The 132,584-nt window shown below is 39.1% G+C and overlaps 10 protein-coding genes across 34 annotated transcripts; 6 read left to right on the top strand and 4 right to left on the bottom strand.

Moving 5' to 3' along the window:
• Positions 1 to 4,631: 4,631 nt before the first annotated feature.
• Positions 4,632 to 7,322, top strand: LOC131330763 (protein MIZU-KUSSEI 1). Its single transcript, XM_058364481.1, has one exon. The coding sequence runs from the start codon at positions 6,232 to 6,234 to the stop codon at positions 6,691 to 6,693; it is 462 nt and encodes a 153-aa protein (XP_058220464.1). The 5' UTR covers positions 4,632 to 6,231; the 3' UTR covers positions 6,694 to 7,322.
• Positions 6,707 to 7,254, top strand: LOC131330764 (protein MIZU-KUSSEI 1-like). The gene has a single exon (XM_058364482.1). It carries the CDS (start codon positions 6,769 to 6,771, stop codon positions 7,042 to 7,044), a length of 276 nt encoding a protein of 91 aa, XP_058220465.1. The 5' UTR covers positions 6,707 to 6,768; the 3' UTR covers positions 7,045 to 7,254.
• Positions 7,323 to 14,290: 6,968 nt separating the features above from the next.
• LOC131330761 (uncharacterized) lies at positions 14,291 to 24,435 on the top strand. 12 transcript variants are annotated; one of them, XM_058364471.1, is made up of 12 exons: positions 14,291 to 15,256; positions 15,450 to 15,496; positions 15,827 to 15,923; positions 16,088 to 16,163; positions 17,222 to 17,341; positions 17,868 to 18,182; positions 18,277 to 18,665; positions 19,108 to 19,207; positions 19,495 to 19,548; positions 19,654 to 19,740; positions 21,260 to 21,388; positions 23,830 to 24,435. In XM_058364471.1, exons 3-12 carry the CDS (start codon positions 15,862 to 15,864, stop codon positions 24,145 to 24,147), a joined length of 1,650 nt encoding a protein of 549 aa, XP_058220454.1. In that variant the 5' UTR covers positions 14,291 to 15,256; positions 15,450 to 15,496; positions 15,827 to 15,861; the 3' UTR covers positions 24,148 to 24,435. The 12 variants fall into 12 exon arrangements, with proteins under 12 accessions (XP_058220454.1, XP_058220455.1, XP_058220451.1 ...); XM_058364472.1 differs by having other exon boundaries at positions 15,398 to 15,496; positions 17,868 to 18,176; XM_058364468.1 differs by having other exon boundaries at positions 15,398 to 15,496.
• Positions 24,436 to 27,659: 3,224 nt separating this feature from the next.
• On the top strand, positions 27,660 to 48,566 carry LOC131330759 (tetratricopeptide repeat protein SKI3). Of its 5 annotated transcripts, XM_058364462.1 has the most exons (23): positions 27,660 to 27,717; positions 28,286 to 28,358; positions 28,497 to 28,592; positions 28,807 to 29,019; positions 29,112 to 29,234; positions 29,331 to 29,414; positions 29,515 to 29,565; positions 31,258 to 31,350; positions 32,140 to 32,280; positions 32,410 to 32,490; positions 33,489 to 33,736; positions 33,822 to 33,993; positions 34,333 to 34,514; positions 34,596 to 34,653; positions 35,090 to 35,155; positions 35,293 to 35,505; positions 35,651 to 35,702; positions 37,367 to 37,740; positions 37,835 to 37,929; positions 39,840 to 40,079; positions 40,433 to 41,076; positions 41,492 to 41,695; positions 47,900 to 48,566. In XM_058364462.1, the coding sequence occupies exons 2-23, from the start codon at positions 28,353 to 28,355 to the stop codon at positions 48,079 to 48,081; spliced, it is 3,618 nt and encodes a 1,205-aa protein (XP_058220445.1). In that variant the 5' UTR covers positions 27,660 to 27,717; positions 28,286 to 28,352; the 3' UTR covers positions 48,082 to 48,566. The 5 variants fall into 5 exon arrangements, with proteins under 5 accessions (XP_058220445.1, XP_058220448.1, XP_058220446.1 ...); XM_058364465.1 differs by lacking the exon at positions 27,660 to 27,717 and having other exon boundaries at positions 27,865 to 28,358; positions 47,979 to 48,566; XM_058364463.1 differs by lacking the exon at positions 27,660 to 27,717 and having other exon boundaries at positions 27,866 to 28,358; positions 37,385 to 37,740.
• LOC131330760 (uncharacterized) lies at positions 44,666 to 47,536 on the bottom strand. The gene is made up of 2 exons (XM_058364467.1): positions 45,272 to 47,536; positions 44,666 to 45,038 (listed from the first exon to the last, which is right to left on the bottom strand). The coding sequence occupies exons 1-2, from the start codon at positions 46,467 to 46,469 to the stop codon at positions 44,830 to 44,832; spliced, it is 1,407 nt and encodes a 468-aa protein (XP_058220450.1). The 5' UTR covers positions 46,470 to 47,536; the 3' UTR covers positions 44,666 to 44,829.
• Positions 48,567 to 49,440: 874 nt separating the features above from the next.
• On the top strand, positions 49,441 to 65,622 carry LOC131330758 (uncharacterized). Its single transcript, XM_058364461.1, has 7 exons — positions 49,441 to 49,753; positions 62,656 to 62,716; positions 62,816 to 62,910; positions 62,992 to 63,025; positions 64,485 to 64,539; positions 64,634 to 64,676; positions 65,427 to 65,622. Exons 1-7 carry the CDS (start codon positions 49,514 to 49,516, stop codon positions 65,496 to 65,498), a joined length of 600 nt encoding a protein of 199 aa, XP_058220444.1. The 5' UTR covers positions 49,441 to 49,513; the 3' UTR covers positions 65,499 to 65,622.
• Positions 65,623 to 74,259: 8,637 nt separating this feature from the next.
• LOC131330756 (histone deacetylase 19) lies at positions 74,260 to 82,546 on the top strand. Of its 2 annotated transcripts, none has more exons than XM_058364457.1 (8): positions 74,260 to 74,427; positions 75,013 to 75,556; positions 76,456 to 76,896; positions 79,088 to 79,318; positions 80,486 to 80,556; positions 81,515 to 81,566; positions 82,119 to 82,169; positions 82,276 to 82,546. In XM_058364457.1, exons 2-8 carry the CDS (start codon positions 75,032 to 75,034, stop codon positions 82,375 to 82,377), a joined length of 1,473 nt encoding a protein of 490 aa, XP_058220440.1. In that variant the 5' UTR covers positions 74,260 to 74,427; positions 75,013 to 75,031; the 3' UTR covers positions 82,378 to 82,546. The 2 variants fall into 2 exon arrangements, with proteins under 2 accessions (XP_058220440.1, XP_058220441.1); XM_058364458.1 differs by lacking the exon at positions 74,260 to 74,427 and adding an exon at positions 74,436 to 74,687.
• Positions 82,547 to 83,414: 868 nt separating this feature from the next.
• On the bottom strand, positions 83,415 to 87,390 carry LOC131330757 (uncharacterized protein At1g76660). Of its 2 annotated transcripts, none has more exons than XM_058364459.1 (3): positions 86,833 to 87,390; positions 84,190 to 85,393; positions 83,415 to 83,877 (listed from the first exon to the last, which is right to left on the bottom strand). In XM_058364459.1, the coding sequence occupies exons 1-3, from the start codon at positions 86,884 to 86,886 to the stop codon at positions 83,663 to 83,665; spliced, it is 1,473 nt and encodes a 490-aa protein (XP_058220442.1). In that variant the 5' UTR covers positions 86,887 to 87,390; the 3' UTR covers positions 83,415 to 83,662. The 2 variants fall into 2 exon arrangements, with proteins under 2 accessions (XP_058220442.1, XP_058220443.1); XM_058364460.1 differs by lacking the exon at positions 86,833 to 87,390 and adding an exon at positions 85,526 to 85,713.
• Positions 87,391 to 93,390: 6,000 nt separating this feature from the next.
• LOC131330755 (histone-lysine N-methyltransferase ATXR7) lies at positions 93,391 to 109,916 on the bottom strand. 7 transcript variants are annotated; one of them, XM_058364455.1, is made up of 20 exons: positions 109,787 to 109,899; positions 109,299 to 109,569; positions 108,597 to 109,179; positions 108,324 to 108,440; positions 107,080 to 107,403; positions 106,674 to 106,988; positions 106,263 to 106,574; positions 105,618 to 106,082; positions 105,062 to 105,461; positions 104,820 to 104,978; positions 104,283 to 104,704; positions 104,078 to 104,200; positions 102,423 to 102,503; positions 102,073 to 102,126; positions 101,813 to 101,964; positions 100,415 to 100,838; positions 99,585 to 99,633; positions 99,418 to 99,468; positions 95,334 to 95,478; positions 93,391 to 94,254 (listed from the first exon to the last, which is right to left on the bottom strand). In XM_058364455.1, the coding sequence occupies exons 2-16, from the start codon at positions 109,475 to 109,477 to the stop codon at positions 100,820 to 100,822; spliced, it is 3,705 nt and encodes a 1,234-aa protein (XP_058220438.1). In that variant the 5' UTR covers positions 109,478 to 109,569; positions 109,787 to 109,899; the 3' UTR covers positions 93,391 to 94,254; positions 95,334 to 95,478; positions 99,418 to 99,468; positions 99,585 to 99,633; positions 100,415 to 100,819. The 7 variants fall into 7 exon arrangements, with proteins under 7 accessions (XP_058220438.1, XP_058220433.1, XP_058220437.1 ...); XM_058364450.1 differs by lacking the exon at positions 100,415 to 100,838 and having other exon boundaries at positions 109,299 to 109,512; positions 109,787 to 109,916; XM_058364454.1 differs by lacking the exon at positions 100,415 to 100,838.
• A 7,935-nt stretch (positions 109,917 to 117,851) lies between these two features.
• LOC131330754 (uncharacterized) lies at positions 117,852 to 131,445 on the bottom strand. 2 transcript variants are annotated; one of them, XM_058364449.1, is made up of 3 exons: positions 130,136 to 131,445; positions 122,551 to 123,237; positions 117,852 to 118,874 (listed from the first exon to the last, which is right to left on the bottom strand). In XM_058364449.1, the coding sequence occupies exons 1-3, from the start codon at positions 131,324 to 131,326 to the stop codon at positions 118,293 to 118,295; spliced, it is 2,460 nt and encodes an 819-aa protein (XP_058220432.1). In that variant the 5' UTR covers positions 131,327 to 131,445; the 3' UTR covers positions 117,852 to 118,292. The 2 variants fall into 2 exon arrangements, with proteins under 2 accessions (XP_058220432.1, XP_058220431.1); XM_058364448.1 differs by having other exon boundaries at positions 122,551 to 123,255; positions 130,136 to 131,404.
• Between the last annotated feature and the right edge of the window lie 1,139 nt (positions 131,446 to 132,584).

The raw sequence follows: 132,584 nt of genomic DNA, 5'->3' as shown, positions 1-132,584 counted from the left end.
GGGTCTTTAATGGGTCATTGACCCATTTAGACCCATTAACTATGAGTCTAATTACTCATACCCAACCCGACCCATTTATTTTAAAGCAAACCCGACCCGCCCATTAACCCAATTACATATATACTAAAAATTATGATCGAAAAATTAGAAAAGTAAAAAAAAAATTATGATCAAAACTCATAAATTTTTTCAAAAAGACGAGAATAAGTAATTTTTTTTGTCTTATTAATTTTTTTTTGTTTTTATTCAAAAAATTATAAGTTTCGATCAAATTTTTTTACTTTTCCGATTCCTCTCATCAAAACAAATTAATAAGTCACAAAAATATGACACAAAACAAAAAAAATGCAAAAAAAATTTGAAAAAGGACAAAAAAATAAGTCAATTTTTTAATCCAAACCCTTTGCGAGACTACCATGAGAGAAATTTATTCACGGCGGAGCACAATTTCACGGGTCCATTCGCGCAATTAATGGATAAGATGTGTTTTCAATTTTGACTGGTCAAAATAATTGTTACCGGTCACAATTGATTTTTAATTCGGACCATTTAAAATATTTTTGGACGCGTGTGATTTAGAACAAAATAATTGAATAAAAGAAAGAGAAGACCATGCTCCTGAGGGTTTGTGGGGGGGGGGGGGGGGGGTTGGGGGTGGTGCGGGGGGGAGGAGAGAGAGAGAAAGGGGGGCTCCTGGGGCTTTGGAGGGGGGGGGGAAAGGGAGAGAGAGAGAGAGAGGGGGAAAAGAGACCAATTGATGGGTTTGGGTTTGGAAAAGAAACCAATTAAGAGATGAAATTTGGTGGGTTACTTTCATTACCCATTGGGTCATTTAAGTTGACCCAATTGATGCCCAATTATGACCCAACTAATAATGGGTCAGCTGGGTTTGAACCCATTCTTACCCAACTAATAAATGGGTTGGGTTGGGTCTATTTTCTAGTTGATGGGTCTGAGTTTGTTAATGGGTCTAGGTTCAATTTGCCACCCCTAGTTTTTCTTAATGTAATTCTCACGATATGTATATAAATGATCTCTCATTTCAATTTACAAGAACCCCAAAAAGACACACTTGTGTCGTATCAATATTTGTGTGCTATACCTCTGCAACTTCCTCAACATTTGTGTGCTGCTAAATATAATATTCTTGATTCAAATTTCTATAAGAAGACTGTTGAAGTGATCCAACCATATATCTAAGGCTAAAAAAGACTTCAAACATTAGTCGATTATTAAGTTGACGTGAAAAAGGGAATTACACAATTTGTGTATATTCTTTTTTGGGAGATCTGAATAATCATGCCATCAAGATAAATGGAATGCTATGGGTTAAGAATTCATATTTCAATCTTTTCCTTGTCAAGGATTGTATCAGCAGATTCAACACATTGATTTGATTCGTCACACAAGTCAAGCCCTCCACCCTCTTTCTTTACTATATATAACAAACATATATGAAGAACACCCGCACGAAACTAACTCCGGTTTTATCTTCTTCTTAGCATTATTTTTCCGGTTGCTATCAACTATAGTGAAATTAATAACATTATGTTTTTTACCTTGAAACCTGATCGAAATCCTGTCGAAAGTCCTTAATTAAAACAGCCTGAATGACTGGAAAATCTAGTAGTCGCACTTAAAAGGTTCCGTCCAAGCAATAGCAAAGTCGCCCTAAACTAAAGCTCATGATGCAGCCGCTAAAAATTTATAAATTTTGGTGGACCCTCCTATTTGGTGCCCATTATAATAGTCCCAAAAAGTATTTTCCCATAATCAGATATATATAAGCCCAATTTCAAACTCAAAAGAGCCCAACATGCAATATAAAAATGCCTCAAACTTGGTTGAAAGTGTCAAAGCCATACAATACCAAGCTCCGTAGATAAGATGCTTTAGTTGAATTAGCCAATTCTCTCGTGACGGGGCCGGTGCAAAGAATATTGCAGCTAAAACCTAAGTAAAACATGAAATAGAAGATTTTTGAGTTATCAGTTAGCGTGGTTGTAATTTGGAATACTTATCGTTGTAACTCTATAATCAAGACCTTACAAAGACAAGACACACATGTAGATATTGTTGCAATTCAGTAATGGAGAGGGATTATATATTACTACTCCTACGTACCTTTCTTGAAAGGAAATAGAGAAGTAGTATGGTAGAGCCCATAATTGAAATCCAGTCGAGCCCGTATTTTTATGAGAAGCGTGTATTTCGTTGAAAAGACAAACCTATCGACTGGAAAATTAACTACTTTCTATTTACAGTAGATCAAGCTTTTTCTTCACTTAAGAGCCGATTTGAACAATTTGTTAAGTATAAGGAAACTTGGGGCTTTTTGTTGTTGTGAAGATGCTGAATTCTATAAGAAATGAATGTTTGAAGATATAATGTGCCAAGCTAGAAGATTCTTTAAAACATGAAGGGTCTTCCAACATATTGATGAAAAATTGTTATTTTCAAAATTGGAAGTCTTGAAAGAAAGCTTATTACCACGGGAGATAAACGAAACTAATTGAAGTGCTACATTTGAAATGGACGAAATATTGAAGCTTTTGCATTGATGGCTTACATAGTACTTTCGAGTATTCTCAATACAGTTGCGTTTCCGCGGAAAAAAGTTTTTCGAAGTTGAAGTTAATTAACTTAGCTATGCTTATCAACCGTTGACTATTTAAGTGATGTATTGACATGCATTGTAGAATACTAGCGCATGCCCGTGCCTGAAAGCACGGCGCAATACGTTTCGGTCATACGCTTGGCGATAGGGGAGAGAGCGAGGGAAAGGGATGTGCTGTTGCTGTAAGGATTTGATCACATTGTTACCTAGGGAAAGGGATGTGCTGGTCTTGTAGTGATTTGATCGAATAATACCATTAAAACGAAAGATGAACAAAGTCCACAACAAATAAACTCTCAATTAGAATACTTTTTAAGATACATATGTTATCCTGATAAAGCTTTTAAAAAGTGTTGAATTCACTTTGCCATGTCTTCAGCATTTACCTTGGTAATGATACCTCATGTGGCGTGTTCAGACATGTCTCCACATATTTCTGGTTTGTTGCGTGTCCTCACAGTGTCGGACTACAAAGTCTATCCAAAAATTAAGAGAGCTACACAAAAGTGGGTATAAAGAATTAATTGACTCTGTCAAACATATATTTTAACAAATACAAAGTGCGCATTTTTTAGAGACAAATAACAAAAGTTATAGATCAAAAAAATTCTCATCCTAAACAACAAAATCAATTTTTTTTTCTAAACAACAAAAAAATTCCCCAGACATGTCTCCACGTGTTATTTTCGTCATGTCGCATGTCCTCGCAGTGTCAGACTACAAAGTCTATCCAAAAATTAAGAGAGCTACACAAAAATGGGCATAAAGAATTAATTCACTCTCCACTATTTTCACTCTGTCAAACATACATTTTAACAAACACAAAAGTGAGCATCTTTTAAAGACAAAATCCATTTCCTAGTCTAAACAGCAAAAAAATTCTCATCCTAAACAACAATTTTTTTTCTTGATTAGACTCTCATCAAAAAAATTTCCATTCTAAACAGCAATTTAGGCCACATTAATTTTTCCACAAGAAGACCCCAAGGAATTGATTTCGTGGACGGCTGATTGGTAGGTGTGCGGGACGGCTGATTGGTGGAGGAGCTTTGTGGGCACTGTTTTTTCTTTTCTTTTCTGGAGCTCTGAGGAGTGGGTTCTGCGGAGAGAAGGGGGGGGGGGATGGAGTGAGGGAGAGAGTATAACTATGGAGGAAGAGGGGAGAGAAGAGAGGAAACACGATGGAGAAGAGGAAAACTGGGTAGACATTCATGGAAAATAGGTTAGAATCAATGATTTAATCAAACGGTCGTAACCTATTGAAATTGCAATCCAACGGTTAGAGGGGTTCTCATATTTGTATGGGTAAAAAAAAAACCGCTCTGTTTTATAATATAGATTTTGTTTGTTGAAATGATTAATGATATATAAAGTGCTCAGTAAACCCTAGGGGGTTTAGCCAAGTATGCATGAGAAAGTTAACAAATATTTGTCTTCTATAAAGTCGCATGTTCGAATCTCACGAGGGCCAAACATTACAAACCTGGGGTCATTAGAAGATTTGTCCCGTCGTTAACTTCAGGATTGTAAGCGCAAATTGGCCAAGACATCCGATCGTATAATATAAAAAAAGTGCTCGTATAAGGGCCAAATCAAATGGCAGCTGTATGATCAATGAATTACAAGAAAACTTACGTTACAGTGGAGGAGATTCTATGATTCCGTTAGTGAGTGAGAAATAGGAATATCCAGTCAATTTCATTAACACTTTCTTATTCCCTTCTAGGCAGTCACATAATGATTGGCACTTATTTTCCATCACTGAGAATTATAGTCTCATGCTACCGAATATTTATGATTGTTTTTATGGTATGGCATGATAGCTACCGAATACTCCATTTATTAGTTTATATCTTTGCTTTGTAGTACTACTGTTTTATGATACAAATAATATCCAATATCCTATACTAGTAAATACAAAGTAGAATAGTTGGGCATTGATTAGTGTAAATTAAGAAAGCACTAATAAGTTGGTCAGAATTTGGCTTACATGCTTTGGGAGGGGGGAGGGGAAAACATATATACCTTTTACATAAAGTGGAAGAAGGTAGTGGAGGTGGTGGTGGTAGGCCAGCTTGGTTGGAATGAAATAGTGAATGAATGTATGATGGCCGGAGAAAAAAGCAGCAGTACTCATGAAGGCGTGCAAAAGGATTCAGATTGTCCAATTAACACACTAGCTAGTACGTTACGTTACACGTAGGTAGGGACTAGGGTGGATGTAAAACCTCCTTGATATCATATATATATACTCCTTACTATGTTAATGTTGGGGAAAACATGCACGGATCGATGGATTTCTTCATTCTGTTGAGTTTGGTTTCCATCTCCTATTTCTCATTTGGCGCCGATTCCAACATATGAAGTAACAAATATGCACTATAAGTTGCTGACAAAACTCCAGTCCCCTTATCTCTGAGTCCCCTGGACAAAAGGAAGAAAGGGGATGCAACAAAATTACTAATGTGACTGAAAGGAAAATCACATACGCGGTTCGCCACATTGCCATAACACCACAAGGTCAGAAATACACTTTTTATTCTTTGTATCTGACCTAGCGTACCGATAAACAAGAGAAGATTTTTAACGGGGGGGGGGGGGAGAAACAGTAATAATTTGTGACACGGAAAAAGTATAATGGTTACTTCTACTAACAAACAGTATACGCTACGCTAAGAGGTCTTGTACTGGTAACAAGTAGAAAACAGGCAACATGCATGCAGAGCAGATGTTATTTGGGGTGGGTGTGGGTCAATATCATTCCTTGTGCATGCTCAGTGCTCTATCATGTTCGTCCCCTGCTTTTAGTCTCATAATCTCTTCCTTTGTTGATCATGACATGAATACATTTGTCTGGAATATTCCACTTTCTCTGTTCTTATTCCATATCCTCATTCCTGACGTCTTCTTTGTTTTGTTTTCCTTAACTCACAGGAAATACTAGTGTGCACCTATAGCTATCCTCATTCTGCAGTACTTAATCTTATGCATCTAATTCACAAAGCATCAAAGAGTAATTTCCCTGTCAAACGCACACAGATTATTTATCTTAGCTCTAAGAAAGCCACCATGGAGAATGTCGTCCTTTGGAAAAACGTATATATCGTGGTCTTCTTCCACAGGGAAAGGCAGTCACTTTTTGCTGTCATGCGCTCCACTGCGAGTGCTTCCAAAAAAGTGGGGGTCCCACCAGCCTCATGGGCATGTGGAATTATTGCTCACGATTCCTCAGCCAAAGAAAAACACTTGGAATCTTTTTTCTTTTCTCTTTTTTATCAAAAATCACTTTATCTTTGGTCATGCCGTTTATAAAAAGCTACTGACATTGTGTCCATATAGCATTAGCTGCATTAGCAGCATTATCCTAGCTAAACAAAGGAAAATAATTATTGCAAGCAAAATTTTAGGAGTACAATGCTTAAAACTCAAGCCATATTTTAGTTTGAAATGAAACGACATCATAACAGTCAAGACTCAGTAGGAAAATAAGAAATTAAATTACCTTTTCTTGAATCCATCTATATATAGCTCCATAATCCCCATACATCTCCTCTTATGTGTCTGATGTGATCATCTTTCTTGCTACTGCTGCATACCCATCAAAACAAGGCAAGATGAGGATGATAGATTTGGGAAGCCAAAGAGGATCCCTAAACATGCACATGCATAAGAAGTTGATGGACACCCCAACCTCAATAGATTGTGGCAGGGAAGTAAGGTGTCTGCGTTCATTCCGGTCGCTCATGGAGTGTGTTGTCCCCTCCTGTTGTGGTCCCCAACCATCCTCAGACTCTCCTGATGCCAATTCTACCACTACAAGTTCTCATGCTTCCTCCAGTAGTAGTACAGTACTGAGAGGGACCTTCTTCGGATACAGGAATGGAAGAGTGAGCCTTTGCATCCAAGAAGACAGCAGATCAATTTCAAGCTCCTCCAGCCCTCTCTTGCTGTTAGAGTTTGGGGTCCCCACAGCCTTTCTTGCCAGAGAGATGCAGCATGGTCTGCTTCGGATTGCACTCGTAGAGTGCTGTAATGACCAATACAATCACAAAAGGTCAGATCGTGATGAGCAATGAGGTTACTACCACCATTCAGCTAATTCCGATTCTCCCCAAAATAATAGTAACATCTTGAAGGTGCCGGTGTGGTGCATGTACTGCAACGGAAGGAAGGTCGGGTTTGCAATGAGGCGCGAGTTGACCGTGGGGGACCTGGGCATGCTCAAGCTCATGTCATCGGTTTCAGTGGGCGCTGGGGTCCTGCCAGAGACCACTGGTACTGGTGGTGACCTCGTCATGTATCTTCGGGCCAACTTCCAACGAGTCATTGGATCTGCTGACTCTCAGTCCTTCCACATGATTAACCCGGATAACCTTGGAAACTCTGGCCAGGAGCTTAGTGTATTTCTTCTCAGATCAACAAATTAACACCACCACCCACCCACCATTGATCATTGCGTCATCTGAAGGGAAAAAAAGAGGATCATGAACTCGTGGTGCTCATGATTGTGCAGGAACATGTGGGCCTCAAGGCTTCATATCTGTGCTGACTTAACTAGAAAATATTCGCCGAGTATATATTAATACCAATCTCCACTTTCAGATCTGCCCGAAATAAGAACTCTACCATTAACTCTATACCTAACTTCTGTATAATCACTTAGTTCTCTGGTTGATATTTAACGATGTTGATATCTGCTTGATTAGTACTCGGTGCTGAACATATTCTTCAACTCTGTAGGTTGATGATGTTCCATCATACAGGATCATTCGCATTCAAAATCTAAAAACGGGTGTAAAATAGCACTTAATTTCAAACAAGAGGAACCTGCTTATTCAAAATACATGCAATACATAAGATCCCGGCAGTAAACTTGTAAAGTGTCCCAATGAGGAAACAGATAATAACATTCAAACAACTATTCTAGTTTTCTTCGTATTCTAGTTGAATGTACATTGCTTATGGATATGCAACAGGAAGAAAAGTTTAGGCTTTCTTAAATTTTGTTAAAGCCTCATTCGCTGCTATTCTGGTTTCTATATAAAGTGCATCTAATAAAAAGTTGGTGGTAGCTAGCGAGCCGAAGCCTGAATTCGTTATGTAAAAATGCAGCAAAACCCCATATGAGACACATTTCATCTTAATAGATCAGGATGCTTTTCCAAGTTGCTAGGCCCTAGATCTCAAATTAATGATAATCAAACGTCCTAAAGTGAATTTTTGTAGGGACAGACCGCCAACAAGTGGGATATGACAGAAGCACATTAGCCGTATGGGCTAATGCATCAATCCTTTGTCAAAAGAAACTCATACTAGAGCTATATTGCCCTCACAAAGCTTGTGAATTGGAACTTTGCCTTACTTTTCTTTTGATATCTAACGACATACGTGGTGGAACCGTGGAAGTATTGTAGGCATCATTCTGCATAGCGCCACCAACCAATTAATTGTTTTTCCTTAAATAAGTGGTTCTCAATCACTCCATTTTTAACTTCTCTTCGTAAGAAGCTTCAAACCAGTATAGTGGTATAAATTTGGCGGCTTGGTTATTTGGATCAAGTAGTTCTCACTTGCTCTAGTTTTTATCGTGGGTGCCAAACAGTGACATTAAAGCACAATGGCACGAGAGGTTACAATTCATCCAAACTAGACATCAGGGACAGGCAATGACACCAACTCATTGTTTGTGTCTTCCCTGAATTGGAGGCATATATAATCCTCGATTGAACGTTGACCAGGGACCCTTGGTTCTTGTTGTCACTTGTTATAATATGATGTATGTACAGAATTAAAGCGAGCTGCGATGTGGATGTGATTGCATATATCGTTTGTTTTAGTCTTTTCCACGTCCCATTAGTAGAAAATTATATCACCCGGCCTATATGCGTGTTCTACCGCTCTCCTTCAAACAAAGAAAAAAGGTTGATGATAAAGATTATTCGCATATAACCAGATATTGATGTGCACACGGGAGGCTAGACTGTTCAATTCCAACAATCAGGGGGTCCACCCCTACCTCACACCACCTATGACAGTTCAAGCTTAATTCGGGTATGACACAAATTAGTACTCTAGATGATAACAAAGGGAGCCTTATATAAGACAAATTCTCAACTACTACTAATTAGCACAACACTTGTGTAATAAATCTAACAGGGCTCGTTGTTCTACACACTGTCACACCTCAAAATTAAACATAAACTACTTGATTTTACAAGTGAAACAGATTCTATAACAAATGAAGCATCTCGATCTACAGAGTTCGAGCTTGTAATTGACCAAGTATTGTCAAGTATGGCACACCCATTACTCGCAACCCAACAATCTACTTCTGCAATTTCTTACGTTCCAAACCTGAAACATGGTGCTGTTTTACTTAATTCAAGGGCACCAAAAAAAAAAAAAAAAAAACTCCGGCACGCCAAAAACAATCTCAATTCCTTAACAGATATCTTTGAAAGCCCTCAAAGTTCTAACCGTTTAACCATTATCGTTAATCAACATGAAAAACCAGAAGGGGAAAGAAAAAAAAACAATTCAAAAACCACAACAACAACAACAGAAAATCGCCTGTTCGAGGATGAGTCGGGAAAGAAGGGCGGTTACTGGCGGGGGAAATGGAACACGATGGCTTTCGGTAGAATTGGCAGCATGTCTAGGATGGAAGCTCATTAACAAAGGAAGAAGAGGTTTTCGATTTTTGGGGAGAGAGAGAGAGAGAGAGAGAGAGAGAGAGAGAGAGAGGGAAAAGGAAAGACATGAATCAGGGCGCACAACTTCGGTAGCTGAGGACGACGGGGCAGAGATCTTAGCGGTGTGCTTACCGAAGGGATTCAAGGGAATGGTGGTATTCACCTTGTTTGTTAGCTTATCATTTCATTTCATTTCATCTCATTTTTTTTTTTACACATTTTTTAATATCTTTTTTTTATCTCTTCACTCATTATATCAAAAATAATTTTAAAAAATAAGAACCAAAACAAGGTGATTGTAATTTGTGTCGGTGGATACTCTCGAGAGGGACCGTCCAATTCTTCTAAGATAAGAGTCCGGCTTTTGAGGGCTGTGAATTAGAGTCTTTTTCAAAAAACTTCTTAGGTCATCCACAGTGATATAATCAAATGACAATTGTTTTTAAAATTAACAATGTTGGTGTAAAATATTACTCACAATGGTATAATCAAACTTAGCAACATCCTTAGAAATAATCAAATTTTGGACTTTGGATAACCAAAACTAGTATTCTTTTTTAATAATCAAAATTTGTGGATTCTACACCACATAAGTTAATTAGTTCCAAAATTTGTACACACACGTGTTTCAATTAGTATTTTCTTCTTCCATTCTTCGCCCACTCTTTTTTTTTTTTGGTTAAAAAAATAAAATTGAAGAATAAAAATTTTATGTAGCCAAGCTTTTTCGCTACTCTATATCTTTTTCACTTCGCCAACAAACTATTTCTCTTTCTTTTCCTTTAAAAGCGAAACTCATATCTCTCGATCATCTACAATTCAATTCATCGTCGCCGGATTAAGGTATTTCACTCTTTTTTTTCTGTTTCTACTACCCACCCCAGGACTAAAAAAAAAAAGGAAAAAATCATAATAGGAGATAAGGAAGTCACCGATTTTTTTTTTCAAAATTAAAAGAGGGAATCGATATATTTTAACTCATAAAAAAACGTAAATTGAGGGAAGTGAATGACGGAAAACAGGGGGGAGAGAGAATGAAATTGTAGTTTACCCCATATTTTGATTATGGACTAGAAGTGACCATAGTGAAATTTCTTAAAGAAAAATAAGACTAAGTACTTATTTTGGAATTTCTTAAAGAAAAATAAGAAAAGTTGTTCTACAAAGTCTAAATAAGCAGCTTATTTCATATTTTCAAACTCAAAAATAATATAAATGAAAAATAATTTTTTTATTTTTTTTGCATCATATTAAATATCTCAATGAGATCTATCAAATAAGATCCATATTGATAGAAAAATTATTTGCGTAAGCACATAATTTTTGAACTTGAAAATATTTTTTTAAAAAATAAGTATTTATTCATTTTTTGGTGCAAATCAAATTGTTGGGTCGTCTACTAAGTTGGGCTTGACCAACCCCAACCTTTGCCTTTGATAGGTGGGGTCTCGAGATTATGAGTGATACATCCGGCGAGCGCCGATGTTCGGGCTTCGGCATTTTTATAGAACATACCTTATCATTAGATAAAAAATAAATTCTTAAACCCGTTTCGGAACGGCCTTAGTATGTGATGTCCAGTCCTTGCCAGTTGCCACTTTGGCTCACAAATTGACGCAGTGGAATTCACGAAGAGATTAGTTGCGTACTAATCAGAATGAGATAGGTACTCGTAGCCACAAGCAGTTCTTGAATCCACAAGAAGAAAAGACAAAAGTCTGAAATATTATTGATGAAAAGTTTTAAAAGTTTAATAATTGAATAGGTTACGGCCCTTTTTATAAGTCCATAACCCTAGAAATCCTACAATAAAAGAAATAACAAATCATGCCAAAATAAGCGGCATTAAATAAAAGATATTTCCTAATTAATTAAAATAAAATCCTAATTCTTATATATCAAGAATCCTAATAAATGTAGAAATCAAAGTCAAATCGAATATAGAAAGTTAATAATTTTAGCCTAAACGAAAATATTTCTAGTCAAAATTTTATTCCAAAACAATAGAAATAAAATACAAAAACTCTCTATTTCTGTCCTATATCAGTTTCATTTTCTTCAAAAGAACTCGACCTTGAGTTCTCGTTGGGAATCTGCCATCTTCATGCCAAAGAAACAGATACTTAGAATACTTTAACTCTTTTCTTAACTTGAAATAAAACTTCAAGAAAAAATGTATTTGCAAAGATTGTTTCTCAGCATGGTTTAACTTGTTGACAAAATCCACTAGATGAATGTTGGGAACCCAATCAAATTGTTACACTCCAAGAAATCGACAACTAGAACCTTATGCTGAAGTTGCTGGTTCTCTAGACTTTGATTTATTATAGTGTTGGTTGGCACTCCTTTGTCAAAAAATTGGATTTCAACAACAACCATATTTTCTTGTAATGTTGCAGTCAACTCCATTGTGAGTGATTCATCAAGCCCAAACGCACAAACCTCCAATGCAATATTCTTTTGTTCCTCCGCAACCGCATCAGAAACAGTTTCAGTATCCTCTTACACACAAGCATCGATGTTAATTTCGTCTTGATCTTCAACTTCAATTTTGACCTCTTCCACAGCTTCTACAATAATTTGTTCTGCATGATATTGTTTTGGCCTATATTTTTCCTCCAACAATTGCTCATAATTCTTTAGTAAAAATTTCTCAATCATACATTTTTTAATTATGTATCATGCATAAATTCGACGCTTGCCCAATCGATCTCTTAGAAATTGCATATCTAGCCACCATCGTAGCGCTGGACCCGTAAGCTTCACTAACAATACCTCCACATTTGTTCTGTCGGAATTTTTGCATACTTGAAGGAATCTTTGATGTCTAGAATCTAATCCAAACGATCTTCAAAAAATTCAAGATCATTAAATTTTGGTAAACTATCGTAATACCTGAAATTTGGTTGTCGCTTTGTCGACTGATAATCGTCACAATTCTTGAATAGCTCGCCTTCAAATTTTTTCCTACTATCGTTGTGATAATAAGAATATCTTCTGGAGACGTTTTGGTTAATAGGTTGGTTGTGGGCAAATTCCTCAATGCGGTTCCTATCAACTTTGCGTTTAACAGATTGACCATGGGCAAATCCCTTGGTGCGAGTTCTGTTAAATCCTTCACCACAACCAACGTCAATGGGTGTGTCTTCTTCTGTGTCTGGTGTCATCGAACCAAGCAAAGCCTTGCTCTGATATCACTTGACGCAGCAGAATTCACGAAGACATTAGTTGCGTGCTAATCAGAATGAGATAGGCACTCGTAGCCACAAGCAGTTCTTGAATCCACAAGAAGAAAAGACAAAAATCTGAATATTATTGATGAAAAGTTTTAAAAGTTTAATAATTGAATAGGTTACAGCTCTTTTTATAAGACCCTAACCCTAGAAATCCTACAATAAAAGAAATAACAAATCATGCATTAAATAAAAGATATTTTCTAATTAATTAAAATAAAATCCTAATTCTTGTAAACCAAGAATCCTAATAAATGTAGAAATTAATATCAAACCGAATACAGAAAGTTAATAATTCTAACATAAACGAAAACAGTTTTTATTCACTCACTCTTATCCACCCATATTAGAAGTACTACCCAAACCAAATATTAGGTGATCCCATCCTTAAATAATCTCAACATATATGCACCTCTTATTCACCATTTTTCTTCATCCTCCCAAAGCCTTATTCGTCAGACAAACAGGCCATTAATGTTCAAGCAAACTTAATAGGATAAAATATAAACTAGTATTAATTTTTGCCACAAGAACAGAAACTAATTGTATTGTCACTAGGGTTTGTCCGTGCCTAAAGGCACAACACAATGTGTTTTGAACGCAATTAAAATGAATTATGAAACTATTGGCCACCCCTGCTAACAAAATTGATTTATACGGGAAGATTTTTTCTTAGATTAGGTTCAAACAGAGTTTCTTCCAGAGCCATGAATTTAAAGGCCCCGCTTTGTCTGAAAATTACAAACACAAAGAAGACGAATGTGTAGTTTAAAGATGCTCCACATTTTGGTATTTAACTCCCATTCTTTTCTCAACTGTACAAAGCTATCAAAAGAAAGCCCGAAGATACCCATGAATTTTCCTTTCCATTGCCTACATGTTGTCTTCCCTTTCCTAGCCATTGTTTCTTTTCTTGGTATTTTTGGTTAAGAAATATATAAAACGATTAAACGATTGATTGATAGAATTCTGATATTTCTGTCTCGGAGTGGTTGAATCTGCACGTACAAAGTCAGTTGAGAAATGTCAAAAACAAAAAAAAAAAGGTATGAAGACTATAAACATTGTTTTTTAAAAAATGTAAGGGTTATACCTGTGCATTCTTGTTTGTTTCTCATGAGATAGGTTGCCTTTTCTTTTTCTTTGAGCTAGACTTTACTGTCAACAAATAACGAGTGTCCAAGTCTCGGATTAGAATGGTTGTTGGATGCTTACGGAGAGAGTACAATTCTCATAATCCCCATTCCGAAAGCCTAAAAAAATTACTAAGATACAATTCCTAGAATAAAAATTAACTAAAATAAAGAAAAAGAACTTGACAGAGAGAGAATACCTAGAATTAAAAAAAAAGGAATGAAAAAAGTTCAGTAAAAGGCTTTTCTTTCACTTTTGGACTACCAATTAGAGCAGCAATTATCTGCTGCAGGTGAGAGAGAGACGGAGAAGGGGAGAGAGAGGTGGAAACCAAAAGGCGAGGGTGGGAAGGAGAGAGGTTATCCTTTGGATTTTGGGTGAGGGAGAGAGGAGAGGACTGCTTTAGATTTGGGGGAGAGAGTAAGGAGAGAAGACCAAACGTATTGGATTTCAAATTTTGAAAATCAAATCTTAATTTTACTAAAATGCCATTTGACCAAACTCTACATAATTGTCCTAAATCAATTTGAGATTTTCTGAATTGCCATCTTTGTTCTCAGCCCTTAGATATATGTGGGGATAAATTTGGACCATTGATATTATATAGATGTTTTTTTTTTTCCTTTTTTTTGTTTAATAGTATTGTATTGTCATGTTATTCTATCAAACCACCAAATTACTAAAAGCTTGTGATCCCCAATCATCATAGAGTAATTTGAAAAGTTGTTCGCTGATTTTACAGCAAAACCAACAACAATTTTATTACTGTATTTCTTTTATCATCAACAACAAATCTTGGTGTAATCTTTGTTTTATCATCAATGAACAGCATCCTGAATGATTACTATATAATTACTGTATTTCATTATATACTATACTGTATTGCAAGATAACCTCAATGATTTAAAAGAATGAAACAAGAAAAGAAGCAGCAGGAGAACAAAAGCGTTGGGTTTTGTTGATTACTACTCCACTAATATGGAGAGAGAGGCAAGAGAACAAATGCGTTGGGTTTTGTTGATTACTACTCCACTAATATGGAGAGAGAAGCAAGAGAACAAAAGCGTTGGGTTTTGTAGAGAGAGAGAGAGAGAGAGAGAGAGAGAGAGAGAGATTAGGCAGGGCGGAAATACCTAATTTCAATTCAGCAGCATCAGTATTAGCATTTTGCAGTGACAAGATTAGCGGTAGTATTTGGAAAGAGCAGGGGAAGGGGGGTGGTTCCTTCTCGCGCTAGGCACGCCTCAAGTCGTAATCATATTCAACTGCGCTTTGTTTGTCCTGGTCCCCCCACCTGGCCCCCACAACTCCAGCAATGAGCAACCCCATTTATACAATCCCAACCTACCCTAACAATCGATCTAATCTTCAATTTAATTTTTATGTTCCTTCCCCTGTGTTTATTCTGCAATTTTAATTACCAGTAGTGTAGAAGTATTTGTTTTCATTTCATTTCATTTCATTTCTTGTTTGTTTTGTTGGATGTAGGCTTCTGGGTTTGACACACAGCAACTGGCCAACTGTTGGCAGAAACCTCCATACATCATAATTACAGTCATTATTATAGATCGTTTTTTATGGTATTCCTTTTCCTTTGAGTACAATTCTTCGAAATTCTTTAATGTGCCCTACGTGTCAGTAAGCTTCTTCTTGCTTATGAAGAAGCTTTTAATGCTCTCCCTGTTTGTTTTCTCACTCATTCATCACTCACTGAAATACAGGATGGACCATTACAGATCTCTCTCTGCTTTGTCATACCCTTTTTTTTTATAGGATAGGAGAAATCGTTGACATCGTCCACCCACTTCAGTTTTCAACTGGTACGTAATCTCCTTCAATCCCCCAATTTTTTACCCACCCCCCCTTTTTTTTTTGGAAGCCGGGAGTGGGTTTGGCAGGAGAGGTTCTGTTTATGGCAGTTGAGAGATGATGTATTAGTTAAGTGTTTGCTTGATTGTGGTCTGGGAAGGCTTTGGTTATCCAATTGCAAAAAACTACAATGTCAACTTCTTCTTGTCTTCTTCCTTTTCCCACTTCAATTGTTCCCCACTTGAGCTTAATAAATTAACGCTATCTCTGCCTGTAATTGAAGGATGCAATCATGTCATGCTAATGAATATGTGATCTCTCTCTCTCTCTCTCTCTCTCAGAGTAAGAGGATTGATACCAAGAATCAGGGGGGGAAATGTTTCTAATGAAGAGGGGCTCGCCTCAAAATACCCTTTCTACGCGCTCAAGCTCGCAGAGGTATGCTGCTTATGTTGCTTTTCCCAATCCACGTTTCTCTATTTTTCTCCCCCTCTCAGATCCCCAGTTAATAAAAGTAGACTGTACCTGCGTCAATGGGTTAATCACTATTCACTTGACGTCAGAAGATTATTAATGGGTTGACTTTGCATAACTGCTTGCAGTACTTCAGAGAATGGCATGCTTCCCACGGATGTGCTCAATGTGTCATCTTCTGGGCCTTCCTGCCATTTCAACTCTGTACGTATATCAATCATTCATTCTCATTCTATCAATCGATCGTTTAAAAACGATGCTGGCTGTAGATTAGAATCTCTAAAGTCGTTTGCACTGTCACTCTAATTTTCTTTTTTTGGCGTTGTGAGATATAGCAAAACTTTCTTTGCCAGATGAAGGATCTGCTAAATCAACCAAATTATTGGCAAACTTTCCTTTTTTTCTTGCTCACACTTTTAATGACAGAGGCATAGACATGCATTGTGGTCCAGTTCTAATGGTTCCAACACAGTAGTTGTAGAGAAAAATTCAGTGCCTTTCCTCCTAGGGAACTTTACTGTTATTCTTTTTCCATCTTCTTGTCCAAACTGTGGCCAAGGTTTATGCCAATAGCTAGCATATAGTATACTTCCAGCACACAAAAATAGTCCACTATAATGTGATATTCAGTACTCCCTTCTCAAATTGTTTGCTATGCACGAGAACTTTAAGAGGAAATGCAATTATCTCCCTAAAAAGTTTAATGAGATTTCCAAAATTATCCATTATTCTATACCTTTAAAGCTACTTTTAATTATTTATGAGGGTTAGTTTGTGGAAATTTACACAAATTTTTTTTTGAACTTTTCATAGATAGCAAACAATTTGGGATATCCCAAAGTATCATACTGAGCAAAGAAAATGGGATGGAGGAAGTAATGTTTTGTTGGCGATATGGTTTTAAGATCAATATAAAGTGAAGGCAAGGCAGCTATATATGCATTGTCACTTTGTGTATTTGTGTGTATAAGAATACATGTTAAACATATTGCAAAGGCTTCACTATTATCCATGGCTCCATGTAAGAGTTCGGACTTCATTGTCGACGGTCTTGAGGTAATCTAATACACTAGAGCGGTCCGGGTATCTGATCATGAGAGGGGTATAAAGTCACGCATGCTGTGTCAGTAGTATGGTTCTGAATAAGGTTCAGTGTCCTAGATATTTATTGACTTGGCTTCCTTAAATCCCCTTGACCCGAGTACATCCTTCTCACCGGGACCTCAATTCCTTTTCATTTGGTTATCGTTTCTTATTTTTAGGCACAGGCTCGACAGTTAGAGAGGTCAGTTAACAAGACTACTTTATGTCGAGAACCAGAGAAGGCACCAGGTTATAGTAACATTGCTTGCAATTCTACAAAAGTCGCCCCAATTATGAAGGTTTTTATCTTGTACAAACATTGTTAGAAAACTTTGTATCTTGTAGGCCTGTCTTTTGCAAACATTTTTTTGCTTGGTTTCTAGGGGCAATGCTAATTTAGCTTTACATTATTGCTCTGACTAGAAAATAACAATCAAACATGTCTATCTGTTATCTTATAGCTAAGATTCCTCTTTTTCACGTCATTTTGGAGCTGAGAACTGCTGTTCTCTTGCTTTTGATACACTGCTCTATAGTTTCTCCAACTGCAGCTCGCTTGGATTATGATACTCAAGAGAGTGGGATCAATTCAAATTTCTGGAACCTTATTTTGACAGGATGATCAAGCAATTGGGGTTTACCTAATCATATTTTTTGTCGTAATGAAAATAACATTTATTTTAGCTTCCATCCTCTCTAAAGGAATATGCAGAATTCTGGTTTAAGCATCCACCCGCCCTAATGTTTGGACATAACAAAGATGAATAAACGTATGATTTCATTTATTTCTGTTTAAGGTTCTAATTCTTTTCCTGTGGATTGCAGTCTTCTGTGGAACTGATGAGGGAAATTACCTCACTTGAGGTTGAAATTATGCATTTGGAACGATATCTTCTTTCACTCTACAGGACATCTTTTGAACAGCATCTACCCACTTTACTGGAGAACAAGGGAGCCCATTTACCTAAGAGCACAGGACCACCATTTCGAGTTAGAGAAGACCAATCCTATTATGAATCAGAGCCTACTGACTTGTGGAAAGGTGGTATGGCCAGTCCTCATCAAACCTCCTTTCCACGTAGATTGGCCGGTTCGGATTTTCTGAGTCCTTCTCCTCCTCCAAAAGCATCGTCTGTAATGGTTAATACACCTCACAATCTAGATGGTTAACTTACAGTTAGCTTATGTAGTCAAGCTAGATATTTGTTTACTCATTAATCTGTTTATCATGCAGGACATGGAGAAAGCCAATATTGGCCATCGCAGCCTTGCCGATCACTTTGGTGCTTCTTGCCTTGATAATGCCATCATGACTCCGGATAGACTTTCTGAAGGCCTTGTCAAGTGCATATCTGCTATATATTGCAAGCTTGCCAACCCTTCTTCGACTCATACAGGCTTTTCAGCTTCTTCCACTTCATCCTTGTCCTCCTCAAATACATTTTCTCCAAGAAATCTTTCTGGTAGTTGGAGTCCACATTTCACTGGGGAAGCTACCGGGAATGTACCACTTGAAGGGTTCAAAGAGGATACCAGACAACGTGCTACAATGATAGAAGTTTCAAAGATATCTTTAGATGATGATAGTTTCAATTATGCTGCTATAATGCTACAAAAATTCAGGTGGTTACCTTTTACGCATGAACTTGATTTACCAAAAAATCAACTTTTTTCCAGGAAAGCACTTTTGCTTGTCCATTTTACCCTGTCCTACAACGAGTGGAAGGCTGAAAAGACCAAATAGGATCTACACAGTCTAGCATGTTCAGTTCCTTATTTTACCTCTTAATGGACACTGCTTCCACTTGATGCGAGACAGGATACAGAAGTGTTGAATTTTAAGGCCAAGCATGAGTAGGTTCTTTTGTTTCATTTTGCAAGCAGAGAAAACAGAACCAGGTCATTGGTCAACAGTTATCTTTCTCTGTTATTGGAGCCTATCGCTAGTTTTAATCCTCCCCACCATGCGGCCTTAGCGTATATCGGTGCTACCTGTGGGTGGATTGGAAGTAATTTTACTTTCCCTTCTAAATATTCTCACCTGTTTGCCTTCAAAGCTTTGCAGGTCATTGGTCAAAAGGCTAGAGAAGGTTGACCCAGGGAAGATGAAACGTGAAGAGAAGCTTGCGTTTTGGATAAACATTCACAATGCCTTGTTTATGCATGTAGGGCGTACAGAACTTTCAACTTTTCTTCTAAACTAGCTAACAAAATAAAGCCTTTGCTCGGACAGAATTGGTCAATTAACAGTAGAAAGAATGGAGGTATTACAGGCAAGGAAACCAAATTTTACAAAATGTCTCCGCTGGAAGTTGCTGAATGTTGAAACCCCAGCCACTTGAGTCAACTAACTCTTTAATGCTCGAACTGACTAGAACTAAATTTTCTGTTCCTGTGATCACATGGTGTCTGCTGTTTTTATTCAAGATGCCTCATGAGATTTTCCTTGCAGGCATATCTAGCATATGGAACTCATAATCATGTAAGAGGTACTTCCATACTGAAGGTAAAAACATGCTACGCTGATTGTTTCTCCTTACCTCAAAGATGTGTATTCATCACACATTACTGTGTCACCTATATTATGATCATCTACAATATGATCTTTCAGGCAGCTTATAATGTGGGTGGACATTACGTAAATGCTTGTATCATTCAACGCTCAATTTTAGGGATTCGGTTACACTATTCGCTGCCGGTATGCCTTTTTTCTTATCTTCACATGTATGCATGATCAAGCACGAAAAATGTGACAATATTACATGGTTGTTTTCTTCTACTATAATGTGTTTCTCTTTCATTCCAAGTCCCCAAATCAAATCTCAAATGGTTCCATTGTCTAGATTAATCCTCACTTTTTGTAGGGTTCTTTTAAGTTGGAGGCTTAACAAAGAACAAATATGACAACACCATCACTTAAGGATGGAGTGAAGTTACTTGAGAGAAAACGAGAAAATACAATAGTAGGAGGGGCTACGTGATGCTGGCCTTGTAGAAATAGGCATAATTGTGTGAGGCGCTAGTGAAGACACATCTTGCTTGCATACCAAGCACTCTCGTGCTGTTTGCAATGGCAAGCAAACAATTAGTTCATGGGCCAATAGGAAACAAGCATGCTAAATAAGAAGCAATAATGTCGAGGCTGAAGCACATAGCACCGGACACAAAAGGAGCCATTTTGTTGATATTCTGTAACCGCTACTAGAAGTGAGCTACAAGCAATGGAAAGGAAAATATACAAGAGAGAAGTAGTGTGTAAGGGAGGTGTGTGCTGGGCGTGCTGCGTGCCTTGGTGCTGGGCCATGCGCCTTGTGTATAGGTGTCATGCAATATCATTGACCACTCTTGGCCTGTTGTTGGGCAAGAGTAGCCCATGACATTTACGTCAAAGAAGCTCTAATTTGACCATTGGACGACGAACGTCTACTAAGGCCCCTCCATATGTAATCCACTAAGATGGTTGTGTGAAGTGAAGTCCCACATCGCTTGGGTACCAAAGTAATATGAAGCATATAAGCGTGAGGGCATCCTCACTTCAATAACTAGCTTTTGGCATTGAGTTCTACCCAAGCCGTGTAACATGGTATTATAGCTACCAGAGATGGGTAGGGTGCGAGGCTCTGGCCTACACGCGCAGGTGTTGCCGAGTGAGTATGCTGCGTGTGAGGGAGGGTGTGAAGCGAAGTCACATGTCGCCTCGGTACCAGAGTAATATGAAATATATAAGCGTGAGGGCACCCTCACTTCAATAGCTAGCTCTTGGGGTTGAGTTCTATTCATAACTGTGTAATTGGTTGGGCTGCTGTCACATGAGGTCAACATATACCAACCTCATTCTAACTGTCATCTCTTTGTATAACATCAGATTCTGATGTTTAATTTACATTGTTTTACCATGTAGTCGGTGAAACTATGTTGTAGCTTTTACCATGCTTCTTGACGTGGCTAATAGGGTTTCAACATTTTGATGGCCAAGGCATTACCTTAAACATCAATGCATTAAAGGAACTGATGTAGACCAAGTCAATCAATTCTAGCCATATTGAAACACTCCTGGGTAGCCATTTCAGTACTTAATTTAATGTCATTTAATTACTTAGAAAAAGGAAAAGAAAAGAAACATAACTTAATTCAAGCATGTGATACTTGTCACGTAATGTTTCATTGTCTCAATATGTTTGCATTGTCTAATGCTTTTCTACGCAACATGACTGCAGCGGCTGCAAACTTTGTTGTCTCCAGGAAAGAAGTTTAAGATGGGAAGCACCAAGCATGTTTATGCCATAGAATACCCAGAGCCACTTGTTCATTTTGCCCTTTGTTCAGGGGAATTCTCTGACCCTTCGGTATGAGAACCCTCTGAGTTTTTATTTTTTTTATAAGTACTATTTCATTAAGAAGCCCAAACCAAAAAAACAGTCCCAGGGCAAAGCCCCGGGATCCAACAAAAACAACAATCCCTGAAAACAAAACACCTAGACCACTTGTGAGACTGTGGACCAAAATTACAATACCAACACTAAAGCCAAGAACAATCCCAGCACTACAGAAGAACTAGGGGAAAAAACTCTCACCCTGACAGACCCTTCCTTCTACTCAAAGCTACATCTCTCTGGGATTTATTCACCTTCTACAAGACCACAAGAAATCCCTAATAGCACCAACAGACTTGATAGAAACCTGCAAGCTATCAGTGCAATGGTTCTTGAAAATCCGTTGATTCCTCTTCTCCCGTACCTGGTATAGAGTAGCAGACACAGAGCGTCTCATAATCAAGCTGAAAAAACATTTCCCCTGAACAGTATGAACACGCCAATCAATGACATCCTTCAACTTACTGGAGCATCTTGGGAGCTTATGGATCTATCCCAAACTCACTTCCAAACAGATCATGAGAAGGGGCACGCAAAAAAAAAGATGTGGTGATTCTCCTTTGCTCTGTTACATTGCACACAGTCAGCCCCAACTTGCATACCCCAAGCTAACAATCAATCTTTGGTACTTAATAGATTCTGCATAGCCAACCACAATATAAAGGACCACCTTGGAACTGTCTTCCCATACCAGACCACCCTATTCCATTGCCGCCCCCTGATTTTTGGTTCTAATGGCCTCCCAAGCTGATCTGATAGAAAAACTCCACTAGAATGTCCCAACCATCTAACTGTATCAGCTTTACTCTCATCTGGGAGAAGGTTTGGAGGAGTTTGAGCCACTATGAACTGAGTAAATCTATTCCTCAGCCTTGGCCATCTCCATTGGCCATTACGGATTTATTGAAGGGACTTTAGCATGCAAAGACCTCCCCGCATAATAAACCACACTATCTCCAAACCTTTTGTAAAGAGGCCCTAAAGGGTGCCACCAGTCATGCCACAAAAGGTCTCCATGCCATTACCAACCTCAGACTGAATCAGTTTCCTACCCTGATGCCTTACGCTCACCACTTTCCGACAGTCCACGAAGCATCAGAAGGAATCTCCATGAATCAAGTACACTGAGCTTTGATAATTTACAAATGCTCCCACTTAGCCCACAAAGTATCAGCTTTTCTACATAGGGCCCAAGGATTCCTTGACATTGTGGCTTTTTTCCAATCTTATAAACCCCAAATCACCTTCTTCCCTGGGGCAACGGACCTGCTCCCATCTAACCTTAGCACAATGATGATTTAAACCAGCACCGGACCACAAAAAGGCCATCAAAGCACCTTCCACTTCCTTTAGAACTTTACTAGGGATAATAAAAGTTGCAACCAATATACATGTATACTAAAGAGAACTGACTGAGTTAGTTGAGCCCTCCACTCTAGGGACAAGCTTTGTAGACCAACTTTGAATCCTCTTCAGAATCTTGTCTTTTAGAATCTCACCGTCAAGGGCCTGAACTCTGGTTGTTATCAAGGTACCCCAAGTTCCTAACAGGAAGTCTTCCCTCTGAAATAGGCCACACATTGCTCATATCATCTTTCAATTCAGGACTGACCCCACAATAAAAAATAGAACTCTTCTGCATGTTAGGCTTAAGCCCATAATAGGAATATAAATCACTTACAGAAGAGCGATCAAGGTAAATGAAGATGAATCAACGCCACTCAAGATGTATAGATCATCTGCAAGGATCGTATGACACAGATCCATAACAGCACATTTAGAATGAAAAGTGAAATAATCGAAACTGTCAAATCCACTGCGAAAAACACAGAAAAATCCCATGGCATCCAAAATATCAAAGTGAATCCCCAATCAACATAGTCGTAAGCCTCCATTAAGTCTATCTTAATGGCACATCTTGGAAGCCCTTCATCCCTGTGATACCCCCTCACAATTTCCTGATTTACACATTATCCATAATTGAACGACCTTTCACAAAGGCAGACTGAGCTGGACCAATCAAAGTAGGAATAACAGATTGAATTCTATTTTCCAAAATCTTAGAGATGCACTTGTAAATGACATCACAACAAGAGAGAGGTCCGAAGTCTTTAATATAGGAAGGAGAATTCACTTTAGGAATCATAGCTATGGCAATCGTATTCCACTCTTTAAGCATATAACCCCTATCAAAAAATACCTCATGGCAGCCATAAGATCTGGACCAACCACTTCCCAATTCTGCTGAAAGAATGCTGCACTATACCCATCAGGCCCAGGGGCCTTATCACCATTAATAGACATCAAGGCTGCTTTAATCTCTATGAGAACTTCCTCTTAAACTACTTTCCTAATATCCAGATTAGATCTTGAATTTACTATTTGTTTTCTTTAATTTGGTTCTATGAATACAGGTTCGAGTCTACAAGGCAAAAAGCGTGTTTCAAGATCTGAAACTTGCCAAAGAAGAGTTTGTGCAAGCTAGCATCTATATCCACAAGGAAACAAAAATATTGCTTCCAAAAATCCTTGACTACTTTGCCAAGGATATGTCTCTGGATGTGCCTGGGTTGTTAAAAGTGGTTAATGACTGTCTATCTGAAGTTCAACAGAAGGCTATCATAAAATGCATCAAAGGTAGAGTTGACAAGTATGTTCTCTGGTTACCGCAAAGGTCAACCTTTAGGTACTTGATTCACAGAGAATTGGTTGAAGGAATAATATCAGGTTGATTGGCCCTGTTTCTTTGCAAAGCATAATTGGAGTTTTTGCAAATCATATATAGGTAAAATAATAGTTTATGTTTTGTTTTGTTTTGATCGGCCTAAATAATAATTTATGTTGTGTAGAGGTCGTAGAAAGTTTGAAGTTAATTTATGTTGTTGTTATGTTGATGTGCATATAGGTTCATTGATTCATTGTAAACAACGCTTTTCTTTGATTGCCGGTGAGTAAATATGTACAGAACGTATGGAAGGCTGAAACAAACTAAATAAAAATCTTCTTCTACTTGGGCTTCATATCTGAGTTTCTACAATGGATTGCGCCAATGATCTATCTATTGTCATGCTGCTGCGATTTGTATATGGGGTTGTAGGTTTCATGCTTGAAAAGGCAATGAACGAAATGTTCTTTTGAAAGCCCTTAACCCTTTGAAGGTCCAGCTGTGCAATTGAGGTTTCTCACATTTGTTAATTTTTCCAAGCCCTTTGAGGGTCCAGCTGAAGGTTACAATGCACTATTGTAGCCCCACAGTTTACGGTGAAAGTAAATTCGTCCCAATTTTACGGTTTTAAAGGTTTTAACACCTTCACATAATTATTTGGAAAAAATAATCTTTTACGAATCCTCTTCCTTTGACTCCTCGTCTTTTTTATTAAATATCTATATTTGTAAGATTTACACAATCAGAAAACTATCGGAAGCATGAGGTGTACAGTAGAACGAGGTGTAAACAAAACAAAAAGACCATGTTCGTGTTTTTTCTCTTCAATGGTTATTCTCAGTTCTTTATCTCTATCTCTCCATTTATTATCCCAAAAAAAACTTCCTCCAGTCAAGTGTTCTCTCCTATTCTCCTTTTTTTTTCCCCCTTAAAGTAAAATATGCATACATATAAGACACATCTAGTTTAATTGGATTAGTCATCCATAAGGTTTCACCTTTCAAACTTGCCACCCCACGATAATTGAATATATCCTTAACCTTATCAATTTGCGTTCTTTAAATTCATGTATCACTAGACAATTAATGAGCCGCAAATGATAACAAAACACATGTATAAAATAGCATGTCCAATTATCATTTTCTTTCCTTCCTTTCATTATCCGCTGTCTCTTTTCTTGTACGGTTGTACTCTAACATTGCTTTTCAAACAAACATTATCCAATTTCATGGGGATAAGAACTCAGCCTTCTTCCATGTTACAGTTAATCAAAGGAGGCAACGAAACTAGCTTGTGACTTGTGAGGTTAAAATCAGGCCATGGGGATTGGATCTCAGATGAGGGATGGTATCAATGAGTAGATAGGAGATTTCTTCTCAAACAGGGTCAAGAGATTATACTGGCGTTCTTAATATAGTTGATCAGTGCATCACAAATGGGATGAATGCTTCTCTCACTAGACCAATTACAGATGCAGAGATCTCCCTTTGGGAAGCAATTGTTGTGGTATTGAATATTCGATTTTTCCTTAACCTGTTGGGCCTGCAATTCGCTTGGACTTGTAGGGAAGCGAAGGGATTAGCGCATGAGGTGGCATCTTTAGCCCCAATAGAGAGTTATTGTCACTTGATTGAGTTTCTTCCCCTCCCCCTTCTGTTTTATCGGTTGATGATAGATAAGGATATGTCCTTTGTTTGTTTATGAGAAATGCTACGTACACTACCGTCCTATTGTGACTCCGTTTGATAACCTTCGTGAGCATTACGATTGGACTACCAATCTCAATGGACTTCCAAATTCTTGTTTTGTATTTTTTTGACTCGGATTCCAAATTCTTGTTTGATAACCCAAAATAGGTTCAAACTAATACGACTGATGCCAGAAGACAAAGTTGCTCTTAGTTAAATAACTCAATGGACGATTACCCCAGGTTATTTGAAACCCCATTGGAATGGAAATATGAATGTGCCTGTATTATTTTTTGCCACGATGCTTAATTCTCTCCTCCCCCCGGTTAAATAACTCAATGGACGATTATCCCTGGTTATTTGAATATGAATGTACCAGTATTATTTTTGCCACCATGCTTAATCCCCCCCCCCCCCCCCCCCCCCCCCCCGGTTAAATAACTCAATGGACGATTATCCCTGGTTATTTGAAACCCCATTGGAATGGAAATATGAATGAAGATACCTAGTAGTATTATTTTTTGCCACCATGCTTAAATTTGCCACCACACTTCTCAGATAAGGGAACAACGCCTGCGTAGTTTTTCTTCTTCTCCAAATAGTCAAACTGGAGATATAACATATCAGCCAAAGGAGAAGAATACCTAAACCAATCAAAGCCTAACTAGGGTGTTTAGGAGCCTCTTCTTTTTTGTTATTTGCATTTTGTATTTTGTACTACATATTTTTTTGGGGATTATGGACATAATATATTATTAAATCTGTAAAGTGTTTGAAAGATATGTGCACAATACATTTACAATAGGCGTAAAGACATGAGTAGAATACATTATGCAGTAAGTCTATTTACACAGACAATTTCCACGTAAATCGAGCACAGATCCGTGTGTGGGGACCACTTTCGAGTCCCAAACAAATGATTTGAGCTGTTCATTAAATGTAAAAAAAAATTTCATGGGCCCCCCACGAAAAATCAGCTTAATCCGATACTTATAAGTGATTGATTCAATCATCTAATTTTTCATTATCATAAAATCCAAATCTTGAAAAAATATTTTATATTTAATGAACGGCTCAGATTATTTATGTGGGAACTGTAGTAGGTCCCATAACAAATCTATGCACTTTTGCTGTGTGTGTAGCATTACCGTACATTATGTATATCCAATATGAAAAAAATGAGAAATGAGAAGTCAAAAGACTTATATTTCCCTACAAAATGCCTTTTGGTCTGTAACATAGAAAAGGGAAATACATTCTCATGAAATGCATTATGGATGAGGATTGAGGATATTGAAACAACCACAAGTAAAAGATGTAAAAAGGAAAATGGGAAAAACAAATACTGGCTCTGTTCGTTTTTCTTTTTAATTTTGTTTTCTAATTATTACCCTATTTATGTCTCCAATTATTATTCAACTTCTCTAATTATTACTTTTATCTCTCTTTACTTGTTACCGTTTTCTCCAATCATTATCTTATTTTTCTCTTCACCCATTACTAAAACTAAAATACCTAAAACTAGCAAACGAATCAGGCCACCAGTAAACACCCTGGTCAACCAATAAGCACACCCATAGGCCATTTGCTTGCACTATGAAAATTAGCGCGGAGGATTTACTACTCACTAGCTTGGTTGATAGTAGAACGTTTGTCTTCTTAATTAAGATTGATGCTTGAATTTGAGTATTCCCGTGGCCAAATGAACTTTATCATCTTCAGCTCCCTTCCTACCCATTTTTAAATTTCACTACAATGTATAATCTCGCACGTACGGTTGCATCTATGGTGTCATGAGGGACATTTTTGACATTTCAAGTATACTTAATATTTAATTAGGAAAATAGTGAAATCAAACTTTCATTGGTGGGATCTTGGAGTTGAGTATTTAATTGCGTGGTACTAGCTCCGCTTTCCTATTGCCAATGCTTTCCCTCCCTCCCAATACGGGCTTCCGATCCCCTGTCCGAAAATGCCTGTCCCCCTTCTCTGTCCCACCCTTAAAACAATGACATGTGTCCTCCCTAGCAAAATTCAAAAGATCACACCACACCCAATCCCTCCCTTTGTCTTATTCCCTTTTCCGTTGCCCCACCACGAACCATCGCCGACAAAAGCTCGCCACGGACCATTGCCGACAATAGCTCACAGACCACCTTAGAAAAAACATCAAGGTTAGGGTTTAGAAAGTTCTCTGTTCAATTTGCCATATTGATCGCTCGGTTTTCATAGTAGCTGCCGAATATAAGAAAACGAGATAGACTCCATGTCTCAATGATTCTCCCTGATTCAAGTTGAACCTAACATCCGGTCTTCCTCCTCTCCGGCCACAAACTATTGCTGTTGTCGGCGATGGTCCGTGGTGGTGCAAAGGAAAAGATGAGAAGACAAAGGGAGGGATTGGGTGTGATGTGATCTTTTGGATTTTGCTACGGAGGACACGTGTCATTGTTTTAAGGGTGGGATAGAGAAGGGAGACAGGCATATTCGGACAGGGGATCCGAAGCCCCCAATACGCGCTACAACTGAACAGAGCCCGAGCTTCTAGGGTTTCTCCTGTCTGGGAATTTGAATTCGGAGGAACATGATGGTTCTCACTTGAATCTCTCTCTCTCTCTCTCTCTCTCTCTCTCTCTCTCTCTAGTTTTCTTGATTCCTTTTACACTTGAGTACAATTTCTGATGATACGACTGCCTAAATGTGTGCCAATTTCTTTCCGTTCATTTAGGAAGAAGGAGAAGATGGAGGAGCTACTGCTGCCGTAAGGCAGTTGCAAGAATCTATAGTGTCCAACCCTGACGACCCCGGCCCCCATTTTAACCTCGTATGGCAATTATACTCTCATCCTCCATTCTCTATTGTAAATTATATGTACATACGTATATTCCTATAAACGCTGCGTGCAACCATTTGAAAGCTTCAAGCTTTGGACTACTGCTGTAAGTTCTCATTCCCATATGGCGTTCTCGTGAAAATAAAAGAAGATGAGAAAGGAGTGAGTTCTTTAATTTTTTTCCTTACTCAGAATTTGGATGTAGGGAGTTTTATTGTGGGAGAATGTGAAAGAATCAAAAGAAACCAGAGAAAAAGCAGCAGAGCATTTTCTGATTTCGGCCAAGTTGAACCCTCATAATGGCACTGCGTTTAGATATTTGGGTCATTACTACAGTAGAGTATCCATGGACCACCAGAGAGCTCTCAAGTGTTACCAGAGAGCTGTCACCCTCACTCCCGATGACACAGAATCTGGGGTTAGTTTCAATTCTTCACATGTTTTCTTAGCGAAAAATCTAATATTTGCTTCTACTAGTCCTATCATGTGCGCATTATTTGATATGTGCAGGAAGCATTGTGTGATTTGTTGGATGAAGGAGGAAAGGAGAGCCTTGAGGTTTCTGTCTGCCGGGAAGCTTCTGACAAGTCGCCAAGGGCCTTTTGGGCTTTCAGAAGATTGGGATACCTTCAGGTCTCTTTTATCGTCATCATCATTGGTTTCATTCATTTTTTCCCCATGGAGTGCTGGTTCTCTTTGTTATTTTCGGTCAAGGTTTGTTTCATGCAGATCCATCGAAAGAAATGGTCTGAAGCAGTACCCAGTCTTCAGCATGCTATTCGAGGCTATCCTGCCTGTGCTGATTTGTGGGAAGTCTGTAATTTGTGGAGCTCCTTCCTTTATTTCTCTTTGTGCTTTTTGTACTGAAAAATGATTAGCTGTGGTTTTCCTAAGTGTTATGATGTGATTGCAGGCTTTGGGTCGAGCCTACCAGCGGTTAGGAATGTTTACCGCAGCTATCAAGGTAATTGTTATTTGTTTATTTTGATTGTTTCCAGATTCTTCCTTTTTCTTGACTGTGTTCAATTCAAAAGAACCTCCTTCAAGGAATGAAAGAGAAGAACGGTTCATTCTTGGTTCATATGTATTTAAAGTGTGCGCACTTTATGTGCGGTAGGAAGTTCGAAGTTCAAAATAGTTTTATGCTTTTTTGGAAGTAAATTGAAACCTGTTGAATTGGTAAAATATTTCTGTATACTGCATAATGCTTACTGAAAAGCTGGAACTCAGCTGCTTTGGTGAGTCGCTTTCATGTTATTAGTGAAGGAAAATCTGCCAATATATTTGCATCAAGATAGAAATGACATTACATGGATACATTTACATGTTAAGTCGTCTGAAATTAATGCAACCCGTTTAATTTAGTATAATGTAAGTGAGTTCCCGATTATGTGGGTGTATATTTACTTTCAACTTATTCAAGAAGTAAATACATTTTTTTGCCGATTCTTTGAAACTTCCATTTCCTTCTGCATTCCATGCTTAATAGGTTGCCTTGTTTCAACTGGGTGCATAAGTCTCACTAAGCAGGGGCAGTGCTACCTGGTGAGGGGGGGGGTTAGTGGCGTCTCAAAACTGTTAACCAAAAAAAAAAAAAAAAAATGCACAGAAACTTGTTAAATATAAAAATATGAGAAACTTGCTCAAAGAGCACTTTGGCAGAGTTGGCTATTGCGTGTGCCATGTCCTGGACCTCATTCACGGGAGTTCGATTCCCCCAGGCGGCAATTTTCTTTTCCTCTTTGGGAAACTATCAGCGCTCTCTCCCTCCCTCATTGTAAATTTTTGCATAACTCACAAGGTATTTTTCACTAATTGGAGAGGCACGTGATCCATTTCAACATTAAATTTCCTCCCCAAGTTTAGTACGATTTTTATTGCATCTTTCTTTATGGATGTTGGTGTGTGTACATATAAAATAAATTCACGAATATGTCAATTTTCATATTCGTATGAATAAATTACGGAATACACCTTTTTTTACACTTAGAGTGAAAGAGAAATTCCCCATTGCCTCTGGCACTCCTAAAACTTGTCAATTTAGTTATTTTTTGAGGTGTTTGTCAAGGGAGAAAGCAGAAAGTAGCTACTGTTGGAGCTAATTTTATTTGGTGACGGTGCTCACATAGAGGGGTTGGGGTAGGTGTCACCCGCACTTTCGAACACATAATTTTTTCCTTCGACTAATGTGGTTCAATTAGGTATTTACGAGGATGCAAAAAAAAAAAACCCTAATACTTTGTACATATAATGTTAAAATTGCAATTTAGAAAATGGTTGGTTCGGATTGAGAAAAATTAGTATCATAATGTATTCCATTTGAATACCAGAGTTGGAGTAAACTTGTATTCACAAAAAAGATCCACGACAAAATCTAATTTTATGACTTTCTACTGAATTTTCTTCCTCATATTTTTTCACACAACATGTAACTAGGTCTCCATTGAACGGTGCCACCCCCGTGGCCAAATCCTGGATCCGCCACTGTCATTAAGTATGTAGAAAATAAACTTCTTGCACTCTATTTTCTACTATTTTTGGCCCTTAACTGGTTCTGCATCGCTGCCTTGTCTTCGATTCTGATATTCATATAAAGTTTCGAACGACGTTTGGTTCTGTTTACTTACTTGTGTAACTTCTCTTAGTATTCGAACAGTCATATGCGCGTGCAACTGAATTGGACAGCTCAAGACTCTTTGCCTTGGTTGAAAGTGGAAATATTAATCTGATGCTTGGTTCCTTTAGAAAGGTATGGTGATTTTTCTTTATATTTGTCTGAAGTGTTAACAAACATTCTACGTATTCTATGCGACCCATAGACGCATATCAAAATGTATTTAGATTTAGCTAGATCAAGCCAACCAGCAAATTTTTAATAACTTAGCATTTCCATCATTTTTTGTTTTGATTTATACAGGCATGAGGTGGTTTATTACATTGACTTTTTGTAGACCATAGTTCTGTACCGTCTTTGTTGAGGAAATATGAATAAGCATTCAATGGGAAATTCGCATCCCTTTTTGATGATCTCTTGAGGATTTATTGTTAAGGTTCCTTATGGGTATTATTGCATTTTGGTTTCTTGTGAATTTTCTCCCACCTCTTCTCACATACTATGTTTTTCTATTTCAAAGATTCTTCATCTCTCGTATAATAAAAAAGCCACTGTTTCACTTGAATGAATCGTTAAGAAGTTGTACATCCCTTTGTCGTTACATGGTTTTTTATCAAATCATGGGGATCTAGCTGGCTAGCCCAAAGTGAAAATTTTCATTACAGTTAAGACGGGAAAGTGACAGGTATCAGACTGGGATTGTAGGGGTGGTAGCCACCCCCCGAGTCTGTGTGAGCCACCTATTGAGTTTACTCCAACAAGTGGGAACGGCTTGTCATGCTTTAGCACAGTTTTTTTTAACTTATTATAAAGTACTCTTCATGGCGATTCTACGAATTTTTGAAATCCCCATTCTTGTTTTATTACTGTTATCTCTGTGAAACATGATGAATGTATTGTCACTGGTTATCTTTGTTTGTCAAGGGAGTTGAGCAATTTCAACAAGCTTTACTGATCTCGCCTCAAAATGTATCTGCACAATATGGCCTTGCTTCTGCACTGCTTGGTTTGTCCAACGAATGTATAAACTCAGGTGCATTTAAATGGGGAGCTTCACTCTTAGAGGTTAGCGAGCTTGGAACTTTAGAAAATCATACCTTCTGATAGGAAGTAAGTCATAGCAAATATACTAGCCCTCATAATGTCTGAAGACGAGCTTTTTTTTTTGGAATGTAATTTTGTATGATATTGTAGGAGGCATCTAATGTTGCAAGAGCAGGTACCTGCTTAGCTGGAAATATTTATTGTATCTGGAAGTTGCACGGAGATATCCAGGTATTACCATTTAAAGGGTTATGCACTTGGCTTTTAGCAGTTTGCCCTCCATACCATTTAGGGGGAAGATGGTCCTATGACCTCTATTGTTTTATGTGCTACCTTCCTCAACCTAAGCAGCTGTTCCTTTATGAGTGTAGGGCCTTCCATTCCTTCAGCATTCATAAGCTGAAATATATTTGTTTCTTACCTGTGAGGGTCCTTGCCATTAAGACTTGGTCTATTCTTGGGGGAAACCCTTATGATTTTATGATCGTCTTGCATTTCAGAAATGAACACCTAAGTGACCTAACCATGATGCGTTTGGACCTTGGACTATGGTGTGACTTCTAAGTCCTGTTAATGTTCTTTATGAAAAGTTTACGTTGCCCTTATATGTTCTCCACCTTTTCTGATTCTCATCTCTTACCACCATCACAGCTCACCATCTCTCTCTCTCTCTCTTAAAACAAAATTTCCTCCCCTTTTCTCTCTCTCTCTCAAAACAAATGTTCTTTATCTTTCTCTGTCTCCAAAACTAGACCCATCCTTTCTCTTCCACCTGCGCATTTGTTTTTATCTTTCTCCGTGTGAAACTGTTGTTATTTTGTTGTTATGAGTAAGAGATTATGTAGAAACCAAGGGAAGAACGCAACCTGTACAAACAAAAAACATTCCTCTTAGTGTCACAAAGATCATATCAAAATAGTGCGAGGGAGGGCATCAGGGTTCTAAAATCTGAATAGATGACCTACCCTTGGACTGCAAAGACCATAAAACCACTGTGAATGTTGTGACTTGTGAGCACCCGGTTATATAGCTTGTGCAACCTTTATCAATAACATACTCCTTCGACTTTGCACATTAGTTCATTCTTCATACCACATGTGGTTAAATATTCATTCTTGAACCAGAAGGGGAGTTCTGAGTTTATGAGGCAAACATGAAAGGGGTATAGTCTGCTTATCTTTTCCTCAATAATCAACGATTTAATAACAGTTGCATTCCCTTAATTTTAGCTTGCGTATGCAAATTGTTTACCATGGACTGAGGAAGGCCAGAGCTTTGAAAATGATCACGAAGCTATGAGAACTTCCATCCTTTCCTGGAGAACAACCTGTCAATCAGCTGCAGTTTATGCCTGTAGTTCCTACCAGCGCGCTTTGCACTTGGCGCCGTGGCAAGCAAATATCTATACTGATATTGCTATTGCTTCAGATCTCATTTGTTCTTTCAATGAGTGTACTAAACAGGACCATAATGTGTGGTAAGACCCTGGTTTTATTACGTGTATGTTGAATGTTCTTACATGACAACCATATGCGGTCTTAATTTTTCATCTTGTTTACCAGGCAGCTAGCGGAGAAGATGTCCTTGGGGGGCTTGTTGCTTGAGGGTGACAACTATGAGTTCTGGGTGGTGTTGGGATGCTTATGTGGTGGTAGTGCTTTGAGACAACATGCTTTTATACGGGGCTTGCAGATAGATGTATCTCTAGCTATTGCATGGGCATACCTTGGAAAGGTAGTGGCTACAATTGCATCAGTCCGAGGATTTCTGTTTGTGTGTGATGAGCATCTTAATTTTTAATCTTTTTATTCTTTATAAGGAATCTTTTGTACTACTTCTGAAGTTGACATTTAGTACTTGTTAAATTTGGTAAGACAGTGCCTATTCTTATTAGCAAACTTCTTTAATAGAATTGAGATTGGATAAGGTCCCAGACATAACTTGTTTGGTCAGAACTGTGAATGGTTGAATATTCACGGTTTTTGAGAACCATAAGTTTCCTAAGCCATGATTTTGTCAAATTCACATCATATGTGTTGTTCCTTTGATGATAATTTTGGATGTCCTGAACAGCTTGGCATGCTTGGTAAATTGTCCTGCCAATCTTGCAGCAGGTATCTAAACGTTTTGCTTTTCCAGCTCTATAGAGAAAAGGATGACACGCGATTGGCCATGCAAGCGTTTGATCGTGCTAGAAGCATAGATCCTTCGCTTGCACTACCATGGGCAGGCATGTCAGCTGATATTTATGCTAGGTAATTACTTATCTTCGTGAAGTTCAGGATTTATTTTATTGCCATTGCCACCAAATAATGTAGGGCTGTTGCTTTTCTCAGGGAGATGACCCCAGATGAGGCATATGAGAGCTGTTTACGAGCTGTGCAGATACTACCGGTAAGGATTCTGTTTTGCAGTACCATGCTTATGTGAATGCTTAATAGTTGAGGAAGTTTTGAACCTTGAATATATATGGCATTTCCTATCAAATCCCTTTATGGTTCAGTATGAATGAGATAAGATTTGATGTTTTTATTGCAATCTTTGCCATTGAGATTAATGACCTTTTCCTTTTGAGTTCAAGCAGTGTTCTAAAACAAAGAATTAATCGGCGATTAATCGCTGGCGGGGCCTATCTGATTAGGTCCGACTAACGAGTAATCGCCGATTACTGATTAATATGCACCGATTAATCGCTCGAAGGTGGCTGACTGCTCGACTAGCGCCTAGCGACTTTTAGAACATTGAGTTCAAGTTTCTGCTTATGGCCTTGGGCTATATTGGTTCTTCTCATTATTTCTGAAGTTCAGCTTACATCTCAAATATCCTGCAGCTTGCGGAGTTTCAAATTGGTCTAGCAAAGCTTGCAAAACTTTCAGGTCGCCTTTCATCTTCACAGGTATGGCCATACTGTAGTGACTAAGTTTGAATCTTGAGTATTTGCCACTCCTAAAACTGCACTATTCACATTCCGCGTGAAGAGAGTTGCCTGCATACTGCAGAATTATCCTAAGATTCCATCTATTGGTGTCTCAGGTATTTGGAGCTATCCAGCAGGCCGTGCAACGGGCACCCTACTATTCTGAGTCCCACAATATGAAAGGGCTGGTTTGTGAGGCACGGTTGGATTATCAAACTGCTTCTGCCTCTTTCAGACTAGCACGTTGTGCAGACAGTTCTTTTGCGGGCAAAGTTTCAAAATCCCATATTGGAGATGTATCAATTAATTTAGCAAGATCACTTTTTCAGGTAAACATATCCAATGTTTAGTTCACCCCCTTCCTCCATGTCGAGGATTAACGATGAACATCTTAAAACATCATCTTGTTGCACACCGTTTTCGATCTCAAAATTGTTTGTTGACTCTCAATCACACTTATGCTATTGGTTGCAGGCTGGTAATGCTCTTCATGCTGTACAGGAGTGTGAAGAATTAAACAAAGAAGGTGTGACTATGCACTTCCTTGCACCTTCATTTGCAGTTGCACTTATAGCTGAGTGCACAACTAGGAAGGAAAAAGGAGTGAAAGTTTCTATATTGTCAGAAATCCCTTCAAGTTCTTTCCTTTTTCTTGTTATGATAATCAATTATATTATGAGAAAAAAGGATGTTACAATAGAGGTCATAATCTGCCCCATAGGGCTTAATCACTTGAGAGAGACGAAACAAAGCTTAGTCTAAAAGGTAAAATTCTCCTAGGGCTTGAAACAAAGCTTAGCCAAGGCCAAAGGGTAAGAGCAGAAATAATCACGCCAAATCAATCAAAATAAAAATCAAGCCCCATCATAGAGGCCGCACTGGAAAGATAAAGCACCTCCAATTACATCTGCCTTTGACTTCTCCTAGAGCATGTGGCATATAGTGGCAATCCAATACAAACTAACCAAAATGTGAATCGAAAACCAAAAGATTGGTCAAACTTCAGATGACCAAACCAGCTGGTGCAAGGGTTAACCAAGAGATTGGTAGGTGGGCAAAAACCACCAGATTTGCATGTATTGCATCTTTGCAAGGTCCTTTGATCAGAACTGCAAAGTCAAAAAAGGGGGTTTCAAATGCCCGCCAAAATGCAGCACTCACTTCGAGGCTCAAATAAGAAGTGTACGTTGAGGTAAACTTTTCGCCCAAGAACAGACGGGCATAGTGGTCAATCAACATCATAGCATGTGAGAAATCTACCCTAAGCTTCTTGGCTAAATTTTCGGTAGTTTATCATATCCAGTTGGTGCCCCTCTGCGGCACAACTAGACCTGTGAATGTAAAAGACAAACCACTACTACAGCAGTTTAGGAATATCAAAACCCCTTAAGAGCGTAGACCACTGCGCAAAGAAAAACAACCAAAGTGAACATGTGGCGGTATGTAGATTGTGCAACTGGCCTTAGAAGGTACTTCTATTGCGCTCAACCTAGATCATCTTCAGAGGCACAAGGTGCCAACTACAAGCCTTTCGCCTATGCCTCCTACCCTACCTCCCCTCCAACTGGCCATGACCCCTGCCACATCTTCATGTTGGACTCAAGCCATCCAAACATGCAGAAAATCAGGTCTCCTTAGTTGGGGCCGATGCAATAAGAGATAGGGAACTGATTCTGCACCATTTTGGCACTTGAAGAAGGCAATCTTTGCAGGTGGCCCTACCGACTATATGCCTCTCCAAGGAAAAATCCCAATGTGTCCCTCTTAACTTCATGTAAAAGAAGAAACGTTGGGCTTGCCGTTATTCTTAGCTCCCAAGGTAATGATGTCTTCTTCCATCCCTGCCATTGGCATAAAGAAAAGCTAGAAAGCAGAGAGGGCACTCTTTAGGTCTCAATCATCATTTGACAGGACTTTTCGGAGTAACTTCCTTAGCTTGGACAGTAGAGATGGCACTCTTGAGGTCAATAAACCAAAAACTTAATTTTAGTGTCCGTGCTAATATAGATCACCATCGCTTACTGAATCTTTCTTCCGTTTTTTGTTATCAAAAAGCAAACAGCAAATTAATAGGCTACAGGAAGAGCTCTAGCCAGAGGCTCCTCACCACATCAACTTATTTGTGTACCGATATTGTGTAATTTGCATATTTTCCAATTCTAACAAATTTTACCCTGGCATTAATTCTAGGTCTGCTTGATTTGGAAGGTTTGCACATATATGCTCTTTCTTTATGGAAACTTGGAAAGAATGACCTGGTTCTTTCCATAACGAAAGATCTTGCTGCACATGCTTTGTCCATGAAACAGCCATCCAAGGATGCCTCTGTTATTTTGATCTGTAGATTGCTGTACTACATCTCAGGACTGGAATCAGCAGCTACTAGCATTTTAAAAATGCCCAAAGAATTATTTCAAAGTTCGAAAATTAGTTTTGTAGTATCTGCCTTCCATGCACTAGATCAATGTAATCTGCTGGAGTCAGTGGTTTCAAGCAGTCGCCGCTATGTTGTATCTAATGAAGAGATAACCAGAATGCACTTCTTGATAGCACTTGGTAAACTTGTAAGTTTCTTTTCCAATAGTTGCAATTTAAGCATTAACTGTGTTGGTAGTATCTTCTCAATTCCCGGAATGCCAAATGCTTGTTGTTTTCTAGGTCAAACAGGGATCTATGGGGTGCCTCGGAATTGAAAGTGGACTAAAACATCTTCGAAAAGTTCTTCACATGTACCCTAGCAGTGATTTAATAAGGTATGTATATCTTGATGGAAGAATAGGTTATGTTGACGTTTGTTTTCTAATGGAGCATATCTATGCAGCCAATAACACCTTTATAGAGCTCTTGATTCTATGCGGGTCTGGATACTCTAGTTTGAGAATTAAAGTATCATCCGTTGTAGGCTTGTAGCCTAACCTTTTTCCCAGTCATTACCTGAGTGCTGCTGTGTTCCAGGAACCTGATCATTTGAGGACCTTACTTTCTAGCCAGTTAAGACGATGAGGTGACTTAAGAAGCCAACCTCATCCACTGGGTTGGCAAGGCCAGCTTGTTCATTGTTACTCAATTTTCTGAGGAGTAATAGAATTCCAGCCAAGGATCACGCTTCTAGTTTTTTTGGCTTTTTTTTTTGGGAGTAATCTAACAACCACGTATTGGGCAGTGGATAGTCTTGACTTATGTGTAAAATGTGTATGGGAATGATGCGAAATAAAGAAAAACATGTGGAAGTGTATTGGTTATGTGAAACGTAGTGATTCATACTCAAGTTGTTCTGTCTGTATCCCCAATTTATCCTCTGCCCATAGACCTGCTGTTTTTTTATTCAAAAAATGACCCTTATTTCCTTTTAGTCATGGATCACACTTTTGGTTTAATGAAACTGTTGAAAGAGTGAAACTTTGACAGATATTTTGGCCTTTTACCTTGTGAGCTCTTCAAAATTCCAAGGTTGTAATATATATGGAGCATTGCTTGTCAAAATATAATAGATAGGGCTGTAAATGAACCGAGCAGCTCGAGCTTGGCTCGGCTTGTTAAGGCTCGGCTCGTCGAGCTCGAGTTTTCGGCTCATTTAACGACCTTGGCTCGTTCGACAAAAGCTCGGTTCATTAAGGGTGGCTCGGCTCGATTAAAGAAGCTCGTTTAGTAAATGACTCAGCCCGACTCGAGGGCTCGGCGCGTTAAGGCTCGAGCCGAGCTTGAGCTCGAATTTTTGGCTCATTTAGTAAATGAGCCAAGCTCGAGCTCAACAAAGCTCGGCTCGGCTCGTTTACAACCCTATTTAATAGACTAAACAGAATAAGAATAGTTTAATACTTTAATTGAACATCTAGAGGAGTTAATAGAAGTGCTATCCAATTCTCTCTCTCTCTCTCTCTCTGGGATGTAGCATGTGGGGCTGCAGATGAAGATCTTTTCACGAATTATCTGGGCTTGTCTTGTCTCATTAATAGGCTCTTCAAAGCCTGTTGCAATACTTAACAAGTCAAGCTTGGCCCAATATGGTGCTTGTTTTATAAAGGAGTGAAGTCTGAGTCCAACCTTATGCGCCTGTTTATTATTTTCAAGAAAGTTATGCATGATAGAGCCATTCTAAAGATATCTAAATAACGACTTCATCCAAGCATACGTTTGTCATCTTTAGACTTTACAGTCTGTCTTTATCGAATAGTTTTATCAGAGATCCCGAGTTATACCATTGTGTCTCAACTCATGGATGCAAGAATATTACCTTGCTGGGCTGTTCATAATTGCTTCTGCTAAAAACTTTAAAACTCTTTACCGAGTGAGCTTTTGAGCCGTGCTGCACAAAGAATTCTTGGCTTGGCCTGAGTTCATGCACCCTCCAAATTAACTGTGTCAAGCTTGATTAATGATCAGTCTAATGATGAGCTCTGTTTGTGCTAATATCAACATGCCACCCTTCATAACTCCAAATTCTTCTAACAAGATTCAGATAGAAATGCATAATTCGAAACTGGAATTTGTTTTAACTGCTGAAACTGTTCAACTCACAATCATCCATTTATTAGTTCTTAATTGACATGCTTCATGTTTTCTCATAATTCTTGTGCTTGGTATTTTTTCGTAATTGTTGATATACTTTATCAACCAATACATTCTCATTTCAATGACCGCCCTCTGACTTTGATGTTAACAGGAATCTGCTTGGTTATCTCCAACTCTCTTGTAAGGAATGGAAAGATCCCCACATTGCAAGCAGATGCTTCATAATAGGTCCTTCGAGGGGCCTGGATGAAAAGGGTTTAAAATCTGCATATGATATCCTTGGTGCCGGTGCGGTTGCTTGTTATGCTTCTCAAAACTACAAGAAATTTGCTGTTCCAACCTGTAAATGCCAGTTCATGCATGAAACAAGAGCCATCCGGCAACTTCAGATGTACTATAGTTTTATTTCATTAAGCAACCTCTTCATCTTTCTATTCCTTTCTCAAAAGAATCACCATATGGTTATATCTCAATATTCAGGAAATAGGGGACTTCTTCAAAATAGATTCTTGTTATTCACATGTGAAAGTATCCTTTTTCAAACTCTTTGCATGTGTAATTTGATTAGCAAATCCCTCTGTTTGCAAGTTTTTATAACTTTTGTTTCTTTTAAGAAGGTTGATTGCTGGTTATTTCCAATTTCTGGTACTTCAGTTTTCTTTGAGAAATTCCATCTTCAAATTTCTTCCCCTGGGATATTTTGATTATCATTGTATCCTAAGATGAGTTGGTTATTAATTACAGGCAGTTACATCAAGAACCGTGGAACCATAATGCTCTATACTTGCTTATACTAAATTATCTACAGAAGGCTTGTGAGGAGAGGTTTCCACAACATTTGTGTGATATACTTGGGCGGCTAATTAAGGTGGCTCTTTCAGATCAATTACGCTCAAAGAAAGATATGTCTTCTCAATATCAAACGTTCCAACTTCTACTTTGCTCCTCTGAGATAAGTTTGCAAGGTGGAAACCACATTGGCTGTATCAACCACGCGAAAAGTGCCTCTGGATTTTTGCTTCCCAACCATTATCTCTTTTTCGCACACTTGCAATTATGCCGTGCCTATGCTGCAGAAGACAATTTATCAAACTTACATGAAGAGTACACAAGATGTTTGGAGCTCAAAACTGATTGTCCAATCGGTTGGATATGCCTGAAGTTAATTAAATCTCAATATGAACTACAGGCTGATTCAAATCTATTGGAGATGTGCTTTGAGAGTTGCTCAAAAGAGATCAAGAATTCAGAAAATATGTGGATGGCTATATTTAGTTTGGTGCAGGGCCTGATTGCTGTATGGACCAATGATTTCATTTGCGCAGAAGAGTTACTTGCACAAGCCTGTTCGTTAGGTGGTGCTGAGAGCTGCCTCTTTCTCTGTCATGGTACTTTCTAGCATTTTTTTGGTAAATAGTTGTGGAATAATATCTTGTCTGTCATGTCATGATTGAGCTGTGTGTGTTGTCTGGCGGGGTGGGATTGCGTTCTCAACAAACACTAGCCCATGGACAGTTCTGGTCCTTGTGGAGCTCGATCTCTCTGGTATTGCTTGGAGAGTCTTTTATCTACATATTCATTATTCCAGGGGCTAATGCAAGGGTTTTGGATGTTCTCTGTGTGTGTGTGTGTGTGTGTGTGTGTGTTAAAAGTGTTGTGGTTCAAAGATGTTTGTATGGTTTAAAAACTGTCATTGGAAACATCAATGTATCGGGATTCTAAGAAATCTGCTGTCCTTTGCCTGAGTTTTGGATTTAAGCTTTTCCTCTCTGTTCACTTGTTAATTGTCTTTGATGGGTTCAGGTGCCATCTGTATTGAGCTTGCCAGACAGCTTTTTGATTCCCAGTTCATATCCCTTGCTGTTAGAAGTCTCAAGAAAGCTAAAGAGGCATCCGTGATATCCTTGCCCATTGTCTCACTTCTATTGGGTCAAGCAGAAGCTAGCATTGGCTCGACGGTGAAATGGGAGAAAAACCTTCGTCTTGAATGGTTTTCTTGGCCACCAGGTTTGGTTTCATTTGATCACTGTGTTACATATATGTCAATATAATGCAATCATTTTTGTTTCATTAGTTGTGATTGAGGATCTATGGAGGAAATATATGAACTATTGTAGAATTATTAATGGGTGGTTGTTCAATTTTAGGGTAATCGTAATAGGGAGAAAAACCATTAGGGTTAATTTCATTCAACGTAAAATATATATGTACAAGCTGTATAATAATTACACTACGGTCCTAGATACTTAAACTAATTACATGATAAGACACATAATTGCACTAGATACAAATAGATCCATCATCTAACACTCCCCCTCAAGTTGGTGCGAAGATATCAATCAAGCCCAACTTGAACACAATAGGATGAAAACTCTTGCTACCCAGCCCTTTTGTGAATATATCAGCTAACTGATCTCCAGATCTCACAAACGGCATACATATCAAACCCTCATTCAACTTTTCCTTGATAAAGTGTCGATCAATCTCTATGTGCTTTGTTCTGTTATGTTGAACGGGATTATGAGCAATGTTAATGGCAGCTTTATTGTCGCAGTAGAGTTTCATTGGAACACTGTAAGCAAATCCCAAATCAAGTAACAAAGTTTGGAGCCACAAGAGCTCGCAAACATCATGAGCCATAGCTCTATATTCAGCTTCTGCGCTAGACCTAGCGACTACCGATTGCTTTTTACTTCGCGAGGTAATCAGATTACCCCTAAGGAAAGTGCAATAGCCAGAAGTAGAGCGCCTATCATCCACAGAACCAGCCCAGTCAGCATCAGTGAATGCCTCCAATCGCAAATGGCCATGATTAGAGAATAGAATTCCTTTTCCTGGAGTTGATTTCAGATATCTCAAAATACGATAAACTGCATCTAGATGTGATGTACGAGGATCATGCATAAACTGACTAACAACACCTACTGCATAAGTAATATCTGGTCGAGTGTGGGCCAAATATATTAGTCGACCCACAAGTCGCTGATACCTTTCCTTATCAATACGCTCCCCCACATCTCCACTAAGATGATTCGCCTCAATAGGAGAATCTGCAGGTCTACAGCCCAACATATCTGTTTCTTCCAAAAAATCATGTATATACTTGCGTTGGGAAATAAAAATACCTCTATCAAACCTCGCTACTTCCATTCCAAGAAAGTATCTCAATGATCCCAAGTCCTTAATCTCGAACTCTTGAGCTAGACGAGACTTAAGGTTATGAATCTCACTCACATCATTGCTTGTCATTATTATGTCATCAACATAAACAATAAGGACAACAATCTTACCATTACTTCGCCGGATGAACATCGTATGATCTGCATGGCTTTGCTTGTAACCAAAACTTAACATAGCCTTAGAAAACCTGCCAAACCAAGCTCTAGGTGATTGTTTCAGCCCATAAAGTGTCTTCTTCAATCTACACACCTTTCCTTCACTTGCAGGAGAAGAGAAACCTGGTGGAATATTCATATAAACTTCCTCCTCTAAATCACCATGGAGGAATGCATTTTTCACATCAAACTGTTGAAGAGGCCAATTCAAGTGGGCAGCACACGAGAGGAGAGCTCGCACAGAATTCATCTTCGCTACCGGAGCAAACGTCTCCTCATAGTCAATACCATAAGTTTGAGTAAAACCTCTGGCAACCAGCCTTGTCTTGTATCTCTCAACTGTACCATCAGCCTTTTGTTTAATAGTGAACACCCACTTGCAGCCCACTGGTTTCTTCCCTCTTGGAAGTGACACAAGATCCCAGGTGCCATTCTTTTTCAAAGCTATCATCTCTTCTACCATAGCTTCTTTCCACGTAGGTATCTTGAATGCATCTTGCCAATTCCGTGGAATAGATATAGAAGAAAGAGAAGAGACAAAGGCATGGTACGAAGGAGACAAACGGTCATAAGAAACAAACTATGAGATAGGATGTTGAGTACAAGATCTAACACCTTTTCGAATAGCAATAGGAACATTGTCAGGATCCATAGGAGGAGGTTCAATAAGAGAAGAATCATTACCAGAAGAGTCAGCTGAGGAATCTGGAACTGGAGTGGGTGATTGTGATTGACAAGGTGATAACGTACGTGAAGACTTTCCATTTTTCCGTCTAGCATACCTCTGTAAGCCAGCTCCCTGCAGTCGTCGTCGTGCAGGTAATTGTTCCTCAATGTCACCACCAATATCATGTATTTCCCTTTCAACAGATACTGGTTCCTCTCCAGTGTTTTCCTTTTCCCCATCACTATGATCATAGAAAAATTTCTCCCCCTCACTATGATTATAAAAGGTAAACATCTTTTCCTCCTGCTGATACTCCCTCTGAAGAGATGGTTTGGAGGGAGAATAAAAAACCTCTGTTTTTCAAAAGGTAACATCCATAGAGACAAACATCTTTCTCGAATAAGGATCGTAACACTTATAGCCTTTTTGGGTAGGAGAGTACCCAACAAAAAAACACTTATGGGCTTTATGTCCTAGCTTGCCCCCAGAAGGTTTTGGGGCATGAACAAAACACACATAACCAAACACCCTAGGTGGAAGAGTCGTAACTCGACAACTGCTTGGTAAGCACTCAATGGGTGTTTTAAAATTAAGGACACTGGATGACATACGGTTGATAAGATATGTGGCAGTTAAAATAGCTTCTCCCCATAAGTATTTGGGAACATTCATAGTGAACAAAAGGGATCGAGCCACCTCAGCAAGATGACGATTTTTACGCTCAGCGACTCCATTTTGTTGTGGAGTGTCAACGCAAGTCGTCTGAAAAATAATACCATTATCATCTAGATATGTCCGAAAAATCTCATCAATATACTCAGTTCCATTATCACTCCGAAGGATTTTAATATTTGTATCAAACTGAGTGCACACCATCTTATGAAAAGATTTGAAACAGGAAAATACTTTATTTTTTGAATGGGGTAAATACACCCATGTGGCACGAGAATAACAATCAATAAAAGTAACAAACCATTGATAGCCCTTTAAAGAAGTAACAGGAGAAGGATCCCAAACATCAGAGTGGATAATCATAAATGGAGAATCACTTCGTTTATTAATAGGTGCATAAAAAGAGCGTTTATGTTTCCCAAACTCACAGGCTTCACAAAAAAACTGATCCCTAGGACAATGTTTAACTAAATAGGAAAGAGTTTCTCTAATATCCCAAACGAGGGATGATCCAATCTACGGTGCCACCGATGTAACAAAGAAAGAGTGGAACTCATATCTGCCCGTAGAGCTTGTCCACATGATAAAGACGGCTGAGATGGATGAGGTCCATGCTCCAGATAATATATACCACCATGTGCTTTACCACTGCCAATCACCTTCCCCGTTTCCAGTTCTTGAAAGATACAGTGAGTAGGAAAAAATGTCACGGAACAGTTTGCAGAATGGGTAAAACTACTAACTGAAAGAAGGTTAGTGGCAAAGTTTGGAATGTGGAGGACTGAAGAAAGAGAGAGGGAGAATAGCGAACGGAACCTTTCCCTGAAATAGTAGAGAACGACCCATCGGCAATTCGAACATTATCCTTACCAGAATAAGTAGAATAGGAATCAAAAACAGAGGAACAACCTGTCATATGATCTGAAGCACCAGAATCGATAATCCAAGGAATACTGGAGGAGGCAGTAAATGCACTAGCTGGAATACCTGAATGAGCAAAATAGGATGCAGTAGGAGCTGCTGTGGAAGTAGGAGCTATAATAGAAGAAGAATCAGCTCGAGCCATAAGACGCCTGAGAGCTTGCATCTCCCCCTGAGAGAAACTGCCAACAGATTCAGAAGGTGACTGAACTCCTGTACTTAATCCAGAATCAGACAAAGTAGTAAACTCTGAAACATGTGCCTGAGCCTGAGAACGCCCGGGACCACGACTTCGACCTCCACGTCCACTGCCTCGCCCACGAGAAGGACGACCATGTAACTTCCAACAGAAATCCTTGGTATGTCCAGTGTTGTGGCAATAATCACACTGGAGTGACATACGATCTATGGTCCCACTAGTAGTACCATACTGAGACTTTCCACTGCCAGACCCAAACTGTCCCTGCGGAATAGCAACCAATGCAGAACGATCAGAAGAGGGAGCTTGTAACATAGCACCCCTTCTGCTCTCCTCCTGTTGAACAATGGCATAGGCCTCTCCTAAAGATAGAAACGGAACACGACCCAACACTTGCACTCTAATTGGATCATACTCCACATCAAGACCAGCAAGAAAGTCATACACACGTTCTTTCTCTATTCTTTTTAACCAAGCACCAGCATCAACGGAACAGACTGCCTGAAACCCCTGATAATAATCAAATTCTTGCCAAGCCCCACTGAGATCAGCAAAGTAAACAGTAACAGATCGATTGTGTTGATCCATAGTATGAAGTCTCTTTCGCAACTCAAAACACTGAGCATCATTGCCCTGCTGAGAATAAGTCTGTTTGGCAATAGTCCAAATTTGATATGGAGTGTTAAGAAGCAAGAAAGGACTACGAATATCAGCCTTCATAGAATTAAACAACCGGGTCATGGCTAAAGATCGACGAGACTTAAACGTCTTGAGTTCAACATCAGTAGTAGGCTCAGTAACAGAGCCTTCAATGAACTCAGACATCCCTTTAGCTTCAATAGCTAATGTAAAAGTACGAGACCAAAGTAAATAATTTGTGCCATCCAGTTTGATGGGACAAATATCCAATGAAGAGTTATCCAGAGTCCCTACACGACTCAATTCATCCTTGCCACTAGCGGAAGCCTGTTTTTTTTCTTCTGACATCTTAAAAGCAGAACAATAATGCCAAATAAACAGTAAACAATGTTCCCAGCAACTTTAGAACTCCAAAAATAATAAATAAAGGTTCCAAAAGCCCTAGAATCTCAAAAAAAATCAACTGAATACTTTCGAATTTGACTGAAACAATGTTGAAACTTCGTTAGAGAAGAAAAAATAGATCCGATCGGCGAGAAAAAAAGACGGCGACAGCATCAGATCTGATCGAAGTGCACTATTCACACGAGTACTGTTCACGACACTGTTCACGCGACTGTTCACAAACACTGTTCACGCGCAACAAGAAGAACGTCGTAGGTTGCCCAGGTTCTATCGCTCTGATACCATGTTAAAGCATCCAACTCCAAATCAATTGGCAAAGAGTGGAGAGGTTGCCCAAACTCATATACTAGTTTTGGAGGAGATATTTAACCGATGTGGGACAAATCCCAATACTCCCCCGCACGTGCGACCCCTGACTCGCACGTGGAGAGGCCAACAAAGGATTCGGAACACACGAATCACAATGAAATAAAGTGCAACTATGGCACAAACAAAGGGGAAAAGCCTCTGAAACTCTAGCTCTGATATCATATTCAATTTTAGGGTAATCGTAATAGGGAGAAAACCCATTAGGGTTAATTTCATTCAACGTAAAATATATATGTACAAGTTGTATAATAATTATACTACGGTCCTAGATACTTAAACTAATTACATGATAAGACACATAATTGCACTAGATACAAATAGATCCATCATCTAACAGTGGTTCTATCCTTGCAATGGAAACAATCATGATCCATGAATATTTAGCTGATAGATCAGGCCACCACCAACAATTTACTTGGCGAGAAACTCATGACCCATGTGACTTTCAAAGCCATAAGCAATATAATCGCTTACTTTTTGGAAATCCACCACAAGCAATATAACCACTGCCGATTAAAAAAAAAAAGCAATATAAAAAAGCATATGTCGTAGGTTTGGTGCTCTTCCTGCACCTTTTTCATTTTTAAGTATGTGATCCATTGTATTACTCATAATGCGTCTGGATGGTTAGAATAAGTGTTCCCAGTATAGTTTTTTGCCAAAGTTTGTTGACAGGTTGGGATGTATAATGTCAATGTAATCTTCCTGTTGTTCGGCCTGGTGTTGCAATGTAAATCAGTTAATTTTTGATCGGCTGCATTGTAAATCAGTTTACCGACTGTTTTCTGGCAAATTCAAGTGTAAACGAGCAGTGGCGGCTATGTTACATAGGCATACATGCTTGCTGCTTAAATTGCATCCAATGGAACTGGGCAGAAAAAGCTTGCTGGCATGGAGCCATAGCCTATATGTAATGCTGTGTGAATGCCCTGAGGGATAGAGTTCGTTCTTGTCTATATTGTGGTTGGTTAACTTGTTATCTGATGTCAATTATGTTCTTATAGAGAGGAGGCCTGCAGAACTGTTTTTTCAAATGCATTTGCTTTCAAGAGAGTCTAAAGATGGTTCTGGCTCTTCATCTAGTGTGGAGTTCTGTCAAGACCCTCGGAGCTGGATTCTTCGGGCCATACATTTGAACCCTTCTTGTTTGAGATATTGGAAAGCGTTGCAGAAGTTAACGGAATGACTTCAACACTTTCCCAATGTAAAATTTGGTCCACCAGTTATGGATTCATTGAAAAGTTTGGTTGAACAATCGACTTCGAATTTCTCAGGTGCCAATAGGCATCTTGTGTGCTGATGACAACTACCAAAGCGGCACAGAAAAAGGAGAAGCTTACCAGGAAATTTTTTTTTAGGTATAATGAAGGCATTGGTCTGCAGCGGCACTTGGCAAGGATGCCATTGTAACGTGCAATTGACCTAAATGAAGGTTATTCAGTTGGCCTCTGGTGATGTGTACAAGTTGTTTTTCTAATTGTTACAACTAGAGAGAGAGAGAGAGAACTGGGTGTTCCATATTGTTTGCTCGAGATGTGAAGCTATTATTTCTTTATCTGGCGTTTTTCTTTTCAGTTTCTTTGGGGCGTTGTCATGTTCCATGTGTTATTAGAGGTTGTGTTAACCAATGATCCAGTGCTATTCAGTTTAATTCAGACCGGTCTTTCACAACTAGGCACCTGTATTTTTTGCTTGTATTTTTTAGTCGATTTGCTTGTTTTGCCCCCCCTCCATTAGTTTGAGTGTTGATTGATGTCAAGCAGATGAAGGTAATTTGCCTAGTATACTGATGAATGTGGGGTTTTTTTTCAGCTTAGATTATGGGAAAGTGTTTTTTTTTAATTTTTTTTTTTCCAGATAAGTGGGTAATGCAAGGAGTTCTTGTAGACTGATCCTGTGACCTTGACAAGTCTCAAATTGCATTCCTGCAATGTGTCGCTCGATTATGGTAAAGGCTGAATCTTTGAAAGGGATTTCAAAAGAATCAAACTGGAGTTTCCATATTATCAGCTCTTTTTTTTTTTCTTTTTTTCGCTCAATGAGTTGCACTAAACAAGGTGGTACAGATTTTGGGGAAAAAGAAGACTGACTCGAGCTTGATTGATGAGTGGTATCTTCTTGTTGGTTGCTGTATTGCTGTGGTAGATGCTACTCCACAATAGTAAGAGTAATAAAACGTGGTTCGTGAAAAAAGAAGGCATAAATAATAATCCTCCATGTAAAATGTCTAAAACCTCATCGATAACCTCATCCACTTGTTTCCTTTTCAGGGGTTGCCAAAAGCCGTAACCCTGTTTGTGTTGAGTGGATGAGTGGACTCGAGTAGAGATAGAGAGCGTATACTAAACTACGCGGCCGCAGGTTGACCCGTTTTCCTTTTTCTCTCTTTATTACGGAGTAAGTATTACAGTACTCCATTATGGGAAGTGTAACTATTTTTCCCGTCCGTTTTAATCGATTCGATTGTATCGCAGCATCGATTCGATTGTGGCTTCCGGTTGGAAATTGGAAGGAAGGAAACAAACACTCCCCACACCCCCGCGCGCCCCCCCGCCTGCTTAAGTAACCTAACCTTGTAGGCTAGCTTTTTAATAGTATCTATCAGTTAGGCACAGCAAATGCAAACATCATCAGTGATTTTGGGTGCAAAGCCACTGCCTCTTTGGTCTCCAATCGTAATATTAAAATCCCTATATACACCCAAGACCACTACCACCACTTTCTCCTTTAACGATTCTTATTCCGGCGGCGTTTCAATGGCAGCGGCTCCACCTGCTACGGCTACTGCTCCTAAATGGGCCCAGAAAACCATAACTCTACCTCCCCATAAGCGAGGTTGTCACCTTATCACCCCCAAGGTATTTCGGTTTTTCCCTTGCTTCTTTTATGTTTCTTCCTTTTTCCTTTCTAATCTTAACTGTCTATCGCTTACTGGTCATGGAACCAAGAGAATGATCAATCAATCTTGTCCTGGATATCTGTTGTATTTTCTTTACAAATATTTTAAATCTTCTTCCTAATTGCCCCTTCTTCAGTTAACTTCTACCACTTCGGTCCGATTTGATATCTGAATGCCCCAAGCCACCTGAGCTGCTTCTTGGGAAATCTTTTATACGACCCATCGCTGTGTCCTTCTGCAAATCTTTCCTTTTCGATCGGTCTGTGTATGATTTTATCTCTTGGTTCTCTAGTGGTGTCATATGTCCTCGTGTGCTATCAATACCTGTAACGCTATGGATCAGGGTGTTCACAATTTTCGGATCAGGAGATATTTAGAAATCTTGTGTTGATAGCGTCCCCATGTTACTATGAACTCTTTTTGGACTTACAACCAACTTTTTTCCTATTCACTCGGTTTCTAAGGAAGTTGAAAATTGTTTTTGTTGTTCTTGTCATAGATACAATTGTGTTATTTCAGTTGGTATCCACTATCCAGGTATCAATTTGGTGAATGTCACAGACTTACATACACCATAACTCTAGCAACATCAAGAACCTTATGTCGTAGAGGTTGATTAAACAGCATAAAGAACCTTAATCAATGGTGTTGTTTCAATGGATGTTGACAAGATTTAACTTGTCAACTAGTTGATGGTGTGTTGAATATAAGAACTGAAAGCAAACAAAAAAGCACGAAATTCGCCTTCAGCAAATTATTTTTTGTTGGGAAAACCCACATTCATTCATAACCAAAATGTCGCACAAGACGTAAGAAATCTCTATGGGTGTTGTAATTAAAGATGAAATGAAATGCAATGTTGTAAGAGGAAAATACTTATGATAAAGGAATAGAACTTCCCTGCAAGCCTGATAGATGTTTGGTATGTAAGTGTTGGGCCATGCATATATCTATCTATAATATGTATATATGACTATATTCGTATATAGCCCTTTGCTTGACCATGTCATTAAGCCCACCTAATTGCCAAATGCTCATCCATCTTTCATAAGAAACTCTAGAAGATAGGTGACCAGGACTTTCTATCAAGAGTTTTGTTAATTAATTTTAATTTGAAATATAGGTTACGATGATGAAAGAAACCACAAGTAGAAGGTGCTTGTAACATTTTCAGTAAAAAGTATGCACTATAACTTTTTCTTCCAAGAATAATAGAGTATATCTTTGCAACAATTGGTAGATAGACGCAGTTTGGTCCCCCAAAAGCTTGAATTTTGTGTTTGGCATTGTCAGAGACCATGACACTTCCACATGGCTCTCTCATTGGTCCACACAGCCTCCATCGCACATCAAATTGTATTCTATTTATGTTTTTCTCGCTTATTAAGTCCTTAGAAAGACTTCGCTCGCTCTGGGTGTGTGAACGTTACTAGAATCACCTCCCTTAAGGTGGAAGTTTTCAAAGCTTTCCCCAAGATCTTAGAGACAAGTTAAGTTTGGAAAGTCGCTTGCTATCAAGTTTACTGATTTTGTCAATGTCTATGTTTTGCCCTAATGTGGAGGTCCAACCCATTGAATACCTATTTTTGTTTCATTATGTTAATGTAGACGTGATGGTGTCATAGCAACTTTGGCTGACTTGGGGTTTTTAAAGCTATTTAGGTTGGGTTCTTGTTTTTTCATTGAACTATGTGTTATACGGTCTTAGGTAGAATTTAACCCCAAAAGCTAGCTATTGAAGTAAGGTTGCTGGTTGCCCTCACGCTTATATTCTTTATATTACTTTGGTACCCAAGGGATGTGGGATTTTGCTTCACGCCCTCTCTCACGCCTAGGGTGCTCACTGAGTAGCACTTGCCGCGTGCAGGCCAGGGACATGCACCCTACCCATCCTTGGCATACCCGGCTTTGATACCATGTTACACGGTCTTGGTAGAACTCAACCCCAAAAGCTAGCTATTGTAGTATGGTTGCCCTCACGCTTGTGAGGAGGAGGTAATCTCGAACAGGTACGACTAGTACCCGAACATGTGGTACATGTGACCACGGAATAAGTAAGACGGACCACGCTGCCGTTATTGGCAGTGGTTGGTATAAAGGGCAGCAGACATGAGAGGTCGTTGGTAAAGGCAGTCTGTTCGGCAATGAGATGGCCGAACAAAGGAAAGGCATCCGAGAATGTAACCTTAAGAGTTAAGGCGGTGGGAAAACTCCAGAAGGTACCAGTGCGATTGTACACCGTGATAAGAATAAGATCCTGAGAATGGAGGATCTAGGTGAGACTCCCAACGGGAATGGGACGGTTCGGCCAGCAAAGGAAAAGAATCCTAGAAGGATTCTTGAAACAGTCCGATAAGGGAACGAGAATCCAATGTAGCTTGGGTTTCCTATACGAGACAAGGAAACCTAGGGCAAGAAAGATGCTTAGGCAGCAAGCAAGCGTATGCCTATATAAACAAGGTTAACCTAAAGGTAAAAGGTACGCAATACGTTGCATTCGTATGATTCTCCTTCTGATAATTAGGGTTTCATCTAGTAAGAGTTACTAACTTAGGCATCGGAGGGCCTTTGCTGACGAGAGGCAAAGATGTGCTCACCCCTGTTTGTTTTGCAGATTCGGTTTCCGACGAGAAGCTAGGGTTCCGGTCAAGCGGCACGTGAAGCCGTTATACTAACATATTGTTGTTTACATAGGGCAGTTTTTGTCCACCTACAATTGGCGCCATCTATGGGAAACGAAAGAGTTCTCTTTGAAAAACGACCATGGTGGGAGAACATCCAAAGACACCACTTAAGCCAAAGAACCTGCTGGATGGAAGAGGAGACAAATCCCTGCCAGGCGCTCCGAGAAAGCCCGAAGCAGAACATGGGAAGAAGACAGCAAGGAAGGGGAACCCTCTGACCATCCCTGATAATTCTAAGAATAAAGAAGGGAGGATGGATGGAGAAATCTCACCGTGGAGAGGAGTCAGTTGCACACTCGAAAAGCGTGCACAACAGTGAAGATATCCTCGATAAAAAGAGACAGGAAATCGAGGAATTTGCCCGTTTGATCAAGAGACGAGAATACGAAATTCGAGAGATAGAGCGGATCCGAGAAAATCCCAAAGATTCCAGACTTTCATGAAGAAACTCGAAGGAAAACAAACGAGCACTGGAAGAGTACAAAAAGGCTCCTTCACGAAGAAGAATGAGCAGGAGTAGAAGCCGCACTCCAGAGTGGCGAAGGGCTTCTTCAGGGAAAAGAAGGAGCCAGAGCCCTACCCCCGAGGAAAGAGGGACCAAGAAGCACCATAGTGACATGTACGAAAGGCCTGACTCCGATTGGGAAAAGAATGGGGCTCACAACATGAAGGGGTGTGAGGATGGAACCATGACTGCACGGGAAGCAACACGGAAGGCCCTCAGCAACATAGCAGCCTCCTTCTTCGCGAGAAGGTTGCAGGAAGCAAGGTTGCCTAGCAGGGTGAATCACGACGCGTTCGTCCTTTACGAGACAAGTGCGGATCCCATGGCTCACGTATAACACTACCAGCTGGCTATGTTCATGCACGACGAGGATGATGCCATTATGTGCAAGATGTTTCCATCGAGTCTGGGGAAGGTAGCTTTGTCTTGGTTCCATAAGCTGGGTCCGCACTCCATACGAGGATGGAGGCAGCTAGCCGAGGAATTCACTGCTCTGTTTTTGACGAGCAGAAGAGCACCAAAACCTTTGAGAGCCTCTTCGCATTGAAGCAGAGAGAGAATGAGCCGATCAGGGATTATGCGAAGAAGTACTGTGAAACTTTCAACAAGATTGAAAGTTGCAGCGAAGAGTATACAAAAGCTACGTTCAAAACTGGATTGCCTATTCGGGGAGAATTGCGCCGGTCGTTAAATGAGTCCGGTGGGTACGCTAGCAAAGTTGATGGAGCGGATCGAACAACATGCCAGAATGGAGGATGACATACTCCAAGAGAATGAGAAAGTTGTAGCCGAACAGGCAAAGGGGCTCACGAAGAAGGCAGATAGACCAGAACCCAAGACTTACAAGGAAATGAAGGAGTATGGGCAGGCCAAGAAAGAGCCGTACAAGGAGAGACAAGCTCCTGATCCCAAGTCTTTCTTTTCAATAACCACGGTCCGGAAAGAACCAATCTACAGAATTCTTTATCGAATAAAGAATCGCCACTACTTTAGGTGGCCCCCGAGATTGGAGGGAGACAAAGATGCAAAGTGAGCTACGAGTGCACTGCAGCTACCACAAAGATTGGGCTCACATGACAGAGGATTGCGAGATGTTCAAGAGGCACCTTGACAATCTGGTGGCACAAGGATACCTCAAAGAGTTCATCCAGGAAGGACCTAAAGAGAATGAAAGAGCAATGGAGATGGATTACAACATCCAAAAAAGTGTAATCTATATGATACATGGACTAGCCACACCTTATACGAGAAATGAGGTGAGGCTGCTCCAGAGGCAAGTCAAACACGACTAGCATGTCATGCATCTAGGGAAGAAAAGAGGACGTGAAGGCGAAGTATGCGACGAGGGCATAGTTTTCACGGATGAGGACCTAGGAGGAGTCTAGGTGCCGCACAATGACGCTTTGGTCATAACCCTACGAATTGGGGAGTATGACAATGAGAGAATCTTGGTGGACTCAGGAAGTTACACAGAGGTGTTGTTACTGCTGTACTACGATGTGTTTAAAAAGTTAGGATTGACTCAGGCAGATCTGGTACAGTCAATAACCCCTTTGATCGGATTCAGCGCAGGAGCAGTATGGCCGTTAGGGAAGGTAACGCTGCCTGTTTGGGCAGGTTCGGTGGTGTTACAAACCGACTTTCTGGTAGTAGATGTACCGTCCTCCTATAACGCGATTATAGGGAGGACATGGTTGCACAAGATAAGGGCAGTATCCTCTACCTACCACCAGATAGATAAATTCCCAGGGTCAAATGGGATTGAAAAGATCACAGGCAACCGGAAGGTGGTGCAGCAGTATTTGATTTCCATAATCAAGAAAGCCCAACTGGTCCAAGCTGTGGAGATTCCAGATCAACATACCATCGAGGAAGTCGGAGGAAACCCCGTCGAGAAAGTGGTTGAAGTACTGAAGAAAATACAGATCAATGAGACTGATTCAGAGAGTTACTTTCTAATTGGGGAGACATTGGGTAAAAACGAGGAAGCAGAATTGGTAGGATTCTTAAAGGAGCACATCGACATGTTTGTTTGGATTCCTGAAAGGATGCCCAGGATAGACGCAAATGTGATTTGTCACCACTTGAACGTGGATCCTGAGCTTAAGCCCGTAATACAGAAAAAGAGAAGATTGGTCGTACAGCACGTGGACACTGTCATCGAGGAGGTCGACCGTTTATTAGAAGCTAAGGCTATACGAGAGGTTTACTACCCGGAGTGGTTATACAACACTATAGTTGTTAAGAAGAACGGGAGGTGGCATGTATGTGTAGATTTCACGGATCTGAACAAGGCATGCCCCGAAGACAATTTTTCTCTCCTGAGGATAGATCAATTGGTTGATGCGACAGTTGGCTATGGAAGGATGAGCTTCCTAGATGCATATCGAGGGTATCATCAGATTGCCATGTTCAGGCCCGATCAAGAAAAGACCTTTTTTTATTACACCAAGAGGGCTGTATTGCTACAACGTCATGCCCTTTGGTTTGAGGAATGCCAGAGCAACATACCAGAGGTTGGCAACAATTATGCTTAAGAAGTTGCTCGGCAAACTATGGAGGTGTACATAGATGACATGGTGGTCAAAAGCAAAGAAAAGCGGGACCGCATAGCCGATTTGAAAGAGGCATTCGGGATCCTGAGGAACTACAAGTTAAAGTTCAACGCCTCGAAGTGCGCGTTTGGGGTTAGTTCAGGAAAATTCTTGGGCCACTTAGTAACCATAAGAGGTATAGAGACCAACCCCAATCAGATAACAGCCTTACAAAGGCTATAAAGCCCAAGGTCCACGAAAGAGGTGCAAAGGTTGACAGGGATGGCGACAGCTTTGAACAGATTTATAAGCTTGTCAAGTGCAACTGCAGCCCTTTTTCTAGCTGTTGAAAAAAAGGGAGGGATATGAATGAAGAGCAGAATGTGAGCAGGCTTTCCAAGACCTGAAGAAGTACTTGGCAGCAGCACCACTTCTGTCAACTCCAAAGTCGGGTGAGCCTTTGATTTTGTATTTAGCAATTTCTGAACATGCAGTAAGTGCAGTGTTGCTAAGGAATAAGGGACCCGAGCAAGACATTGTTGGACACAGAAATGAGATATCTGCCCCTAAAAAACTGGTCCTGGCACTAAGGACAATAGCAAGGAAGTTGTCACATTATTTCCTAAGCCACTAGATTGTGGTTTACACGGAGTTTCCATTGAAGTCACTGCTACAAAAGGCAGATTTCTCGGGACGAATCTCGACGTGGTCGGTAGAATTAAGTCAGTACGATATTGACTACCAGCCGCGCACCGCGATAAAGGGACAAGTGCTGGCCGACTTTGCTGCGGAGTTCTCCCCGGCTGTAGCTCCCCTGCCTCCTACGAGAGAGGAACAGGTACAAAGACTCCCTTCTAGGGAAAGGAAACCGCCAGCCGAACAGGACTCTCTGGAATGGAAATGATTCATGGATGGTTCAATGTGTAATACTGGATCAGGAATTGGGGTTGTGCTCTTCCCTCCTAAAGGAATGATGCTAGAGTTGTCTGTTCGACTGGTTCAGTGCGTCAAACAATGTGGCCGAATATGAAGCACTCCTAGCAAGCCTAAGGAGTGCGAGGACCCTAAGGTAATAAGGGTTAGGATATATTGTGATTCACAGCTTGTGGTGAATCGGTTGTCTGGGGAGTACGAAGCCCAGATAGAGAAGATGGCGGTCTATGTGGAGGCAGCCAAAGATTTACTCGACACCTTCGAAAAGGTTTATGTTGAACAGATAAGCTCTGGCAGAATGCCCATGTGGACTCCCTGGCTTGGTTGGCTGCAACTGTTCCAACAGAGTTTAAGAGAAGGGTAGCGGTGGACTACCTCGGTGAGCCAAGTATTGGAAGGAGTGTGGAATTGGTCTTGGACGTGAATCAAGAACCAAGTTGGATGGATCCAATCATGGAGTTCCTACGAGATGGGACGCTCCCCTCTGACAAGAAAGACGCTCACAAGATAAAGATAAAGTCGGCACGGTTTTGGCTCTCCCCCGAGGGGAAGCTGTATTGAAAATCCTTTACGGACCTTACTTGCTTTGTGTGCACCCCGAGATGGTGTAGAAGTTCCGCCATGAGATTCATGAAGGAACGTGTGAAAATCATGCGGGGGGCAGGTCTATTGCCCATCGAGCAATAACCCAAGGTTATTGGTGGCCGCATATGCAAGAGGATGCGAAGGTGTATGTGAAAATCTGTGAGAAGTGTCAGAAGTTCTAACCTATGATCTGAATCCTTTAACAAGTCCTTTGCCATTTGCACTGTGGGGACTGGACATCGTGGGTCCACTCCATAAGGCAATTGGGAACAGAAAATTCCTCTTGGTGGCCACGGACTATTTTACGAAGTCGATTGAGGGCAGAACCTTTGGCCAAGATTACGGAACCCATGGTGGAAATGTTTGTCTGGAAAAGCATAATCACAAGGTTTGGGGTCCCCTATTTGTTGATCACAGATAATGGGGCGCAATGTCAGTAAAAGTTCAAAGCTTTCTATTCTCAGTATGGGATAAGAAACTATTATTCCACCTCAGTCTACCCTCAGAGTAATGGGCAGGCAAAAGCATCTAACAAGACTATTCTTGATGGGATCAAGAAGAGGTTAGACAAGAAAAAAGGCAAGTGGCCCAACGAGCTACCACTGGTCCTATGGGCGCACCGAACAACGCCAAGGAGGTCTACAGGAGAGACCTTCTATTCGTTAGCATATGGGATAAAGACTGTTATGCCACTTGAGATTAGTTTGCCAACCAATAAGACCGCTTTGGTTGAAAGTGGGGCAATGACAGAGCCCTAGAGATTGAGTTGGACCTCGCCGAGGAATGAAGAGAATGGGCTCTGGTGCATTTGGCCTCTTTTCAGGAACAGCTCATGAAGAGCTATAACAAACATGTTCACTCACGAGAGTTCGGCGTGGTAGACTTGGTGCTACGAAAGGTGCTCGGCAACACCAAGGTGAAGAACGAGGTCAAGTTGGGGGTCAACTGGAAAGGCCTATATCAGGTAACTGAGATTGTGGGCATAGGGGCTTATTGGTTGGCAGACCTGGACGGGAATCCGGTGCCAAGGCCTTGGAATGTCCACAATTTGATGAAGTTCTTTGTTTAAAAGACTTCAATCTATCTTCATTCTGTTTTAGGATGCCTATCGTGATTATGTGAGAGTTATGAGTAAAATTCTCTTCTTTTTATTTTATTTTATATATTTTGTCGTTGCAAGGGGTACGCGTAACGCCCCTTTGAGTTCCGAATTATGAATAAAATTCTACTTTGGCATTAGCTTATGAGTTTTCAGAAATTTTTTCTTTTTTCTTCACGATTCTTTTTTTTCCTTATGTGTGTGCGAATACGAAGCAGGCGACTCGTGTGCTCCTTCTCCCTTCGTATTGGGGAGCAGAGAATGGGCACGTGTAACCTGGCGTGCGCGTACGAAAAAAACGCTATGATAAGTATGAGAAACTTCAGTGCATACGAATATATGAACAAAATCTCTCAGTCCGAAAAAACTTAGGGGTGTATGAGCAAATGCACGAATATTGTCTAAGTACGAAACACTTCGGTGCATATGAATACATGCACAGTTTTTACTAAGTACGAAACACTTACGTATATAGATTACTAAGTACGAAAACACTTAGATACACGGGTTACTATGTATGACGAACTTAGGTCTACCGTTTGCAAGATATGCAATGCTTAGAAGCATGGGATTAATGACTAAGACAGGTGCACAGAGTTTGTCTGACTTTGAAACCCTAGGAGCGTACGAGCATATGCACAGACTTACCGAAGGCATGGAAATCAACAGCAGACTAAGCATGAACACGCTTAGGGACTCAGGAATGAGCCAGCAATACATGTCTTTGGTACGAATACCAAACTTATTGCTAAATAAGAGCAACCTAGATATATAATTGTGTAGTTGGACCAACGAATAGTGCTCAAAACATGTAAAGGCGAGGGATGCATGAACATTTTCTAAAAACAAGTTCAAGGCCACGAAGGGCCGAGCAAAAATAACCCGGCCACTCAAGGCCACAAGATTAAAAGTAGTGTTGTGAAGGGCCGGATACCTATGTTAACAAATATTTAGAAATGTACTTGTGCTACGCAGGGCTGAGACTACGGTCATGCAGGACCTGCAAATTGGTGGGATAATGTTCTGAGGTGCGAGAAGTTTACCTATTGCTCTTGGGTTAGGTCCTGAATAGGTGCAGGAGTAGCTTGGACGTGGATTTCTCCCGTGGCAGGGCTGTCGGCATTGTTCCCACCATTGACTTCCTTATGGCCAGGGTTGGAAATGTCTTCATCACTTTGAACGGCATCAGCAGCAGTTTGCTTGGAGATTTCGGCATTAAATTCCTTGTCCAAGCTATCCTCCCCCTCGTCATGTTCTTCTTCATGGATCGTCATGCTGCTCGGCAAGTCGTTCTCAATCCAGAGAAGGGACGTTTCAGGAACCCCAGCCTTTGTCAAGCCCGCGGCCCAAGCAGCAGCCCAAATTTCGTCTTGAATTGTTGGCATCTGGGCCTTGTAGTTCTCCGTAGCTGTGTTATCCCTTCGTTGTAGCCCTATTGATACGCAGACTTGGATTCAGCCTTGCTTCATTCGAGTTCTGTGACGGTTTGGTTGAGGCTGTCTTCAGCTCCATCCAGTTTGACCTTCAACTCTTCCACTGTAGCACGAGCCTGATCTCTTTCTCTTTCAAGCCTGGTGATTGAGCGTTGCAATTTAGCTTTCTCACTGGCAAGCCTTGCGCGTTGAGGCTCAACTTGGCCTTCATCGCCACCATTTTCTGCACAGACTGATTGGGAATAAAAGTATTAGTAAAAGAAAATGGGCTCTTAAGCAAAGAAGCAAGGTAGGGGAACAGACCTTGGCACTGTTGACCATGAAGGAGCTAGGCAGCTTGTCGGGGGAACTCTCAACCTCCTTCTGCATATCCTCGGGCAGTAGGAAAGTCTGCGATAGGGCCAAAGCAGTATCCTCGGAATTAGCACTGTCCCTCACACTTACAGGGCAGTTTCCATGTGAAAGTCAAGGAGCCCAAATTGGAACGGAAGCAGAGGATCTGCGAGTAGTAAGGTTCTCCTCGGGTACATCGGTGCCTGTGGAGGAAGAATCAAGACGTTGACGCTTGTCACGATGACCGTCAGCAATCTCTTCGGGGGAAAAGCCCGGAGGAACGTCGGAGTGAACGATGGCCTGACGACCAAGTCCCTGAGAACCTTCGCGACCATGGTCAGAGCCTTGGCCATGAGCAGAGTCACGACCCCGGCCACGACCAGGAAGGGTGAGAAGGCTGCTGAGGTTGATCGGCTGGTTCATCTCTTGTCCAGGTGAAAGGGGGGAAGGAGAGTAACCTTTAGAAGATGAGGTGGAGGCTTCCTCAACAAGGCGTATGGGCTCTTCGGGAAGCGGAGGAGTACAAGATCGACTGCTCCTTCCTTGAACGAGATTTGAGGAAGAGGGAGCTGGAAGCTCTTGGTTATCAACTGCAAGCGTGCGACGGTCGATGAACCCACTATACGAGGCCCTGTAGCTAAGGAGCACTTGAGCTACTCTTGCTCGGCCTGTGAGATGGGTCCCCTGCCCGTTAAAAGCTAATGCATGACTGATGTCGGCTACATGAACCTGAGAGGTAATTATGTCATGGCCCTGGTTGACATTTGTAGTTGCAAGAAAGCAAAAAGCAGAGAAATTAGCAAAGCACGAAGAAGCTTTGAATGATAAGGACTAACAAGCAAAACAGGAGGAAAGAACTAACGTGGTGAGACAAATATATGAGGGGCGTGGAAACCAATCACCTGACCATCCTCATTCTTGGGCTCGAAGTTCCCTGTGACAATAAGGAAATCGTCGTCATCTCCCCGAGCAGAGTCAGGAAGCTCAAGAACAAGTTTTTTTCTAGAGTCCCCTCTTTTTAGATAGTACGTGAGGGCGTCCTTGGTTTTAGAAATGCTGTAGAGGTGGTGGATGTCGTGCAAACTTAGGGTTGTGCCTAGCATTTCGTTAAGGGCGTTTATGCCCATAACGACCCGAAAGAAATTGGCCGATACCTGCATAGGAGAGAGCCTGTAGTGGGCCAGAATTTGGAGGAGCAAAAGGGCTAACGGAAACCTAACCCCGCCTTCTACTACAGCGACAACGGGAATATGAAGGGTATCATTGTTAGTACACTCACAAACGGCGTCCTCAGGGGCAAGCGCGGTGGCTGTGTTGTCGGGTATCTCGTAACGAGTTCTAAAATTGGCCACGGCCTGAGGGGTATTGCAATACTGCCTAAACCTCCCCATTGTCTAGTTAAAAGGGAACGGTTATGATGAAACGAATATTTAGAGACCGGAAGCCCTAGATGAAAGAAAACCCTAGATCGACGAAAGTGACAGAAACAGGGCAAAATGGAGAGCGATGACTTACGATATGACGATCGGAGGCCCTAGTGCAGAAAGGAAGGGGCCTTGAGGTGGTGAATAGTGCTTCAATGGCAGGTGTGCATACTCTTCTTTCTGCAAGGGGAGTCTAGAGAGAAAGTGGGATTTTGAAATGGGACGAAATCCCACATATACCCTAAGAAAGAGGGGTGGCGTATGCAAAACGTCACCCCAGACGCCGTTTGTGCGCCCCGTTTCAAGAAAAATGTCCCTTCGCATTTAATGCAGGCTGTACGGAGTACGCCACGTATAAAGGAAGTTGCAGGGAAAGCCTGTCCAATCCAAACGACAGGATGTTTGGCTTGGCTTAATGATGAAAGTTGCACCAGTTCTGTTTTTGAAAGGTGTAAAATCGAGGAGCAATACGATTTTGCTCGGCACTGGGAAGCTTTGCTCGTCATTAGAGTAGGAATAAACGATTAAAGTTGGGGAGCAATTGTGGGGAGGTAATCCCGAAAAGGTACGACTAGTACCCAAACACGTGGTACATGTGACCGCGGAATAAGTAAGACGGACCACGCCGCCGATAAGGGCGGTGGTCGGTATAAAGGGCGGTAGACATGAGAGGTCATTGGTAAAGGCAGTCTGTTCGGCAATGAGATGGCCGAACAAATAAAAGGCATCCGAGAACGTAACCTTAAGAGATAAGGCGGTGGGAAAACTCCAGAAGGTACCAGTGCGATTGTACACCGTGATAAGAATGAGATCCCGAGAATGGAGGATCTAGGTGAGACTCCCAACGGGAATGGGACGTTCGGCCTGTAAAGGAAAAGAATCCTAAAAGGATTCTTGAAACAGTTCAATAAGGGAACGAGAATCCATCGTAGTCTGGGTTTCCTGTACGAGACAAGGAAACCTAGGGCAACAAAAATGCTTGGGCAGCAAGCAAGCGTATGCCTATATAAACAAGGTTAACCTAGAGTTAAAAGGTACGCAATACGTCGCATTCGTATGATTCTCCTTCTAATAATTAGGGTTTCATCTAGTAAGAGTTAGTAACTTAGGTATCGATGGGCTAATGATCCTTCCCTTGACCAGTTTTTGGATTTTCTAATAAAAATAAAGATGAGATAGGCTTTGTTAACTGTTGTGCTGCACCTTCTTGTATGTAGGCTTCAGCTCTTTGTTTTCTCTTGTAAAACTCTTCACTTATTAGGAGTAGGTAACTTTACTGACATATTATTCTTGGTTTTATTCGATAACTATTAGTTTCACTTGTTCCTTAGATCTTGAAGGAAATTGGGCAAGACTTGTCAGGATTCAAGTGTGGCCTTGCGCATCTTTTCCGTAAGTCACCTGCACCCTACTCCCTTCTCGAAATCTCTTGAGTTTAAATTCCTAACATATACTTCTGTTTTGCCTTCTCTAATTTATTCTATGTAACAGTGCAACATACTAGTGCTTCTCTGACCATAAACGAAAATTATGACTCAGACGTTCGAGATGATACCGAGACATTCCTTAACCGTGTAGTTCCAGAGGTTAATTTATTTTGAATACTTGGCAGCATTTTTTAAACTTTTGGATGTAGCTAAATTTCACTTTAAAATGTATTTTCTCAGGGGAGTGCTGCACCGTGGAAGCATACACTAGAAGGTTAGTGCAGCACATGTTTTACTGAATCAGGGCAAGGGTTTGCAACTTTGCATTCTCGTTAAAAGGGATGCTTCGTTTTCCTTGTTGACAACCCAATTTATTTACTGTCATCATTTTGTAGTGCATGATAATATCAACTTAGTTATGCCCTAATACATTTCCTTGAGTCAACATTAATTACTTATAAAAGAAAAATATGAATTCCTCGTTTATTTCTATTTCTGCCCCCATAATTTCCTTTCGTGGATGTGATGTAATGTACGAATCACGATACGTTCTCCCATTCAATTTCCTAGGAAAAAATTTCATAGCCAGAAGGGGTTGATTGTCTTGCAATTATGAGAATAAAAGCCTGCCGTAAACAGTCAAGTTTTTTCAGTACTTACTAAAACTTTTGAGTAATGTTGTTGTATTTTCATTGCATCCTGATATCTAGAGGCATCAGTGATGGAAATTTGGTGGTATTTAGGTTATCATAACAAGTAGAGAATTTATGACCTTGTTTGTTTTGGGATTTGGGATTTGGGATTCTCTCTCTGCACACGGTCCCCAATAAATTTTCTCTCAATTATTACTCTCATTTCACTATCTATCTCTCTCCACTCAAAACCAAAATCCCAAAACTAAAATTCCAAAATGAACAAGCCCATGTGTTTTTGCTTCTAAGGACTTTACGGAGCCTGTATAGGATTTGTTGATGCAACCAAGATTATTTTCAGAAGATCAACATATGTTGAATAAAACTTGTAGAGTATCTCTCTCTCTCTCTCTCTCTCTCTCTCTCTCTCTCTCTCTCTCTCTCTCTCTCTCTCTGTGTGTGAAACTCGAGCATAAAGAAAGGAAGAGTTATCGATTAGTATCCTAATACCACTAAAATCCTCGCTTAGGCCTCTAAAAGTCCTTTTAGAATAAATATATAGGTTCCTTATACTTACCTACTTAATTTATTTACTGTTGTCTTCTACCAAGCTCCATTCCAAGTTTGACTGCATCATAATACCTGCGAACAAAAAAGTTGCATGTATTCGTTCTGTACAAGCTTCAAACTTATCACTTAATGAATAAGAAATTTTTCTTCGAGGTTTTAATCTGTCTGGTATGGTTTCCACCAACCATATAGAAGTAAACAAATGTCATAATGCCTCATTGCAAATGTATTATACCATATGTGCGCTCACAGACTGGACATGTGAGAGGGATTGCGTTGAGGAGATATATAATTTGGTTACGGTGTAATTGGTTTGAACGCCGTAAGACTTATAACAGCCAAACAAAAGAAAGTGGTCTTTACTCATTAAGAAATAAATCTTATCTTTATAGATCTTATCTTTATAGAGGTTAAATTACAAAAGTCACAAGTCATCTGATTTGATATGGAATTCTTGCTTTAATTTTTGTTGTTTTAAGCCCAGGCATGTTCTGAATCCTTTTCATTTTTCTTCTTCCTTTTCTTTTGCAGGTCCAGATGATATGCCAGCACACATCAAATCATCAATGTTTGGCTGCACACTCACGTGCGGATAGTTTTTAATTATTCTATATTGAGTCTGCTTGGATATTGAAGTTTCCCTACAAAGTGGTATTTATAGTTCTTTTTCACTTTTCCAGGATTCCAATTACGAATGGCCAGCTTAACATGGGAACTTGGCAGGTGGGTCAGAATGAAGTTTAGAACACTAGTTTATAACGCCTCAATCCTTTTTGTTTCAACTTGGGGTAGAAAGGAAAGGCTGATGTGATGAATAATTCTAGTCGAAAGACCATAACAATTAAGCTTTTACAAATTGGTTTTACTTGCAAAAAAAAAAAAAAGCTTTTATAAATTGGTTTCAACTAGCTTGAGGATTAGCCATCGACTTTGTTGCATGAGTTGAATGTTTTGAAAAGCATGCTTTAGCATTTGCTAATACAAAAAGCGAGGCAAGGCAGAGGCTCCTGAGGTGCTTGAAGTGATGGCTCCCTGTTCTATTGAAATGATCTGATCTCACCCATAAATCTTTTGAGTTTGTGATGAACATTTGACTTTGTTTTCACACTAGATCATAGCTTATGATCTACAATTTTCTGACCCTTGTCTGGAGCTAGTAAGCCCAAATCAATTTAAGAATTGAAAAATACTATCGGCCATTTCAATTGTCAAGTGAAAATTTTAGGCCAGTCTGAATTTTATAGCCCGTGGTGTCTACCAAGTCGAAGTCCTCTGCTTCTTCCCGGCTGACAAATCCGAATCTTACTATTTTTGTTTCCTTGGATGGATTGTACTTGTGGGATTAAGACTTCAAATTTGCCTAGAATTCATATTGGTAACCCCATTGCAGTTGCAGTTGTTAAATGACCGTCTGATCTTTGGAGGAAGGAAGATTTGTGTTTTCGGTTCATTTTTCTCTTCTTTTTGTCACAGGGCATATGGCTGTGTGAGCATCGAGATAATCCTACTGCACGCAGAGTTGTGGTTACTCTTAACGGAATTTGAGGAGCTAATGTTAAAGGATGTGATTGTCAAATACTCTTTTCTTGTATTTTGTTCAAAAACAAGTTGTTTGTTCGTGGTTTTATGTGAAATTTACTAATAGGATGTGGAGTTGGATGTTTGTTCACTTGCGTCTCTGGCAACTAGTCAAGAGGCGAAAAGAAACGGGTTTTTTTTTTTTTGGAAAAGAAAAGCGACTGGAAAGAGAGAGAGAAACTAGAGTCTACCATAGCAAACTCAGGACAGGTCAACCGCCAAGAGTTCTTTAACCTCATCAGGAGGGATAACAAATGATGCCCAGCTTATCTTCCTGCCAAGAGTTCCTTAACCTCGTGAGGAGGGATAACAGACGACGCCTGTCATCTTCCAGTTGAGCTCCAATTGTAGCCATCTTGTCGGTAACCTTGTTGCCTTCTCGAAGGGTATTCCTCAGAGTGTAGCCTATTTGCCTCTACGTTAGCTCTACATTCACTTGCAAGACTAGCATTAGGGTTAGATCCGCCGTTAATCCTTTGCACCACCTTGCTCGCATGAGACTATACTCGAACTGCAGTCGAACCCTGGTCCTTAATCATCTCAAAAACTCTAAGAAGGCCCCATAGAATTCAAGTGCCTGTCAGCCTGTGTAGCATTTTACTACTTCATTAGGTACGGAGAAAAACAATTCATTTGTTCATTATTTGTGTTTCTTGCTAGTTTGGCTTGGAATAAGTACTTAAAAGTCATGTTGTATTAGTACTATATTTACCAGCCATACTTGATACCATTATGTCAGCTTGTACAATAGTTTGGTTATGAGGGTTGTTGAAGTAGTTCCAAAGAGTGCCAACTAAGTGTCCTCGTTCAGGGGAGTCGGTTCTTTCTCAACACACATCTCAAAGAGGTCACCAATAATTGTTGGCTCGGTTTGGAACTTCTGACATTCGTGTTCATTTCAATGGAAAATAAAGCAATGAATATGTTCAAGTTGGGTAATTCTTGTAATTACTTAAGCACTACAAAAATTTGATCTCATTTTTCCGTTTCATCAATTTGTAATGTCGATCAGAGTCCTAAAATTCAGGAATCAAAATTTCTTTCTACCTTTACCCAATCGCCCACAATTGCCACACCTTCTTCTAACTTTGTGGCCCAGACATTCTACTGACCTCCTTGCCGCTGCACACCTCCTGCCCTGTTGTTGACATTGTCGCCTCTTGATTCGTTCCCTCGCCCTCTTTGACACTAGCCCAATTCCCGGCACCCACCCACAAAGTCCATACAATGCTCCTGTTCTTTGCCCTTGGTCGCACGCTTCTTCCTCTTTGTGATTCGAATCCTAACCCTCTTTTCAAAGGAAAACAAAGGTGGCAAAGGATTGCGGGCGGTAGGATTGTGGTGGTGGTGGTTGTGGTCGTAAAGGTAGGTGAGGATGAATTCGCCATTCAATTTTTCTCGGATTGTAGGCCACAACCAATCATTGCTTCCTCAGCTATCCTAGTAACAGCAGCCTGCTATCCTTATTCTCTCTCCACCTCTCTAGTAGGAGATTATATATGTGTGTGTTAATGTTTTTGCTGGATTTTAGTATGTGACCTGATTACAATGTTCTATGCACTTATGTAATGAAATTTTAATTGAACTTTCATGAATATTATCCAAATCTTGAAGATTATTTTCAAAGCAGGGAAAAATAAAGCTTACAGAAATAGACACTGAGGACACAGACTCTTTTTTTTTGTGTGGGGGTAAATTAAGATTTTATTAGAAAACCCACATTACACACCAGTCAAGCAAAACTATGTAAAGTATTCACCTAAAGACTATGTGTAGGTTGATAAGTTGGCCGATTGATTGGTTAATCCATTCGCCTACGTACGAAATAAGAGGCAGGTATATGAAGAGAGAAGTTAGATGCGGAGTGGGCGAGAGAGAAATCATGAGAACGAGTCAAAACTCGGAGGTCAGAGGTAATTTGTAAACTCTCTATGAATCTTTCTCCTTACAAGGTCTCAAACATTTTACAAAAAATGATGCTAGTTACCCTCAGCACCGAGCCTTGATTTTTAAGGGTCCTTAACGGCTCTTCACAATCGAAGCCCGCATCAAGTTTATGGCCCCATACCTAAGTAGTAATTCCGTAAATTATATACTTAGGTAAAACACGTCCTACGTAGTGATTTTTTTAAAACCCGTCCTTATTAGTGCATGCCCGTGCTTGAAGGCACGACTCGAGTAATCAACACACGTAAATCAATTATGTGCCCACATGCAATATCTCATCCCTCGTCCAACGATTCCAACTTTGCGAAAACCAATTCCAAATTAAAGTTTCAGAAAACCTAAACACCCAATCAATGATGATTAAAAAAAATTAACAAAGTAAAAATCATCGTTCATGCAGGGAGGGATAAGAAAACCCTTGGTCATGGAGATGAAATAAAATCAAACCCAGCAACTCTCAATTAAAGTTTCATAAAATCTAAACAACCAATTATTTAGCAATGAAATCTAGCAACAACTCGTGATATGCACGGACAAAATTTATTGTTGTTACAGGTACTGTAAATTCATATCGCAGCACAACCAAGGGAGACTCTCCCAAGGTGTAGCCTATGGGAGAGTCTCCCTTGGGTTATGCCGCCTTCTTTTTTTTACTGTAAATTCATATCAAACGAAGTCATAAGTCATTCCCCATTCATAAGTCAATATCATTAGGCTAGGTTATTGTGACGTACGGTTGAGGTTTATCAATTGCTTGGTCACTTGGGATTTTTTTTAAGAGTTTATTAGTAAGTTCTTCTAAATAGCCAGCGAAAGACATTATGGACCGGTAAACAATTGATTTGGGACTCAAATCACATACTATAAGGTGACCACTGGATTGGGGATTTTATACATCATCATCCATTAATTAAAAGGATTGCCCAGTCCCTCGAATTCTCGCGTAGCTCTAACTTTGTGTAGGAAAATAAAAATAAACATATGGACTCGTCGGTTAATTTATATTATTTTATTAAATAAGTATGAATTAAAACCTCATAAGTAATTTTAAAGATGGAAAAGCCAAAAAGGAATAATGTGAATACCTATGGATTGGTGAAAGTGATTTCCGCAACTCAACTTCTTAACGTGTAAGAGGCATGATCATAGCATATGATTCATACACGATGCGTGTGATTTTTTTGACATCCCATTAGCGTTGTGACATTCAAACAACTTTCTTTTTCAATCCGTCATGTAACACCGAATAACATTGAGCTTTCAATAGGCATGTTTTCTTATTTGAACTACTATGATCAAGCAATACCAATTAATCTTACCCTCGACATAGAGGTTCTAATATCTAAAAAATTGAATTGAATGTGTACGAATCCCCAATCAAATAGTGATGTTAAAATAAAAAAGGCATGAACTAATTAAGCAACTAAGAAACATAAATAATATAAATAACTGAGCATCGTGTCACGCCCTCGATTTTTAACATAAATATAAAGGGCTTCCACAAATAAATCCTCACAATATTCTATACGATACACAAAAGATTACAATATTTCCATTCCCATAATCATAGTTCCAAGTCCATTAGAGTCTTTACAAATATTTCATAATCAAAGAATTATAACTTGAGTTACAAATATATCTTTCAAAAGAAATTTACAAGGATAAATAAGTAACTTTTTTGGTTAGCTTTCAATAAGTAACTCCAGGCATGCAAGTTACTATTCTGGGTTAGCACCTGAAAATGATGTAAGGTTTGAGCTACACTTGCCCAGTAGAAAAGTCTACGCAAACTCTATATGCAAATAAGCAATCCAGAAGAACAAACGATAGAAACCCAATGACAACAGAGATAAGCATAACTATCATGATCAAGTATCCGACGATTGCCAATCCACCTTCTCGTGCGGTACCTCATTCTTTCTCATCTCTCCTTCGTTCGTCGTCGAACCCTTTATCATAAAGCTTTTCTTTTTGATGTCAGACAATTTAGAGAAAACTTAAGACCATTGTAGGCCAAGCTCCGTTGATTCAGGCTGAATACCGGAGTCCGTTGATTTGTGCCCAAATACCAGAAACCGTTGATTCGCTCAAGAATACTGGAGGATTTCAATCAAAACCAAAATCCTTTCATTTACTTCATAAACCAATTACGTGTCGGTAAGAGTTTGAGCCGAAGCTCCTACCAGGCACTAACTCGATAACAAGCCCTGAAAGCATACAATATGAACATTTAGCTCCTGCTAGGCATTTACTCATTCTAAAGCCCTGAAAATTCTCTTTGTGTCCATTTGTTATCCACATTTATTCCACATTCTCATTTCACAAACATCAAACCATTCAATCGAGTCCAAAGCCATTTATTTAATCACACGATATTACGAAACCAACAATCTACTGCAACACATATAAGCAAATACACACATTCTCACCATACCTCTAAGTACACCCCCGTACCTTCACATACTTCATATCAACCCTCGACTAAACTCTGCGATGCCCAGTCTTCTTGTTTCTATACTTGGGGTTCGTAAATCGTATGCTAAAGGAATCAAAAAGCTTCTACGAGTCGAGAAAAGACGAATTGCAATACTACTCATCGGATCACTAGACATGTTCATGTGTATCGTTCGTGTTTCAATGTGCAATAACTTACATTCCTCATTTCTTAACTCAACGAGCCCATACAAATCCACCGGATATCATCCTAAGTACGAAACAAATAATATCCTTCAAACACTTGAAAGGATGCACAAACAAACCCACTAGAGTCGATGAGAAGCTCCAAAAAGATGATTTAGAAGACGTAGGAAAAGCAGCTCATAGACACTGTGCATACCGGTAGGTGAATGAGTCCTACGGTAGAAGAGAGGAAATCTACACTTGACCTACCGGTAGGTGAAAGTTCCTACCTGTAGAAACTGGAAACAGAAAGGCCAACATTTTGCTAGAAACGATTTCGCACTTGGCCTATCGGTAGGTGGATGAATACATTTGAGCTGGTTATGAAAACTTGTCCTGCCGATAGATGAAAAGTTCCTACCGGTAGGAAAGGTGTTTTTCAGGCGATTTCGACATAAATTTTCAAATTTCAATCCAACCCCAACAACAACCAACACAGGCTCGAAAAAGGCAAAGAAACACTCAAATAACATATAAAGAGAGGTAGAATTTCCTACATCAAGTTAGAGGTGAAACCCAAGCGATTTGGACGAGCCGTAGCTTCCGGAACCTCAAAATCAATTGAATACTCTTCTCCAGGCTAAACCCAACTAAATACAAGCTGAATATCATGTACGGAGGGTGGAATGAAAATCAATCTTCATGGGTTTTGAGGTTGGAGGTGAAATTTGAAAGTGGGAGGGAGAGAAATGGAGAGAGAGCCGGAAGAGGGAGAGAGAACGGGAGTGAGAAAGAAAATGAAGTGAAGGGAAATTATTCCCCTACCTCACACACCACACACTTGTATATACACACCTCACACTCTTAGCCATAACACCCAAAACTTCCAATTCTTTCACTTTAAACCTCTAATTTCACACAAACACATATTTCACATTATAATATATCTATTTCTCATTTATAAACATTAAAACTAGGGAATTTATATACGGGTCTCTACACAACATCTCCGAAACAATGCAAGGGAGTGAACTTTTTAGGGTTCAATACGAAATTTATAGGGTTTTTGAACATGTGATCGAGGAAAAGTCATATCATATGTAAGGGAATTATTTACGGTTACCTTAATAGCATAGATTCCAAATCATTCCAAGTTTCTATTCTACAATTGCAAAAATAATAGTGCCGACTTTCGTGAGCTTGCATAGATTGGCATCAAAATTAATGAATTAAAAAGGAATTTGCTCGGGAAAATCGTTTGGGAAGCAGGTTGTTGTAAACATATATTTGGGAACTTGTTCCCGATTTGGTGTAATTACCTAGCACAATTAGATGGATTTGTTTATGATTTGGTGTAATTATAGACAACTGTTATGGATCTTGTTCCAATTTGTTTTAAATTTTGAACAAAAGTAATTGATGGACGTTGGATCGATTTGATGCTTCTATCTCAACCCTCCAACCTGCCACGAAGGTTGACAGTTGTGAGAGGGACATTTTACAAAAACCACTATTCGTTGTTATATAGATTATAAATACACGTCTTAATGTTAAATGTTAGTTACATATGTTTGGATTGACTTTTGATGAGACTAATTTTTTTTACCTACCGTAGTCATTGAAGAATATAATTTGAAGTTTTTTATTTTTTGGTTGGTTTGAGTATTGTGCTTATACTTTAGTTTCGTTTTGATTTGGATGTGTATATTTAGGGAAACTCCAATTCCCCTTGAGAGGCAGGTATGGTTCTTTATCTAATATTTTTGAGGAATGCGTTTTCCATGCTTTTTGCTCAATTATATTCCCACCAACAGGCATTTTGCTTATATGTACTCCCTTGTTTCATCGAGTTCTCCACTAGAGTTTCGCATCACCCGTGAGAAATATCACCACATCTATTCTTCAACATCAACATGTGATAAAGGTATATGCATTCTGGATAATTTCTGGATAAAATTTCTTTGGCCTAGCACTTTTGAATATTTATAGTGCAGATCGTGGCAGGGATAGTGAAAAACCCTCCAATTGAGGGTCAGGGATGAAATAGGATCCCCCTATCTATACACTACCCGTTGCCCCTAAGGTAGGATAACTCATGCCATAAATGCTTAATTGTGTTTCCCTTGTCTCTGCAAATTAAGTCCATGTCTAGAATATTTACCCCCCAAATCAAAGATTTGATAACTAAAAGAATTTGTTGAAAGATTTAACAAAAATCTAATTAAGTCTTGGCCAATTAGCTTTTGCCACTAATTAAGCAATTACGTTTACTCATCCGGTCACAAATTTGATACCAATTCTCTCTTTCCAAAAATGTGCTCTATTTTTTGTCATGAATAAGCAAAGTATTTACCAAAATGCCATTATAAAATGAAGGGTGAAAAATTATGCGGGGAACAAAGCCGTGCATTTAGGGTCCTTCCTTATAAATACTAAATGGAATCATTTACCTTTATAATGCTTTTCCCGTTGTCAATAGTTAAGATCCATTTGACAATAAGACCAAGACAACTATCTAGAACAATCCTAAAAAATTTATCTGGCAACTTTATTTCCAACAATAAGGGTTTAGCTCTCATATTTTTTGTTCTAAAAAATTCCACATGTCTAGCTTGACTGTAGAATCAATTCACTTATCATTGCAGAATTATTCAATTCCAAAATTTAGCAATTTAATCATGTTTTATAGTTTTATTATGGTTGGTGATAACGACGAAATAAGTTTTGTTAATGCCAAAACTTCAGTGTAAAAGACTTGTACCATGTCCAGAGTACAAGACTTCTTATACATTAAAATTGCGTATTAACAAAAATAGTTTTGTCACTATCACTTTCATGTTATTATATGTGATATTTTCTTTTCAAACATTATGTGAGTTTTTCGTCTTGCCAGGACAAAAAATAGTATTAATATGTGTGCTTTAGATTAGGTGCATAAGTTGAATTTAAAAAAATATTAAGTGCATAAGTAAACATAGTTAGTGTGATAAGTCGAGGTTAAAATTACAAAAACTTTGACCTCTGGGGTATAGAGGGTTGCTACCCACACGAACAAAAGCTCATAGATTGTGCATAGATTTTTTTTGGGCCCATCACAGGTCCCACACAAACGATCCAAACATTCATTAAATGTAAAACACTTTTTCAAGGATTCCCGTGAAAAATCATCTTAATCCGATACCTATAAGTTTTCGATCCAATCATCTAACTTTCATTGAGATTTCAGAATAAAGAAAACTTAAATGATTGGATCAAACACTTATATGTATTGGATTCAGCTGATTTTTTGCAGACACCTTAAAAAAGTGTTCTACAATTAATGAACGGCTCAGATTGTTTGTGTGAGATCCATGGTGGGCCCCACACAAAAATCTGTGCACAATCTGTGCATGAAATGTCTGTGTAGATAGACTTTCTGGGGGTATACCGGGTCATTACTTTTAAGGTCTTGGAATTAGTCAAGGTGCTTACAAGGTGGCCCGGACATCTGGTTATAAAAAAAAAAATTATATAGATACTGTATGACACATGTATTGATTTTTGCTAGGATACAATTATTACTGCAGTTAAATTGATATGCAGAGGGTTCACTTTTTTTTTTAACAAGCGGATGTCCGAGTTAACTTACATGCACCTTGCAAACAAACTCTTTAGGGCTCGTTTGACAACAGTAATAGATGGATGAGATTCGTAAGGAGATGAGATTAGGATTAGCATTGGTAATGAAAAGAAATTGTTAATAAGAAGGGATTGATAATGAGTATGTTTGTTTGAGATGAAATTAGATTATATGATTATTAATATCACATTTGTTTGATATTGGATTAGATGATGAGATTGGATTGATAGAAGAAATTGATAATAAAAAATAGTTGATAATGAGAAGGGATTGGGATTGGACTATAAATACCAAGTCCTAAGGGTATTCCTAATACCCCTATTGGCTGGCTTGGACATCCCAATGGACTAATAATCCGAACCTTTTTTTGTTACCAAACAGAGTATTAATACTCTCATGGAATTAATACTCCAATCCCAACCCTCAAACCTCTTATCAAATGGGGCCTTAGTTGATTTATCGTACCCACTTAACCAAACCCGGTTCACATTGTTGTTACAGCAGAAGTATTAGAGTTAAAACTGTAAAACATACAAGAAAGTGGAGTAATTTGTGACACGGATCAAGTTATAGAGTTTTCTATGTATATATATGTATAGTTGTCTTTAGACTCTTTACCCCATAAATTTCCTTTCGATCGGTATTAGAACCAGCCGCTGTTCAGAAATAATGTACTCCATTAGAACAAGCCCGAAATCTTAAAACGAACAGGTAAAACACCCTCTCTCTCTCTCTCTCTCTCTCTCTCTCTCTCTGTGTCTACTCTCTCTTTTGTTGCTGTTGTTTTTTACTACGGGTAATTTAGATGCTTAAACAGATTATGTTTGATGTCTGGTGAAAAAGCACGCCTTCGGGAGTTAGGGATGTCCGATCCACACACCAGGAGTGAATACATTCAAGATTCAACTCAGATGTAGGAGTATAATACAGTTAGCCCCCTTCTTTTTGGCAATTTTGTGGGGCCTGAAGTGGTGAGCTTCTTGTGACCCAGAGCCGGCCCTGGTTACCCTGAATCAACAGAATGTTTTTTTGCTTTTACATCTTTTGAACTTAAAGATTGGGGTTCTTTCATGGTGATATATAATTATATACATACGGAGTAGATCGTGTTGGTTTATAATGCATTGGTACCTGATTGTTAGCTGATAGTCAGAACATAAGTGAAGCTATTCTGTTCTAGCTGATTGTTCAATTTTAACTTTTTTGTCGTGAATCATTCAGCAATCAGTTATAAGTCATTTGAACTAGTGCGTGGTAGCGAAGCGTTTTTATTTTTGCTTCAAACTTCATGGACAGGCTTTGACACAGTTGAGCAATGGAGGCTGGAGGCAATTCCCTGCCATCTGGGCCTGACGGGTTGAAGAGAAAAGTGTTCTATTTCTATGACCCAGAGGTTGGCAATTATTACTATGGTCAAGGTCACCCAATGAAGCCGCACAGGATTCGGATGACGCATGCTCTTCTAGCTCACTATGGTTTATTGCAGCATATGCATGTTGTAAAGCCTGCTCTTGCTAGAGATAGGGATCTCTGCAGGTTTCATGCTGATGATTATGTTGCATTTCTGAGGAGCATCACTCCAGAAACCCAACAGGATCAGCTCAGGCAACTGAAGAGGTTCAATGTCGGGGAAGACTGCCCTGTTTTTGATGGTTTGTATTCTTTTTGTCAGACTTATGCGGGTGGTTCGGTCGGTGGTGCTGTAAAGTTGAACCATGGTTCCGATATTGCAATAAATTGGTCTGGGGGTCTACATCATGCAAAGAAATGTGAAGCTTCTGGATTCTGTTATGTGAATGATATTGTCTTGGCAATTCTAGAGCTCCTTAAAATGCACGAGGTTGGTGAAATCTTTTTATTGGATAATGCATTTTACCTTGGTTGTATATAAAGCTCGGTGGATTCACTAATGCCAATAACTATTGGCAATACTTGCTATTCCGTAAGGTCAATACTCAACAAGTTTTTTGTTGCAGCACTTGTGGTAAGCCACATGGACACATCTTTTTATAGTGTAAAAGCTATGTTTTCAGTTAAGTTTGAGGAAATCAGTTCACTCTTAGAATGTCGACAATCCTTTTTGAAATTCCTCTCTTTCTTGTCGCGCCCTCAACTTGGATCATTCAGATGGGTTGATGGGCTTTGTTGACCCCATTTCCAACAAATTATGTTGGGGGAGGTTTTGGGTTTTGTGTATCCGTTTGCATTGTGCTTCTCTCTAGTTAATGATGTTTGCATATCCACAGGAGGGTATTGAATAGTTTGATATATATTGTTGGGCCAATTCCTAACCGCTTAAGCTTGGTATCGCATTTGCTTGTAAAATCATCACATAATTGATACCTAATCCTGCTTGGGGGTGTAAGCACTAATTGGATTTTCTTTTAGCATGAACATAATGAATACTATGGCTGTAGCCTTGTAGACAAACGTTTGTTGAGGAATGGCCCTGGAAAGGGGGCTATATCCACTTATTTTTTCCGTGTTGTTGAATGATTTTCTTCTGTCATAGTGTCAGCATAATGTAACAGACATCATTAGTATCCTGATTTTGGTTGGCAATTAAAATTGCATCTTTGGTCTGTCATTAGTTATATGCATGAAACCTGTGGCTCCCTGTTTAGCAACTGAAAAGTACTTCCTATTTGTTTGCCATTGTCTTTCGAATATTGGACTAACAGTGTTGATTTGACCTTTCGCATTTTATAATTTGATACTGTGGCTGTATTGATCTTGCAGCGTGTTTTGTACGTGGACATTGATATTCATCATGGTGATGGTGTAGAGGAGGCGTTTTACACTACAGACAGAGTTATGACAGTTTCCTTCCACAAATTTGGAGATTACTTCCCCGGGACGGGGGATGTACGTGATATTGGATACGGGAAAGGGAAATATTACTCTCTTAATGTCCCACTAGATGACGGTATCGATGATGAGAGCTACCAGTCCTTATTTAAGCCAATAATGGGAAAAGTGATGGAAGTTTTTAAGCCTGGTGCTGTGGTCCTACAGTGTGGTGCAGACTCTTTGTCGGGAGATAGATTAGGCTGCTTCAATCTCTCAATAAAAGGTCATGCAGAGTGTGTAAGGTACATGAGATCTTTCAATGTGCCGTTATTGCTGCTTGGTGGAGGTGGCTATACAATACGCAACGTTGCTCGTTGCTGGTGCTACGAGGTATCATTGTGCAAGACATTGCTCTCAATAATCACAAGTCAAATAATACATGTTAATATATGCTTTACATTGACCTGGTGATGGTATTATTGGTGTATGTGTGTGCGTGTGTGGGTGCGCGTGCATGTGTGTGCCCGTGTGCGTGTGTATATATATATGGGCCGGTTCCGGAGACACATTTTTTACCACAATATTGACACTCCATCTCAGCCATTGAAATCAATGGCTGAGATTAAAACATAACATCTCCCCCACTTCTCCGTCTTACCTAGTCTCTCTCTCCCCCCCTTCCCCACTCCGGCACCTCCATCTCCAGCAACCCCATCTCCAGCGAGCCATTTACGCTCTCTCATGTGAGGAAAATCCACTGCTGCTACCCACTGAAATTCTGAACTTTTTGTGATGGAGATCATCCTCAAATTCACTCTCTTTCATATTCCTCTTTTCCTTTGTAGACTCCTCATGAAACAAGAGAGACCAACAACTGGTGTCATATGCCTTCAGCTCTGTTTCAGGCTTCAAGTCACTTGGCCCAAACCCACCAATAACTAATTGCCCAAAGGCCCCAAACCCACCAATTACACAAATCAACATCTCAAAAATCTCTGGGGTATTATCTTATGGAAATCCTTAAGAAACATTTCCTAATTACAGAAAATTGATCTCTCTAATAACTCCCTCCAAGGCTCTGTTCCAGGTTGGTTTGGGGCCTTACAAATCCGAGCAGATCTCAATCTGTCAAAAAATCAGTTTGGTGGGCCAATGGAAACCCTAGTTTTTCGATTAATTCAAAACCCACAAACCTGACCCTCAATACCAAGGTAGGTTCCTAGTTTTGGGTTCTCTTTCCTCAATTTTCTCATCACCCAAATGCAGGATAAAAATCCCAAACTCTATTTCAATATCGAATTAAATTCCCTAAAAGCTTCAATATTAGTACCCTACAGACAAACTCCAAGATCACTCACCTCATGCTCAAGATCCGGCATTTTCTCATCCTTGGCAATGATTTTCCTTCACAGAAACTGAAACCCCACACATCTTTCTCATGCTTTTCCCTACCTCCTTGGAGACAGGGCTTGCTGGAGATGGAGGTGCCGGGGGGGGGGGGGGGGGGGGGGGTGGTGTGGCGATATTAGGTGCACAGTTATTAGAATCGTACAATTCACGATTTGTATCATACGATTCGGTGGGTAATCGATACGAATAGGCTACCTGAATCGGAAATAGCTGCTAATCGTAAGTGAATCAAATCGTAAGTGAATCAAATGATTCACTTTAAGTTTTTGAAATTCATTTTTTACTCTTGTTTTGCTTCTTTTATTGTGTGGAAAGGGTCAAACTATTTTTTAAAGGTTTTTAGTATTGTTATATGTCATCTTTTGTCTATGGATAAATAATAAGAAAAGGAAATTTATTACAAGAGTGAATCGAAAATGAGGAAGATAAAAGGACTACAACAACCCTATAGACCTTCAAAGGGTTTGTTTTGTACTTGTAACTCTTTTGTACAAAAAGAACCATAAGTAGGATTTACGAATCATCATCTCTTGGTAGTTGCAATACAAGCAGCTTACCTAATATACAACGTTATTATCAAATCATCATTTGGAAGAAGGTTTTTATTGATTTAGGCCTAAATTTTTCATTTGTAGTATATATTGTTGTTAGCCTAATCAATAAGCATAGGTTTCTATGCATGATAGAAGTCATGACCGAATCGGAGCGATTCATGATTCGAAAAATGACCATTTCGATTCTCAATTCAATGCACGATTTGACAACTATGTTCTAATCTCTGCAATTGAAGTCAATGGCTGAGACGAAGTGTCAAAAAATGTTCTAATATATACATATAGCATATATTTATATCTATGTGTGTGTGTGTGTGTTTGCCTGAATTTGGAGGAAAACATTAAACATGTTGGCAACACTGTCACAAACAGCAAGGAAGCTTTTGTGTTATCACTAGGACAAATTGATGACCCCAAATAAATGGTTATGTGAGTCTAGTTTGGTTGAAGTTGACTTGTAGATGCTAGTTGTAACTGAAGAGTAAGCACCAAACAAGTATCTTCTTAAACATGCATGTTTTCTTTTCCTGAGTTGTGCACAAAATGATAATTTGAGACATCTGCTGGAATTATTTATTTAATTTTTTAAAATTACCCTGATGTTGTTCTTTGAACAGACTGGGGTTGCACTTGGGGTTGAGATTGAAGATAAGATGCCACAGCACGAGTATTATGAGTACTTCGGTCCAGATTATACACTTCATGTTGCTCCAAGTAACATGGAAAACAAGAACTCGCGCCAGCTCCTGGACGAAATTAAAATAAAGCTTCTTGATAATCTATCAAAACTTCAGCATGCACCAAGTGTGCAGTTCCAGGAGAGACCACCCGATACTGAGATCCCAGAGGTTTGTATTGCTAAAATTCTTGCCCTTTTTGTTGTTCCTTTCAGTGTCACCTTTACTGGATATATGATACTTTGTTTGATATGATTCTTGTGAATGCAAAACATTTTTCTTGACGAGATGCTGCACGATCTCTCTAGGAAAAGTGACTTAAAAGTTAGCCAGAGCACAATTTTTTGTGTTAGGGTGCTTGGGTGTATATATATTGCTGTTGCTATTTACAGAGCGGTAGTGAGAGCCTGCTTATTTTGGAAGATGAAATATTTGATCAGGTTCGGGATAGTTTGTGGCATTGTTTTAGTATATCTTCCATTGATTTGATATCAAGTCTTGTTTGAGTGTCCATCCATTGATTTGATATGGAATGAATTTTATGTCTTGTTTCTTCCTAGTTACCGGGCAAAAGTCGGCTGCTGGTTCCTAAAGTGTCAAGGTCAAGGTTAATGGACATAGTAACCAAATGTCATCTCCAATTTTATTTTATTTTTTGATCGGCAATGCCATCTCCAATTAGTATTTTCTTACATCAAATTTGGCATGATCTACATTTTCTTGGTCCATTTCTTCTAGTCTCTTGTATCCAATTACATGCATGCAACGTTGCTTTGCAGAAGAAACCTGAAGTTCATGTTAAACTACGATTCAAGATTTTGTTTCTGCAAAAATCATTTGTTTCTTTGTTTTATCACTGTTCCTATAGTTCCAATCAAGATACAAAAAATGGTGTACTATAGGCTGATTGCCTGAGGGAAGCATATGCTCCTTGGTGCAAAAGTTAAATTTTGAATCTGCTTTAATTCAGAGGTTTGGCAGAAGAATATTTCTTTGAGGCTTAGTATTTTAATATTATAGTTCTATTCTTATGTTTATTATTTGCTCAGAAGTTGGTCAAGCCTACTATAAACAAAAAGGTACTAGGAAGTTAGGAATACAGCTTTGGTTTCGGCTGGCATTCTCCATCAACTCCCAAGTTATAAATATGCTAAAGCACTGGTTTGATTTTTAAATTTGCTATTTGAGCTTTTGATTAATATGGGGATGTGTTCACCCAACTTCTCTTGTGATCATTGCTAATTTATTATTAAATTCTTGGTATTCACTTCTTGATGCTGCATTGTGAGGTTGGTATTACATGCGAAGTGTGTTTCCTCAAAATGCTTTAATTTTCAGGCAGATGAGGATCAAGAAGACGAAGATGATAGATGGGGTCGTGATTCCGATATGGATGTTGTTGATGACTGGTACATTCTTCCATTTATTCTCACTTTCTTTTTTGTGCATACTTGGGTAGTAAGAGCATCTCCAATGTCAATCTCTATATTTGTGTGTTAAAATGTTTGTTAGAATGGGTATTAGGTTAAAAGCGGGTCCCATAAGTTTGTTTAGACTTTACTATTTATTGAAATTATGAGTATTCCAATGGCTTAGTTATGATTGTTTTAATTTTTTGCAACAAATTCTAAAAACTCATTAAAAATAAATGTCACCTTGTTTTATGGTTGGAGTTTGAATTTAAATAGACGAGACCCACTTATTGTTTGGTAGCTATACGACCAAACTTGGCACACATTCTAACACACCTTAAAATTAGCACACTCTAGCACACAAACTAGGGCAATGGCTATAATGCTCCCAAGCGGATTGCGAGCATGATGCTGCCAATTGTTCATTACCATTGGATTGTATGAGTTCATCTCAATCATTGATCTCAACCATTGATTGTCAAAACGTCTCAGTAATAAGTTTAGTAAATGTAGCCATACAATGTAGTAAGTGTAACCATATAACATAGTTAGTGTTGCCTTAGTAAATAGTATGGAAACCCTGTTTTGTGGTGAGTAATATTGCGATTTTTTGGCGGAAAAATAGTAAAACCATCTCGTTTTTAGCAAAACTACCTTACTTTTTCGTGGGTGGTTTGGATCTGACGGTCGTGATTTACATATTTTTCAATCTAAGAGTCCATATTCAATGGGAGCATCATGCTCCCATCGCACTTGGGAGCCTGACATAAAACACAAATTGGATCACCTAAATACGTTTTCAGTTTGTGAGTTCCTAGTACAAACCCCACTTAAACACTAGATACCAAACCCATTGGAGATGCTCTAGCTGAGTAGTAGTAGACCTTACTGTTCTTACACAGTACTTGGGTACTAACTGGGCTTTTTGGTATGTTTTACTTTTTTTCTTTTTCAGTAAGCCGTTGTCAGGTAGGGTGAAGAGGGAATATCTTGAGCCTAAAGCCATGGTATGTTCAGTTTCGCTTTTGTTTTTATCATCTGCAAAAACTAGTTCATCCAATTCTATTTGCAGAACATAATTGAGAATATGCTGTTATTTGTTTTGTAATTGGTGTAGTAAATTACTTATCTTAAAGCAGTTATTATGTTGTGCAATGGACACAACTATGATTGTGTGCATGATCTATGTTGAATGAATGAGCAGCAGCTCGTTTGGTGAAATATTCTGTGCTTCAGGGCTTGGTGATTAGACGATTCTCCTTGTTTTGTAGGCAATTTTCTTTTGGAAGTGGAAACTAGAAACAGTATTCCCCTCATTAAGGCCTGATTTTGATTTGATTAGTTGTTTTCTAAGGTCATAATGCGACCCTTGGATGATGTCTTATTAGAGGACTTGTAAAGAGACCATGAAATTGTGATTTTAGACTCTACCATTATGTGGGGAAGCTGATGAGACTGAAAAGATAACTCCACCTTTTAATGTGACGTCGTGATTTATGTTAAGCTGGCTCATGTTGCATTTAACTGTATATATCTTTAAGTCTTCGTTGCATCTGCAGGAGGATCAAAAAGAAGTGGAATATGCAAGGGAAACAGATACAGAAACAAAGGTGAACCTCAAAATTCTGTTTTGAGTTTTTGTACTCGGAAACAAAATTTTCTGTGGTGAAATCTCTATAGCTATAGCGTATTGCCTCTCTTGGATGTCTTTTCCAGGCTTCTTATTCGGGATCGATGTTAATTGATGAGCCACAGATAAAACTGGAACAAGACAACATAAACAAGTCGTCTGATCAGCCCGCTGAGATGAATTCATGAGTAACCATTTCATACCCGGACACGAATACCTTGTATTTTGTGAAGTTTATTACTTGCTCCGACTGTTACTTGGACGTATTTTTTTAATTGGGTTAATGTTGTATGGATGGCCATTGTCTAGAGATTATAAAAGAAATGGTTTGGTAATCATATTGGATACTGCTCCAAATGTGTGTTTCTTTTGTTTTCTTGCAGTTCCTCATGGGAGAATGAAACACAAGTGAAATGTCACTAACGCATTTCTTCAAGTTAGAGGTCATTAATACGAAGCAAGCTTAATAAGAGCTTTTGCTGACGGCCGAGCCACTGGAAGACCATGTGGGAAACTAACCGCTTTCATCTTCATTCGGGCCGTGGATCGTTGTTTGCAAACACGCAATTACCCTTCCCAATGGACCCATTATATTGTGCTAGGATGTTGATACAACGTTCAGTGAACTAAGTTGACCCATTGACTCAATTCTTGTTCTGTTTTTTGAATTAGGAATCGCCCTACCTGACAAGGTGGCTTCGTCAATAGAAATTGAGCAATTTGGTTCAAATAAAGTCTGATTACGATTACGACAATAACGAATTTAGTCTTTTGTTCCAAAGATTCTGCCCTGTCAAATGTGCCTTTATTCTAGATTTCTGAATCATGCATTGCATGCTGTTTCACTTACCCAAAAGGACAGAATGATGCCATTAACAAAGGGATACAATCCTGAAGAAAATTATTTCTGATGTGATAGAGTTCTTTTAGATTAAAACTACTATTAGATATCTGATTAACAGTCATTTGGATTCCATCTCTATATGTGTTCAATCAACATTTGCCTGGAGGATGATTTCATTGCCTTGCTATATTCTCGAATACTGAATCTGTATAAATGGCCAGGGTATAAATGGCCAGGGTAATTCATGCAACCATTCATTTTGATTTCCAGACGAGTTGCAGTTTACATGTTGTAATTTGGACACTAGCAGTGTACAAACCAAATTAGACAAATACTATAAGCAAGCTTGAGGAAATAACTAATAGAATTCCAGACTACCACTTTTGCCAATGCAACGAATCTTAGATACTAATAATAATATTATTCGGAGAACATCACATACATTACTGAGAAATATATAACAGAGAAATGGATTACATTCATCAATCATAAACAGCGATCTCACACGACAGAGAGAGAGAGAGAGAGAGAGAGAGAGAGAGAGAGCAGGTCAATCACCTAAACAGAAACCCCCAAGATACAGACGAACCAAAATACCTGCAAGTTAACACATGAGAAACAACTAGCGACTAGTCCTGCCATGCAAAGTCTCCTTTGCCGTCTCTCAAACTTCTCCCTCTCCTGTAGTCAATTTCTGCATCAGAGCTTGATAACCCTTGATGATATTTCCTGCTAATTTTTGAAGTGCCCATCCTAGAAAATATGTCATCGTCATCGCTCAAGATATGGTTACCAGCTAAACTTCGCCCAAAGACATCACCAGGTCGCTTTCGTAATATATGGCCTGATTCATACAAGAAAAAAATGACATTGTTGCTGCAAGAAACAGGGTGTGAAAGAAAGAAGATGACAGAGATGCTAAAAATCTGTTGAAACACAAATGAAGAGACAAGACGCATCTATTTAGCCCTTATAATGGAGCCGGGGAGCTTTCAGAAAGCTAGCAAGGCATGAAATTTTGAAAGATTTTGACGTCATGACATTTTGCAATATGACAGGCTCGAGGTTGAAGAACTTACAATAAGAATCCAAAAACCTTTTGGTTTAAGAATGCTCAATTAGAAAATCTTATATTCAACAAGAAGAGATTATTCACCTTGAGAATTATTGCCTGAAGCTGGCACTTCTCTGCCTACAACCCCATAAACATCTTTTAATTCTGATGAGTGGTTCTTGGGACTCGGAAAATTCGTGTGTGTTTCCTCTGCTATTTGTCCTCTATTAGTTGGGGGAGGCAACATACTTTCTTCCATATGCAGCTTATTGGCAGTAAAAGGTGTCATGCTAAAGGAGTCATCCAATACATCAGAAATCTCCACATATTGGGCTGTAGTGATTATTTCATCTGCACTGAACCCAAAGGATGCTCTGTACGCTTCTATTTCTTCCACATCTTGTTTGCAAGTTTTATTCTGCCTGTTCTGATGGCCACCGCCACCACTGGAGTGAACATCTGATTCCTTAGACACACTTAACCTCCCGCCAGAATGAGGTAAGGGATTTTGGTCCAGATAGAATTGCGCAAATGTAGCTGGGCAGAAAAAATTGGAATCTTGAGACAACTTGGAGGCACTAGATGTATGAAGCCCAGTAAGCCTGCCTGACTCGGACTTTAGGTATCTTGTGTCTTGAGGTCTAGGAATTGAAGGATCCCATTGAGGAGGGAAATCACGCTCAGGAAAAGATGATGATAAGCAGTCACCTGAGGTCCTTGAAACATGCGATATGAAACTACTGGCAGGACTCCCAGGATAAAGGGAATATGTTGCTTGAAGATCATTGGAAGCAGTGATGTAATTGTTGGTCTTTTCAGTGCCTTTAAGATCCACGGCTGATGAAAGGAACTGAGCAAAAGGAACATCGGGAGAGGACGGAGTGGTTAGGTGAGCCAACTCTGGTGGTGGGGTGAGAGGAGCAGTTGATGGCTCGGTGGTGAAGGTTGAGAAAACAGGAGGAGATACGAGTTGCGTCTCATGTGCATATGGCCCTGTGGCATACATAGTGGATGACGGACCCCCCTCCTCATGGGAATTGGCAGACAATGATGACAAGAAACAGCTGGGTGACTGGGCTGTCGAAGGAAGGGCGGAATTTGAGAAGGATGCAGGTGAGGATGGTGGAGCTAGAAGAGAAGGTGCTATAGTTGAAGCCTGGTTGGTCATCCTGACGTTTTGAGGTCCATTTGGTGCATTTCCCAATGAATTGGCCTCTGGAATACGAGATGCAGGTACAATCCGCTTTCCACCTTTTTGTGAGCCGAAACAAGACATTCCACCCCAGCATCCTCCCCACCCCTTCCGCTGTCAGTGTAGAATAGGTAGCATTAGAAATAAATTATAAAAAAAAAAAAAAAAAAACCTACCGAAAAAGTGAAGATGGTAGAGAGCAAGTACTAGACAAAGAAGCTGAATAAAGCAAGACTGGTATTCCACCTGCCAGTGCTGCCACAAACCTTTAACTTTCATGTGATGTGGTTTAAAGTAGACCTTTTGATTCAGATTTCAGAACTTCCAAGCAGCAGATACCGTGCAATATGCAACAAGAAGCATTTCCATGCTCAATTCTACCATAAGATCTTAAGCAATTTAATGATCACAACTACCAAAGCCGGGCAGATTTCTTTGATGCCTGGAATTTAAACAAGTTGATCTGGATAAAATTCAAGTGGCCAACAATGAAGGGATCAGACTGCGCATTTTACTTCATGGAGTGGACAAGAATCGCTACTAATTCCGTGTGAACCAAAACAGTTCATAGGCCTTATACACGTATAAACAGACAGTAATAATGAAAGTAGGAAAAGAGAAGGACAGAGCAGAGCCTGAGGCTTCTGCCAGAGCTGTGGTATGGGAAGGGTGAGACATATGCAGCCTTACCACACAGGCAGAGAGGCAATTTTTGGGTTTCCATCGAAGGATGTTAATTTCTGCAGCAAATAGCATTGCCTGAGAAGCAATTAAAATGCTTACTTTCCAATGCTATTCAAACTCAAATTACAAAACTGTGCAATACACATCAGAGAGAGCAGCTAACAATACACATCAGGTAACAATATTGGGGAGTGAGTCAATTCTAGTTTTGATCTTTGAGCAAAATATGCAGCTAAAAGCAGATCTCCTGAACCATATACACATCAGATCTGTCCTGTGCTCACATGGTAGGTAGCTCGTTTCATGTGGGTCTAAACCACACCAAGTCAAAGTTGTAGTATATTCTCACAGAAAAAAGGCGAACGAGCCAGCCCTTTAGGTAATATGCATAATTACAACTAGCTTAGTGGCAAGTGGCGACAACAATGGTCCTGAGGGGGAATGCAGCGAGCCTCCCTACTGCTCATAAAGATCAGATCCAGTGTCGAAACCGCGATCAGCCCTATGAGGTGTATACTAACGATTCAAGAAAGAAAACCTCACACACACACACGCACGCACGCACAACAATTGCATAGTGGGAGGGGGAAGGTTTCCTTAGAAACAGCAAAGCCCTCTTTCTCACTTGAACAGATCTAACTCCAAACAATACCCCTTTGACATGGATGCACAGGTAGCGACATGATCCCCGCCCAAGCCAGCATTTTTAATCAAAATTAAGCGAGAGAAAAAGAAAAAAAAAGAAAGGACAGAACACAAGGTATAAATAAAAAAACAACAAATTAGTTACAGAAAAACCAAGCAAATTGAAGACAATAACACTGATTCCGCAGGTTGATTAGATCTGGATGGTGGGAGGAAGGAAATACCCGGGGTGGTGCTGGCTCCTGATGCTGCGGAAACCTATTCTGCTCCGACCCCATTTCTTCAATCTCTTGTATGTGTGTGTGTGTGTGTCTGTATTGTCAGAGTCCTAGTTGGTTCACTTCACTGCTGTTCCACCCGCAATGACAATTCTAGGCAAATAATTTGCCTCCCGAGTAGTTCGCATTTCCTTATGTCTCAACCAGAAGATAATGCTAGTGGTATTTTGACTATATTTTGCTCATGGGGAACAAGGGGGAGAAAGAGATCTATGCAGGATGATTAATAAACAGGGGATGGTAATCAAACACAAAGAAAGACAAAAAGTAGAAGATTGACGTGGGTAGATAGGAGAGAGAGAGAGAGAGAGAGAGAGAGAGAGAGAGAGCGCTTTTTCTCAGTAATTTCTAGGGTTTGAGGAAAAAGCGAGATGCACAGAGGTAGAATGGAACGCCCATGTAGTACAAGTAGGGAAAAGGGTAAGGGTAACACCGGAGATTGCCTCTCTCTCTCTCTCTCTTTGTGTTGTTGAATGTGGTGTGCGCGTGAGAAAGAGGTCTGGAGCAAGTGGGGCTACAAAGCGTATACGCGCGTGCAAACTTCCTGCCATGTTTAGGCCTTGTTCATCAGAGACAACCAGCGGAGAAGTTTTGAGTGCAAATTGGACACTACATGACAATACTCAATGCACATTCGAATTGTTCAAATGTATTTTGAATGGTGTAGATTCGAACAATCTCTCTCCTCTTTTTCGGCCTTTAAATTTTGACCGTCCAAAATTCGGCTCGAATGCGTGCTTGGATATCACGTAGACTATACCCCATTTGCACTCAAGAATTTCTCCTTTGTAAGAGCTTTCCTCGTAGTTTTTTTGGGCAATGCTTTATTTATGATCTCCTGCCTCCGGAAGCACCGGAGTGATTCTTCAGAATCAGAATGCAAGACAACGTTATAAACTTATGGAGTACGTGAGGGCGACTGGGAGTATAATGTGATAAGTAACAAGGAAATTTGCCTTAATAAGACCCCGCCCGCCCCCATGATTAGTACCGGACGGATTTCAGGAATCAAACCGGAACATTTTGCCAATTTCAACAATTCCAGGAGCATAAACTTTAATGATGTGGTAAAAGTTTTGGCAGTAACGAAAGGACCAAGACTTGCATTGAAATATGGCTTGACTTGCGATTGCGGATGTTTCGGCTTGTAAATCTGAGATGGATCAGGATCAACATAATAACTCCATGGAATCTCTCAACTCTGGACTTTTGGACCGCTTTTTGTTAATGCATGATAGTGAGAGTTATTAGTTGGGCTTTGTTGCCAACGTTCCTGATGAACAACATGTGAGAGAGATCATAAAATGATTTTCACATGCACAATCTTTAATCTCTCAAACGAGAGAAGAAAAGAGTTTGACAAAGGCTTCGTTTGTTTCGAAGTATTTTTCATGTAAAATGATCTAGTAAAAAATACTGTAATACTTATTTCTGTTTCTATTATCCTGTTTTTAGTTAAGAGTTGAAAATATTAGCCGTGGAGAAAAAAATCCCTAGAAAATAGTAAGATAACACAGAAAATACAATATATAGTACATACAAATACGTTAAAGTAAGCCATGTGTAAGAGCGTGTATGTATAACTTTTAGAAATTCAATCAGATTGCGCTCTCTCTCTCTCTCTCTTACCCAACATTTCCAATTCCGTTTAAGGATGGCGCTCCTAGGGAAAATGACTTACAGAAAATTTGGGATAAAAACATTTGTGCCCCAATAATAAAAAATGTTTTACTTAGGAAAAATATTTGACTCATCATAGCTAACAGAGCGAAGGTGTTTAAATTTGGGTTCTCAAAATTGCAAATACTATTATATTTACTGGAAAAAAAAAAAGGGATTGGGAATGGATTAAATTAAAATGGATGAGGAGAAAGAAAGAGAGACAGCAGTCAAATCAGCCGTCCAAAACACGTTTGGACGATTTGCATGCACGCTGGGTACCGCCACGTGGTACTCAATTTGCACCCAAAAACTTCTCCTAACAAAGTAGTAGTAGTACTTGACACTTCAAATTTTGTCATTTGTTGTTTCTGGAAAACAATTACAACCGTCAACCGACATGTGGAATAATGAAATTTAATTTAAACTGTAGTGATTTTAGCTAAAGATGCTGTTACAAAAAATGTTTAGCTAAAGACAACACTATAACAAACAACTTTCCAAAAAAAACATTTTGCAGCCTCAAAGAAAACCTAAACTATGCACAATCTGAGTATAACAACAAAACAAACGTAACACAAATTTTTAGGAAATGGAGACAGGAAAACAACCTTTTACACAACAAAATTTTATAGGCTAATACTTAAATTGTGACAACAAATAACAAAAGTTTACAAATTAATACTGTACCTTGATTGTGTAGTACAAAAGGCGATCACCAATAGTGACCCCACCACCACCGGCCACCCGCAACCAAGCGTTTCTGGTGACTCCTCACGCTTCTGGCATGATCTGTGAGGACTCCCCCACCTCCGACCACCCTTTTTGCTGACTCCTCCCCCCACAACCTCTTCAACCAATGCCATCTCTCATCGGCAACACCTTTTGGCACCCGTACATGTTATAAAAAATAAAGTTTTCGAACACACGTGGCAGATTTTGTTGTAAACAAGAGATAGTAAAACGACCACACAAGATTGGTGCCAAATAACAATGCCAAATCAAATACTGGCATGCTACGGTGTCCAAATGGCCATAATTTGACAATGTTTCTTCTAAAGCTGCATATGTCATTTTGTTTAGAATAAGTCAAATACGGATGCATTTGCAGGGCACAATCATGAGAAACGTGGGAGGAGAGTTCTTGTCGAATTTTGGTATTGCTATAATACAATGCAAAAGTTCTGAATACCATACCACTAACACTATCGTTTTTCATAATATTGGTACGGCACATACCGGTACCGGCATAATTTTGAATGCCGTTTCGAATTTTGGGTTCTAAACACAACATACTAATATGCATACTTATACCTACGCTTGAAAATATATACTAAAAAAGTTAAAGTGAAAATGATTAGAAGCTCATATATTAAGAAATAAACGGAAATTTGATTTCTTTTTAGTACAATAAACTAAATTATGGAATAACCTCCAAAAAATTTAAAAATAACTAAGGGCATGTTTCTTCCAAATAAGTACTTAATTTTTAAAGGTAATGAATTGAGAGAAAATCAACTACTATCTTGTAAAGCAAAAAATAGGTACTTAAGTAAGAACCTTAGCGGAATAGGGCCTAAGAATATGCAGTGTGGTCGGCATCGTAAGTTTTCTTGGTAAGGCAGGTACCAACCGGTATTTGAACGGAAAAGAAATTAGGGGGGTAAGGTACCAATTTAATGCAAAAAAAAAAAAAGTACCGGCTGGTACGAAACGGTATTCACAAACTTGATTGATGTGAAAGATTGCAGCTCATTGAACATTTTTGAACACGGGAGTAGTGTTGCCAAATTTTGATTTTGGCATTGAAGACAGCACGCCATTGAGATGCTCTGACACCATGCAGATTCACGTTCCTCAAACCAGTTCTATTAAAGGCAACACACCTAGACATTCAGGAGTTGATCAGTATGATAATTAGCTTCCAAGTGTCTGATAATTAAGTGGAAGACAAACCTCAATTAACACCGAAACATATGCCCGTACAATTGTCTCAAAATCTCAAAAGCCAATAAAAGATTAGGATGTTCATTTTGGCACTCCACTTTGTACATGAAGCCAAACCTCAAAGTGAAACGCGAAAATCAATTTCCAAAAGATTATTGTCTTATTTCCATTGGCTCAGTGAACATTTTTCTAAAACTCAAATCACGAGTTTTGAAAGTACCATAATACGGATCCATTTTTCCATTTGTTGTTTCTTTAACTTGAAACACGATAAACTACAAATCAGGATAGTAATTAGAAGAGTACAATAGTACACAACCAATTCGAAACTTTGATTTGGTAACTACACATTACGGCTAGCGACCAGTTTCAAGAATGAATGAATATCACTACACCGACCTGCCGGATTCGAACCGACAACCAAAGGATTGAGCAATTTCGTCCAGTTCAACCCCTTTACTCTTCCGTTGAGCTAAGGTCGGGTAACCTACAGCTGAGTGGCAGAAAGAATGGTATACGGGATTGGAAATATCTCATTAAAATGATGGGCTATTCACCTAGAAACTGAGTCATTTTTCAAGCAACACTATTGAGGAGCCTCATCATCCTCCATGTATTTTGTGCTGTTAATAATTATTCCAACGATGTCCTCCCAAGCTCAGCTGTTTTGCATTCTTCAGGAAGGAGACATTCTTGTTGGTATTGTTAATTTACCTAAACCCAATGATAAAGACATGGAGGTCATTAGATAAATTTGAACTCATCACAGAATGCATGGCTCGAGTGTTTTTTTTTTTGACAAGATGGCTCGAGTGTATGATGTCACTTAACAGCAATGATTTTGCATTTTCTTGTGTCTCAAGGTTATGCCAATCTGTTTACGCAGCCTGTATTTTTCTGCCTACAGCCCAAAAACGACTCAAGATTTTCCAAGCCTTGATAATCTTCTTTTGCTACTTTTGATAATCAAATCTTGCAATAATTTTAGCAATAACGAAGATGCACTTTTTTATTTTTTTGGGTCTGACTATAAGATTGATCATTGAACTCACTAGTTAAAAAGTCTATCTTGAAAACATAACGAACTTCAAAACATATTTAAATGAGTTGGCTGAACTTTGGAACCAATCTCAGTTAATTGTATGTTGAGCTTGACTCGAGCTCCGAAAATTAACAAGATGTAAAATCAAGCTTGCTTATGTACATACAAACAGGTATGAAAGAGTTTTCATAAGCCGTCGGACACGAGCCAATCTCAAGTAGTTTGGTTAGTTTTTGGGTATTTTTATTGCCATTACTAATTGTTATATTAACAATCTTTGTCTCACAAGCACTATGGGAATCAAGTTATAAAAAAAGAAAAGGAATTGAAATGACTCTTAAAAACCCGAGTATCGTGAACAGAAGCAACTACATCAAAAACGTACTTCAACAATACGATAGTAAAGCATTGTTCAGATAGACTTGTTCTGTAACCAATGATTTGGCCTATAATCGATTGCACTGTTGAAAGAATTTCAACGCTACTTCCAAGTCGAAAAGGATATCAGTACAGATATGTGGGTACATACTTCCGCGTACATACGCCTTTGGAACCCATCTTGGTCTTAAAAGCATGATCCAAGCCGCTCATTTTGTTCAAATTATATTGTTTAGGACTCCTGTAAAATATTAACTCAACCCAATAGCGGTAAAAACATTTACGAAACATCCAACTTTCCTTTAGAATTTAGCCTAAAAACTGACGGTAAGTAGGATGTTTCGTAGATGCTCTTATTGATATCGGGTTGAGCTGATATTCTACAGGGACCCTAAATAACATATTTTAAACAAAGTGAGCGGCTTGGATCATGTTTGTGGAGCACAAGATGGGTCCCAAAGGTGTATGTACTCGGAGTACGTACGCACATGTATGTTATACCAGCACATGTCAATGCCTAAAGGCACTTCACAACATTATATCTCTGAAAATAACCTTCATGAGGAAGACCTACAACCCAACATACGAGTTTGAATGCCTGCTCATAGCCAGCCGTGGAGAAGTAGAGAGATACGGTACACGAGAGAGGAGAAAAATAAAAAATAAAAAAATAGGAGTCAAGGGAGAGTGAGGGGATGTGGATGATTGGGGAGGCGGGAGGAGAGAAGTAGAGAGAGAGAGAGAGAGAGAGAGAGAGAGAGAGAGAGAGAGAGAGAGAGAGAGAGAGAGAGAGAGATGTCAATGCAAGAAAGAGGAGCCAAAGAGAGGCCATTCAATCAACACCATCCCAACCTCAACAAAATATGTTGTAAGGCCTACGCCGTTGTTTTTTTACTACATCAATAAGAAGCTCATGTTCTTATGCAAAAGTTTTTGTTTTCTTATAGAATGTTTCCCCATTGGTTAAACCAAAATGTCTGGATGTCATCTTTACTCACAAGTCTCAATTTCAAGCCATCATAGTGGGGCATCGCAAAAGAAATGTGGACACCTTAGAAATGTAAAAAGGAGGGTAAGATCACATACCAGAGGGCCCAAATAGACCACCGACACGGCAGCTTGAAATAGAGATTTACTTGATTTGCCCTGCGCCCAAATAGAGCGAAAAACAGAGGGGGCAAAAAAGAGGATAACAATCAATAGACTGAGGTTTACACATCCCATCTATCTAAAATTAAAGCATTTGGTATAGAAAAATTGCACAAAAATATTTAAAATATATATAAAGTACTAAGACGAAGCTGCTGCTGGCAACCCCTGATCCCAATGATCACCACTCTCCAGTGAATGCAACTTATCATACAGGGGCATTTCGAAGAATGTTCTATTAATTACTTCTTATTAGTCGCTCCAACTGATTTTAGGCTCTTGAAACTTAATCAACTCCTGAATGAAAACTTTCTTTGTTTTTATTCCCATCCGTTACATGAGTATCTTTTTTCTTGTATAGACATAACCCTCAGTGGAGTGACTACCTGGATTAGCCAGTTGATATCAAAAGCGGAAGAATTACAGCATTAGTATATATAGGTCCCACAGTCATGACCCCCCCTCCCCCCCCTTCCGTCCAAGAAATGGATGACTCTGAATAAATGGGCATATATTCAGAGAACTCAAACATAGAAACACCACTGAGCCTGCGCTTTATGTATTCCATAGTGCTCATTTATGATCCATGGCCTCAATATTTACGTAATGTGTCCAAATCTCTATCAAGCAATCACTCTTCACAACAACCGTGGAAGCTCCATGCAAATCAAACCATTTTATAGAAGAACTTAATGTATTCCCTCGAGTAGTTGCCAAATGGTGGAGGGCACAGACTCTCAAGTTATGACTAAATGCCCATAAAAAAGAGAGTTATGCCTAAATGGATGATGCTGATGACAAGTGAGTAGAACATTAAACTTCCTGAATCTCACAGGATTTAAACAATAAAGTAAGACATACATCCACATTTAACAGACCAAAGTTAGAAACTAAAAAGTAATTGTTGTGGGGTATCAACTAGGGTTCACTTGATGTATCCGACTAATAATCTATTAAAATGGTGATATAATGAGGCAAGTTAGTACAAGGGATTATTCCCAAAGTTCCATGAAAGTAAAGAAATAATAAGCCGATTTACAGTTTTTAAGAGGAGAAACTCATCTGCAGCTGAGAGCTATCTACAAGAATATGCATGAATCAGTAATTTGTCCTTCTCCAACAGGCAAAAGTCCCACGAGGAACAGCAACATAATCACGAAACCTCTGCCTTGTTGGGGATTGCATCTTTTAACCTGAAACATCATACAAGATGTATCAGCACCCACAATTGTTCATCTTTGCAGCTTCAAACACAAAATATCTCCCATTCTAGTAACGGAAATAGTAATGACACTTAGTTCCATGAACACATCTCTAAGACTTGGGATGGCCTACAATCGAACTCTTACTAAAACAACTGACCTACAGAGTGAATTGAAAATATGAAGGATCATTGCTCTCCCCAAAAACCTAAGCGAAACCGAACGTAATGACAAATCTCCTGCCAATAAAACTGATTGAACGCTCCTGTTATGCCTAGGATAAGTACATAAACTAGTTAGGCACAGGCAACTGAGAAGGCTGAGTGAAGATAGCTAACTATCAGGATAATTTTACGCTTTTCTTTCTCCAACTCAAGTTCCTAATGGTTTCAGAACCATCAACAAGAAACCAGGAAAAAACTTCCAGTTCGTATTCCAGTTTCTGTGCATAGGAAACTCTCAATGCACCACTTGAAATCTGATACTTCAATTAAGAACCTGGAACAAACCCAGCCGTATTCGAGGTTGTGTTGAAAAATTATTTGTGGATGCACCTGGAGTACGTAGTTTGCATGCATATGGTTAACAAAGTGATCACATCGAATAGCATTATTAAGACTACAGCCACTCAAGTTGAAATACAAGCCGAACCAAACACGTCGTTGACTTTTATCGGTTCACATTTTCTAAGGCTATCCACAGCAACCAGTGAGAACCGCCAAACTTGGGTCGGCTTTGAGATGAGTTTTGGCACGGATTATTTCTTTAGAATACCGTAAGTAATGTCATTTTTGTCCCAGTCTCAAGTCACAGGCCATTGCCGATAAAGTGATTCATTCAGTTTTAATTATCTGACTTCAGAGGAAATTTGCAAGGTTTATCCCGGAGAAGATAAAATAAGTTGAAAATTTTCATTATTGGTATATATTAGGAACTGCTTTAGAAGAAAAGCCCACCTACTTACAATCTCAGTTTCTTACTTGTCAACCACTCTACCAAATTAACATAGCACAAATTATTTCATGACACTGCTGGAAGTTATTGTACAGTCAGGTGTTTCAGAGACGTACAAATTATCAAAAACCCATCCAAAGAAATCTGCTGCAGCCCATTCCTCTAGTTACTAACAGTCGGGAGAGCTGAAGGTAAAGCATGCTGCTGAGCGCGCACAGTTCCAGACACACAAAACCCCAGCTTCCCCAGTATTACCATATGCTACAGAGAACAGAAAATACTGTCAAGACATCAACTGTGACCTGTAACTACACATGTGCGAGCACGTAGAGATAAAACATGTATTTGCAATGCTCACAAAAGCATAAAAAATTTGTAAAAAGGAACTCACCTCTTATAAGGATTAAGCACTGCAAACTTAAAAAGAAAAAATGGTAAAAATCATTCCACATCACTTAAACCACACACACACACATCTTTCACTCTTTATTACTTAAACACCCCCATCTAAAAAACTGATCAACCAGTAACCCTCATCTATAAACCCGCATCACTTAAACCCCATTTGTCATAACTCCGTCCATTTTTTGGATGGAAACCGATCTCTTGACTAATTTATGACCTGCTAAGATATTCTCAGGCCAAAATTGCCCTCGCTTTTGAAGGGAACGATTCTTTCGTTCCCTGTCTGTCATTCTCAACAGTTTTTTCTTTCCTTTTTCTAATCAATAGTGAACATCAACAGTTGGCAACTAGGCATCATCTAAAATGTACTAATGTTCATAAGAAACAAAAGAATTTAAACTAAGTTTCATAAGTTGCCAGGTCTTTGAATTCATCCTAAAAACTAACTTCATTATTGAATTATTCTTTTATCCATCTTCATTTTTTTGCTACTGTAAATGTCGTGTTGATTTTTTTAAAAATATATATATTTGTCCTGACAAGAGCAATTAAAAAGTAAAAAATATCAACCAAACTCGGAATTTTCAAAAAACAACAAATTAATTTTAAAAAATCCGCCTCTTTCTTTGTGTGTGTGCGCGTGTCTTCAGTTAATAATTTTCATCCTAAAAACAAAAGAATTATTGAATTATTCTTTTAACCTCTGGCGGCGACGCAAAGGCAGAGGAAGCAGCGATAGCGGCAAAATTGGGTCGGAGACAGTGCGGCTTTGGCTAGTGTTAAGGATTTGTTGTGGGTAGGGGAGAGTGACCTCTCTGTATAACAGGAAAGGGCAATTCGGTCATTCCATCATTTTGTTAACGGCGCAAGTCCTTCTCCAGTTAACATAGATGAGGGGTATTGGTTGATCAGTTTTTTAGATGAGGGCGGTTAATTGATAAAGAAGAAAAGATGACGGGGTGTTACTGATTTTTACCCAAGAAAGAAAAGAAACGAAAACAGCCAACTGAAAGGTCCATTGCATTGGGAGTAACACCACAATCTAAGCCAGCCCTTGTAAAAGGTTCCACTCGAACCTTCACAAGTATAATGTCTTCTCTCACATGGGTGGCAACCCCACTAGATGCCTTTCTTAATAGATCTTTAATCACCAAAAAAGAAAACCGCTCTCACTGCTGATTGGAAGCAAAATAATGGAGAGTAAGGAGAGTGGGGTTGACCATCTGACATACAGTCTTCAAGGTCTACTCCTAAGACGTTAGCGTGACTGGGCCATGTGCTCTAACGAGGACACTGTGCATAAAGGTAGGGAGATTGTGACTGTTGCACTTGCATGACAACAGAAACAAAGAGCACATTCTAACTAAGTTGTACCCTGTGGGGATACTGTACTATGCCGGCTCCATCTTGTCAAACCAAAGAGGAGGGGCAACCTATCAGTGTGACATCCCACTTTTTCGGTTTAAAAATAATTATATTTTTTTTAACACAAATAATTCAATTATTTCATTTTTTCTTTTTCAAACTTCTTCGAATAGAAATAAATCGAATAACTTATATATATATTTTTTATGTGTACATGTATGTGTTATATCATTGGGCCGCTTAGGTTGGGCCCGTTCGTGAGAGTGTATTTAATTAATGAAGAGAGGGCCCATTATTCTTTCATAAATATTAAGACCTAGGGTATATTATTTCAACGTTAAGAGAGACCTAGCGTTAATACTTTCAGCGGCAAAGAGAGAGAGAGAGAGAGAGAGAGAGAGAGAGAGAGAGAGAGAGAGAGAGAGAGAGCAAAGCGGCAGTCAAAGGTTCGACAGCTTGTTGATCAATTAGGTAAGTGATCCTGTTCCTTTATTCTTGTTTCTTCTTCCATTCTTTTTATTGCAGACGGGTTTGGAGTAAAGGGTAATTGATTGGATGCTACTGGACAGTGGTGTTCGTGGGAGGATAATTGCCGTTTGTTTTTGGGTTTCGAACGAGTTCACAAGAATTATTTACCTTCCATGTTATTGACCACGAGGGCTGGAGGTGATTGGTTTTATTGTAGTTTTGTGTCTTGTAGTGGGTTGATCTGGTGGAGGTTGGTGGATTAATAAGATGGTTAATGATTAAGAAAATGCAAACTAGAGTTTAGATAAAGAAGGTTTGACATGGTGCGTGCATGTGTGGTGGCTGTGTATGTGTCGTGTGTGATTGTGAGAAGAGATGGTGGTATTGTAATTGGGAAATTATGTTCGTGGCTGTGAAAGCATAGAGTTTAGATTAGGAGAGTTCATATGCATATTAGTAATTTTTTTCATTAGAATGATTTTAGTACTTTCATTCTTTTTATCCAGACTAGCCGAGTACTCAGACATTACATTTTATGACCTATCGTTGCGATCGAGGTGAGTGGTTAAGCATGTGATCCCTTTCTTGGAATCCTCTTGAGCCAATCTATTATTGACAATTCGTTATTTGTTGTGATCCGATGATGATTAATCTTATTCATTGCTTTCATAATTATTGACAATTGACGTACCCTTTGGCATACAAGGTTAATTGAGAATATTTGTGATTGATCCATTGCCCTTACTTTTACTGTCGTCGATTTGTTGACTCCATAATATTGTTGTGACTCTGCAACGGCACGGGGAATAATCCTGGTGCAGGTGACTCCGGTTCGCCGTTGTTCTATGTGTTTGGGACCATGGATTTATGTTTATATTAATTTGTGAAAGTCCAAGGAAAAGACCCGTGAAATATCGTGGTGACTTTGGCCGCTAGGGAAAAGACTTGTGAAATACCCTGTGACTCTAGTGCTCAACGGATAGGGAAAAGACTTGTGAAATATCCTGTGACCCTATTCCGGATCGGCTTAGAGAAAAGGTCCCAGGCGCCATCCTGTGGTGACTCTAAGTACCGTGTTGGATCCAACGGGCGAAGTCCTGAGAAATTATTTGGCATTTGGTACTTGGTAATTGGTGATTATGGTTCCCACTTTGGTTTAGACTCCCGTTTATTGTCGTTCATCTTTTGAATATTATTGGACTCATTGTTTGGTGTAATTATTTTGGTGATTCGAGGATTGTTTATATTATTCATTAATCTGTTATTCAACTGGTGGATACTCTTTGTTGAGCTGTTGATCATTTTGTTCAGTATTTGGTTTGCTGTTAGTATATTCGTTGAACCATCTATCTCCCTTATTAATTTGAAACCACTTCTTGGAACCCTCAATCGTTCGTTCAAAAGTATGCCACTTTGTATTATCACCCTTAGCATGCTTAACTACTCACTGAGCCCGTCAACTGACGGATTTATTCCACATTTTTTTTTCAAGTTAGTTTACAGAGCGTTATAGTGGACTCCGTGGCTTTGTCGGGACCTTCTGTTTGGACCTCTAGGACGTCTGCATTTTTTATTTCTTTTCTATTATCAAAAAGCTTCCGCACTTTTATTTATTGGCAGTTCTTGGGGAATTTGGAGTTAGAGAAATATCGGATATTGTGGCCATCTTGTTATGGAAAAATATTGATTTTGGGTTTGCACATTTTGCTTTAATAAAATTTCCAGTTTTTACTTTATTGTTTTAAGTTACTAAAAATATTTTTAATTAGGCTTCGTGTCCCATGATTGCTTCATGGTACACGGCCGGTCATGCTCCCGGATTTGGGGCGTGACAATCAGCAAGTGAACTTGTCCTCGAGTGAGATGCTCCTCTTAACAAACAGCAGGACAGAGAGAAGTTGCCCCTGGGTCTGCGGAAGTACAAGTAAGAAAGGATAGTAATTAAGAAGTGAGGCAGCAAACCAGTGAAATTAGTATTTGCCCACTCCATAGCAAGACCCTCAAAGAGTTGACCTATAAAAAATGGGAGAACCTTAAATCAAACAAATCTCTTCTTCTTCTTCCCCTTGTCCACTTAAAAAAACTTAAGCGAGGATAAGACTTAGTAGGAGAATTTGTTGTGTGCATACCAGGATAGATGAATTAATGAAAACAACTTAGTTCAATGACCCTCGGCACCTGAAAAGAGTGATGATAGCAAGACAATAATAAAAAGGTCAACAAGAGATCAATACTAAACAGTGAACATTTAAACGGCCAAGGAAAAAAATGAGACCAAATCTATCACCAGCAATCATTGTGAAAAAAATATTAGTAATTCAGCATAAACTAGAAGCCAGCAATCAAGCTTGAAGAGGTTCTATGGCTATTGGTGAAGCAACACTGGTGCACCAAACCAACAAACGACGATTGAATTACAAGTTATGACAAGAGTCATATTCATCAACAGCTCCTATACAATGAGAATGTCCGAACGAAAAACAATTGCAATTTTATTACTACACAGTTAAAATGCATTTGTTTACTCATTTAGTCGGAAAAATGCATTTGCTCTGGTTTATCTCTTAGCCATCAATTGGCATGGCTATCTGACTCTCTCCATGCCATAAATGCTTGTCTGCTACAGCCTACAAAAGAATAAAATTCTAAATGGTCTTATACTAAACTACAGTTCTGATGAGTCAAGAAAATTTGGCAAATACCCCTCCACCCGCAAATCTGCTGCTAGGAATAAGAAAAAAGGAAATAGCAAACAGGAAAACTCCGTGTGTAGTCTCAAGTCTCCTGCTGTGATACATCTTTCTGAATTGGATGCCCTGACTAGTTAGATTGTATCTTTCTGCTCTTTTGGGTCTGATAAAACATGAAACCTTAAGGCCTAGTCCTCCTAAGGCTAAACCTCTATGATATAGGTTGGGATCAACTAATCAACTTAAAGAGCAACATGTAGAAGTCTTACGGCCTTCTTATGAAACACCTACATACGGTTGTACGTTGCTTCTGCCCTGGCCTAGCTCTAAGACGATGGTTTCCCCTTTTTTTTGTAAGTGCGGTTTTGGTAGCAAAGCTTTATTCCCCGATTCAGTCCAGGGACAATATTCGTCCCTTCCGCACTGTATTCCATCCATATCCCGGCCAATTGTTACAAAATACATGGTTCCTCATTTGTACCTACAAATCCAATACACCAGTTGTATGTAACACACGGTATTATGGTTTTCGTTATTCCCTTTCTTGTGATCTCATCTCCTTCCTGTCAGCTTCACTTTCACAACCAGCATTTGGTCAACACTGAAAATTCATCTCACTTGGTCGTTGCCACCGCTCTCTTCCTAAGGCCTTAAACGGGGTCATCCACTAAACTCTAATGCCCTCCATGATCCCTGGCAATGGAAATCAAAAACTCCTTGTTGCTACCTCCAATAGCCGCCCTTGTATGACGTTTGAGATATATGAGAAGAGAGTCAGGGGACATAGTTCAATTCAAAAAACTTCATGCATATTTTCAAAGTGTTAGTAACAAAAGCACCACATCTGTACCCAGAACAATATTCAATTTCTTCTTTGGATGTCCCCACTTTGTCAAGGGATAGCTATCGATTCCCTACTAGGCTATTACACCCTTTGCCAAGAAAGGAACCTTAACCACCTCTAGTAGAGGCGGAGCTGTACAAGGGTCAGAGGGGCCCCGGCCGCCCCCAATTTTGAAATCTTTACTAATATTATATGTGACATGATCATTGATTCACTATTTATATAATCATTATAGAAATCCCTAAAAATATAAATAATTTTGATTGGATCTAGTAAAAAATTGAAGTTATTTTACTTTGTCATGTTATTTTTTTCACATATATATCAAACACAAAAATAAACACAATTGGGTGTTGCAATTGTCGACCAGAATTTTATATACTAAATTAATGTGCTACAATTCTGGCCAAAATTCTGGCTCCGCCACTGACCTCTAGAAATTCGATCAGTCAGAAGTAAAGGCAAAAATGCAATAGTTTGCATCTAACTCATATACTAATACTATGTCCATTTTCAGCATGTTTAGGTGTCTTTTAAACTTCCAACGAACAAAATGCAAAACGCATCACAAAATTAGGCATAAGAGTCGAGAGTGCATGAGACTAAACAATACCAAGCCTAGAGTAACTAAGCCTTTCTATAGTCCACCCCATAGTCTTGCTGTAGCTAGATTCACTGCCAAAATCATTGCATAAAGCACAATTACTTGTCAAAGACTGGTTAGCTCTGGCTTAAAAGCACCCAGACCATCAAACAGTTCAGTTGACAGCATAAGAAAAAAGAAGTTGACTCAAAACAGCCAGAGAAATTCAAATCATATTACCTCCTAGACCCACAGTTGCACGGGATCTTTTTCTCCTCCAAAGGAAACTTGTAATTATAAGTAATTTCTTCACCAGCAGCAATATGCCGTTTTGCATAAATGAAAATCTTTTTCTGACTCTCAACACTGATCACCTTGGTATAGCAATTAGGCTGAAAAAATTTGTTTCCAAATTTGAAATGCGAATTTCAGATTAGAAAGGTCATTCTAGGGCTTTTACATCATACCAAAAAGTCAAATGGATCACTTAACACAGCTACCTCACACGAATGGTTTATGAATCTAGCAATTCCACCACGTTTTGTAGCATCAACCTGCAAAGTTCCAAAGTATGTAAGTCAGAAACCTGACTTTATCTGAGCAATATTTTCCTGCATACCTACGCAGATATCAGAACATCTCAGTAACTGGCTTAGAAAACACCGAGGACGGAGAATCTAGGAGGTCTAAAAGCCAAAGGCTGGTAGCCTCAATTATCAGAGGCATTGCGTGCTCCTAAAAATAATAGGAATAACCACAAAAAACAAAAGGCCGAAATTTTTGTGAAAGCAGGCTTATATCGTACCGATCATAGATCACAATTTCATACCAGTTCTCACTTTATACTTACCACATAACCATCATCCAGCCTAAAAAGATAACTGCTGCCAATTCCAATTTTCTCATAATAACGTTCACGTATATCAGATATCTGTGAAATAAGATAAATAAATGAAAAGATTAGGGGAAAAAAAGAAAAGAAAAACAAATCATGCGCAAGCAGAAAGAAACCTTTTCTCTTATGGAACAACTTAATCATCATACCACAGCAGAAAAAGAACAAGCAACGGACAAATCTATACTACATAGTAAAACAGGGTGACCTTTGACCCCCAGAGCCTGGAGATGATACACGGCAAGACATTAAATCGATAGAATTCTAAGTTTTTCTTAAAAAAGAAAGCATTCATCCGTCAATAAAGATTTTCTTAGAAATGGAATGCATTATGGCTTCCATAAGGAAAATTTAATACCCCTTCATCAATAGTCAGCAAAGGAATCTGGCTATATCTTTCTTGAAAGAAATCCCATGCAGAAGGAAAACAAACCTGAAAATCTAAAATAGCTGTAATCTGAAGATTCACAAAGATAAGCCAAAACACCATTTTAGAGGCTAGCCTAGAAACCTCTTTCCCTTCACTCTGATCTTTTTTTCCCTTTTAAGGAGCCTATTTCATTGCACATACAACACTTAAACAATGTGGTCCCAACTACATGCGCTCTATCTTGATTGAATTTCTAAAAAGGGAAATTGTTTGAGATGTGTATAGCTATATACTGTTACAGGGGTTCTTTAAATTTTTAAATTTTTTTAACTTCTGATTTACATAGCGTTAGAAGAGTCGTTGCTTGCGAGTGTCGGAATGGGATGTTTGAAAAATCCATTTGGTTGGAGTTGTTGCGTTGTGACATAGCTAATTTGTCTTCTCACCATAAGTTCATACTTTTACCGAATCTATACTCTAGTAGAATTCCCTGTATACTAAAGGGCCGGCTTCACTTGGCCTCCAGTAGGACTAAAATCAGGTTATGACTCACCTCAGCTTGCTCACCCTCCAGTTCTGGATCCCCAAAGAGTGAGGGATCCTATGGTCTCGCCTCGAGAGAATTGCTACCATTGATCGTCGTCGTCATCCCTTCTATCCTTTTGTTGCGCTTTACATGGATACAAGTCTTTGCCATCTATTTCCATTGTAATTTGTTGCTATCAATTCTAATTAGATCGGGTACATAGTCTGGCCAGGCTATTACTGTATGTCTTATATAGTCTTCTGATAAAATTCAATGGGCATGCTTCGTATTTTATTTTTTTGATTGGAAATAGTAAGAGATTGTCGTACTTATTTTTTGCAATGCAACAATAGAAGTTAGAAGGATATTTATTTCTTAAAAAAAAATAAAAAATTCACACATGACAAAGTGGGATTGTAATAACAAGTCATATTTTTCACATTAAATTCCAAAGATATTGACCTAAATTTGATTTCATCTAGTATTTAGCATATGTAGTAAATTCTTTTCGACAATTTCAAGTAAACAAGAATCATACGATTTTATGAACCTAAATCAACTGCATATACTTGGAATTGCCCCATGCATACCACAAGTATTTTGGTAGTACATCAGAAGGAACCCTAGGCAACTGGTAAGTGGCAACTACAATCAACTCCACACCTGACATGAATACAGAATCGGGTTACTAATACAAAAAGATTTTAAGCTTACACGAGGACGAATTAGTTCACCAACATATTCGATGACAAAATCTTCTGCCTCAATTGGCTCCAGAGCAACAAGACCCCAATCATGTATCTTGCTTCGCTGGAAGCGCAAGCGTTTTTTCCTAGCCTGACGAGAACCATATCACAATGAACAATCATGACACCAAGCACAAGGAGATATGTCAAAGCAAATTACATCCCTCAATTACCTTCAACTGAGTAGCTTTTAAAAGATCAGCACCCTCCACAGCAGCAACAAGGTTGCGCATCTTAACCCTGTTCGTTCGGGCAGAAAGGCATTTCATATTCCACACCTGCGATCCACTAACCTCAGAACCAACATATTGAGGATGAATACAATGGGTTCCCCTAACGCGAGCTCTTTCAGCAGGACTAGCATTTGCTGACCATCTATGCCAGTCCCAACCAATAATTGAAGATCGAGCACATCCATCAGACCTGGGACATAGATGAGATTTTCTTGATTTATTGGTCTTCATCTTCCGTGCAGTAACTTCCTTGCAATCTGGCAGCTTGGCAGCACTCTTTGTCAGTTTTATAACTTTTCTGGAGCATGACGATGGCACAACATCCATTGAATGCTTCCTCTTCCGATTCATGACATTAGTTGCTGCTTACAAATGCAAACAATTCATTAACCCTTTGTGTAAACGTTTGGAAAAGGAAGAAATTTTGAAGAAGCTTATTGACAAACGGAATTGAGAACAATAAACAATGTGATCAACCTTTTGGTATCTTTTTGGAGCTACCACCAGCAACCACTATCTGCATCTGAACATCCCTCTGGCTGCTATTGGCAACTTTCTCAACATCAAGAGAACTATATTCACAGTATGTAATACCGCCTTTACTGCATTCAGGGTCATCTCCTTTGATACCACAATCTGGGAAAAACAACAAACACTGTTTAGTTATGTGACACTCATCCATGAAATTGCAGATACAAAACCCAGTCCAACCTTAATACCTTGAACCACAGGAGCTACCTTTGCACTTGACAAGTATTCATTGTACGGTTTAGCATCAATAATGGATTCAATATTGCAATTATTTGGCAGAATCTTTTTAAGATCCCCAACTGCAGCTTTACTTTCTGCAATGTTTGACACACTTGTAGAAACATCTTTCTTCTTTGACTTCTCAAAAGATTTATTTTGCAACCCAACATTCCCCGAAGTTGCACATAGAGACAAAGATCCCAACTTTCTACGCACCAATTTTCTTTTCCGGTAATACATATATTTTCCAGATACTGATGGTACCTCTGAAGGGCCTGAGATGTTATCTTTCGTTGATATATACCTAAGCTTGTCCAGTATATCGGGAGAACTGTCAGCGTTCTGTTTACTTTTCAGAATCCCTCTTTCCTGGAACAAAGGCTTGGTCAGATCCTTCAAGATTCCATGGTAAGGAATCCAAAATGAGTAGAAACAAATACAGAATCATATTCGAAGTTATACTAAAGGTAACTGAAGAAACTTTGGAAAGCTCAGATAATTAAATATATCAAACAAAAAAATTACCTCACTAGCATGGAATTTCATGTATTTCTTCACAGATGACGATGATATTAGAAATTCATGAAGGTGGTCAGCAAACAATGATTTCCACTCTCTCAGCACAACATCATGTAACTTCAGCCGAAACATTGTGATCACAACATAACTTCCAATCTTAGTAATATATTCATTTGAACTTGATGGTCGGATTTTTTCTATCCTTGATGGAACAACACCTCCAAATTTTTCCTCAAATCCAGGTGGGCATGGCTCATCACTTTCTTCATCATTGACGATATTTTCTTCATGCGCATTCAATGTTGCAAATGCACTCGACAAAAAGTTAGACAGAGAACTTTTATGCAGAGAAACAGGATCCTTGTCAAAAGGTTCTGCAGTTTGTAACGGAGACTGGGAATTGTCAGATGAAATCATCTGTGAATCAAAGCCACATGCTTGACTGAATTGAACAGAAGGGCCAACGGTCACCTGCAGACCAACGTAAATCTCTTAGTAATGACACTGACCTAAAATTAAAAAATGGTTGCACTACCATCAAATTATTCTGAGAGAGCAACCAATGGCCGCAAGGAGGATCTAGCCTTAAAGAAACAAACAATTACTTCAATTTGCTGATTCAGTAAACTAAAAATGACTGCTGTAGCATACCTCCTTCAATTTGCCACAAACTAAAGAATCAACTACTTTCTCTGCTTCTTCCTCGACAAAAGTTACAAAATATTCAAACAAAGACAGCTTTGCAGATGAGTGGAGATCATCCTCCACACTTTCCAAGATGGAATCCATGTCATCATGAATTTGATCATAATTCAGTGGGTTTGGTTCAAATGACTTTTCTTCACCAAAAAATGATGCAGAAATTGCAGGTGAACGTGGATAAATTTCTGGGGCCATTCTAGCTGATTCAAAACCAGGTGGGCAATCAAGCTCCATGGCAGAAGATTCCTCTTCTGATCGCAACTGTAAATCCAGTGGGACTTACGTCATGTCACAAGCATATTATACACATGTATTTAACAAAATAAGCAAAAAAGAACAGCAAGAATAAAAACAGCTCACAGATTTTAAGTGCACATTTCCAACAGCAGCAGTAAGACGAGACCATCGAATTCTCTTTCTCCAGGAAGTGGAATACTCCACGATAGGATCATAAGAAACCGCATTCCAAAAAACTTGCATGCAAGAATCAAACACAAATTTGCAGACACATACATATGCACTACAATAGTTCTGATAGCTTCCAATAGATTTCATGCTTGCTGGAGACTCTGCCATACTTCCATCAGTGGGGCATTTCCAGTTAGAAACATAACTAGATTCTGACACCTCAATCTCTGAAGCAACTGGGTCCTTTTTTGTCTCACAATATTCAGGCTGTCCAAACAACGCACCGTACAAACATGTATGAGACAACAAATTTAATTTTACAAATCATTACCCTTTTGTTTGAAACTAGATTAAATACCGTTCTGCTATCCAAAGAGCAAATTCTGGCACTCTCATTGACCACTTCAAGCCTCGTATGCCTTTGGGCTTTCTTCATAGCAACACATTCTGCAATTATGTGGCGGATAATCTCATCTAGCACAACCTTACGAGCTGCTTTCAATATCCCAGAGTGCAGTTGGAAGCATACTTCTTCAGAAGTTTCAGATATGAAAGATTGTAAAGAACTAGTTTCGCTGCCCTTCACCTCAGATATATAGAAACTTCCGGGTCTTGTTGCTAACCAAGTCTTTATCAGAGATTGCAAATTGAACAGTCCAGTCTTATTATCAGCATGATATATCTGCAGGGAAAAGCAGTAAGAAAAGGTCTGACTAGCAGGTGCAAATCAAGTATCCATGAAAGGGATTGTTCCCAGCCTTCCCAGTCACACACAACAAGGAGGATCTCAGTTAATTCCAAATGAGCACAATTAACAGGTAGACACAACAATGAAGAACCACCATTACATCCATGAAACTGGACAACATGCACAAAATGCAATGAGATAATAGTAAATTCTGCTGCAGCTTTCTAGTAAGATGCATCTCTTTGAAGTTTGAACCAGGTGGATATTATGACCATAGTCGGTACAGCTATAATATGTGAAGGCAATGCATCATTCTTTTTTCTTTTTTCTTCCCTATGTGTTTTAGGAGACGGCACAACTGCAGTACATGGAAAGTGTCAAAGCCCATGAAAAAGAGAGGGCCTATGGGACCCAGAGAGAGAGAGAGAGACGGGCCCAAAACGCAGGTGAAATACTCTAACGAACTGAATTACAAGAACAAAATTCAAGCAAAACTGGCTCCTTCATGTAAGCAGTAAGAAAACGAACATAAACCCCCCTCAAAAAAAAAAAAAGTTATATATATATATATTTAGAAAGACTTCACGGTAAAGATGACCATGGCGTTAGTCTACTTTTCCAACAAAAATGACCCACACGACCAAAACATGCTTTTCCCAAGAAGAAACTGCATGGAATGTATCTTTTACAGGGAAAAATACACAGCGGCTTAGATCACAAGGGGGAGGGGAAAAAGATAAAAGAACGCGGCACATATTGTCTAAACTTTTTGAGGATTCATGTGCGAGGTATTGTGGCACGTTTCAACCAATTCAATACAACTCACTCACCATGAGCAGGATCACTGGACCAACAACAAATAGTAGAAAATCAAACACTCCATACTCCCATGACAACTTAGTCTTACCACTTACCAGTGATGAATCTCGTAGATACCCATAATGATGCCAGGAATAAAGCTCCATGAGAGAGTGTGGTCCATGTTTCCTCCCCTCGTCATCCTCAAAGAACCAAGATGATTCATCACCTGACTGTGATTCAGAGAGTAAAACGGGGGGGGGGGGGGGGGGGGGAAATCGCATTAGCACAACTACAAAGGGCCACCTTATACAACTTGCAAGAATACAATGGACCGTGCTTGAAAAGAAAACAGAAGGGTTTGACATGACCAACAGAAGATGTAATACCAGTGGTGGATATGATGCAGTTGAAGCAGCTGCTTCAAATTTCAGTATCTGTTGGCAGGAGCTACCACCATTGTGGTTGTAAAAAGGTTGGATGGCTGAGTGAGCATCAGAGTAAGCACTAGATGCCACACCATTATGCAGTTTACTTGGGGGTAATTCTCCAGTGGAATCAGTCATGCAATTTGAGGGGAGAGTTAAAGATGTAAAGCCGGTGGCAACGTGGCTAGGAAACTGCTTAAAGTAATTCAATGGCACGGGATTCAACAAAGCCCCATTTAGAATGGGATACACAGGAAGCTCATCAGGCAAGAAACCAGTGGATAAACCCTCGTATAGCTGCTCCTGAATATACGGGCCACACATTTGCCCATTTTCATTTACATACATCCATCCACTAACAAAAGATGTGGAAGCATATCCAGTGTTATCCTTTCCCTGGTATGAAGAGCCCCCGAAATTGCAAGGCTGCGGAATAGTGTCACTGTTACCATTAGACTGGCAACTAATCTCTGTAGCAGAATGTGCACCAATTTCCTCACAACAATCACAGCAAGATGAAGACACGAGGGTATTGCTAAAACACCTGAATGCATATTACCCAAAAGAAGAGAAAGGAGAACATCAGCCCGACGGACTATAATAATGTGCAAGTATATGAAAGCAAATCCATAGCAAATCAAGTTTTGGGGAAGATGACAATACCCAAGTCTCAGCTCCATGGAGCAGGAAGCATCACTATGGTTTCCAGCACAGACCTGATAAATGGTATCTTGGCTTGAAGAATCCAGAACTTTTTCCCTCTTTCGGGACAAGAGAAAGGGGTCATATTCATGTAGCTCGATCTCTGAATCACCACTGCTGCAGAGAGGCGAAAAGACCATGACTCGGAGGAGAAGGGCCAGCCCTGGGTAGAAGCCTACAAAGCAACTGCTTCAGTCCCTAAAAGAAATTGCTAACAAGAAGGCCCCCCTACCTTTTCAAAAACAAAAAACAAGAAGGCCCCCCTAAAGCATGTTACGACTGCATCTGCGTTAAATAGATTCACTCCGGTGTACGAATCGGACATCCGTATACTCTTTCAAGGAGTGATTATTTACTAGCCCCAAACATATCACGTTTTAAGCAAGCATGAAAACAGCAACCAGAGATATAGACGAAGACGACGACGAGTAGGAAGGGAGAGGAGGTACCTGCTCGATTTTGGCCAGGTTCTGATCGCGTAGAATTTGGATATATGCGGCGACGATGCGAAAGAAAACCCTATAATTTTGTCGTAGATTATTTCCGGTGTACCGTTTTTCAATTGAGAGAGGCTCACATGACTTCCATTTTAACAGCTGAACCCACCATATATAATTTTGAATTTGTTATACTTCTAAATCGTAAAATATAATTCACATGAGCCAAAATAATTTCTTTTTTTTAATTCTTACCGAGATAAAATAATAATTCATAAAAAAAAATTATTTACCTCAAGTGATTGGGACATAAGACTCGATTTGATTTGGTTTTGTTTATAAAAAAAAAAACTTGAAACTAAACAAGCAAAGGTGAAAAATAATTGGATGACGAAAAATGCCATAAAAAAAAAAACAATTTGATTCATATTTTTTTATTTTTCTGATTTCTCTTGTCTAAAAAATTCAATAATTTCTTAGATCTTAAAATATACTCTCGCAGGAGCCAAAATGGGCTTGAATTGTAAAATAATTTTTTATTTTTCGATTTTACCTTTGAGATAAACCAATAACCCATAAAAATTTGAAGCCAAACAAGCAAAGGTGAAAAAAATTAAATAGCAAAAAATGCCATAAAAAAAAGAAGAATAAAAAATACAATTTGGTTCATATTTCTTTATTTTTTTGATTTCTCTTATCTAAAAGATTCAATAATTTCTTAAATCTTAAAATATAATATCGCGGTAGCCAAAATAAGCTTGAATGGTAAAATAATTTTTTATTTTCCAATTCCTACCTTTGAGGTAAACGATAATTCATTAAAAAAAATTTGACGCCAAACAAGAAAGGGTGGAAAATTTTGAATCTAACAAAAAAATGCCATAAGGATAAAAAGAAAAGAAAAAAAAACACACTTTGGTTCATATTTTTTTATTTTTCTGATTTCTCTGGTATAAAGAGATTCAGTAATTGATAAAAGGGATTTTTAGATCCCAATTCTTTTTTTTAGCTTTGGTTTTAAAATAGTCCTCTACATATTATTTCTATCCAATATTTTCAAAATAGTCCAGACTCATATTAATTCAGACAAAAATATTCTTGGCTATGAGAATGGTTTTTTTTTTTTTAGAAGTCTATGAGAACTGGGTTATGTGAACTAGAAAATACATAGTTTCGCTACACACTAAAATATACAGTTTTATGAGAATTGTCTGAACTATCTATGAGAATTTTTTTTTTTTTTTTAAAAGTGTATCAGAACTCTATATGAAAAGTTTCTATGAGAAGTGGGTTATGTGAACTAGAAAATACACAGTTTACATAGTTTCATCACACACTAAAATACATAGTTTATGAGATTTGTCTTTATGAGAACTGTCTATGGGAATCGTTTTTTTTTTTTTTTTAAAAGTCTATGAGAACTAGGCTATGTGAATTAGAAAATACACAGTTTATAAGAATTGTCTCTATGAGAATTATCTCTATGAAAACTGTCTATGAGTGTCACGCCCCGCCCAGCAAATGGCACCCAAAATGGGTCCGAGTCGGAGCGACCACGTGGCATTCCACACAGAAGACCAAATCACACCTCACAACCTGTTAGAAATAAACACCCAGCGGAAGACTTATCATCTTAACATAAAAATGAGTTAACGTATTGACCAACCAATCATCGCATCGCACAACCAAGAAACTACATCTGCATTATAGTACTTTAAAAATTCTATACTTCAACACATCCACCGACGACTTACTTACAACTTGAATAAACCAATTTCTTCATCAACTACCTACAATGAACTCGACTATCCACAACGTCCAAGGCTAATCTCAAATAGAACGTCAGCCATTGACCAAATTTAATTACAATCTGTACAATTTAAAACTTTTAACTATCCTTAGCTACAACTCCTTACAAATTAAGTTATGCACCAGCTAAAACACTTCACAACAACGTAACCAAAACCCCACCTGACGCTAGCAAAACACCTTAACACGACAACCTGTAGTAGACCCACTCTAAGCAACCTGCTACCTGGCAGACCAAAAAAGAAAGCCAAAGTGTGTGAGATATAGAAATGCTCAACATAATACCACAATACCCGAAGGAATATCAACATGAATGCACATCACCAATGTAACTAAAATACTAGGATGTATACAACAGTTATAACCAACATATGCACCCAACTGAGCAATAATAATCAATGCACAACAATATGAATGTAATCACATCACATGCAGTGGCACGTCTGCCATATCCCATGAACCCAAGACAAGGTGTCCCACATATCATGCTCTCATCCACTGACAATTAGTCGGCATGGCATACGACATGGTATGCCTCACACGCTAACCTTCGGCGGTTCAATCAACACCCATCAACATGCATTTTTATCAAACACATATATCACAACCAAATCTGATGTCCTACACACCATGCTCCCAACCATCATCCGTTGAACGATATGGCTTACGACATAGTGTGCCTCACACGTAAATATTCACAGCATATCAAAAGCTAAATAACAATAGCATGATATACAACCATCACTACAACATCTCATTAAAAATAACCATATCGAAAGCTGATCACTAATAGCAAGATATACATTCACCATCACAATAATATTATATGGAGAAGAACTATATCAAACACACTCACCTTTGTATCGACCGAGATATGCCCAACTTACGGTTTCGGCCCCTCCCAATTGACTGGCTTGACACATAACAACAAGTTAACCTTATCAATTTATTGAACGCTCAAACATCAAAACTAACTCCTAACAATAATCTATAACACCAACAATAGATTAAAGATGCTTAACGCATACTAGCATATCCATCTCAAAGGTTTAGAAGTGCCGCTAAACAAGTGTAACACTCAAACACCACATAACCCCTACATTTGGTTTGAAATCTACAACCAGGCTGTCGTATTCTGTCTATAACTTCTTATAAAGTTAAAATCAGAACATGAAACCACCACCATTAGAAAGTACACCTCCGGTACATGAATTTTGATATAAAAATTGTTAAAAACGGAGTCCGAACGATAAAGTTATGCTCATCCAAAATTACACAAAAATCTGTCCAAAATCACAGATTCTGCACGTCTATCAACTTCAAATCAAAAACTGAATTAACCTGTTACAAATTAAGCCACAACGTTCACATATTCCGAAAGACATACGAGTCTAATTTCAGAATCAACAACTCATGCGCTAATCCGATACCCGAGCTAAAAGATATGACCATTTTTTCAAAATGTGTCAATGCAGTAAATACAAAACTCAGCCGAGACACACCAACTTGTAAAATCCGCCAAATTTAGAATATGTATCAAATAAATCCCAAATTTGATACAAACCATTATCGCTCATCAAAGTTCATCTCTGATTTTTTCTAGATTTTTCACAATATAGGAACCTAGTCAAAATTACCCCCAAATTCAGAAATTCTATGCAGCAAAGCACAATTTTCAGCAGAATAATCTGTGTTCGAAAATTCATTAAAAATCGAATACTTAATATGTTTTAGTAATTCCAATACCAAAACATTACCAACTTATCAATCTTTCAGACTCATAAGAACTCATAATCAGGAGGATTTCTTAACTATAAAAAAAATTGATAAAAAACGTAGCTCTGTAAGCTGTCTACTAAAAAATAGGATCCTAACCAGAGTTAGATTTATGATTTTTATCTTTTTCTACACCTCTCAAAAAATTATGAAAATTTAACACCGTATACTAGACACGCTAATGAACATTCAATAAAAATACCAGAAATTTAAAAGTTTTCTAAGTACCTTGAATAATTTCGTAAATAATAGACCAGAGTCTCCGGCCTCCTCTTTTTTCTTTTTCTACCGCCTCTCTCTCTCTCTCTACGTAGAAACAAGATACGTATTGAGAAAGATAAATATCCTCAGGATATTGCTATATAAGGGCACAAGGAAATTTATCACATGCAAGCGAAACCACGTCTTAACTTATGCTCCAACCATAGATCACACATAGGACCCTCGCAAGTTCTATTGTTTACGATTTAAACCTCTAAAATACATAGTTCAATTAAAAATAATTGAAATACCGAAATATCCGGGGCGGGTATTACAATGAGAATTGACTATGAGAACTGAATTATGTAAACTGAAAAATACACTTCACATAGCCTCACCACATTTTAAAATACACAGTTCACATAGCCCATCACACAATTCACATAAGAAAAAATACATAGTTCACATAGTCTCACCACACACTAAAAAAATACATTTTACATTACCCCTATACACAATTCACATGACCAAACACCCGCAATTCACATAATCTAATACACACTAATACAAAGTTCATATAGCTCCAACACCCTAAAATACAGGTCACATAACCGAAAATAGACAATTCTCATAGCCTCATCACACATTGTTCACATAGCCTAACCCACTATGGCCCCATTTCAGAATGCAAAAAAAAAGTTCTTATTTTTTAAGAAGGTAATTTTAAACTCAAAAATTATGTGCTTATTGAAATATAAAAATATGCAATATAAATTTTGTTTGAAAGATCTCATCGAGATCTTTTATACGATGCAAAAAAAGATTGAAAAATTATTTTTTATTTATATTATTTTTGAATTTGAAAATGTAAAATAAGCTACTTATTTTTTAAGAAGATTTCTGGAACTGGCCTAATTCCCCACACTAATAAAATCGCAAATAAATAATGAACAAAAATCGAATCCTCGCCTTGTTCCATTAGCAACTTTAAAGACTTTTATCAATTTAGACGAATTGAAAAAATAAAAAAATGATGCGTAAAATTCAAAAACACAAAAAAATTTAAATAAAAACAAAATTTTAAAAAGTCCTAAAAGTTGCTAATGGAATGAGGTCTATGCATCAGAATCTCACACCACTCCCAGCCTCCCACTGATCCTTATCAACAATGACCACGGAATACTCCGGCCCCACCGACGGTAAACAATTGCGTGATTCTCGTCGTCTAGGCTTCAGTGAATCACTATACGAATTTGATAGGCAAAATTAATCATTTATTATTATTGAAAATGGCGGATCAATTCTACTGTTGGCCTTCGTGTTGGCGATAGGGCTGTTGTACAATTTTCTTGCGAAGCGGGACAGCCGGGGAGAAAGCAACTCCGCTGCCGCTGCTACCACAACGACGGAAATTAACAGAGAATGCAGATCGGGGAAGGAGAACGTTGTCGACGTCATCATTGTCGGCGCCAAGCCAGTGGTGAAGTCAGAAGTGGTAGCTGGGAGGCATGGGCGGACCCCGTACAGGGAAAGCGTGGTCACTTGACGCCACTGAGTTTCAAAATACCTATAGGCTTCGTTCAGTTGCCAGAAATGTTGTACAGGAAAGTTATTCTCAGAAAAAGTCAAGTAAAGTGAAGTAAAAGAAAATGAAAATTATTTTCCTATGAGTGTTTATTTGACAAAAGAATTTTGCAAGAATAATTAAGGTTTAGTTGTTCATTTGTCAGGAAAAAGAAACTTTCGGGAAAATTTTGTGAGTGTTCACTCATTTTCCTTTTCCCGCGACACAAAATCCTGTGTTTTTTGTAGGATCACTTTTGCAGGAATTAATTCCTGCAGGAAAACTTAAAAACATGTTTCTTACTACTTTCCTGCCAACTGAACACTACAAAAATCATGGGAAAGTTGATTTTTCCATCATTTCCTGTACTTTCCTGGCAACTGAACGGAGCCACAGAGTAGGTATAATTTTGAGGAGTATTTTGTAATTTTACCCCAAAAAATACTCATCGTGTTTGACTCACATTTTATCTCATCTCATTTTTTTTCTCTACACGTTTTTCAATACTTTTTTTATTTTTATCTTTCTTCATTTATTATCACTCATTACATCAAAAATAACTTTCAAAAATACAAATCAAATAAGGTGAGTATTCTTGTCTCGAAGATCCCACGAAATTTACGCTTCTTTAATTGTGACGTTATGCAAAGAACTCAATATTTTTTATCTCTCCATAAAGTCTACGAGTCTCTAGACTCTTACTTTATAGTCTCTCTCTCTCTCTCTAAAGACAAAAGCAAATATAGGCTTTTACAAAGACAAAAACAAACATAGGCAAAAACAAGCAGTCTATCTAGTTGAAAGCTAGGTCAGACAATTATAGTTTCTCCAGGTTAAAATTAAAAACTCTATCAGTGCATTTTGAACTGTGATAAGTAATCTTTTAGTGTTGCCCAATTTGTTACTCCCTCTGTCTTATTTTGTTTGTGCATTTTTGAATTTTGTACTATTTTTGAATTGTTTATATATTTTAATTTATAATATTTTGCATAATTTTTGAAGATTCATAGAATTATATTAGAATAGAAGATATAAACAATTGAAAATATACACAAATATCGATAAGAACAAACAAAAGAGATATTTGAAAAAAAGAAAAAGGAAATTTATAGAAATGGTCCTCTTAGTTTCACTCGATTTTCATTTTCATCCTCCAAGTATCAATTGTAATTCTTTTGACCTTCAAGTTTGGTTTTCGTACCAAATTGGTCCAATTGATAACTTCTGTCAGCCAAACTAAACCAAAAAAAATTCAAATTGATGGCAGTTTGGACGTTGCAGTTTGTACCACGTTGGACAAATTAATAACATCTGCCCTTAATTTTATTTTTTTGGGTCCAGTTTGGCTGACAGATGTTATCAATTGGACCAATTTGGTACGAAACTCAAACGTGAAGGTCAAAAGAGTTACAATTGATACTTAAAGGATGAAAATAAGACTCGAGTAAAATTAGGAGGACCATTTCTATAAATTTCTCAAAAAAAAAATTGTAAGAAGAATCATCAATTTCTACAAGTAACAATTTTCCTTAGCAGTGGTAGATGAGTTATGAACTAATATACTACTCATTCTGTCCCAATTTATTTGTTCAATCTTGAATTTTCAACTTATTAAGAAAACCAAATTTGACCCATTGATTTGGAAATTTAAGTAATCTGATCCATTGATTTTGAAATTGAACAGTCAATTTGGGACATGTAAAAGTCAAAAAGGGGACAAATAAATCGGGACAGAGGGAGTAATATGAGTAGTTTCTACTCTTTGTTTTTTGTTTTCGTATAATTCAATTCCTTGTCCGATTTTTACATACGAAAAATAAATTACATGTGTTGTAAATATTTGACCGTACTGCAACTAAATCCTAGGTCTGTCTCGCTGGGAGGTAGTCTCTCTCGCTCTATCTATATTGGGAATGGAAAATGGGAGAGGTCGGTGAGACTAAATTGGGGTTGTGGCAAAAAAGTTTTTACAGAACATAACTGAGCCTATGCAGGTTCGGAAAAAATATTTAAGGTTGGAATGAAACCGAACCTAAAAATTAGGAATGGCCTCTAATTTTCTATTGATAAAAAAATGACTCAAAGGCGATAATTTTTGAATAAGACAAAAAATATACCCTTAATTCATAAAAGTTACTAGGCCAAAACACACCTTAATTTAAACTCACATCATCGTACTTTTAGACTTAAATATAAGTAATTAACCCCAACAACCTTTCTGAACTAGACAATTTGCGCAAACTTTTTTTGTGAATCATTGTTAGTATTTCCCTTCTCTTCTCTTTTCAAACACAGCACTCTAACAAAATTATATATTGTGCATAATAAAATTATTTACACCTATTTGAGTTATGACAATCATGAAATGGTTAGTGAATTGATTTTAGAGTCGAGTTAGTAGGTAGGATGTTTTGTCAGTATTATTTTCCATGTATTGAAGACCAATATGGGGAGAGTGTTCAAGCACGATAGATCCTCGGTACCGAAATTCTCTGTACCTCTATACTTATGTATTTTGGATCGTTACTTATGTATTTTGGATAATTAAATTGCGTGAAATTTTTTTCCCCAAAAATTTATGTGATCCAATGCCCGACAATGCTTTTTAGTACAGAGATACAGAGAATTTCGTATACGAAGGATCACCCTTCGTGCTCAAGAAGATCTTAATGCATGCACTAAAAACAAGTCGACTTTTCACTTTCTTGCAAGAATCACGTAGAAGTATTTTTCGTACGAAGCAACTTTAAATCAATAAATTCCACGGGGGATGAAAATCCAGTAAACAATCAAAAATTGTTTATCATTACATACACTTAACTACTTAAGCACTACAGATGAAACACCTAGTTCAAGTCAAGCCACATAATGTCAGATTTTCGATCGAATTACTGAATCTCTCGGGCAATTTTGAATTCAATAAAGCTCCACTTTAGGCTCCATCCATGTTGGGAAAAAATCGAACAGGGAAGCGGTTTCTCATGTAAAAGACTTTACCACAAAACTTGCTTTATTTTAAATTTTTATTTTACAGGGTTCGTTGACATTAGAAGTTCAGCTTCGTACTTGGGACGATGCTTCTCAAGTGGCTTCTACTCACCACAGAATTTAAGGAAGATGACTGAAAACTCGAAAATGTAAGCCAATTTCCCATAAGCGTGGTAACCACTATGTAGGTGTATAAGCAGATGCTACCAATTCTGCCAACTGCTTACCGCCAAGGCTGGATACAAGTTCCATGGAGATGTACTGTTTTGGTAGATCAGCAAACTCTTCTTCCTTGAATTCGTAAATTGGCTGAAGTTTCCTCGCTTCAGATTCTGAAGCTTCTGCCTCTGTAAGTAGAATGTCAGCTTCTTTAGGATCACCTAATTCCAGAGCAGCTGATCTTTCAGCTTTGGCAGTGCCAGCGATTAGAATTAGTCTCTGGAATCTAGCCATTGCCACCTCTTTTTCCTTGGTTGAAATCTGTCCGTCTATTTCTTGCAGCCTGTTAACAGTGTGACAAATCTCTTCCTCAAGCTTCCGAAGCTCGAGGACAGCCCCCGCCATTTTTGTCTGTAGGCTTTCTTTTTCAACACTTAGCGTCTTGCATTCAGTAGCTATCCGTGCTGCTTCCTTGAAATTTCTAGCAGCAGCAGCAACTTTCTTTTCTGCTTCCAGCTCTGGCACTCTTTTGTCTGTAAAGACAAGTCTCTGCTTCAAGGATTCAATTTCCTGCTGGAGGCTTGATTTGGTTGAAGATAATTCCTGAGAGAGAGATGAGTAATTGGCATGCCCTATCATTGGTGTGTGAAGTGAACAATCCATAGTGCCATCTCTATTGGCCATATTATTACTGCAAGAAGTACATATGCTGCCTGATTGGTGAGGTCTTTAATTTCGAGCCCATTCGGGCCTTTGTCCCAGTAGCTTATAATGTTGCGTACTCTTTTATTGCACAATACTCAAGTTGTGCGGTGTCTATAGGTCCCTGGTAATAGGGCTGTACTCATTTTGCAGGTAGGAGGGTAGGATCTAAGAACCCACAGCTTGCACGGTGAGGATTTAACAAAGTAAGGAAGAGTTTTCGCTGCCTAAAGCTTCAGTAGCGAAGAAGAGATGAGCAGGGGGGAAGAAGCCTCAGTACCTAAAGGGACTAAGTTAACTTTACCGTGTCATCCATAAGTTGAAATGTATATCACTCCGACACTCATTCACGGGTATCAACTGGGCATACTACATTTTTTAATAAGTTTAAGAACTCACAACTTCAGTGGGCAAGGAGAGCTGGAAGTTCTAAGGAAAAGGAAAGGCTCGCTTCTTAGATAGGAAGGCTCAATGAGAAGTTGCTAAACGCTGGGAAAAGGACCCAAGGATAAGTGATAACTGGTTCATTTTAACAGAATAGAGAATGAGTGTGGAGGCTTTATCAAGGCTGATGAAGCGACAAAGGAAAGTAGATATTTGCGTTGGAGTGGGGGCGCGGCGGTTTGAGATGCAGATATGGAGGACGCGTTGTAGAGTACCTTTTGCCTTTGATAGGCTAAGTAGAGGGACGGCCAATGTGTTCATCACACCTCTTATATTCGTGAAACTTTAATATTTCGAAGGGAATGACTGATGATTCTTAAAAGCATGTACTTATTCCATTACTTGGGTAGTACTTTACTTTTACTATCTCCAGATTCCTCTAATTTATGCTTACTTATCAATCAATGGATTAATTCTTTCTTTGCAAGAAAAAACAAGTGATGTAGGAGTCGGGGTTGGATCAAATATAATAGGATGAGTACACTCCTTGCATAGTTGATTGTTGTATGCCTTATCTTTAAGGCATCATTGCTTTTTCTAACTTTTTGTTTATTCGCCCTTCTCGTATGAACAGGTCATGAGAGTTTTCGTACATAGGGCTTGAAGGAAAGCACTAGCAATCTGTATCATAAGATTGAAAGCGGGCATTAAGCGGCTGAAGGCAGCAAGCACCATCCACTCGCTGGAACGAGCCCCTGAGATGCTTTTCTATGAAACAACTATCCCTTAAAAAAGTCAAAGCCCTTCAAATACTTACAAATGAATTAAAAGTGGGAATAAGGGGGCAAAATGGGAGAATTCCTGCTTTTTAATCAATATCAATACATTAATAGCATGACCCCTTAAATAGTTGAACTCCCAAAAAGGACTAACATGCGGAGCGGAGGGAGTAGTACACCACGGAGTAACTTTACTATGAGCACTAATATAACTGCATGGCTCATCACTTTTTCTAATAATGTTCTTCCAGATCCTTTGGTCGGCTTCATAGTGGTGAGTTATAAGCTGCTCCTCCTTTGAATTGGAGATTTTTATTTCCCCCCCTAATTTTCTAATGAGAGCCATGGAATGCTTAGTATGTAAAGACAGTAAGGTTATACCTGGAGAGCGTTCGGTGTCACATCATAGGCCTATACTTCCCAGACATTCACTTGGAAGGTTAATAGAGAATGACAAAAGAAAATTGAAACCCATGAACCAGATGGTGGAGTCTACGAGAGGAGAACTCGAAGTTTTTAAAAGACAAGATTTTAAAAGAAGCAAGATGGGATTTGGAAGACGTAAGTAGAAAAAGTGGAATGCGATGACGGGTTGCATAGGAAGAATATTACCAGAAGTCCTTGAAGAGTCGAAACGAAGAAGCCCCACCTCAAAAGACACACAGGCCATAGTAAAAGCTAAAAAAGTGTATTTTAAAAAGTGGCAGAAGGTTAAAATAGCGGATAAGCAAAGTTGCAATCTATCTGATAAGGAAGCTCATCTTTTTTGAAAATACATACACATTGTAGGGCTCAGATTGATTTCCACATGAAACAATGGTCATGATTGGGTTCTACTAAAGTGCTCAACGGCTCAGATTGAACAAGCTACAAACCCATGGTTTTTTGAGAAGCTGTGGGAAAGAGTCATTGAGTATCGCCTAAGAATGATGACAACGGTATCAGAGAATCGGTTTGTTTTTATGCCTCGTAGATCAACAATGGAAACAACCTACTTGTTAAGGAGATTTTTTGAGAAGTGTAGAGAGAAAAAGATGGACCTCCACTCATTTTTCGTTGACTCAGAAAAAGCATATTATGTTAAAAAAAAAAAGAAGGGCATATGATAGATGCCTATAAAAGTTATGTGGTGGGTCTTGGAGATGAAAGTGTAAGAAAAGGGCATATTGATGCGGTTAATGACAGATACGAAGGTGTTGTCACTACTATTAAATCCTTAATAGGGGAAACAAGTGAATTCCAAATTTCATTAGTATAACACCAAGGATTCCCTTTGAGCCCTTACCTTTTTCCTTAGTTATGGATAAATTGACTAGACATATGTCCGATCCTATCCCATTCTGCATGTTGTTTGTGGATGATATTATCTTAGTTGAAACTCCGAGAGGTGTTAATGTCAAATTTAAAACTCAGTGAGAAACACTGGAGTGAAATGGATTTAGGATCATTTGGAGTAAATGGAGTACATAGAATGTAAGTTTCGTGGTAGTCAAAGTGTGGGAATTTTTGTTATTCTAGAAGTAGATTTTGAATTTTTTAAGCTTTAGAAATACTATGATTATGTATTCAAGTTGAATTTATATTCAGATTTCATTAGGATTCCCGGTGTACAAGAATAAGGATTTTATTTTAGGAAATTTCTTTCCTTTAATGCTGCTTGTTTTGGCATGATTTTATTAGCTTGTGCGCAAGGTGTTTATCTTTTTCTTGTGGATTCAAGAGCCCATTTGTTAGAATCTAACTCATTCCTCTACTAAAACAAAATTTAGTTGTTCTTCCGCTACAACGCTCCGTCATAGTGTTGACTGAGTGTCCCTCCAAAATGAAGACTTACCAAGAAGCAAGTGCTTCAAATATGTTTGCTCAATTGTAGTTAAATATTGGGAGATTGCGGATGATGTGGCACATAGAGTACAAGATGAATGAATCAACTCAATCAAGTAGCAGAGTGCTCAATCAATCAACTCAATCAAGCTAAATATTGGGGTGTGTGTGTGTCAAATTTGTTAACTTGTAACCAATACACATCTTGCAAAGTGCAAACCTCTTGAACCCAGATTATTGGGGATTGTCCACTTATTCGAGCAATAAGATAACCTATCCCACAAAATCAATAAAGAACTGTACCCACGGTTAACTTTTATGTCCATCCAACACCATTGGACCCGGATAATGTAACGACATGAACAAAGATCAACCTTAACGAGAAATGAGAACATGAGCACTTACTAAGTGGAGGAAATAAGCATTTCATATTGTAAAGAGACATCAAAAGGAAGAGAGATGAAAAGGACCGAAGAGACGGATATTATCAAGTTATGCAAATGTTGAAAGAAACGGATAGAAGGTCAAGTTATGCAAATGTTGGAAGAAACGGATAGAAGGTCATTACAAGGTTGGGAAGAAAAACCAACCTGAAGAGAAGCTCTTGCGGCTGAAATCTCTTGTCTGAGCATTTGAACATCTTCCGAAAGTTTGTCCTCAGTCTTGGCAAGCCTCAGTTTATCTTCCCTGGAGTTCAAAATCAACAGAACTAGATTCTTTCGATGCTCAACAGCTTCCTGGTACATATTTGATTCATCTGCAGAGATCTGGGCAAGTTCATGAAGCCTAATGCCCCTCTCTTTCTCCTGAGAAAGGAAAAAATCAATTTCCTTCTTTTTTCTAGCTAAAGCTTCATTATCCTGCTCCATCTGAGAAAGGCCTGATTGCAGGTTATCATACTTCATATCCACCCTTGACTGCACCTCCTGAAAGCTACAGATCACATCAGAAATCCTTTTTTCAACCATTTCAACCTTGTAATCAGTTTCTGCTATCTCCATTTCCTTCTTTTTCACTAAAGCAAGTAGTTTCTCCAATTCCTCCTTCAACATTTCTTTTCTCTTACAAAGAAGTGCTCTTTCTCTCTTATCATCCTCAACTGAATGTTCAATGGAATCACTCAACACCAATCGCGCAGCACTTACTAAGTGTGCTTCAATATCCAGTTCCATCTTCTTCAACTCTAAATCTTCGGTAAGTGAAAACCATCTGTCCAGCTCTTTTTCAGATGCTACCTGTGCGTTTTTTTGGACTAGGTCCACGTCATTTGCAGTATCCTGGGGAAAGGGCATAAACTAAGGAAGTTCAAATTGTAGTCAATTGAAGTGTGAAATACTAACAATAAACAAGAGCCCCAAATGTGTAAAGCTACCCGAGGAATGGCCTAATGGTAATAAACGGACTTCAACCTGAGAATAAATTGATGTCAAAATAGAAAGTGCGCCAAGTAAAAGGTTTTGGTTGACAGTTATGTGAAGTGAGTGCATATTTCACCAGATAAATTTTCCCTTACTTTCTATATGCAAAGCATGGTTCAAGTTTATTAGATCTGAATCGTAAGTGGTGCAAAGCATGGGTTATTAGGCTATGCAAAGCATGGCCCTGGTTTATTTGTCTGAAAGATCAGTTGATTCCTATCTTTAGAACAAGTCACTAAAAACATTTGTAACTCCTGTTTTGAGATATTTACGAGAACTGTCCCATGTGTTACGAGACAATACGACTTAAGGACAAAACCAATTGTTTTTAACATTTTGATGGTTTCAACAAAAACAAAGTCCCTGCTTCACTGTCACTGCATTCCATAGTTTCGTTTTAATAAGAAAAAAATGGTCTCCTCTTAGCTTGTACTAAATTATACATGGAAGAATGATACTGATCTTGAACTAGTTCCAAAATTTTGAGAAGATGAGCTAAAATTCTGCTTGTAAATCAAATTCTCAGATTTTGTTGTAAATTAGCAGCTGTGATAATTAGTCCCCCAAACCTGCAGTAAACTTGGGTGAATGGTACCTTCAATAGCAACTGTGGTGGGTCTTGGGTATGGAGAATTTATAGAGCTAAGGTTCTAAGGGGGAGAAGGAGGTTTCTCGAGTTGGGAGATGAATAAGTGAGAACCGTGATAAATAGGGTTGGATTTTGAAATTGGCAGCCTGCTAGATTTTGAGGCTATTTAAGGGTCTAAACGGTGGGCAGTTTACGACTTAATGGTTAAATTGAAATCCAATAGGTAGGTGAACGGATTTGATGGGCTATGAGGACAATTTTCAGGGGCAATGATAAGTGGCACAAGAACAGTACTCTTAGGTCCGTTTGTTTGATGTGACTAATAATGAAGGGATGTAGAATCTTAAAGGATATGTGTATCCCTCACTTTGTGACACCTGATATTTGCTCCCCTTGACGTAGAGTTGCTTTCTCCATAACCATGCATCCAATCACAAATCAACACGTGGTTAGATACAAGAATGTTTAATGCGCTAGAAACTATATTCGAACGCTACAATGAGGATATTTTGAGTAAAAGATGATGTTTGGAGAATCATGATGATTATTGGCATGTTTAGCTTTTAGCCTTAAAATCAAATCTTGAAGGTAAATATGAACAAAACAAGTGACTTTATGTTGCTAGGTGTCAAAACCAAGTAAATAACAAAGGTTAGTAGGGATGACAATCTCAACCGAACCGTAACCGTTTTTTTTTCCCAAACCATAACCAAAATTTTCCCCGCGGGTGCGGATATGGTGGAGGACGGTAGATAACCAAACGGGTTCAGTTCGCTTGTGGTTCAGCTGATAACTGAACCCTTACCTGAACCGATCTGAACCGAAACAGTTAAATTACAAAAACACCCCTTTATAATATACCAGTTTAGGGTTTGATCTTCCTCATTCAGTGATTTGGTCCCTCCACTCGTCCTGTTTCCACTTTCCAGAGAGTGGCAATGCCGATCCCAATTTGAGGTCTCTCTCTCTCTCTCTCTCTCTCTCTCTCTCTCTCTGTTTGTCTCCCTCTATCTCTTGACTCTGTTTTGCAGGCTATATCGATTTGAAGCAGTCCGCAGTCGACATTCTCCAAGGCCGATTTGAAGCAGTCTCTCTCTTTGTGGCCGATTTGAGATCTGTGTAGCAAATAGTATTGTCCTTTGATGGATTTGATGCGTGAGTTTTGTTTGCACTGTTTTGGGTAATTATATTGGTATAAGCACGCGTATTTTCAAGGTTGTATTTTGGGAAGGGAAGGGATGAGATTGTATTTTGCCTTAGTTATGGATGAATTGACCAGACAATTTCAAAAGGATATCCCATGGTGTATGATGTTTGCAGATGACATTGTCCTCGTAGATGAAACCGCTAGAGGTGTTAATACGAAACTAGAAATTTGGAGAGAAGCAATAGAGTCAAAGGGTTTTCGGATAAGTAAGAGTAAAACTGAGTATATGATGTGCAAGTTTAGTGGTACCAGCAGTGCGCATGAAGAAAGAGTAATGATCCAAGATCAGGAGATACCAAAGAGTGATCATTTTAGGTACTTAGGCTCAATTATTAGTAGAGAAGGAGAGTTTGCCGATGATGTGACCCATAGGACCCAAGTGGGGTGGCTTAAGTGGAGAAGCGCTACTGGTGTACTATGTGACAAAAGAGTACCCACAAAATTGAAGGGAAGTACCCACAAAATTGAAGGGAAATTCTATAGAACTGTCATCTGACCAGCGATGCTTTATGGGATAGAATGTTGGCCTATTAAAAAACAAGTGAGCAAGATGAGTGTAGCGGAAATGAGAATATTGAGGTGGATGTATTGTTAGACTAGACGAGATAGGATTAGAAATGAAACAGTTCGTGAGATGGTAGATGTAGCACCTATAGAGAAGAAGTTAAGGGAAAATAGGCTAAGGTGGTTTGGCCATGTTTTCATAGACCAGGAGATGCAGTAGTTAAAAGAGCGGATAGGATAGCTTCGGGTAGCAATGCTACGGGGAGGGGAAGACCTAAATTGACACTAGATGATGTGATGCACAAAGATATGAGTATAATGGGTTTGTGTGAACAAGTGGCCCTTGACAGAGTTCAATGGAGAAAAAAGATTCATGCAGCCGACCCCAAGTGATTGGGACATAAGGCTTAATTTGGTTTGGTTTGGTTATTGATCAAGTCTATAAAAAGAATTTCACCCGTAAGCTTGTTGTAGACAACCGATTAAAAAATAGAGTTGGAAGATGATGCACAGAGGCTTGTTGAAAAGGAATAAACGCGCAACAAGGACAATCACGAACAAGTATGAACTAGAGGTACTTCCTCTACGAACACACAATATTGAGAAAACTTCTCAAATTTTCATTAATCAAATCATAAAACAACTCTCTTAGCCCTAAGGCTTACAACTTTATTTATACTAATAGAATTCCTAAACCTAGCATTCTTAAAATCTAAAAAGGAAAATAAAATCAATCCTAATTTTTCTTGACCAAGAAACCTATACAAAATAGGAATGCAAGATCAAATCAAATTAGGAAAACTAAATACTTACAAAAAAATCCTTGACTAAAATAAAACATTCCTTCTAAAATGCTAAACTTTTTTTTTTTGATAAGTAAATAATTATATTAGAGATAAGGCATTAAAGGAATACCACCCGTATAGAAAAGAAGGCCACAGAACAAAAAGGCCCTATACATTGCCACCGGAATGGAAAAGCTAAAACTAGTCTAAAAATTGGTCAAGAGATGGAAAACAATCTCCCTTGTCCCAACTGTACAAGCTATTCACCAAGAAAGATTTTATCCTAGCTAGAGGTTTTTCCACCCCATCAAAAACTCTCGAATTTCTCTCGCGCCATAAGACCCACATCAAACAAAGCAGGATCATGGCCCACAAATTCTTCCTTCTCCTACCCAAACTAGCACCCCTCCAAGCAATAAGAAGTTCCATGACATTTCTCGACACAATCCATTGCATCCCAAACCAAGAAAGCACCAAAGTCTCACACCCGACCCGACAATGAATGAGCAGATGATCAACCGTCTCCGTATCCCGTTTACACATACAACACTAATTGACAATAATTTTCCACCTTCTAATTAAATTGTCAATCGTAAGAATTTTGCCTTGGGCTGCACACCACAAAAAAAAACTCACCTTCAACAGCGCCTTAGTTTTCCAAATCGCCCGCCACGGAAAAGAAGAATCACCACCCCCACTTAGCACTTGGTAAAATGATTTCACCTGGAAGGAGCCTAATTTAGATAGAACCCAGAGCAGCTCATCGCCCCCTTCTCCTATCCCATGGATACTATATACAGTAGCAAGCAAGACCATCAACTCCTCCTCCCAATCTTGCACATCCCTATGGAGACGAATATCCCATACTATCGCTCCCTCATATAGGTGAAAACATGCAGAAACGGGAGTATCTCTGTCACTAGCCAATGAATAGATACTTGGAAAAGCATCTTGAAAGCTCACATCTCCGCACCACACACGCTTCCAGAACTTCACCCTTCTCCCGTCTCCAACCGCCAAACGAATATTCTTAGCAAAAACATCCCACCATTCATAATACCTTTCCACAGCTCCACCCCATAAGGCACGCTAGTATTACGAGAGGACCAATCTCCCCATCCGCATCCATACTTAGCTACCGCAACCTTTCTCCACCATTTTTCCCTTTCACATGCAAATCTCCACAGCCACTTACCCAATAGAGCTTGATTAAACAACTTCAATCTCTTCACTCCCAAACCACCCCTTCTGATAGGAGTACAAACTGTATCACAGTCCGTTAAATGATATTTGAACTCATCCCCCACGCCACCCATAGAAAGTTCCTTTGAATTTTCTCAAGCCTCCTTGTTACTGAAACCGGAATAGCAAAAGGGACATGAAATACGTAGGCAAACTAGAAAGCGTACTTTTGATTATGGTCAATCTTCCTTTAGGGATGTATGGACACTTCCAACTCGCTAATCTTTTCTGAAATCTTTCCACAATAGAATCCCAAACAGGCTTTGATTTGAAGGAGACTCCCAACGGCAAACCCAAATACACTGCCGGGAGCGAGTTGACCTTACATCCCAAAAGCTGAGTAAGAGCACCAATATCATCAACTTGCCCAACAGGAATCATTTCCGACTTTTCCAAATTTACCTTGAGGCCAGACACAGCCTCGAAACACAATAGCACGCAACGAAGGTATCCCACCTGAGTCAGATCCACATCACAAAACAAAAGAGTATCATTTGCATGGAGAATATGAGACACCAATACACCCTGACCATCCACCCTACCCACCTCAAAACCCCTTAGGAAGCCACCTAACACTGCTTTCCCAATCAACAAACTCAATAATAAATTAAGATTCCTATATTCCTTGAATAATCAAAATATCGGCTTGCATCTGAAGAACAGTTCAACACTGTAAATTTCTAGGCAAATACAGACAGATCGTGACAATGGCTCTTAGAAAGAAGGGTTCTAGGGTGGGTATTTCCTGATGTCAAAGTCATGCCTATTCGTTCTCTAGGATTTTGAGTAGATTTTGTTTTTCACATATTTCACATTTTCGAATTATAATATTCAGGGTGTGTTTGAGAGCAAATTATGATTTTATGTTAGTAAGTTTGGATTGTGGATACAATGTTGTTTTATAATGAGAATTTGTAAAACTATTTGGATAAGAACATAAGAATTTGCCGGTGTTTTCTTAGGATTAATCATGTCTGAATCACCTGTCAGTTCAAGTGCTCAGTCAACAAATCCAATTGATGGTTCTGGACCATCACAACCAAGTGGTTGCCGCTTACCATCATCATCCCCCCTCGATAACCATCCAAGTAAAAATGCTAGTGATGAAGTTGTATTAGATCAAGTTTCCGGTGTAAATGAGGGTGGAAAAAAAGTTAAGGAGTCCTTTTTAGGCTCACTATAATAGGGTGGAAATTAACGGGGTTTACAAGGCCGTGTGCAAGTATTGTGGAACAATTTTTTTGGAAAAATAAAGAATGGAACTTCGCACTTGCAACATCACTATATTTGGAAACACCAAAAGAAGAATAACATGAGGCAACAAGTTCTAACAAACAATTTCATGAACAAAGACCGTCCTCCGCAACTAACTTCATATAGTTTTGCTAACGGTACGGCATGGAAGTAGCCATAGTGTTAGGTTTATGATCAATAGTCACAGTGAAGTAGTAGTGGCCATATAGTCTTCATTCTTAGGTTTTGTGTTTCATGTATCGACCTCCATTGGTGGAGGATCGATAGTAAGTTTTTCCTTTGTAAGTTGCAGTTTCTACTGTAATTTATCCATTTCAATAAAGAAGTTATGAATTAGTTCTTGCTTGGGGTGTTCAAATTTTCAGCACTCAAAAAGGAGGTGTTCAAATTTTCAGCATTTGAACAGGAAAATCCTTCTCATTGAGGTATTAGAACTGCCAGCACAATTGCCTGAGAGTTAGGCCTCAATAGTTTATCTCAGATTCATAATAACAAGCCGTTTCTTGCATGCTTATTTACAAATTAAGTTGGTCCATGAAAGTAAAACAACAAAACAATGGTCCAATCTGATGCTCAAATCTGGTCAAACAAAAAGGCCCTAACAACGGTCTCAATTCTCACAAGTCGTCTTTTTGTAATCAAGAAGATTGCAAAGATAATCATGCACTAAAGACTCTACTACTCCTACTGAGACTAGGATTCAAACTTTGAAACTAAGATCACATTGTCCAGCAGTAATTTGAAATCACCAACATACACCTAAATACTAAACCTATTGTCAGTACTAAAACCTATTCTTGGCAATTATTTGGAATTCATGTTCAGCAATGTCATTGAATAACTTATTGCAAAACTTGTTTCTTCCTTTCATTGGATTTTGCTAGTAAGTTGTTGGGCAGTGAAATGAACGACAAACTCCTTAGTTTTATGGCTTCAAATTCGAAAGAAAAGATAAAAATTGATTCCAAAGAGTCATCTTGTTTGACATTTTTAACATAACACTTTTGTATTGAGAGTCCTTCCACTTTGTGATTATCATTTTGTTCTAGCTCTTATGGAAAAGCCTAAAAATGAAAAAAAGAAAAGAAAAAAGAAAGCGATTTGTGCATGTAGATAGGTAAATTGAATGGAATAAAACCTAGTAGTCTGCTAACAAATAAGGGATATAGTACCCACCATGGCGAAGGTTTTCAACAATGACGAACATTCCTCTTCAGCATCAATTTGCAACTCCAGAACCTCATGCATCCTAGAATCAACAGCATCACAATCCTCTTCGGCATGCCGGAGGTCAATGGCCAAGCGTTCCTTATCCTTCTCTGCAGAAGCAAGGCTCTCACTAACACTCTCCGCGGTTTCGAAATCTTCAGCCTCGCACGCTGCCTCCAGCTCCTTCTCAAGTTCTCTGTACCTCGTGGATGCAATATTTAGAGTCTCGGCATCTATTCTCCTCCTCCTCCTGGAATCCTTCCGTGCAGCAGAGGCAGAAGCGACTAGCTCCCTAACATGCCTGAGCTTCTGAGAGATCTGAGCCCTAATTTGCTCATACCTCAACTCAATTGCATTTGGAGCGCTGGTTTTCACTTGATCCTTGGATAGACCCGTAGCCGTAGGTTGTGCATCTGCAACTGCACTATCATCCTCATCTCTCGAGGCAACATTAGCTGCGTTATAACGGGAAGGATCCGCTTCTTCGCTAGCACCAGTGTTTTCTGAATAATCGCTCTCCATTTTGGTCGTCGCAGTCAAAGAAAGGGAGGCTTCTTCTAGTTCCAGTTCTTCCTGTTGGTGTTCTTGTCGTCGCTGCTGCGGGGCAGATCTCCCCGATTCGGATTCGTCAGTCAAAGATGACGACGGAAGAGGAGGAGGTGGTTGTGGTGGATCAAACTCCGAAGATCGACCATCTATATGCTGAACATCGGGGAAAAGCGCGTCTCTGCCGTAACCGATCCTCAAACCAGCTCTCTTCTTCTTTCTGGTGGAAATCTGTCGAGACAGTAATGAGGGAGGAACCTCCTCCCTATTACTCGTCGTCGTCGTAGAAGTGCTAGCATCACAAGTCTCAGTCTCAGAATGTGGAGGAAGTTGAAGGATTAATGGGTCTTTGGAGTCAGGATTGACGAGAGCGAGATCAGTGAATAGGTTTTCGTCAAGGGGATGAGATGCAGCCCGTGCAGGCGATGAAGAAGTACTACGACAAGTGCGGGGGGAGAGGGAGACGGGTTGCTGTTGTTCCTGCAGCTTATCATCGCCAGCATCACCACCACCACCACCACCATCACCATCGACCCTCAGGGAAGGGTCAATCAGAACCATCCCTTCGAATAGAGAATCCATTTCATCTCTCTCTCCTTCCTCCGGAGCCATCCTTCTCCTCCTCCGTCGTCCTTTTCATCCAAGTACTTCAACCCGTGGCCGTAAATATAACCCCAAGAAAGGAGACAGACCTGGGTCGCACTAGGCGTCTGCGACCCATACTTTTGATTGGGAGAAATTTCACAAAAAAACACTTGAATTTTAATTAATAATAAAAAGATACATGAATTTACAATTTCATTAACAAATGGGCTTCCAATTATAGCAGATAGAGCTAATGAAAAGCATTAAGCTTCCAATTTTTTTACTTTCTACGTTTAAAAATTATTTTTAATTCTTTTTTTTCAGTAGTAGATAAATATGAAATAAAATTATTTTCTTACTATTTATTAAAAATAACTTTAACCCAATTTTTTACTATTTATAAAAATAACTTTAATCCCTCTTTTTTACTTTCAAATTTTACATTTCCCCCATTACTCTCTCTGCTCTAGCGGGCAACCAAAACTCACTAACAGCACATCTGGATTGAGGGGTGAGAAAAGAAAAGGAAGGGATGTGTTCTCCTTTATTAGTGAGAAAAAGAAAAAGATGGGTGTGATTTCTCACTCTCCCATCCAAATAACAGTAAGAAATTAAATTCTCACAGGCGACTGGTAGAGTTTCGGCGACTCTCTGACAAGCTGAAATTCTCTCTCTATCATCTCCGGCAAACATGGTACTCTTTCTCTCTTCTCCGGCGACGCACAGCCACTCGTCCGATGACGATCCGACGAGAGGGTGGACCACACACTCCCCTTTTTCACGAAATTTCGCCACTTTTGATGAGAAACGAAACTGGGCTTGGGAGGGGTTTTGGTCACCCTCTGTCTCTCACCCTTTCTCGCCGTCTTCCCCTTCCAAACGAGGGAGAGATTGAGCTCTTTCCCCGTTTCTTTTCTTCTCTTGCGAACTCTCGCGCACCAAACGAGCTGTAAGTCCCTCAGGCTTTCATAAAGTCAACCATAACAATTGCATCCATTACCCCATCAGGATTATCTTAAGGTGGAATCCAAAATATCTATCGAGCCAAATTGGGGTGTCTACACCGCACCCTTTTTTTTTCCTACTCACATACAAACTCGCCATATTTTCAGGACGACGCACATTAGGCTGCACTGCATCTTTCTTGCTTGCCTGTTGGCCCTTGGAGTTCGATGGTGAGGGCTAAATGTTGACCACTTGTTTTTCTCCACCTACGACTACAAGCGATAGCTACCAGTCGAATGCTCCCGAAAGAGAAAGGAAGGGGAATATGTAGTTTGTATAA

The sequence above is a fragment of the Rhododendron vialii genome, chromosome 6a (assembly GCF_030253575.1).
Source record: "Rhododendron vialii isolate Sample 1 chromosome 6a, ASM3025357v1".
In the NCBI taxonomy this organism is placed as follows: Eukaryota; Viridiplantae; Streptophyta; class Magnoliopsida; order Ericales; family Ericaceae; genus Rhododendron; species Rhododendron vialii.
This window is presented reverse-complemented; position numbering and strand designations above follow the sequence as displayed.

Excerpts from the sequence above, each read along its gene's own strand:
- LOC131330759 (XM_058364462.1), top strand. Across the intron at positions 35,506-35,650 it reads TAGCAAGATCACTTTTTCAG|GCTGGTAATGCTCTTCATGC; the intron begins GTAAACATATCC and ends TATTGGTTGCAG. Across the intron at positions 35,703-37,366 it reads TGAAGAATTAAACAAAGAAG|GTCTGCTTGATTTGGAAGGT; the intron begins GTGTGACTATGC and ends CATTAATTCTAG.
- LOC131330757 (XM_058364459.1), bottom strand. The coding sequence starts at position 86,886 with ATGGGGTCGGAGCAGAATAGGTTTCCGCAGCATCAGGAGCCAGCACCA. Across the intron at positions 85,394-86,832 it reads AGGAGCCAGCACCACCCCGG|CGGAAGGGGTGGGGAGGATG; the intron begins GTATTTCCTTCC and ends CTACACTGACAG. Across the intron at positions 83,878-84,189 it reads TTCAGGCAATAATTCTCAAG|GCCATATATTACGAAAGCGA; the intron begins GTGAATAATCTC and ends TGTATGAATCAG.
- LOC131330761 (XM_058364469.1), top strand. The coding sequence starts at position 15,862 with ATGTTTCTAATGAAGAGGGGCTCGCCTCAAAATACCCTTTCTACGCGC. Across the intron at positions 18,183-18,276 it reads CAAAAGCATCGTCTGTAATG|GACATGGAGAAAGCCAATAT; the intron begins GTTAATACACCT and ends TTTATCATGCAG. Across the intron at positions 19,741-21,259 it reads GGTTACACTATTCGCTGCCG|CGGCTGCAAACTTTGTTGTC; the intron begins GTATGCCTTTTT and ends ACATGACTGCAG.
- LOC131330755 (XM_058364450.1), bottom strand. The coding sequence starts at position 109,477 with ATGGTCTTTTCGCCTCTCTGCAGCAGTGGTGATTCAGAGATCGAGCTA. Across the intron at positions 104,705-104,819 it reads CTCCAAAAAGATACCAAAAG|CAACTAATGTCATGAATCGG; the intron begins GTTGATCACATT and ends ATTTGTAAGCAG. Across the intron at positions 104,201-104,282 it reads TAAAAGCTACTCAGTTGAAG|GCTAGGAAAAAACGCTTGCG; the intron begins GTAATTGAGGGA and ends GGTTCTCGTCAG.
- LOC131330764 (XM_058364482.1), top strand. The coding sequence starts at position 6,769 with ATGTACTGCAACGGAAGGAAGGTCGGGTTTGCAATGAGGCGCGAGTTG.
- LOC131330763 (XM_058364481.1), top strand. The coding sequence starts at position 6,232 with ATGAGGATGATAGATTTGGGAAGCCAAAGAGGATCCCTAAACATGCAC.
- LOC131330756 (XM_058364457.1), top strand. The coding sequence starts at position 75,032 with ATGGAGGCTGGAGGCAATTCCCTGCCATCTGGGCCTGACGGGTTGAAG. Across the intron at positions 76,897-79,087 it reads CTCGTTGCTGGTGCTACGAG|ACTGGGGTTGCACTTGGGGT; the intron begins GTATCATTGTGC and ends TTCTTTGAACAG. Across the intron at positions 81,567-82,118 it reads ATCTTGAGCCTAAAGCCATG|GAGGATCAAAAAGAAGTGGA; the intron begins GTATGTTCAGTT and ends TTGCATCTGCAG.
- LOC131330760 (XM_058364467.1), bottom strand. The coding sequence starts at position 46,469 with ATGTCAGAAGAAAAAAAACAGGCTTCCGCTAGTGGCAAGGATGAATTG. Across the intron at positions 45,039-45,271 it reads TGCTTCAGATCATATGACAG|AACTGGAAACGGGGAAGGTG; the intron begins GTTGTTCCTCTG and ends GTATCTTTCAAG.
- LOC131330754 (XM_058364448.1), bottom strand. The coding sequence starts at position 131,326 with ATGGCTCCGGAGGAAGGAGAGAGAGATGAAATGGATTCTCTATTCGAA. Across the intron at positions 123,256-130,135 it reads TGTTGAAAACCTTCGCCATG|TTTATGCCCTTTCCCCAGGA; the intron begins GTGGGTACTATA and ends GAACTTCCTTAG. Across the intron at positions 118,875-122,550 it reads CCGCAAGAGCTTCTCTTCAG|GAATTATCTTCAACCAAATC; the intron begins GTTGGTTTTTCT and ends TCTCTCTCTCAG.
- LOC131330758 (XM_058364461.1), top strand. The coding sequence starts at position 49,514 with ATGCAAACATCATCAGTGATTTTGGGTGCAAAGCCACTGCCTCTTTGG. Across the intron at positions 49,754-62,655 it reads GTCACCTTATCACCCCCAAG|ATCTTGAAGGAAATTGGGCA; the intron begins GTATTTCGGTTT and ends CTTGTTCCTTAG. Across the intron at positions 62,717-62,815 it reads TGGCCTTGCGCATCTTTTCC|TGCAACATACTAGTGCTTCT; the intron begins GTAAGTCACCTG and ends TCTATGTAACAG.